This window comes from Crocuta crocuta, unplaced genomic scaffold (assembly GCF_008692635.1).
Source record: "Crocuta crocuta isolate KB4526 unplaced genomic scaffold, BGI_CrCroc_1.0 scaffold28, whole genome shotgun sequence".
In the NCBI taxonomy this organism is placed as follows: Eukaryota; Metazoa; Chordata; class Mammalia; order Carnivora; family Hyaenidae; genus Crocuta; species Crocuta crocuta.
The window spans coordinates 9969077-10088074 of NW_027533256.1; the positions used below are offsets into that span (position 1 = coordinate 9969077).

Consider the following 118998-nt stretch of genomic DNA (forward strand, 5'->3'; position numbering starts at 1 on the left):
CGCGCCGCGGCTCAGCACTCGCCTTTATAATCTCACGCATAATTGGCCTTAATCTGATTATTTCCAGCGCTGTCTACAGCGAGTAACTTGGATAGGTCTATTGGGCCTTACAAATGGCCCACGTGGTGTAAAAAAAAATCCATCATTTCTCAGCAAACATCAGAAATGTTTTTCTCCTTCTAAAAGAGGATAGAAACAACGAGCACTACCACCACCCCCAAAAAGGCATTATTTCCTGAACACTCCACCCACACCCACCCCAAACCTTTCTCCCCGAACGCTTGGATTTGGGCTCACCCTTGTCAGAGGCCTGGCGACTCCCGGGCTGCGAATTGACAAAGCGCTGCTAATTGTAGCCGCCGGATGGGTTTTTGGGGGGACTCTTTGCACACGGCTTCCCTTTCCAAGCAACCATACAAAAGGAAAGTTTGATTTTGTTCTCAGCAAGGGGTCCCTGAATTTATGTTCGCTTCTCGATGCAAATGATATGCGGTGGGACCCCTTCGCAATTACTTTTAAAATGCATCCGAGGCAGACACTCAGCGGAGAGAGACCGCCCTTCCCTCTGCCTGGGTGAAAATTAAACTCTAAAGTACCGGGCTGAAATTTTCAAGTCAGGGGCGCGGGATTGGATCAAATCACATAAACTGCAAAAAAAAGCAAGTCTAATGGCGCATAATTGGTTCTGTAATAGCATTACACCAGGATAATAGCCTGTTACGGCCCCCTGCACTATTAAGTGCTTCCCTGGCGGAAAGCCTTTATGATATTAAAGGGGGAATATAATGATATTTTGGTTATTAAATGCGTGTAATTAATTTATGCACCACTGAAAATAAAGTTGGTATTATGACCCACTCAAGATGCATCAGAAGATGCAAGTCAGACAACTGTTGATAAGTTCTGGTGTCTGTGTTCCGTCTAGACTGCTGATTTTATTTTGGGACGATGGCTTCTTGGACAGACTGCATAAATTGAATATTTTATAAACATTCTAATGCTGCGTTCGGGAGCCCTGGCGAGGCGGTGGGTCGGGTCCCTGCACTGCCTGGGATCCAGCCTTGATCTTAAAGACACAGCATGTTGGAAACAAAAGGCCTGGCGGCCCACACGTGGACACCCGCCGTGGACGAGGCGCGTCAAGCTGAAGGGCAGAGTGTGGGGCCCCTGGGACGACGGTGGACCCCCCTCGGAACACCGCTGGGAGGAAGAACGCGGCACCGCTCCAGCGGAGGCAGTTTAGGGCCCAGGGCACTTGAGCGGTCCCTCTTGGGCTCGGCCCTCCCTGGCGCGAGGAGTCGGCCGCGCCACAAGAAAGAAACCGCTGGAAACTACGGCTCTGTTCAGAGCGGAGAGAGCCCGTGGCGCCAGCTCCGCCAGGGCCACTGACTCCGAGTCAGGCGGCCGGCTTCGGGGAACAGCCCGGAGGACTGGGAGGCGGGTGCGGTAGCCAGAGGGGCTGGCCGGGCAGCAGAGAGAGCCGTTGCCACTTCATCCAGAGTGGGCTGGAGCCCCCAGGAGCGGACCCTCTGTCAACCCAGGCCAAGAAGCTTGGCGCGCTACCTCTGTCCCTTCCTGTGTCGCTCAGAAGACCCGGGCTCTCTGGAGATCTTTCAAAGAGCCTGAGGCTACTCTTGCATGCCCGGGTCTGCCGAAAGCCCCAGCGGGTTCCCATCTGCCCTAGGCGCCAGCTCCCCGTCTGCGCGCCCTGTGAGCTCTAAGAGCTTGGTGCCTATGAAGCGAATTGAGGAAGGTATCCGGGAAAGTTTGGCCGAGATGCTCCAGGCTCACCTGGGTATCTGTCCGGGAACCCGCGGCACCAGGCGCCAGGAGACGCATTGGCCCCAAAAGCCAACGAAGTCCAAGCCCGAGTCTCAGCTCTCCATCCCTCACATCCGCCGAAGCAGATTCCTATCGAGGCCCAGAGAGGTCCGTGGAAGCAGACAGGCTCATCCAGGGTCTGCGGGCAGCGCGCTCCCCACACCTCCTGGCCAGTCAGGACGCTGGACAGCGGCCCCGGACTTCCAGGGGCTGCGGGCGGGAAAAGAGGCCAGTCCCGCGCGCCCCTCTGTGCTGCGCGGCAGCGGGATGCGCTGGATACCGGATCCCAGGCTTTGGGGGACTGACCCCAATCTCCCGGTTCAAACCTGCGGAAGTTACTTGGCACGCGCGCTCAGCGCTCAGAGAAGGGACCGAACTCTCGACTCCGCACCCCATGCGCTGCTCCTGCCGCGCGGCTCCAGCCGGGAAGCCGTCCGCGGCGCATCGCTGCCTGACCCTGGCCTTCCCAGCGCCCCCGACGCGAGCCTGGCCGTCTCCCCGGAGTGACAAGTAACCAGGCTCCCGGAACACACCCACCTCGCGCAGGGCTCGTAGCCAGCTCACGACCCTCGGCCTCTCCTCGCCTCGCCTCGCCTCAGCCAACGTCCCTCTCCCTGAGCCGCGAGGCCGGCTCCTTTCTGTTGGCAAAACAGCGAATAAACAAACAGCCAAGCAACGTAGAAACGAAAGCCTACAACAAACTTTGATGACGCGAGTCCCCTTTTTCTTCCGATTGTCTCTGACACTCGGCCTTCGGAAGTGACTAATATGCATTCGCTACCGTCCCCCTCCCCCACCAAAAAGGGCGTTCGAAACGAAAAGGTTATTTTTTCCTTAATTCTTGTGCGGTAAAATGTATTTTTCAATTAACCAAATTCACCGATCTGTCCCGCTTGGACACTCTGAAAATTTACAACCTAAAAGTGTACTTTCTTTATCTAAAGACCAAGGTGACTGCTTTTAATTTTCTCTAACCTCTTTACACTTGATGTTCACCAGACTCATAATGTTAATTGGCTTCATATACGGATCATCAGTTTAATGAAGAAATAAATCCTGTGTTGCTTTATGTTTTAACAGTGATTGCTTTAATGAGGAATGTGACGTGTTCCAAAATCAAAGCTGCAGGAGACATTAGACGGGGCAGGAGACATTAGACGGGGCTTCTATTAGGACGGAAATGCTTATTTAAAGTTAAAACCACGGGTCATATTTCAACAGATTCTTACACGGCAGGCCCTCCCACCCCCACCTGGGCTGCTTCCAGCCTGTGGAAGGAGACAGTTCTGTGGCTGGTCCTCAATGCTCCTTCTTCTCCGTATTTAATTCACAGCAGCCGCAGAGTCTCCATTCCCTCTAAGAATCCTCTTCTGGTTACTAAACAGTCCGTGCTACTTTACCTCCTGTCCCGCAGAGCAGAGAGAAGCCAGAATAGGGTAGATTGTTCAAGTTTCAAGGTTGTTCACTTTCTAAAAAATAAAACAAAGTGGGAAGAAAGTATCACACACACCTTAAGATTTGTGTGCAGATGGTGGCTCCCCGCCCCTGGCAGCAAGCCCCTCTCTACCACTGAAAATTCAAGCCTCCACTCCTACAGACAGACAGACAGACAGCTCCTGTTTAGGTCGAGTAGGCTGGCCCCTGAAAATGTCTGCAGGGGATGTGCTGGGCTCCCGCCTGGGTGATGGGAGCTTTACATCTCACATCAATTAATAGCAGAGTAAATCTGCTTTCTCTAATGGGTGTTTGATTTTTCTAATTTTAAGCTTGTTCTATGAAGGGAAAACTGTCATCTCAAAAACACTGAGAGCAGCAATAAAATGCTGAAAATTAGAGCATCTATATCTGAAAGCCCTAACCTGTCTTTCAGTTGAATTATGAGTTATTTTAAATTGATTCCTAAAAAGAACCCCAAATCCTTAGAAAATGTAGGGTTTTGGGACTCCAGGTTGATGTCTCAAACATCACACATGGTATTCATTTCTTACCCTTTGCTCTGTTTTGGGGAGAAACATTTCAAGATACCAGGGTCAACATCTTTTGAGACCAAATACATGAGCATATGTTGGATTTGACATCTTAGTTGTGCTCAGAAGAGATTGTCCCAACTTTCCTTTTAAAACTTTGTTTAGCAGAAACAATTTCAGTAAATACGATTTGAAACCATGACAATATTTCAGGGGTGCCTAGGTGGCTTAGGCAGTTAGGCGTCCACTTCAACTCAGGTCATCTCATGGTTCATGAGTTCGAGCCCCCCCTCGGGCTCTGTGCTGACAGCTCAGAGCCCGGATCCTGCCTCGGGAGTCAGAGTCTCCCTCTCTTTGCCCCTCCTATGCTCATGCTCTGCCTGTCTGTCTGTCTNGGTATGCATATTTTTTAAAGAAAAAAAAAAAAACAGGGATTGTACAAATACCCGGTCTTTCAGTTTCTCATTCACTTCATAATATTGTGAATATCTTTTGATATCATTGAATGTTTCACAGTATTAGAGGTTCTATACGTAGTTCGACATATGTTGAGATGCTGTAATAGAGACCTGAAATAAGACAGTTTAAACAAGACAGTTTATTTCCCTTTTATGTAGACGACCAGTCTAGTATGGTGCTCCATGAGGTGGCAAGGCTCCCCTTGATCTGTTTGTCTCCACTATTCCTTCTTGCCCCCGTGACCCAGGAGGACCCCTCCCCAGAGCAGCACTGCAGTCACCAGGGAGGATTGAAAAGGAGGGTAGGTGACACACCCTTCCTCTGGAGGCACAGCCGTCTCAGGGTCTACATGGTGCACTTGTTACCTCTGCTCTCCTCCTCTTGGCCAGAACCGTGGCCACACCGGCCATTAGACTTAGACACAGTTCTTATCTTGACATCCCTGTGCCAGATAAATAGGACACATTCTATCATTAGATAGAATAGGGGGAATAGATACTGGGAGACGGCTGTCAGTTACTGCCGCTACCTTATTTTGGGGACTATTGTGGGATAGTCATACACCTATTGTTATTTTCTGAAGATAAATTTTCAGTAGACAAACTATTTAATCAAAGAGTAAGCATATTTAAGTTTCAAAAGAGCCATTCTCACTTTTTATTTCTGTGAAAGGTCATACTCAAACATTTTTCTTTTTAGCTTTCCTTCTGCCTTGAACACACTTCAGGTCTCCATCCTTTAAGGGGGAACCAGCCTGCGTGGGTGGTAAGCATCAATGAACATAATCCCCAACTGAAAGCCACATCCATCAGCCCCCTCCAGTCGGGTGTGCCAAAGCTGGATCCAGGCAGGGGCTCGGGGCAGTCTGGAATGTCAGGTACTGCTGTTGAGAACCCCCTTGCCAGGGGATGGAGGTCTGGATGGAGCCCCTGATCCCCAGACAGGCTCTTAGGTAAAAACGCTGATCAGGCACAGAGGTCACAATCAGGAAACCTTGGGCAAAAAGATACTGGGATGTGGGCTGGAATGCGATGGAGGCAGGTCCTGGAACAAGCAGATAGTTAGAGGTTCTTTCCCAGGACTGGAGAGGAAGATATTCACAAGGTCAAATGCCAGGGGAGTCAAGGCCCCAGGCCACTCACTGATTTCTCCCCAAGACAGGTTCATCTAGTCGTGGTCCTGAGGGCCTCCCTTAAACCCACTCTGCAACTTCGGTGGGTCTTAGAGGAAGCTGCCACCAGCACTAGGAGCTCTCTGTTTACACCCCTACTTCCCGGATCACTGGTCAGCACCATAAACTCCATGAAAATCTAAATTCAGATTAGCCACTGGTGCCTCAAAAGTAGAGTGGGGAGGTGGAAGGAAGGCGGGTGAGGAAATCCTAGGCAAGTCCATCTCAGGAAGCAGGAAGTGGAGTGGGGAGAGTCTCTGTACCCTTCGTTCTTCCAGTCCAATTCTCTCAGGTCTCTGTGCCAAGAGAGAAAGAGTCACCAAGCAGCCCAGCAACTTCTGAAATGGCTGCTGTCCTGAAGTCTCGGGAAGCCACTCAACCCAAGATCCCCCCACCGATTTCAGCCAGAGCCAACAATTACCACCGGGAGGGGGGTGCCTGGATGGCTTAGTCGGTTAAGCGTCCGACTTTCGCTTAGGTCACGATCTCGCGGTTCATGGGTTCGAGCCCCGTGTGGGGCCCTGTGCTGACAGCCAGCTCAGAGCCTGGAGCCTGTTTCAGTCTGTGACTCCCTCTCTCTCTGACCCTCCCCTGCTCACGCTGTCTCTCTCTCTCTCCTAGAAATAAATAAAACATTAAAAAAAAAATTAAAAAAAAAAATTACCACCAGGAGGCACCAAGCTGGCAAGGGGGTAGCTTGTTCCTCCTCAGCAGGAAATACCGCCGAGTCAGCTTCCTGGTCCATCAGAGAAGCCCTTCCAGAAGCCCTCCCAGCCCCAACCCGGCCAGTCTGCCCACCCTGTCCTTGCCCTTCCCACTGTCTGGGAAGCGGGCTTTGGCCCGCTTTTCATCCACCCTTAACTCAAAGTCATCTCTTCATGAGAAGATTTCCAGGGACACCACACCCCCACTTTCCCCCACTCTCTGTCCTTCTCCAGCTTTCATTTTCTTTTTAACCATCAACACCTTCTCACAACTTAAAAAACTGTTTTTAAATGTTTAATTATTTTGAGAGAGAGAGAGCGTGCTGGGGAGGGGTACCAAGAGAGGAAGAGAGAAAATCCCAAGCAGGTTCCGCACTGTCAGAGCACAGCTCCAACCCACAATCGTGAGATCATGACGTGGGCTAAAACCAAGAGCTGGTCACTTAACCGACTGAGCCACACAGGTGCCCCAATACCATCTCACGAGTTTTAATGGCGTGTGTTTAGTGTCGTCTCTCTGACGGCACGCAAGCTCAATGGTGCATCCAGAGTCTAGAACAGCACCTGACACACAGCATTTTGCTGACTGAAGAGACCCCGTCACTCCCCCTGGCTGGACCAGCTTCCAGCAGCCCCTGGTCCCCTTGGCCCCCGCCGGCCAGGACTCCCCACCACCAGTAGAGTCTGATGCCCCTGAGAAATGCACCTTCTTGCTGCAGAGAACTTCTTCATTATCCTGCTAATTATAAGCCCAATAGTCCTAGCTCTGCCCTGCCACCATGGCAAACCTCATATCCTTATGAAGTCCAGGATAAACAAATCCAATATATTTTGTTTTCATTATTGCTGTTTAATGGGCCATAATGAAACTATGGCCAGGGTGCACAAAAGGAGATCATTCAGGGAAGGCGCCGGTGCAGAGCTGCTGGTGAGTGAGGGCCTTGCTGTTCAGATTTCATTTACTGTAATCCTGGCTGGCTCCCTGTGCCCAGAAACCCATCACTTATTCATCCCTCTTTGCCTCTGGCTCTGAGCCTGCCACCCCAGCAGGATGGCCGCCCTCATGGAGAGCAGTCAGGGGCCCAGGGACCAGGGGGACAGTGGAAGGTCCCCGTGGCCCGGTGCCTAGACGTCTTCCCCCATACTCACCGAAGCAGCAGGAAACTTTTAAAAATAATTTCTCACAGTCTGACAAGCCACACATAAAAGACACCTTTTTCTATCTTTTCTTCTCATACACACTCTCTCTCTCTAAATCATTATATGGTGTTAAACAGTTTGCCATACTTATGTTGCTTAGATTGTATTACATTTCTTTGGGGGTTCTTTTTTAGGGAGGGGTCTTCTCATTCCATGCCTGTTTTTCTGTTGGAAGTTTCAAAATTTCTACTGGAGGATTAATGCTTTGTGAGAGCTCTGGATGCCGTAAGATTTTACTCTTCTGTTTGGCCTCCACGTTGCAAACGTTTGTCTTGGTTTCTCATGGGCCAGTGGTGGCGTGTCCACTCACAGGACAGCCCCAGCGGCTCTGTGCTTTGGGCTTGGTGAGGACAGAGGGGGTCCCTCCATGCTCCCCCCTCCATGTGTGGAGTCAGTGGGAGGCGGCACCCTCCCTCCCTCCTCACTCCGGGGCTGGCTCTCTGGCTGCCCAAGAAGAACGACCCCCTCCTCTCCAGCCCCCAGGAGGACCCCGGGCCTCCTCCCCCTGCACGCCCCACTGGGGCTGACTTTTGGAAGTGGAAACACTGTGTTCCACTCCCGCATTCAGGCTCCTGCCTCCTTTGAATCTTTGTTTCTGCTTTGGAGGAGACTGGAGGGAAAACAGCTCTGGGCACCAGTGAGAGAATTCGGGGTGGGGGGGGAGGTAGGAAACATCCAGGCAAAGGACCCAGAGGAGCCCTGGAAAGCACCCCACATTGACGGCTTGTCTTCGTCCCACATGACGGCTCCCAGAAAGACTTCCCAACACCCTGTGGCCAGTCAGCGAATGGAAGAGGGACCTCCCTTCAGCTCTTGCCCACCGGCAAAGCAGTGTGTGAGGGTGAGATCTGAGCGGGGGGGGAACGTCAGCTGCAGAGAAGGTGGGGGAGCCTTGGAAACAGCCAAGGCTGCAGTGACACTGGGCTATACAGAGCCATACCTGGCCCTCGAGCTGGAGTCCTGCGAAGAGGGGCAGCCCTAACCCCCCCCACAGGATTTCCAGGTGCAGCCAGATGCTTGGAAGGGCACAGAAGCAAGCTGGGGGCTTGTCAGGCCCCTAACTATGGCCAGAGGATTATTTGAAGACAGTGGGTATTGTGCGTGCTGCCGTCTCACCAATCAGTAATCTGGACCAGGCCAGAGGTGCCTAGACATACCCAGAGGTGTCCTACTGTCGGGGCGCCTGTGCAATCACACAGCACCGGCTCTGGAGGTCTGCGGAGGACTCTGCCTGTTGTCACTGCAGACAGCCAGTGCTCCCACAGACTTCTTCCTGTGCAGCTGGCCTTGCTATGCAGGATAATGAAGCTTCTGTCTAGAGTGCAGGCTCAGGGATGCTGGTGGGGGAGAGCTGGGGGACCCATGGGCCGGGGCCTCTGTCAGCAAGCCACTCTCCAAGACCCAGAGTCACAGAAGGTAGGACAGGAAGATGAAACCACAGAACTGCGAAGAGACTGAGCTGGGGCAGGGCAAGGCACTGCCAGTGGTGCCCAAGTCCAACCCGATGGACCGGTGGGCAACACCCAGCTCTGCGGCTCAGAAGCTGTGCCCCGTGTCCAGCTGGCCCAGCAGGCAGGACTGCGTTGGGGGGTGGGGATAGGGGGGTGGTGGAAGTGAGGGGAGGGATGGAGCACAGGGGGTCTGAGGAAGACTGAGCACTCCTTCCACAGCACCTGCTCCCCTCTCATCTTTGAGAGCTCCTGTTCATCCTTCTAGACCTGTGATTCTCAACCAGGGAAATTTTTATTCCCAGGGGACATTTGGAAACATCCGGAGATGTTTCTGGTCATCACAACCTGTTGCGGTGAGGGGTTGCTACTGGCATCTAGTAGGAGAGGCCAAAGATAGTGTTAAACTTCCTGCCATGCAGAGGAGTCCCACACTCACAACAAAGAATCATCTATTGGGCTCCAAATGTCAACAGCACTAAATCCAGAAACCCTGCTCTAGACTCAGCTTGCTCATCTGTCCATTCATTCATCCAACACATACTCACTGAGTACGAAGCGTGTGCCAGCCCTAATGGCCCCTCTGCTGATGTGCCTTCCTTACTCTGGGCCCCGTCTCTTTCTCCTCTCCATCCCATTATCTCCCCCATGTCTTCATTAAGTATTAGACAGGTCCCAAACACCCGCTCTGTGCCAGGCTTTGCCCTCAGAAGAGGGCCCGGTGAAATCTGCTCCTAGACATTCCTACGCTGGCCCCACACCATCTTCTCTGCCACCTTTTGTGTGAACTAGTACTTGTTTCATCTCTCTCACCAGAGTGTCTCTTTACTTTTTATTTCCTTACTGTGCATCTGCTCCTCCACTGACACTTTAAGAGAGTGCCATTTCCCTCGCTTTATGGATAAGGAAGCTGCCATTCAGAAAACTTGGGGGACTCTCTTAAAGTCACACAGCTAGCTGGCCAGGGGCAGAGCTGGGTCCAAACACAGGACTCTGACCACATTCTCAGTGTGCAAAGGGCTGTGGGCCAACAGCCTTCATTTTTAGGTCTGCAGGATACCAAGAGAAAAATCCTTGAATGGGATCTTGGGTTGATCTGGGAACCCCAAGTTGTGCAAGGTCTCAAGGTCACCAGAACCTCATTTGTACCAGGCAGGATCCCACCACAGGTTTGTAGGCAAGGCCCAGAGATGTCTCTGTTTCCCTGGCCCTCCCTGCTTCCTCCTGCAGAGGCACGTACCCCCCTGGTCAGTGTTCCATGCTGCCCAAGTCAGAGAGCAAGTAGTTGTTTTTTGTCTTGTTAAATAGCTTCATTGTAGAAAAGGTGGGAAACATAGTTAATTAAGTAAGAAGAAAACAACAGGCACACAAGATCTCAATGACCAATTTTGTAACCAATTTTTGTCACCAGTTTGTAACCAATTTTTTTCATTTAATGATGCTATGAACATCATCTTCTATTTCTTCTCCACAACTTGGATGGAAGAATGGATGAATACGTGGTAGATGGGTGAATGGATAGATGATGGTTGGATGAATGGATGCTGGGTGGATGGATGAGTGGATGACAGATGGATAGAAGGAAGGAAGGAAGGAAGGAAGGCCCTTCATTCACCTGTTAGCTCCCTATAGATGGACATTTAGTTCACACCTATTCTTAAATTTTCAAATAAATGGTTTCTCCTTGATAACATGCTAAAGAATTTTCTGGCAGGAGTTTTTTGTTTCTCGTTTGTTTCATTTTATCTAAGCAACACCATGCATCTACAATGGACCACAGAAGAAGACTTACTTCTCTTTCCACTACCCGGTTGACAGCAGTAGCTTACAGGAAAGGCAAAGTTCTTGTTCTGATTTCGTTAGACCTCTGGTGATCTCACCTGGGATCCAGCTAAGTGTACCAAGGAGAAGAGTGAGGATCAAAGACACCTTTCCCTTGACCCTTTAGCCCACTGGCTTTGCAAGCTCTCAGCTGTGCCAGTGACCTACTTCCCTAAGCTTCATAAACACCTTCTAAGACTGATTGCCCAAACCATCCACTGTCCAGCCAGGTGGGAGAGGGGAAGACCCCAAGCTAGGACTCAGGACCCAAGCGCTGGAGGAGATAGAAGAAGGCAGGGGAAGACATGAAACTTCCTCCTCCTTCCTCCAGATATGGCCTGGTAAGAATGACTACAGAAGCCTCCAGTTCATTTATTATTGATTCAGTACTATCAAGGGCTGACTCTGTGCTCAGTCTGTACGGTCCACAGGGCCCCAACAGTGAATGACCCTGCAGGAAAAGATGACACAAGCTATAACAGCCCCTCCCAGAATGGAACCAGCCACCCTTTCATCATTCCCAAGTCCTTGTCTCATCCTGTGAGGTGGGTCAAGATTCAGCCTCACTTTGCAGATGAATAAACCAAGGCTTAGGGAGAGTCTGTGACTCACCTGTCACACAAGGAGTTCAATGCATCCTTAGACAAGATCTGCTGCTTCTGGATTCCAAGTGGATTGTTTCCTCCCATGCCCGCTTTCTGCTCCCCCTACTCAAGGGAGTCACGTTTATGCCAGGGTGAGGCCCCAGAAAGAACTGCCACCCACACCCACCTCACTGGTAACCACAATTTTCCACCAACATGCCTGCATACTGCCACAGTGAGACTGTCTTCTGCTCATTGCCATGGAGAAAGCTGACAGCACTGAGCTTATTGGAGACAAAAGAGGGCCTGGACATGCCGGGGTTCACAATACAGTGGAAAAGAAAGGACATGAAGGAGGTGTGATTATTAGAAGCAAGGATCCTGTGGCCCAGTGGATAGACACACTGTCCCTTGCAGTAGTTGACCCGGTAGCTGGGGTGGGCAAGATGACCCAGCCTCCATTAGCTGATATCCTGCAGATCCACGTAGAGGAGGTGCTTCTGGCAGGCCACAGGCCCCTTTGAGCTGCCTCTCCCACTCCCCAGCCACCCGGGTGGCCAGTGGTGATGTGAGAAGGTGGCTCCTGCCGGGCAGCTGCAGAGCTCTGGAGGCTTGCATACCTAGCCTTGGCCTGAGCCTCACCTCCCTGCACTCGTCCTCAGCCCCTACCCTCTGCTCTGTTCTCCAGGGGGCAGGAGGGACAGGTAGGGCTTTACCTGTGACCAAGCGCTCTTGTTGCTGCTCAGATGCAGGTCCACTTCTTTCCTGCCGGGTGGCCATGAGCAATACCGGTCAAGTGTCAGACATGGTCCATGCCTTTTACCCATGTGCTGGGATCCAAATGGGCAGGGGTTAAATAGGATGGCCCTGCAGCCACACTGCCTGGGTTCAAACTCTGGCTCTGGCCTTTGTGTGCCTCAGTTTCTCTCCCCTGTAAAATAGTAATAATAATGGCTTAAACCTCAAAGGCCTGCTGAGAACATTAAAGTCATTTGACTTGGTGTGGATGAGCTTAATTCAATAACTCATTCAACCCTACAACATCCCAGGCTGACCCCAGTTTTTGCAAAAGGAAATGAAGGTTAGAGCGGGTGAGTAGATTAACCGAGTCATCAGGTTGTAAATGGCGGAGCCAGAATTTGATCCGAGGCAGCGAAGCTTCAGAGCCCATATTCTTAACCACTACATCATGCAGCTGGCCTCTTGGTGCCTCAGTGTCAGATGTGTAAAAATGCAGAAATGCAGACAGCACCACCTCTTGGCAGAGTGCTCCTGCTGGCACATATGATCAAAGAGGGGACATTGAAGGGCCTTATACATGCACAGGCTGCCCATGGACCATGGCCGGGCCGCATCACACGACTGCCTGCTGATGCCAGGGCTCTGTGTCACCCTCTGGCCAGGCCTTGCTCCTAGCCCACCAAGCCACCTTCATGTTTGATGCCTCCCTTGCCTGTCAGAGGGGCCTGTGACACCCAGCGCACTGTCAACAGAGCTCTCACTCACTCAGGCTGAACGTGGTTCATCCTCACCAGCCAGCAGGGCTGAGTAGTCCCCCCAGGGGGCTTCCTGCTCCTGTTGTTGGTACAGACAACCTGTGAAAGGTTCCCATTCCCTTTCCTGCCCCACTCCGGGTCAATCTTGCCATAGCTTCACTTGTGCTTGCCCACGTCCTTTGTGGTCAGGACCAGAAAGCTCCCAGACAAGGCTTTTGTCTGGATCCAGGCAGTCACTGGGAGACAGCATCTAAGTGCCAGGGGCCAAACCAGTAGGGGTTAAACAGGATCGTCCTTCAGCCACACTGCCTGGATCCAAACTCCGACTCTGGCTCTTATTAGCAGAGTAAGTTTCTTTTAATAGTTACCATTATCTGAAACCAATCCTCACAATAACCTCATGAACTAGGAACCATATTTATCCCCATTTTATGTAGAAAGAATCTGAGACTTGTAAGATATGTAGAGACAAGAAAAAAGTCCTTAATAGGTACCACTCCCCGTTAAGACAAACCGAGAGAGCAAGTCATGGTTTTCTGCTTAAACAGACCCAAGCCAGTGTATGTTTTTAATGGAAAGACAACCCCAACAAACATTTTATCTTTGAATATTAGCAATAGAAGAGACTTTAAATTTGATACAATCTCACACCCTACACCCCAGATTAGGAAAACAGAGATCAGCACCCCTGGTCACCATTATGGGCTTGAGCTACTGCAGCACCAAGGAGCCCTGCCTCACTGAGTAGACTTCTGTGCCTCAGTTTCCCCATATGTACAATTGCAATAAGAATGGTATAAGCCTCACAGGCCTACTGAGAGCATTAACTCCTATGACTCGGTATAAATGAAGTATTTTTCTTAGCTTAAGCCAACTTTCCCATGAGCTGGGCATTGTCAGCATTCAGTGCTTTATGGGAGGCAGGGGAAGGGAGAAGTACTCCAAAGTGCTCCTTGGTGTTCAAAACCAAGTCCACAGCAATATGGTCTGGGGCTTTCCTGACTTCACTGACTCATATCCCACCTGTACGATGTGATGCAACCAATCCACGGCTTACCATCGACTTCTGTCTTTTCCATAAATTTCCTCATCTAGGTAACCCCAAAATTTACTTTACATAAACACATTAAAAAGCACTATCATAAATCCATTATCTTTCTGCTCATGAGGACAGACCTCATACAGAATTCAAACAATTCTCCAAAAGCAAGGAGCACATCCGGTACACGGTTTCTAAACAGTGTTCCCCACTAAAACAAGAGCCAGACTCACAAGCGCTATATAAGTTTGAAATTATCTCAGAATAAAAAGGTAAACAAGAGAGAGAAAGAGAGAGAGGAACAGACCTCCTCAGAGAAATGGCTTATTCCAGCTCAGGCAGGCAAAGTTCACTATGAGCCTGAACCCACTTGCTGTGCCAGGAGGTAAGGAAGGGGCCAAAAATGATGGGAATATGTCAAAAGGCCACACACGAGAGCTCACTTAAAGCAGCTTCTGGCCAAGACTGGGAATATCTGAGCATCAAAATAAATGAGGATACTAATGGATTATAATACACTCAACAAAGTAAAATTCTATGAGTTCGTTCTGTTGTAAATAAATACATAAGCAGTGACAGCTCTTCCTTCCAGTAAATGCCAATAATAAATACAGAGGGAATGGTGGAGTTAGCACATTTCTGGCAACGATCACAGTAATCACGGACTCAGGCAAAGCGCTTCGATAAAGACTGAAAATATTGAGCAGAAGTTTGATGAGAAATAGCCGCAGAATCTCAAATAATTTCTTCACAAATTACGTACTGAGCTCAAAGGAGGAAAGAAAGAGTAATGCAGAGTGAAGGAGCCCACCGTCCCCAGTGGTCAAGTTGCCATGACCTGCGCAGGGCCAGAGGCCCCTTGCGCCTGTCCAGGCCGTGACCTGGGAGGACACCACATCACCTCCACTAACAAAGCTTCCCCTAACCCTTACCATGAGGAAACACCCCACAGGCCCCAAAGGAGCGATGCCCTGCCATGTTTAGGCTGGGATGCTCATGAAGGCAGAGGAAAGACAGAACTGTGAACATGGAAGGAAATTAAAAGGCTGGAGGACCCAAGGCACTGTGTGGTCCTGGACAGGTGGGCAGGGGAAGCTTCGGGGGACAGTGTGGGATTTGAAGATGAACTTTGTATCAGGTGACAGTATTGTATCAATATGAAATTTCTTGACTTTATTAAGTGTACTGTGGATAACTGAGATAGTTTCTTTTTTCTTCTGTGTCTCCCTCTCTCTCTGTCCCTCCCCCACTCACACTCTGTCTCTCTCTCTCTCTCAAAAATAAATAAACATTAAAAAATAAGAAAATATTTTTGGTATTTCTCATCCACTCTTTTCTGTTCTCATGCCCTTGTGGGTCGACACCATGGCTTCAGGAAGGAGGGGAGAGCACTATGACCTCAACCACACTTTCTAACTGGATGTCTCCGGTTCATTTTCTAAGTTGTTATATTGCTTCGAAGAATATTTCTTAACTTCTCTGAGCATGAGTAACCACCTTGGAAAGCCAAGAATGCAAACTTTCAGTCATCTTTTACGATCCCAGACTGTTTGATGACCCATGTGCCTGAGTGTGTTGTGTAGCCAGGATTCAGCTCTGTCTTTGGAATAGCAACTCTCAGTCATCACTGAATAAGGCACTGAAAATGACAGCATGGGGTGAAGTTGCTGCACTCTTGTTTGACAGTGCTGCTGAAAGAAGGCTTTAAAAAGATGGAAAGAAAACACACCCACTCTGCCCCAACACTAAGTGAGTCAGTCGCCTCCTGTAGACTCAGCTTCTTCATCCTTATATTGAGAAGAAAACCTACATACGGGCTGTAAGGACCAAAAGAACAAAGGGACATTAATGATGAGTGGAAAATCGTGAACGGAAGTGGATGACAGATGGTGAATGGAAGAGAATAGTGGTAGAGAGTAGAAGTGGCTAGTGGATGGTGAATGGAGGTGGATAGTGGATGGTGAGTAGAAGTGAATGGCGGATGGTGGATGATGGATGGAGGAGGATGGAGTAAATGGTGGATGGTAAGTGGAGGTGGATGGTAGGTGGTGAGTGGTGAGTGGAGGTCGATGGTAGATAGTGAGTGAAGGTGAATGGTGAATGAAAGTAGATGATTGATCGTGAATGGTGGTGAATGGTGGTAGTGGATGGTGGTAAATGGAGGCTCGGAAGCTATTTCCCGTCTCTGAGAGAAGGAAAGACTTTTTCATATTCCTGTAATTTCCATATCTACCTTCAAAGTATTTTTTTTTTTGTTCCAATCCATTTGAAATAATAGGGATTTGGGGATGGTACTCAGAGTCCCTGGTATGAAGAAGAGGAAAGAAAACAATATCCCACTCCTGGAACAACGAATCTCCAGAACTTTGCTCTAACCCCTAATTTAAGTTCCGGGGACATATCTGGCTATTTTCGTCCAGAATATACATAGAATAGGAGGCTCTCAAAGTGAGATCTTCAGGCCGAAGCCTCAGCACAACCTAGGATCCTGTTAGAAATGCAGATTCTGGGCTCCACCCTAAGCCTACTGAATCAGGAAGTCTGGTGGTGGGGCCCAGCACTCTGATTTAAGGAGCCCTCCAGGACATAGTGATCTCCACTCAAGTTTCAGAATCACTGATCTCTAACATGCACACAGATCACACAGATCTTGTTAAAATGCAGGTTCTGAGGCCTGAGGTCCTGCAATTCTAACAGGCTCCCAGGTGCTGCTGATGCTGCTGGCCCCAGGACTTCACTTTGACTAGAAAGTCTCTCAAAAATGTAACCTGAGCCACAGACTAAATTAGAAAATGTCTAGTAGCCACAATTTTTAAAAGTAAAAGGAGATAGGATAACTTAGTTAAGTGATGTTTTCTTGAAGGCAATATAAGGAAACATTATTATTTCAACATGTAATCCATATAAAAATGTACTGACATATTTTATATTATTTTTACATTATGTCCATATTTACGTTCTTTCTCACACTAAGTCTTTGAAATCTTTTAAGTCTGAAGCACTTCTCAGCTGACACCAGCCACATCTGCCCGGTGGTTACATATTGTAAAGTACAGATATAGACGGTCTCCCCACAATGCCATCCACACATCCCTCTTCCTCCTCCAAGGACTCATCCTAAGATAAAGACATGTGCCCACAACTCTGTAGGTGACCTCCCTGTGGGACTGCCCCCTCATTAGAGTGACTGTACATTTCATTTCACCACTTCATATTTCATCATTTCACCATTTAATATTTTAAAAGATTCCTACCTGTGTTTGGTACATTTCTATTGCTCGCCAGAGGTAATTACCCCTATGCTTTAACACCGCACAAAGAGACAGGAGAAAACTCATTGTGCCCACTCAAACCAGAATGCTGGCGCTAAAACCACGGCACAAAGCTGGGATTCACAGCATCTGGGGTGCTACAGTGAAAGGGGAACAAGTAAAATCCTGCCCAGCAGCATAAAAGGGGGCAGAGTAGCTGGTACATGCACAGGGCTCTGAAGTGAGATGAAGACAGAGGATTCTCCCAAGGGAAAGTGAAAACTGAAGCTTACTTACATCATGCACAGGCTTGCAGTCCCCATGTGCACAATCAGGGAAATGTGGGAATTCCTAAACCGAAAAATGAACATGAGAATTGGTTATGACTGGGGTGAGACCGCGGGCATGCGAGGGCAAACAAAAGCAAAACGAATCCTTAGGAATAATTTCCTAGCTCAAAGATTCCTACATTCAAATTAGACAAATGAAACCCCTGTTTTGCAGAAGGTGTCAATTTAAAAACTCCAAAATATACAGGGAAATAAGACACAATGAGTAAAAATTAGCAGGAATATCACACAAGAGGATTAGCCTCCATTCTCCCACCAATTTTGTGTGAGGACAACATGAAAAGTTTCTAAACAGAGACTATTTTATTTCTCTTTCAGCACCATTTGCTGAAGAGACTGTCTTTATTCCATTGGATATTGTTAAAAATTAGTTGGCCATATGTTTGTGGGTCCATTTCTGGCCTCTCTATTCTGTTCTATTGATCTGAGTGTCTGGTTTTGTGTCAGTACCATACTGTCTTGATGATTACAGCTTTGTAAAAAGTCAGGATTGTGATGCCTCCAGCTTTGATTTTCTTTTTCAGGATTGCTTTGGGGTCTTTTCTGGTTTCATACAAATTTTAGGATTGTTTGTTCTAGCTCTGTGAAGAATGCTGGTATTATTCTGATAGGGACTGAATTGAATGCATAGATTGGTTTGAGTAGTATTGACCTTTTAACAATATTTGTTCTTCTAATCCATGAGCATGGAATATTTTTCCATTTTTTTGTGTGTCTTCTTCAATTTATTTCATGGGCTTTCTATAGTTTTCAGTGTATAGATTTTTTCACCACTTTGGTTAGGTTTATTCCTAGGTATTTTATGGTTTTGGTGCAATTGTAAATGGGATCAATTCCTTGATTTCTCTTTCTGTTGCTTCATTATTGGTGTATAGGAATGCAACCAATTTCTGTGCATTGATTTTATATCCTGAGCCTTTGCTGAATTCACAGATCAGTTCCAGCAGTTTTTTGGTGGAATCTTTTGGGTTTTCCATATAGAGTATCATGTCATCTGCAAAGAGTGAAAGTTTGACTTCCTCCTTGCCAGTTTGGATACCTATTTTTCCTTTGTGTTTTCTGATTGCTGAGGCTAGGACTTCCAATACTATGCTGAATAACAGTGGTGAGAGTGGACATCCCTCTCATGTTCCTGACCTTAGGGGGAAAGCTCTCAGTTTTTCCCCATTGAGGATGATATTAGTGGTGGGTCTTTCATATATGGATTTTATGACCTTGAAGTATGATCCTTCTATCCTTACTTTCAAGATGGTTTTTATCAAGAGAAAGTGTTGTATTTTGTCAAATACTTTCTCTGCATATATCGAGAGAATCATGTGGTTCTTGTCCTTTCTTTTACTGATGTGATGTATCACATTGATTGTTTTGATAATTGTACTAGACTTGCATCCCAGGTATAAATCCCACTTGGTCGTGGTGAATAATTCTTTTAATGTATTGTTGGATCTCATTGGCTAGTATCTTGTTGAGGATTGTTGCATCCATATTCGTCAAGAAAATTGGCCTATAGTTTTCCTTTTTAGTAGGGCTTTGTCTGGTTTTGGAATCAAGGTAATGCTGGCTTCACAGAATGAGTTTGGAAGTTTTCCTTCCATTTCTATTTTTTGGAACAGCTTTGAGAGAATAGGTGTTAACTCTTCTTTAAATGTTTGGTAGAATTACCCTGGACTTGTGTCTTGGGGGAGCTTTTTGATTACTAAATGAATTTATTTACTCATTATGGGTCTGTTCAAATTTTCTATTTCTTCAGTTTCAGTTTTGGTAGTTTATATGTTTCTAGGAATTTGTCCATTTCCTCCAGATTGCCCAATTTATTGGAGTATAATTGCTTACAATATTCTTTTATTGTTTGTATTTCTGCAGTGTTGTAATCTCTCCTCTTTCATTCTTGATTTTATTTATTTGGATCCTTTCTTTATTCTTTTTGATCAAACTGGCTAGGTGGTTATTATTTTTTTAAATTCTTTCAGAGAACAAGCTCTATTGATCTATTCTACTGTTTTTTTGTTTGTTTGTTTGTTTCGTTGTTTTGATAGCACTGATTTCTGCTCTAATCTTTATTATTTCCCATCTTCTGCTGGTTTGGAATTTTATTTGCTATTCTTTTTCCAGCTGAAAGAGAGACTGTTTTAAATGATTAAAGAAATTAGAGGGGCACCTGGGTGGCTCAGTCGGTTAAGCGTCTGACTTCACCTCAGGTCATGATCTCATGATTCGTGGGTTCAAGCCCTGCCTCAGACTCTGTGCTGACAGCTTGGAGCCTAGAGCCTACTTTGGATTCTGTGTCTCCTTCTCTCTGTCCCTCCCCCACTAATGCTCTCTCTCTTTCTCATTCCCTCTCTCAAAAATGAATAAACATTTTTTAAAAACTTAAAAAAAGAATTTTTTTACAGAAATCCTATAAGAACAAGGAACTTTGAAAATATTAGCTAAGAAAAAGGAAATGAAATAAAATATTTAAAGATGTAAGTCACTGAAATTAAAAACGCAATAGGTTTAAGAGTGAGTTAAATGCCTGTGAGGGAAGAGTGAGTGAGAGGGGCAGTTCTGAGGAAATCACACAGCATGCGTCACAGTGAAACAGATGGAACTCTTTGAGGAGTTCAAAGCTAGAGACTAGGATGAGTAGAGCTGACACACATCAATAAGTGTTCAGGAAGGAAGGCATGTGGAGATGGGAGGAGAGCAGATCTTTGAGAGGATGGTCACTTTAAGAAATTATATATTTTTTAAAAATGTGAACCCTCAGATTGAGGAAGCAGAAATAGTCCTGGGCAGGAAAAATAAAAAATGAACCCATGGATATACATCACTAAGAACCATATAAAAAGCAAAAGCAAAAAGAAAGTCTGCAGAGCAACCAGAGAGGAAAGACCAATGACCTTGCAAGGCAATAACCCTCTGACTGACAGCAGGTGTCTAAAGAGCAATAGAAGAAGCCAGAAGACAAGAGAAGGACATCTTCAGTACTCTGAAAGCACATACCTATTAACCTAGCATTCCATACCTGGCTGAAGAATTCTGGAGTGAGGGGAAATAGAGTAATTTTTCATTCAAGTAGAGAGAGCATGCCATTACAGTCACTCATTCACTCACTCACTGTGAGAACTATTTAGAAATGTACTCTTTTAAAAAAATATTTTTCTTAATGCTTATTTAATTTTGACAGAGAGACAGAGAGCAAACTGAAGAGGGGCAGAGAGAGAGGGAGACCCGGAATCAGAAGCAGGCTCCAAGCTGTCAGCACAGAGCATAACGTAGGGCTTGAACCCAAGGATTGTGAGATCATGACCTCAGCCAAGGTCAGATGCTTAACCGACTAAGCCACCCAGATGCCCCTAGAAATGTACTTCTGAAGCAATGAAACAGGACTTAGAAGTAAAGAGTGAGATGCTCACAGTAATAATGAACAAAGAATTGAGGGAACTGTAGGCGTCTAAATGAGCATAAACTCAAAGTGTACAAAGTGTACAAAGTAACACTATGATCAATGGGCATCACTGGAAACAAGACAGACCTAAAAGCAAGATAACGTGCATGCAAGTTGGGGGGAAAGATATAATAGCAGTTCAAGGGTCCTGTGGCTCTTTTATTTTCCAGAAAAAGGATAAAAATGCTGATTTCTAAAAATGCATATTCAACTTTTAAAGAACAGGTATAAACTATATAACAAGTAAATAAAAGTTAAAGGAAAAAACAAAAATTCAGTTAGTTCATAGAAGACAAGATACAAAAATGAAGTTGAGGATTGAAACTAAGCATGATAATAATACATACAAAAAAAGAAGTAAATACAGATTTATTAGTTATCTCAGTTATAAACTGACTATATTTCCCCATTAAAATACAACAATCTCATTTTTAAACCCAGTTTACATACTATTTTGTAAAAGATGCAGTTAAATACTATGACACACACATAAACAGATGAATGTAAAAAGATGAGAAAGTATAGGAGGCAAATATTAATCAAAAGAGAGCAACTGTAGCTATACTTATATTGAAAAAATAGACATGAAAAAAGCATTATTAGAGTGAAAGAAATCATACATGATGATATGAGAACAATTCACCATAAAGACATAAAAAATCCAGATTTGTATGTTTCCAACAACACAGTCAGAAAACAGATAAATCAATAGATTTATAAAAAGAAATTTAAAAATTTTAAAATCCACATCACACTAGAAAATTCTATAACCCCCCACTCAGTAATTGATAAAGTAGAGAAAAAATATTAGTAAGGACACAGAACATTTAAATGACACAGTTTACAGGTTTGATCAGACAAACATTTACAGTATGCCCAACAATCAGCATCATCTGGATAGTTTCTAGACAACAAAACTAACCTCAACAAATACAAAAAAAAAAAAAATCAATGCCATGCAGACCATGGTCTCCAACCACAGTGAAATAACATTAGAAATCAATAACAGAGGGGCACCTGGGTGGCTCAGTTGGTTGAGCATCCACCTTCAGCTCAGATCATGATCTCATGGTTTGTGGGTTCAGGCCCCACATCAGGCTCTGTGCTGATAGTGCAGAGTCTCCTTGGGATTCTCTCTCTCCTCTCTTCCCCCTCCTCCACTCACACTTTGTCTCTCTCTCTCTCTCTCTCAAAATAAATAAATAAATCTTTTTAAAAAATCAATTACAGTCAACCTTGCAAATGTATTTGAAAACTCAACACTTTAAATAGCTTATGAGATAAAGAAGAAATAATACTGGAAATAAGTTAGAACCAAACAATGATGACTATATAGGCTTAGGGACTTTAGGATCCACCTATAGTTGTACATAGAGGGAAATTTGTAGCTTTAAATGCATGCATTAAAACACAAGGAAGATTGAAGTCTCATGAAGCAAGAATTCAACTCAAAGTATTATTAGAAGAACAGTCTAAAACTCCAAAAGCTTAGAAAGAATGAAATGATTTTTAAAAACATGTTCATTTGGGGAAATAATGAAATTGAACCTCTGCTTCACACCATGCATAAAATTAATTCCAGGTGGATTAAGTACTTAAATGGCAAAGTAAAATTTTTTGTAGAAAATATAAGTAGACATCTTTCTGAATTTACAGTAGGAAAAGATTTTTTAAGCAGGAGATAGCAGGCACTAGCATTAAAATAAAAGTCTGATAAATTTGACTGTATCAAACTAAGAATTTATGTTCATCAGTAAACACCTTAAAGAAAGAGCAAAGACAAACTACAAACTGGGAGAGAATATTTGCAACATGTACAGCCTACACTATATTAGTATTAAGAATATGAAGAACTACAAATCAATGAGAAGGATAAACAACCCAATAGAAATGAACAGGAGAAAGAAATGAAGAAGAAAGAAAATGCATACTAGGAAATGTTCCCTATCATTTGTGAGTCAATGATCAAGGGAAAATCAAATTAAGATTAGGAAATTTTATACTCACTTGATCCACAAAAACTAAAAAGTCAATAGCATCAGCTGTTGAAAATTATATGAATTAACAGGATTTCTTACAGTTTGCTTGAAAGGATGATTTTTGGAGCAATTCGTACAAATGCATTCCTGGTTATGTCCAAGAGACAGTCTTGGACTGTCTCCGTTATTACTCATGTCATACCAGGAAACATATATCAGAATGTTGATAGCTACTGTATTTATAATTTTAAAAACCTGGAAATAACTAAATCTCTTTCAATGAGTGAATAGATAAATTATTCCACCAAATGGCATGTCATACAATGGTGAAAATTGAAGAAGTACAGCTACATGCAGCAACAATGGATGAGGCACAACAGTATAATATTGACTTTAAAAAACAAGTCCCAGGGCCACTGGGTGATTCAGTCAGTTAAGCGTCAGACTTTTTGGCTCAAGTCATGATCTTGTGGTTCATGGGTTCAAGCCCCATGCTGGGCTCTCTGCTGTCAGCACAGAGCCTGCTTTGGATCCTCTGCCCCCATCTCTTTCTGCCCCTCTCCTGTTCGCACTCTCTCTCAAAAATAAAAATAAACGTTAAAAAAAAAAAAAAGTCCTAGAGGGGAGCCTGGGTGGCTCAGTCAGCTGAATGTCCAACTCTTAATATCGGCTCAGGTCATGGTCTTGTAGTGGTGGGATCAAGCCCCATGTCAGGCTCCTCACTGAGCCTGCAGCCTGCTTGGGATTCTCTCTCTCCTTGCCCCTCCCCCATTTGAGCGCTCTCGCTCTCTTTTTCTCTCTCATAATAAATGAATAAACATTAAAAAATAAATCCCAGAATAGCATGTGCTGCAAGATATTCTTTTTATTACATTAAGAGCATCTAAAAATAAACAATGTTCCTTTAGAAATATACACAAATACAGAAGCAAGAAAACGGAAAGCACATGGTCCGGAATAGTAGTACTCCACTGGAGGAGAAAGCCAAGGGAAGGGGAGAGGAATAAATGGGTGGACGTGAACTACTGGGGTTGTCCTTTCTCTTGCGTTGAGCAGTGGGCTCCAGCATGGTTATTATTATTATTTTTTAATGTTTATTTATTTCTAGGAGAGAGAGAGAGAGAGAGAGACAGCATGAGCAGGGGAGGGTCAGAGAGAGAGGGAGTCACAGACTGAAACAGGCTCCAGGTTCTGAGCTGGCAGTCAGCACAGAGCCCGACGCGGGGCCTGAACCCACGAACCGCGAGATCATGACCCAAGCGAAAGTCGGATGCTTAACTGACTAAGACACCCAAGTGCCCCCTGCATGGTTATTATTACGTACATAAACACACTAAAGCAGGCCATGGCAGGATAATGCTGAGCATCCTGGGCCAAGAATTCTCACTTATCCAATTCTGAGCACCTGAGGTCCATTAGAAAGTTAATAACATAGTAATCGAAGAAATAATAGAGAGAATGACAAAACCTAAAAGCTGGGTCTTTGAAGAGACTAATAAGAGACAAACCTCCAGCACGATAGTGAGATAAAGGAAGGAGAAACACAAAAACAATCTTACAAACACAACGGGCCATAATTACAGGTACAGTCAAATTGAAATAACCATTAGATGAGTAAGTTTATGACAATAAATTTGAAAACCTGGATAAAATGATACATTTTCTACAGAACTATAACAATAAGGTAACACAAAAGGAATGAAAATGCAGAATAGATTCATATCTATTTAAGCAGAATCAACAGTTGAAACTCTTCACACAAATACAGACATACACAGTAAAACAGGTGGGCTCTTTCAAAATTTCTAAGAACAGATAATCTTATGCAAATTACTCCAAAGAGCTGAAAGAGCAGGAAAACTTTCCTAACCTACATGTATTCTAAACAAGAATAGTACACAAAAGGAGAGGCATGCTCTGGATTCATGTATGAACACAGATGCAACTACCCTACATAAAATAGTGGCAAATGGTACCTAACAGTATATTCAAAAACAGTGGCAAAGCAGAATTTATCGCAGGAATACAATGATGGTTTCGCCTTAGACATCAGAGCAGTGTGCTTCATCGCATGAAAAAATCAAAGCAAGAAATAAAACTACAATCACCTCAATAGATGTAGAAAGAGCATTTGATAATATTCAAAAACCTTTCGTGATTACGATTCTTAGTAAAATCAGAAAAGGAAATTTCCTTGGTCTAATAAAGGCCAGCTACCAGAACCTAAAGCAAATATTATACATCATAGTGAAACCTTGAAATCATTACCTTTAAAACAAGGAGTAAGAATTTTCTGCAAAGGAAAAAGCAAGAGACTCTCCAGATAAAACTAATAGACCTAATCAGAGGAGTCGATCACCAACTGATAAATAAATCAACAAATAATATTTTTTGGAATAGCTTGAGAAGAATTGGGATTAATTCTGTTTTAAACGTCTGGTAGAATTCCCCAGGGAAGCCATCAGGTCCAGGGCTCTTATTTGTTGGGAGATTTTTGATAACTGATTCGATTTCCCATAGATTTTGGATTGTTGTGATTTCATTTTCATTTGTTCCATATATTTTTAAATTTCTTCTCTAGTTGCCTGATTGGCCCATTCATTTCCCATAGATTTTGGATTGTTGTGTTTTCATTTTCATTTGTTTCCATATATTTTTAAATTTCTTCTCTAGTTGCCTGATTGGCCCATTCATTCCTTCCTAGGGTGTTCTTTAACCTCCATGTTTTTGGAGATTTTCCAGACTTCTTCCTGTGATTGATTTCAAGTTTCAAAGCATTATGATCTGAGAGTGTGCATGGTATGATCTCAATTCTTTTATATTTACCCAGAGGATATAGGAATGCTGATGCATAGGAGCACATGTACCCCAATGTTCATAGNGAAGAAGAAGAAGAAGCATAAGCTTCCAAATTTTAAAGTAAATAAGTCATGGGGATATAATGTACAATATCAAGAACACAGTGAATAATATTGTAATAACTTTATGTGGTGACAGGATAATGAGACCTCTCATGGTGTTCATTTTGTAATGTATAAAAATATCTTATCACTATCTTTTACACCTGAAAGTAATAAAATACTGCTTGTCAATCATAATTTTAAAAATATGAAAAAAAATATCAGATGAGTATACCAAATACACCATCCTTTCAAAAAAGTTGTCTTATCTTAATCAGAATTAAAAATAAAACTAGATTCTACCCTTCAAAAAAAAATATGTAACATTCCTGAAATATATTTGATTAGTTTAAAAAAATAAAAATAAATAATAAATAAATAAATGTTGATTTTTTTAAAAAAATCAATAATAAGAAAATGCACATTTTTAAAAGGTATTAATCCCAATAAGCAACAAAATCTATAGATATGTTTAACTAAATCTAACAAAAGATGTGTAGGAGCTTTTATTGATAAAAGTATAAAACTCTAGGGGCACCAGAGTGGCTCAGTCAGTTGGGCATCTGATTTTAGCTCAGGTCATGATCTCATGGTTCGTGAATTTGAGCCCCACGTCAGGCTCTGTGTTGACAGCTTGGAGCCTGGAGCCTGCTCCAGATTCTGTGTCTCCCTCTCTTTCTCTCTGTTCCTTCCCCACTCGTGCTCTGTCCCTCTCTGTCTCTCAAAAAATAAAAACTTTTTTAAAAAAAATATAAAACTCTACAGTAGGCTATAAAAGACCTACATAAATGGAGAGTATACCATGATTGAATAGACGATTCAAATAATAAATACAGCAATTCTCACTAANTGAAACCATGAGATATATATATATATATATAATCATGTACACATATATTGTATGTGTTTGTATGTAAAACCTGTTGTCTGACAGAGGTAAAATTATAAACCTGAGAAGAAAGAAAGAAAGAAAGAAAGAAAGAAAGAAAGAAAGAAAGAAAGAAAGAAAGAAAGAAAGAAAGAAAGAAAGAAAGAAAGAAAGAAAGAAAGAAAGAAAGAAAGAGAAAGAAAGAAAGAAAGAAATTANAGAAAGAAAGAAAGAAAGAAAGAAAGAAAGAAAGAAAGAAAGAAAGAAAGAAAGAAAGAAAGAAAGAGAAAGAAAGAAAGAAAGAAATTACGTGGGGTCGATCAGCTATCCATATGGAAAAAGAATCAGGTTCCTATCTCACATCATCCACAAAAACAAATTCCACACAGATTGAACACCTGACTATGAAAAAGCTTTAAAACTTTAAATAAAAATACAGATGATCTGGGGCATCTGGCTGGCTCAGTTGGTTAATCACGCAACCTCTTTGGCTCAGTTCATGAGTCTGAGCCTCGCATCAGGCTCTGCATTGGTGGGATCCTGCTTGGGATTCTCTCTCTCTCTCCCTCTTTCTGTCTCTGCCCTTTTCCCACTTACTCTCTCTGTCTCAGAATAAGTAAACTTTAAAAAATTAAAAAAAAAAGAAAATAGAGATGATCTTTATGATATTGGGGGAGGGAATGATTTCATAAACATAGGCTCAAACCCTAAATAAAGAGACTAACAGCTGCAAACTTCTCTGATAAGAGATATGTTGTACAAAGTAAAAACACAATCCACTCAGAGGTAGCTTTTGCAATATACAGATGAAAGACTGATGTCTAGACTATGTAAGACAGCCCTAAAACCAGTAAGAAAAGAGTTACATAAATAAGCAAATTATATAAACAGTCAATTCACAGAAAAGGAACATGAACAATGTCTTGAGCAAATAAAAAGATGTTTAATCTTTCTAGTAATCAGATAAATTAAAATAAAACAATGAGATACAATTTCATTATCTATCCATTTAAAATATATTTTAGGGGCTCCTGAGTGGCTCAGTCAGTTAAGCGTCAGGCTCTTGTTTTTGGCTCAGGTCATGATCTCATGATTTGTGGGATCGAACCCCACATCAGGCTTCATGCTGACAGCACAGAGCCTGTTTAGGACTCTCTCTCTCTTCATCTCTCTCTGCCCCTCCTTGGCTCATGCTCACGCTCGCTCTGTCTCTCTCAAAAATAAATAAACATTTTTTAAAAATTCACTCAGGGGGCACCTGGGTGGCTAAGTCAGTTAAGCACCCAACTTCAGCTCAGGTCATGATCTCGTGGTTCATGAGTTCAAGCCCCATTTCTGGCTCTGTGCTGATAGCTCAGAGTCTGGAACCTGCTTCAGATTCTGGAACCCTCTCTCTCTCTGTGTCTCTCTTGCTTGCACTCTGTCTCTCTCTCTCTCTCAAAAATAAATAATCACACACACACAAAAAGTTTTAATCATTCGGTAGGGGTGCCTGGGTGGCTCAGTCGTTTAAGCATCTGACCGGCTCAAGTCATGATCTCAGTTTCATGGGTTAGAGCCCCACATTGGGCTCTGTGCTAACAGCACTAGAACCTCCTTGGGATTCTATCTCCCTCTCTCTCTCTCTCTGCCTCTCTCTTACTCGCATTCTCCCTCTCTCTTAAAATAAATAAAAAACAAATAAACAAAAAAATTCTAGTTAGTGTATGGTTAGGCACATAGTCAATAAATAAAAATATACCTGGAAGAACATATGTCAACTTTGGAAGATTAATATATGCCAATGTTGGGTATCTAGTTACCTCAGAGAGAGGAAGTGAAAAGGAATTGAGATGGTTGATTTCTTCGTCACATTTATTTCTTTAAGAAAACGATCTGAAACAAATTTTGTATAATCTTCATATTTGCAAAAGCTGGGCAAAATATTCTGCCTTCATGAAAGAGCATAACTTAAAAGGTACTTCACTGAAAACTAGTAAGAATCTACTTAGAAACAGGGGAAATGCAGAGGGGAGGGAAAACACCATACAAATGAAGGTTTATCCCCAGGAGTGAGAAGCTGGAGGGTTAGGGCTGAAATTTCTGAAGAAACAGGTGAGCAGTAAGGCAGAGTTACCTGAGTGGAGGCAGGAAGAAGCAGTTGGAAACACTATTAAAATATCACCTTACTGGGGCACATGGGTGATTCAGTCAGTTAAGCGTCCAACTTCAGCTCGGGTCATGATCTTGCGGTTCACTGTCCTTGAGTTCGAACTCCATACTGGGCTCTGTGATGACAGCTTGGAGCATAGAGCCTGCTTTCGATTCTGTGTCTCAGTCTTTCTCTGCCCCTCCCCCATTCCTGCTCTGATTCTCTCTCTCTCTCTCAAAATAATAAACATTAAAAATATATATATATTATGTTTCTGCCTTGACATCACAGAGTGTTTGAGGCTGGTTCCAAAGTGTGGTTATTAAATGGAAGAGGGAGCCTCCTTTTCAATGCAAATTAGAAGTATTCTAAAATGCAACCTATTATAAAACTTCAACAAATGAAAAGAATTTTAAACCCACTTTGTCCTCTTAAAGGCAGAACGGCTGTTTACATCTTTCCCTGTTCCGCTGCCTTTTACCATGATACAAACTCATTTCATACAGTGCACAATTTTGCATCCTGATTTCTTAACAGTCCCACAGCTCCCAGGGTCTCTGCAGCCACTCTCCCAGGGGGACATTCTGTGCATCCCAGGTGTCACCCACGGCATGGATTTTCCAACCCTGGGTGCCCTCAGGGCTGAGTTCCATCCACAACACCAGCAGCCAGTACCAACTATATATAGCACAGCTTTACAAAGTCGTTTTCCTGATTATCACGGGGTTAAAAAATGGAGCATTTGTTATTGTGATTACTGGTTATGACCCACTAAAAACCAAATAAAGAGGAGGCAGGAATGTGAAAGAACGAGGAAGTTTCCCAACCTACATCCTTGTTTTCCAAATTACAGGTAGAGCCCTAAGGTCAAGGTTACCAGAGAATGTGAGCCACACCCCTCTCAGGGCCTCCTCCCTGAAGGTCCCCATGTTGAGTGTCTTGAAGAACAAAAGTATGTTTGTAGATTTCCTTGTGCAGTGCTTACAAGGTTGAGACCGCCAAATTTATTGAGGAAAAGAAAATGATAAATGGAGGTGGCCAATATTCAGATACACAGTTTCTCAAACCAAGATTCAAGCTAAGGCGCTGTCCTTTCTTCTCCTCCAAAGAGGCAGAGGGTTCTAACAAGCAACTTAGCAATTCTTGACAGTGACAATACTAACGACATGCATTAGTCAGATGTAAAGATGCATCCGTCTTAAATTCAGACTCTATCCAAAGCAATAATCTAAATCAAAGCTGGGTTCCAGCCTCTTTTCAAATCTGAAATCGACAAAACAGGTAAAGGAAATAGGCAGAACAAAGGTTTTCAAATCTGAAATCTACAATACACAGAGAGAAAAATATGTAAGACGTAGGTTTTCGGGCATGGGTTTCCCACACGCTTGCCGGTTGGTCTAGCCAGGGGGCAGGTGGTCACAGAATTGCGAAGAGCTTCTTCTGTTAGGATGAACTGAGATTATGGTCCTGTTAGATTCTTCACCTCCCAAATTTCATTCCTATATTTAGTGAAAAGTATTTTCCATTTACTCTCAGGGTACTTGCTCAGCAAAATGAAATGTTTAGATTCCAGGAAAAACTATTTCAAAATTATTTTGTAGCCGTTAATTTGAGGATTAAAACATGTCCAACAGATTGAAAATGTTAATGACATTCTTTGCCTGTAGATCGTTACTTAGTTTGCATTCACTTCAGACATCAATAAAATGTCCCCTTGGTGTGACTGGATCATCAGGAGGTTACCTTTCCTTCCCTCACTGCATAAATGAAGCTCCCAGAGATTTAACAACAGAGGACACTGAATGGGAAAATGAAATTCAACTTCTGAAAGAACCATTCCCACTTGGGCAGTAAATTAAGATTCAGATAAAAAATATGTTCTAAAATTACTCCCATGAATTAAATGTTAATACATTTAGGTTAAAGAAGTTAAATCGGAGTCATTATATGGAGACTGAATGAAATGGTAGACTGAGCATAAATATTTGACACCCCTTCCAGACAAAATATATATACACATGTAAAAATAGTTATATATAGTTGTGAGATATATAGATATATCAGTAAGTGTTGGAAGATGAATAAAGGAGGGCCACTGTGAATCAGAAATTATGAAGCCTCCCTGAAGGGCAGACACAATGGGATGAGAAGTCAACCCCTGATGGAGCAGGTGGTGCTGCCAGGCTGGGTGCTGAGCTCACAGGCCAAGGTTCTACAGGTAGCAGAAGGTCATTGCTTTAGGATCAGGCAGAAGTGGGGGCCTCTCTCCCCGACCTTTGCCCACCCCTACTGTGGCCTTGTGGGCAGGTATTTGGACAGAGGGGCTTTGCCATGCCCTCTGCTGGAAGCAGTCAGGAGAAATGGGGTGCCCACATGAACCAGAGATTTGCTTTGGAACTTCCCCCCATCCCCAGCAGCAAAGCCTGGTTCCCTCCACAGTGCTCAAGGCAGGTTAGGATAAACAAGAGCATCTGTAGGCAGACCAACAGAGGAGCTCAGACATATCGATGCAAACATAATGAAGATTCAATCATCAAAGAGGAAAACCAACACCATAAAAATTAGTACCAAAACAACGAACTACAGCACTGAAGTTCAAGGAAAGGAGCTGACTAGAGGAAATGAAAGGAGATATCAAAAATAATTAACACACTGGAGGGATAAAAGAGCCTAATGCACCCATGGCAAAGGAATAGAATATTGGGAAAGAAGGACCAATGACAAATATCAGAAATGAACAATATTTTGTGAAATTAAAAGACATGCAGCAGGGGTGCCTGGGTGGCTCAGTCTAGCATCCCACCTCAGCTCAGGTTGTGATCTCACAGCTTGTGAGTTCAAGCCCCACATCAGGCTCTGTGCTGACAGCTCAGAGTCTGCTTTGGATTCTGTGTCTCCCTCTCCCTCTGCCCCTCCCCTGCTCACACTCAGTCTCTCTCTCAAAAATTAATAGTAAAACATTAAAAAAAAACTTTTTAAAGACACACAGCAGGGCATAGACAGACTAACAGATTTAACACTGCTAAAGATCAATTTAATGAGCAGAAGGATCAAGCAGAAACATTCACCCAAAGGAACCAAACCCAAAGAGTTTTACAAGCATTCCATCAAATGTTCATTTAATTCCCATGTTGTATGAATTCTTCTTAGAACAAGGTAAGAAGTGTCCCAATTCACTTTCCAAGAGTAAAATAACCTTCATACACACATGTGTACATGCACACACATGTATACACACGTACACAGAGAACATATCAAAAAATGAGAAAAAAAACTATAGAGCAAATTCCCTTATGAACGAAAGGGTTAAAAATCAAATAGAGTATGAGCCAACTGAAACCAGCACTACAGTAAAAGCAAACTACATCATGACCTGATAGGGAACCCCCCCAACCAACCCAGTATTGAGGACATCCCAGGATTGATTGAATGAGTTGAATCAACAGAAACTAGATCTACTATACTAATTTCTTTAGCAGATTGAAGAAAGTATTGTCATCACAGTAAATGCAGAAGATGCAACTGAAAAATTAAACATTCATTCTTAATAAAAACAATTTGCAAGCTAGGAATAGGAATACAAGTTTTTAACGCATCAATCAGAGCAGCACCCGGGTGGCTCATTCGGTCAAGTGTCCAACTCTTGATTTCGGTTCAGGTCATGATCTCACGGTTCATGGGATCAGGGCCCGTGTTGGACAGAGCATGCTTGGGATTCTCTCTCCCCCCCTTCTCTTTCCCTCCCTCACTCATGCTTTCTAAATAAAATAAATAAATAAGTAAATAAATAAATAAATAATAAATAAACATTAAATAAAAAGGAGTATCAACCAGAAACAGCACATATATGCTTGAAACATCGGAAGTGGCCGCACTTATCACCATTCCTGGCTACCACTGGGCTAGAGGAACTAAGTAAGAAAAAAATAAGAGGTAATAGTATTGAAAAGCAAGAGAAAATGCTGTCATTATTTATAGATGATATTTGGAATACCTAGACTATATAAGAGGATCGGCTGCCAAAATCTTAGAACTATAAAGATCATTCAACAGTAACAACAACAAAAGAATAACAGCTAACATACATAGCTCCTATTTTCGTGCTCAGCACGACTATAAACCCTTTATACCAACGTGACTAATCAGAAAATGTCATAGTTTCAGCAATATAACAGATAGAATCATCTAAAGGTCTTTGTAAATAAGAAATGTTTTTTAATGTAAAAGCTGAACTCTTCACAAAGTAAACTATCAGAGCCTGAAGAACATAGAGTAGTGCATACACACTGTAAAGTGCTATTTCTGGGGGCACCTCGGTGGCTCAGTCAGTTAAGCGCCCAGCTCTTGTTTTGGCTCAGGTCATGATATCATGGTTTGAGCCCTGCGTTGGTTTCTGCACTGACAGTGTGGATGGAGCCTACTTAGGATTCTCCCTCATTCTCTTTTTCTCTGCCTCTCCTCTACTCGTGCACTCTCTGTCTTAGTGAATAAATAAACTTAAAACAAAAAAAGTACTGTTCCTGAAATCTAGAAATTTGGATTTACCGCCAAAGCATGGATAAGAGACCAGGGAATCAGAGCAGGACCTCTACTTATAGCCACGATCCTCAGAAAAACAATGGACTCCTCCTGGAACAAAGAAGTTTTCTCTTTGAGCCTGAATTCTTACTGGGGGTGTTTTTCTTTCCTCATACCTTGCCCCTTCACCCACTCTTTGATAACTTATAACTCTTTGCTCACATGGGTGAGGGTTGAAATTTAGACACTATCATGTGATCCAGAAAGCTTCAAGCCAAGAAATTAACACAAAAATTGGTCCCGATAACATCATGGAACATCAACAAATGCAAAACCACACTGGAGAGGCACGGCTTACACCCACAGATACTGTGTCTCTGAAGAGGACTCACACCCAACATTACAAACCACACAAAACAATCCACTGTGGGGGAGAGCCAGCAGACACAATACAGAACAGGATGTATACCAAGAACTTCAGCCATCGTAATAATTGGATGGAGACTCTAAAACAACTGTTTAAAAGTATAGCCATAAAAGAAAAATTCAAAGAGAAATACAGTGTGAAACAAAATCAGGAAGATTTAGGGGTGGGAAGCAGCTTTAGAAATAAAAATCATAATTTTAAAACTAAAACTGCAGTTACAAAATACAAACCTAAAAGTGCAATGGATGGCTTAAATAGAAAATTAGAAAGAAAGGATTCCAGAAGGATGGGAATAGGGAAAACCGAGGAGATGCATTATCAAAGAAATAATGCCTACAGTTTTCCAGAATTATTGAAGCACGAAATCCATATATGATCAAAATAAATCCACGCAAGTTAGAGTGAAATGCAGAACACCACTGACAAAGAGATGATACCCACAAAGGAACAACCTTGAAAACTTAGACAAAATGCACAACTTACTAGAAAAATGTAACTTATACCACATTGACCGAAAGCAATATTGAACACCTGGAAATATTTTAAGTGCACAATTCAGTGGCCTTTAGCACACAGTGCTGTGCAACCACCAACTCTATTTAGTTCCAAAACATTCTACTCACCTCCCAAAGAAAACTGTGTACATATTAAGCAGTCATTCCACATCCATTCCCCTACTCCCAGCCTCTGGTAAATTCCAATCTACATCTAGCTCTATGAATTTGTCTATTCTGGACATTTCATATAAGCAGAACCATACAATATATGATGTGTCTGGCTTCTGTCACAGCATAGTATTTTTGAGGTTCATCCATGTGGTAATATGTATCAGGCCTTCATTCTTTTCCATGGCAGGGTAATATTCCATTGTGTGGTCATGCTACATTTTGTTTATCCATTCATCTGTCCTCCTTTACTCTTTTCTTTTGCATGGAATATTTTGTAATGTACTATTTTAATTTCATTAATGATTTTTCACTATTTTTTAGTTATTTTCTTAGCAGTTGCTCTAGGGTTTACCATATTTTCTAGCTTTCTTCCAATAATGTATAGAAACATTATTCCTCTATAGCTCTATTGCCTTTTCTTTTTTTGCAGCATTAAAATTATACAGACTGTTACAAACTCAACAGAGCATTGTTATAATTCTTATTTTGTCACCTGTTACCATTTCATTAGCCCATTACAGCTCTGCTCCCACTCCATCCTTTGTGTTGTTACTGTCAAAGGTTGATATTTCTGTATGTTATAGGCTCAACAATACAGCACATACATACTATTTTATACAATTGCTTTTTGAGTCTGTTTAGGAAAGAAAGGAGAAAAAATATGTTTATAGTGTCTTTTATGACACGATTACTTTACTGGGGCTCTTTATGTGGACTTGAATTTCTATCTGAAATCACTTGTTTTCAGTCGGAAGAACTTCCTTTAGTATTTCTTGTTAGGCAAGGCTGCTAGCAACAAACTTCCTCTGTTTTTATTTGGAAAAGTCTGTATTTCAGTTTTGAATGATATTTTTGCTGGATATAAGATTCTTGATTGACAGTTTTATTTCTTTGAGCATTTGTTATCCCTGCTCTTTGACCTCTATTGTTTCTTCTGAGAAGTTGGTAATCTTTTTTTTTTTTTTTTTTTNTAATGCTTTGAAACTTGAAATCAATTACAGAAAGAAGTCTGAGAAGTTGGTAATCTTACTGACGTTCCCTTGTAAATAATGCATCATCTTTCACTGGTTACTTTCAAGATGTTCTCTTTGATTTCAGCATGTTTACTATGATGTGTCTGTGGGTCCCTTTATGCTTATCCTGCTTGGAGTTCCTTGAGCTTCGTAGATGTTTTTCAATAAAGTTGGGAAGGTTGCAGCCATTATTTCTTTGAATGTTTTTTTTCCCTCTTCTCCTTCTGATACTTCCATTATGTACACATTGGTGCACCTAATAGTATATATTACATTTTTCTGAGGCTTTGTACATTTTTCTTCATTCTTTTTCTTCTCTTTTCTTTGGAAAGTGTCATGTCAATCTATCTGCAAGTTGGTTGACTCTTTCTCCTGCCATTTCAAATCTCTTGCTGAGCCCACCTAAGTTTTTAAATTTGTTATTGTACTTTTTAAAATTTTTTAACGTTTATTTTTGAGATACAGAGAGAGACAGAGCACCAGCCAAACAGGGGCAGGGAGGAGACAGAATCCAAAGCAAGCTCCAGGTTCTGAGCTGTCAGCACAGAGCCCATTGCAGGGCTTGAACTCACAAACTGCAAGATCATGACCTGAGCCGAAGCTGGATGGATACTTAACTGATTGAGCCACCCAGGCACCCCTGTTATTGTACTTTTTAACTCCATGAACTTAATCCCTGCAACTTGGAGCTGGAAGGAATGAGAAATGCTAGCCACATACCCCTCCCAGTGAGATAGTATACCCTTTGGTAACAGATGAAGGGATCCCTGTCTTCAAGGCTAAAGCCACCAGGATTACAGTCTGTCATCATAGTGAGGTGGGAAAACGCAGGGGAAGAAAGGGGCTGTGGCTCAAGAGTCACAGACTCTTGCTGTTCTTACCAAGATTTAGTTGATTTTCTTGACTAAGTGTCTCTTCATTTGCAGTATGTCCTTGGGACTATTTCCAGAAACATTAACTGATCTGGTCGGGGGTGGGAACCACCTTTGGTATTTTGTCCAGTTATAGTTGCTTTCTGGATAACATGTCCATGGACTCCCTCATACTGCCATTCTCGAAGTGGAACTCTAAAAGACGTTTTAATGCTGGAAAACATGACTGTGTACTTTAAGACACTAAGAGAGATATTTAAAGGAGGAAAACTAACAAATCAGTAGATGCAGGGAAAGTATTTAGTAAAATTCAGCACTGGACATAGGACTGGAAAGAGCATTTCCTTAACCTGATAAAGGCCATATGCTAGGAGATAACAGCAACTGCATATTTAATGGTAAAACTTTAGAAGTTTATCTTCTATGTCAGGAATAAGACAAAGATGTCAATGGTTGTCATTTAGGTTCATTATCAGATTATCATATTGGAGGTATTTAAGTATTAGAATGGAAGAAACACAATTGTCATTATTTGCAGCTGACCCTGTTGTTACATACAAGACAATATATAATTAGTAAAAGAGTTGAGCAGGGTTGCTAGGTACACACCAATATACAGAATTAACAGTACTCTTATGAACCAGAAGATGTCTTTCCAATGTTATTTACTGTAGAATCCAAAACTACAGGTTTGGTAGGATAATTAAGAATAAATGTAAGATGTATATGATCTTACTGTAAGTGAAAGACATGGTGGAATTACGTCTTTTTAATAAATGTGTATTGTAAGTGGAGTATATGCCCTATTCACAGATGACAAATTCAAGATCATTATATAATCCTCCCCAAATAATCTGTAAAGTCAATACAATTTTGCAAACAAGAAAATCTAAATGTGAAAACCTGATCCCAAAATTTACATGGAACTAGGAACTAAGGCATTTTTGGAAGATGAAAGAAATCATTCTATCATATCTGATAATCAACTGCAAAGCTACAATGATTTAAACAGTGGGTTATTGGCAAAGTTAGATAAGTGGACCAATTTAACAGAATACAGAAGCCCAGTAATATTCCCATAATTACATGAAAATTGGATATAATCATAGAGATAGCCTCACAAATCAGGAAAGGATGAGCTATTTTTTTAAAGGTGCTAGGAAAAATAACTATTCATATGGAATTTACAAGAGAACTTATGAGAATAGTAATAATGACTTCAGGTTAGTAAAGGGATCCTTAAATAAGGAAACAAAATATGGAAAGACTGAATTTGACTATATTTAAATTTAAAACTTCTGTGTGATAAATGATATCATAAGGAAAGTAGATACATGAATGTTCTGATTCTCCACATTTTTATTTAAGAAAGATCCCTGACCAAAACTAAAAATCTATAAAATACCTAGGAATAGGCCTAATAAGAAAGTGGCAAGACCATTACGAAGAGAGTTATAAAAATTTTATCTAAGAATATAAAACATTTTCAAACAATGAGACCTATCATGATCCTAATGGGAAATTTCGTATTAATTTGAAGAAGTCTATTATCCTCAAGTCAATAAACTAATACAATCCCAATCAAAAGAACAACACAGTCTTAGTGACTGATTCTAAGACTCACCTGGAACAGGAAATACACAACAACACAATGGGGGCAGAGGCGGGGAGGACTAGGAACTTGCCTATAGCAAGCAAAACATATTACAAAGCCAAATGACAGTGAAGAGTGTGGTTGGTAGAATAGACATCTAGATCCATTCTCCTTGAAGAGACCATTTAGCATATGGTAAACCTGGCATTTCAAATGCATGGAGCAAAGAACGAAGAATGAAAAGCTTCAATAATGGTTGGGGCAACTGCTTTTTCATTTTTGTTTGGGGGGAGGGACGCTAAAAGATTAATAGCCAATTGTACAACTAGACAAACATGAGCAAGCAACACGCAAGAGAATCTACAAATGGACAAAATACATGGAAATGCTTGGATTTCAGGGAAATTCAAGTTCAAACAAGGTATTTTCAACCATAAGATTTGTTAAAAACAAACCTCCCAAGATTGAGGCTACCTACTGTTGGCAAGGGTGTGGAGAATGGGCCCTTTTATTGACAGTAAAAATGGAAGGAAGCAGTTCCACTACATCCATTAAAATTAAAATCTATGTAATTTTTTAAAAAATTTTGACAGAGAGTATATGTGGGGGAGAGGGGCAGAGGTAGAGTGAGAGATAGAGACAGAGAGAGACAGAATCTTAAGCATGCTCCATGCTCAGTACAGAGCCTAACATGGGACTCAATCCCATGACCTTGGGATCACCCAACTGACTGAACCACCCCGGCACCCTGAAAAAAATCTACGTAAGTTTTAATCCAGCAGTTCCATGAAGGTAGAGCTATAATTGTAGGGATGAAAAGATGTCTTGCATATAATGTTCAATGAAAAGCTAGCTGCAAAACAATAAGGATGATATCATCTCATCTACGTATATCATGTATATAAAATGAAACTAGCTGCTGTAATAAACAGACTCTAAAAGGCAGTGGTTAAAACAAATCAGGAATTTATTTTATTTTTAAGTAGCAGGTAAAAAGAAAGCGGTTCAAGGCTGGCAGGCCAGCTTTTCCAGCCTCAACACACGACCTATGCCGATCCCGTGTCACTGCTGCAGGTCCCCCAGGCATCTCAGCAAGAGAAGTGTACGCCAATCCCCCATGGAAAGGCCCAATCTGAACGTTCTGCTCATACCCCAGTGCCCAGTCGCAGGGCTGCACTTAACTCTAAGGGAGGCCAAGAAGTCAGCCTTCAGCAGTGCAGCCACACACCAAGCTAAAACTCAGGAAATCTGGTCAGTAAAGGAAAAAGGAGAAACTGCACATGAGGGCAGCAGTCTCTGCCACGCGTACTTGTAAATGCATGGAATACAGCCTAGAAGAATACACACAAAATACAGTACGTATCTCTGGAATAGGAGCCAGAACAGAGAGGAGACAAAGTATTGCCTGAAATTTTTTTACACAGTGATAGTATATTCATGTATAAATTAAGGAAGTTTTAAAATTTCAGAAAATTGTATACCTTGATGTCGATATAACATGTTAAACACATTAACTCTATCTACATTGTACAAAGCTTTTAAAGTTCCAAAAAGTAGATTTTATCTAAACGAAAGTTACTATTATTAAAATCATGATACTTAGAGCATTGTCCTCTAAGCCTGTCCATGTGGGAGACATGATGACAGTCTTTATAGATGTCACACTGAGACACAGGCAGGGCGGTGACCTGCCCAGGGTCCCAGCATGCCAGTTGGCAGAGCTGGGACAAGACTGGAGTGGGGGCCGCCCTGCTGTGACTGCATCATCACTTTGATAGCATTTTCTACTTGATGAGAAGGCTGAAACTTCTCTCGCTCAGTAGAGTTCAGATTTCAGATAAGAAAGATAGAATGAACTGTATTCAATCAAAGAACAAGGGGAAGTAGTTTTCTTATAGGCTAATTATTACAAAAATAAAAATAAAAAAAGAACTTCCCAGAAACAAAACAGTAATGAGTTTTAACCCCCTTCTGAGCTAAATTCTCAAGTTTAGGATTTACTGAGCTGTTTAAAAATCCTGTCTATGACTTCTGGATAATGACAGCAGACCAACGAAAATGATAGCATCTTCTTCCTCTAATATATAAATCACTCTAAAAACAGAATAAAATGAATAAGCCAGAATTTCCTTTTTTTAAAGGAGCGGAAAAACCTAGCAGGAATGACTGTCTTCCATCCCTTGTCTATGGAGAGGGATGCCTGGGTCCAGGCTATCAAACAGAACCTTAGAACAGAGGTAAAATGCAGATCCTCCAACCAGGGCTGCATGATGCCTGGCAGAGGCTCTCCCTGACCCCCAGAGCCACACCCCTTCCTTTCCCTCTGCGTCGCAGGGAAAAGCATGCAGATATGGGCAGAGCGGCTCTCTTGCAGCAGAAGCAGGATGTACAGAAATGGCATGGGAGAAAGGCAAGCATGATACAGAAAAAGCAGACAGGAAAAGAGCAGGCTGGAGAAAACAAACCCAAGAAACAAACTGCGTTGTAACTGCCCTAGAAGAAATGCAATACAATACAATGAATTTAAGAAAACAAAACTTCAGAGCTGACATGATAAAACAAAGGGAAGAAACGAGAACATTAAGGCTAAGAAAACAGAGGATCAGAACAATTACCATCACAGAAGGACATCAGCAACAGCCAGGACACAACTACAGACCAAATCTCTAGAGCAGGAGAGTCACAGCGAATGCAAAGCACAAAAAGAGATGAGAACCACTGGACAGATGACACAGAAGGGGAACAACGGTGCCCAACACAAAGTAATCAGCATCCTTAGAAAGCAAACAATAAATACAAAAATGTTCCATGTTACCATTCGGCATGTGAGCCGAAGGAGCGGGCCACAAGGGTGCTCGCTACACGGTAATCACGGCATATCGGTTGTGGTCCAGAGTGACATTTGTGTGCATGTGTGTGCTGGTGGTTTTATTTGGACTTGCTTTTGGTTCTGCTTAAGATTTTGTCTATTGTTTTAAGATAACACATTCTGTTTTCCTAAAAAGACAGTCCCGTAGTGGGGGAAGAAGATGCCGTTGGCTTAAAGTCAACATAAGCCGAGTAACACTACAAACCTTCTGCAAGTATAGGTCTTACTTATTACCAAGCTATTTCATGCTTTACTAATGAAAATGCCGGCCGATTTAACAGTACCTTAAAAGGAAGACTATGATACAGATATATTCATAAAACAAATCTCATTTTTTATGGGTAGCAAATGATAAGTTCAAAAGCTATGCACCCAAAATAAGTATCTGTTATCAGATATTGATGAAGTAATTTATTGGAACAGGTCTAAATGAATGTAAGCCATGTTTTTAGCACCAGTAAAAGAATTCTTGAGATTTCTGGTCTACAACCATCTAAAAGAGCAGTAATGTGCTCCCTGACAGCATCTTTGGGTAAAGAAACAAATGCAATCCGAGGATTAGCTGTTGGGTCTCCAGTTTTGTAACATAATTCACACTGCCAAAATGAAAAGATCAACCCAAGTATTTTTAAAACTTTTTTAAGTTTTGGAGATGAATGTCTTTCTTCCTTGAAGTTTTAAATTATGAGGTAGATATCATTCAAAGTAAACATCAAATGCAGTCAACTTCTGTCGACAATCATGATTATTAATCACAGGATTAGTAACCAGAAATTTCCACTAGGAAAAGTCAATTGCAAGTTTAGAAAGTAATGTTGATTAGCAGTATTCTGGCTTGAGTTTCCAAATCCCTTCACCACTAGAAGTTCTATGAAAAGTGCACAGATTTCTCAATAGTTCTCGAAAGACACAAGACTGTGAGGCTGATAACTTGGATTCGAACTCCTGCAGTATCTCCTGAGTGCTGGCCTGGCCATCAACACGGGCCTGGAAAGCAATGAAGTTTCTCATTTCCACCAGCAGGTCATCGTGTTCCGTGGTGGCAGGTGGTGGAGCAGATGCCTCTTGGTGGGCACTGTCACTTTCCAGCCGCTCTGGCAGAATCAGGTGGTTCCTAGCTCTCATTTTAGCCAACAGTGAAGATGAAGGGAGGGCCCCAGGTGAAGACTCTCCATCTTCCACTTTCCCACTGAAGTGCTCAGACGCATTATCCTTTCCATCCTTTCTCATGACGCCATCCTGGAGAAAGAAGACCACTGCAGTGATATGCCAGCTTCTAATTCACGCTCCCACTATTTCTCCAAAACCCTGAGGAGCCATAAACAAATACTCAGGCCCAGGGAGGTGAGGCGGACAGGAAAGAATGAGATGGTGTCAAATGAAAAGGGGCAGGGGGTGAGTCATACACTGAAATCCACCCACCATTAAATACCATCTCTTAAAAAATCCAATTCCCCCAAACTACACTCTTCACTCGAGTCCCTTCTATGTGGTGAGAGGAGGGGGACAGAGTAGGGGGTGACAAGCCTCCCTTGGGTGTGAAAGCTGGCTCTAGGGGGTGCGAGTTCTGCAGGCTTTTCCGGCCCTTCCTCCCAAACCCACTCTGATCCAGGCACCATGGGATAAGGAACCATCGTGGAGCTACACTTCCTGCTCTTCACTTTTAAATCTTTTGACTCATTCCTACTTTACACCTCGTGTGAGTTTCCTTAGAGCAACAACACAAATCTAACTTTTTTCACATCCCTATTGCTAAAAGAACAGAACATGGAAAGTCAAAAAAATGTTCTCTGTTCTACATGTATTCATATTAATCTAAAATAGAAGTCTGAATTTGGGGAGTTTTCAACTTTTATCAGTAATACAACCCTTCACCAGGAAAGACCGAAGAGAGCACTGACTGATAAGAGTCTGGTCCAGTCTTCACTCAGTGAAGCGCTCAGGGCATCCAGGGGGTCAGGACAGGGAGAGAGGGCCATAGGGCTCCAGCGGCTAGTAAGTTACAAGCAACATCCAAGGCAGTTTTCTCAACCTTCATGCTAGAGGGTAGGGCTCCCCAGAGCCGGAACGGTACCGCTGAACAGAGCAGGCTGTGTGGGCAGCAACCCACACATCCCCTATCCCTGTATTAACTTTCTGAGGGCAAAACAGAGGTTCTATTGTAGATCTGGGTTAAAGACTTTGTCTTTTACAAAGTTGGCTGGTCCTTTCAGCTTCACATGAAAGTGCTTCATTAATCAGAGCACACAACACAAATCCCGGGTGCCATTTTGCCAGCGATTTTCTTCACATTTGAATCGGGTTAAATTTTCACAGCAGTTCAATCAATAAAGACTCATACATGAAAAGCAGACAATCATTACCTGGCATTTCTCCCTTGAAGATGTTGAAGAAGGATGCTGCACAGAGAAGTTGGAATTCCTTTTCTGACCAAATCTACTCCTAAATAAGGAAAAGAGCCACAGCAGATGAAATGTTTGCTCTTGTTGACTTAGAAATGAAAATCCCCTTTCAACAAGCTCATCTTTTGCTGGAAAATTTTCTTATTCATGGCTATTCCTTCATAACCATGATGCTCATCCCCTTCAATCTTTCTACTTTGCTCTCCTGGGAAGTAACAGCTGCATCTCAATTAAGAACCACTCAATATCTTGTTCAACATATGATGAAAACTACTCTCAAATTCCAAGCAGGAAGATTATTCTGAACAAATGTACCGAACAGCATAGTAGTTGATTGCTGAACTGGCTAATCATCTTATTTAAGTTTAATTATTATCCTGTATTTCTTATTTTTAACAACATCTCTTAAGCAAAACAGATTATGCCTCCTTCCCCAAAAATTCAGCTTTGGAAAGCAGGAGACAATGTGAGGAAGAATGTAAAACTATCAGTGTTTTTGCCCCAAGTCACACAAATCTGGTTGACCCAACCTGTCCCCGTGAGATTTTCTACCATGCCTACCCTGACTTTATTCCTAGCCTAGATAGTTTGGCCTCCTCACATGCATGGGAGACCAGCAATCTCTTACTTTATTCCTGCTGGTGCACCAGAAACCCCCCGCTGGCCCGTCCAGGTGGGAACACCAGACACTGCTCCCAGACACCACTGACGAGAGAGCCTTAGCGCTTTCAGGGCATCCTGGGCCACGCGGTTGGCCTCTGCCTCCACCAGCACATAATCTGGATTGGCTCCCTCCATGATGGCATCGTGTTTCATGACACTGTGCACGCCAACTAGCAAGAACAAAGGACACAGTAACATGTTATTTCAGTTTGTACACAACATTTTTTCTTCTATATTGTCTAGTATGTTGTGGGTAGAGGAAAAATAATGAACATTTTAGCTGCTATTTGCCAAGTTGACGATCATGACCCAGGAACTTTATAAATGCTGTTGCTAGTCACCTTCATCACTACCCTACAAGGTAGGTAGGGATTATGAACGATCCTCAACATATCTGCTATCTGGAAAGTTTTAAAACCTTTTATTAATTCTTTACTAAAGGAAAAAATGTGAAAATATAAACCAGAATTACAGAATTTCTAAAAACTAATGATCATGAAAGTGCTATTTATAAGCAGAATTTAATGCAGTTTATCAGTGGAAAATTCATAGCCTTATTTATGTATCAATAAAAATGAAAGAATAAAAACAAATGAATTAAATTTTTTTATTTTGAAAAATAATTTTTTTCTTTTTGAGTTAGAGAGTGCCTGTGTGCTTGCCCCCTACATGCACACACAAGTGGAGGAGAGGCAGAGGGAAAGGAGAGAGAATCTTCAGCAGGTTCTATGCCCTGCATGGAGCCCAACTCAGGGCTCAGTCTCACAACTATGAGATCATGACCTGAGCCAAAATCAAGAGTCAGGCACTTAACTGACTGAGCCAACCAGGCGCCCCAAATGAATTGCTAATTTTCTAAGTTAGTCTTCTAAAACTTAAGCCAAAAATCCTCACCAAAACTCAACAAAAACAAAAGCACAGGGAAGAAGGTAATAAAGATAAAAGCAAAAATCAATGAGGTAGAGAACAACCATAGACCTAATTAATAAATCAAAATGCTGTTTTATTAAAAAAAAAAAAAAATCACAAACCACTAGTTTAACCTGACCAAAAAAGGAGCATGGCAGAAGTCTACAAAATTAGAAACAAGGGAAAACAGACCAGTAACTGTAGAAGAAATAGAAGGTAGGAGGCCCAGAGGGTTTCCTTCTGAAATGCCATACAGAAACCTGCCCTCCCAAATCGAGACCCACAAATGGTGGCCTCTGGTCACTCGGAGCCGTCACACTGTGAACACAATGGCCGCTGAGGCCTGAACGTGACGACCTTCCCAGGGAGGACTGCACTGTGGTAACCCGAACCCGGGTCCTGAGCAACTGTGGAGTCGTCTTTCCTGACTGTTCTCCCTTAGTACTAGCGATCAGCTTTCCCACTTCCGCCTGCTCTGGCCATGCCCCTGCCTCTCCCTCATGACCGTTACTTTAATCTCCTATGGCTGGAAAATCACATGAATACAGCATGTCCAGAAACCTCCTATCAGTGTTCAGGTCGTACAAATCTACTTAAAGCACTGGCCCCCTCCTGCATGTGGTTGTAAGTCAAATACTGCTATTCCCCAAAGGTTCAATTTCTTTGAGGTCTTCAGAAAAGAGAGGTGAATACAATTTTCAAAATGTCAATATATTTCAAATCTAAATTTTAGAAGAAAAACAGCTTCCAGCTGAGAGCCCATTCTGCCCTGTGAGTAAAGGCTGCTATGGCTAAAAACAGCCTACTCCTCTTCTGTCTTCTTGTTCTTAGCACACCTGTGGCAAATTCAGCAAAAAGATTACCTGACTTTTTGAAAAGCTTTTCCAAGACATAATCGTCATTGCTCCGCTCACTGGTCTCATTCTCATTTTCACTGCCCTGCTTCCGGTACCGCCTTTTCTTCACTAGGTGTGGAATTCGAGTTCCTTCAAACTTGGCATCTCTGTGATGCTTCGAGTTCTTGGGCTTTTGCTTCAGCTGCCGATGGTGCTCCAGGGTCTCTTCTTCTGGTGCACTGTGTTTTGTTTTAGATTTGTGCTTATAACAATTATTTTCCATTTGCTTATCCTCCCAAAGAGGCTCTGTTGGAGCCTGGCAGCTTTCTCTTTTGTCAGAAAGACCTTGGTTTTCATGGATGCTTTCCTCACTACACAGCCCATCTGTTTTGCTGACTCCTGGAGAATCTGAACATTCTCCATGTCCACTGATCACTGACGACTCCTCTAGTCTGGACACTGCACTCGTCTCTTTTCCAGGCCCGTCACCACCAGGCAGATCTCTAGGCGTTTGGGGGGGAACTTTCAAAGGATCACCTTGATCCGATGTTACTGCATTTACTTCAGCTCCTGTAACTGCAGACTTCTCTCCAGATGAGGCAGCATCGTTTGCAGATGCATTAGAATCAGGGAACTTTTTGCATGTTGAAACATTAGGGTCTGTCCCAGAGGCTGGCGGAAGTTTTCTTTTTAAAAGGCGTTTGGGAGTCTGAACATCTGATCCAGTTCCTATAAAAGGGAAAAGCATACTCAAGTTACACTACATAATTCTTCCGTGGTTTTTACTCTAAGTTATTTTATGTAATACCTGCAAAAATAGCACTTGTTTCAGTGCTCTGGGATGCATCAGGGCTCGTCAGAGTGAACAGCTCATAAAGATCGTTGGACTTGAAAAATCGCCTTTGCTTCGGATCTTTCAGCACTCTATTTGTCAAAAATTGCTTGAAAATTTGCCTAAAAAGATAAAAATTAAACTCATATAAAACAATGCTCAAAATCCTAATTATAAAACTATGAATGATAATAATGATTGCAGCTGAACAAATGTCTAAATAATCCTCAAACTTCTTGCCTTGGAAAATTACAACTGAGAAAGCACATAAGATATTGGATGGTTTTATAGAATTTGAATTACAAAGAATATCTTATTATTTACACCCAGGGAGCTTTTTCAATCTCCAAGATTCATCACGTGTCAGACAGCACCTTTCCATATATAATCAAGTGATTCACAGCCTCACTGAGCTGGAAGGAGTCAGCTTCCCGGACTACCAGACTAAGGGTCCCCTGCCCTGCTGTCCTCAGGACCCTTCCACGGTGGCATTCAGGAAACTCTCTTACCAGGGCTTTGCACTAGAAGCTGTGTCACCCACCTTCCACATGCTGATTCATACTCTATGCTAAAGCTCCACACCATCATTACCCCTGCCCAGATGTCCCCACAAAGCAGTCCGACCCCTACTACCCAGGCTAAAGCATGTCTCTCTAAAAGGGAGCTCTCCCTCACAGGACTCAGCTCATCTCCAGCCCTCTCAGAAGAAGGACTTTAAGAACACACACCTATCTGGGAGTGGCCCAGTGCATGGTGGGAAGCAGGGAGCTTCATTTTAAGAGCTGGGTGCAGGTTAAGAATAAAGCCTTCAAGGGTACTTGGGTGGCTCAGTCGGTTAAACGTCCGACTTTGGCTCAGGTCATGATCTCGTGGTTTGTGGGTTCGAGCCCCGCGTCGGGCTCTGTGCTGACAGCCAGCTCAGAGCCTGGAGACTGCTTTGGATTCTGTATCTCCCTCTCTCACTGACCTTCCCCTGATCACGCTGTCTCTCTTGCTCTCTCTCTCAGAAATAAAACATTAAAAAAAAATTTTAAGAATAAAGTTTTCAGTAGAGGAGAAGGAGAAGGTGGTCACTGTTAAAGTGACCTTTGCCTAAACTACTCCTTGTAGAGAAAGATGGAAAAACGGGTGTTCTAGCCAACCTCTCTCTCTGGGGCATTTGAACCAAAGACCACCAGCTACCCCACGCTGATCACACCTACATGGTGTGTGAAAATTCCAGTATGTATTTCAATTGTCACTTCTTAAAATTTTTCTGAAAAAAGAAGATGGTACACTATAGTAGGTAGGTACATTTCTCTTAAATAACAGTTAACATGAAGTTAACACATAAGCAATCCTTGATGTTTAATAAGGTAGGAAGATGATCAGGTTCAAAGACTTGTAATTTTTTTTTTTATTAAGTAAACTCCATCCCCAATGTGGGGCTTAAACCCACAACCCCGAGATTAAGAGTCACATCCTCTACTGACAGCCAGCCAGGTGCCCCAAAGACATTTTTTAAAGATTCACAATAAGCCATCTGAGCTTACCTTTAATGAGAAAGAAAAAATACAAAAACAAAATAACCACCAAAAATCCCCCCACATATCCTTTAAGTTACAGCAACGATTGCTCTAAGATGAAAAGACTTTTAAAGCAATACATTAAAAAACTTCCCAGCTAGGGGCGCCTGGGTGGCTTAGTCGGTTAAGCGTCCGACTTTCGCTTAGGTCATGATCTCGTGGTTGTGGGTTCGAGCCCCGCGTCGGGCTCTGTGCTGACTGCCAGCTCAGAGCCTGGAGCCCCTTTCGGTCTGTGACTCCCTCTCTCTCTGACCCTCCCCTGCTCACGCTGTCTCTCTCTCTCCTAGAAATAAATAAAACATAAAAAAAAAAAAACAAAAAAAAAACTTCCCAGCTCAAAGCCCCAGCGGCGTACTTGTAGATCTACATCCTGCACACGCCGCAGCGGGGAGAGCAGGCTCCAGTCAAGGAGCAGGCAGCCATCTGTACTGACCGGTGGTAAATCTTTTCTTCAATGGTGCCTGCAGTCAGCAGCCTGTACACCGTCACCTGCTTCTTCTGGCCTATCCTCCATGCTCGCTCCCGGGCCTGCGGCAGAAAGATGCATCTCAACAAGCACACTTCCCAATGCCAAGCGCTTACCAAAAGAGAGAGAGCCAGTTGCTTCCTTCCCCTGCCAAAGCTAAAATTTTGGCTAATGATGCTAACTATACATAAGGCCTATTAAGGAAAATAGGTGACAAAGACAGACTGGGCCATCTTCACCTGCGAACCAATATGTGTAACTCTGTACTCTCTATCTGTACCCCACATGTGGTGATGAATGCCACAGATAAACTGAAGACTCTGTGTCTGTGAGGCCAGGCAGCGTCTTCCTCCACGCTGAAGACGAGGCAACAACCAAGACATAAGCTCCATGCAGAAGCTCACAGGGGCGCCAAAGGACACTCCCAAGTGCTGGCCACTCACCTGTCTGTCACTAACACACTCCCTTACCTGTGTGTCTGTGCTGGGGTTCCAGTCGGGATCATAGATGATGACTCTGTTTGCCCCCGTCAGGTTGACACCTATGCCACCCACCCGAGTGGTCAGAAGAAACACAAATATGGATGCATCCTAGAGGTAAGATGTGCAACATTTAGTATGCACGTTTAAGACTAGTTATAGCACTTCACCTCTGCCTTTACGTACTCGACACATGGAAACCCCTTCCCAATACAAAAAATGGGTTATGTCCTAGAGACCATTGGTAAGTTAAGATCCCATCTCACAACTTCTACTTTTAGTATGGATTATATTAGAAATAGCTCAGAGTTGGCTTTTCAAGAAGAAATACACATTCTTTGTTTAGACACACAAACACACACAAAATCCAGAAATGCACAGAGCTTGAAGCAGAAAGTCTCTCCCTACACACTGCCTATTCCCAATGTCAGCATGGCTCAGGTAAGTGAAGCCATTCTCCTTCTTTCCTCTGCCCAGAGTAGCACTACCTGGTTTTACTGTTATATACACTTGTTACCTCGTTGTATCTTGTAATCAGAGGTTGTCTTGAAGCTATTGCAGTGGTACCATCCATCTTGAGGTAAGAATACTTTTGGGCTCTAAGGAATACTTCAAGTATATCCAACATCTGTTTGGGAGAAGGAGTAGGGGAAAAAAGTTTAAAAATCAAAAACACACCTCCAGTGCGTACTCTCACATCTCTGTGAATAGTCACACCTTCCCAACAGGCTTAAATTAAAAGGGGCTTCTTGCTCTGAGGTAGATAAATATAACTACTTACTACAAGAGTATTTTTGGTATTTCCCTACTATTAATTCTTCTCAGTTTTGTAAAGAGGAGGGCATCTATTTGAGTTCAGATCCAAATGTGCCCACACCCTAGTATCACATGGTAAACGTTTTTAAAAAGCCAACTTCTAGGCACTGTCTAGAGAAAGATCCAAGCTCCCAAAGAGATCTGTAGGCTTGCCACCTTAGTATCAGCAGGTGAATTTGCTTTCAGAATCACTATTTTAGACTATATCCCATTTTTTAAATTACTGGTTTAAAGAATTCCTCTTTCTTGTATAAGGTCTGTACACTCACTTGTCTTGACTGAGAAAACAGCAATACTCGTTGACCCTGTTTGTGCCATATTTTCAACAAGGACTCAACTACTATCATTTTCCCAGAACGTTTCCAGTATCCAAACTGATCTTCTTCTAGTTCATCATCTGGAATACCTCTGAGATTCTTGGGACCTCCAGAAAAGAGGTCAGGGTGGTTGCAGATTTTTCTTAGGGCTACAAGTCCAGAGAAAATCTATGGCATAAAAGAATTACATGCATTTGGATTACTCCATTTAAATAACATTCACTTGTAAAGGAAGGGAAGGATGATATTCCATTTGTAACACAGATTAAAAAGGAATTCTTCACCAGATTCTTAGCTTTCTCCCTAAGCACAGTGTATCAGGAGCTAGAAGAAATCAACCTTCATTCATTTTCTATCTTGATAAGGTAAATTTTCTAGAAACAAAAGCATTCTATTAGACCAATATCTACTGGTCATAATTAATTACTGATGACTTATTTTCTCTCACTAGAAAAAAAGGTATACAGTTCACAGCATATAAAAACTGACTCATCTTTTATGTGAATAAAAAATGTCATGCCTATCTAAATTTGGAGAATCAGGCAGGTGACTTAACAAATGCATTTAAATATTATACTACGTACACCTCACTGAAAGTTCTGTAGTTGAACATGTGAGTCAGAGCTTGAAGTTCCATTTACTTTTTTTTTTTAATGTTCATTTAGTTTTGAGAGGGAGACACACAGAGCATGAGCAGGGGAGGGGCAGAGCGAGAAGTAGACACAGAATCTGAAGCAGGATCCAGGCTCTGAGCTGTCAGTACAGAGCTCGAGGCGGGGCTCGAACCGATGAACCGTGAGGTCATGACCTGAGCTGAAGTTGGACGCTAAACCGACTGAGCCACCCAGGCACCCCAAGTTCCATTTACCTTTCTATCAGAATATTAGAAAACATGTCTGCATGGAAAATATGCAAATGGGAAAGACATGAGGGTGGTTCACTGAGCAGAAGGGCGTAAGAGACGAGGAGTGCCTGCCCTCTAGGCCCCCGGCGGGAGGGCATCCTTCACAGCTGTCTGAGTATGACTCAAATCAAGCTCAGGGGTATAAAAGCTCAAGCAGAAAAAGATAAGACACAAGTGAAGCCAATAATGGTAGTTTTAACAAGTAAACAACAGTTAAACAAAATGAACAATAAGAAAATATGAACAAATCAGGAACACTGTCAAAACTCCTCCAAAGAGTCATCTGTAACTCCTCTGTCTGCCTCTAGATCTGTGCTAGATACAATACAGGGGTCACAAACCACATAGGGCTACTATGGACACAGTGTGGCTAGTCCAGGGGCGCCTACGTGGCTCAGTCAGTTGAGCGTTCAACTCTTGGTTTCTGCTCAGGTCAGGATCCTGTGGTTTCATGAGTTCGAGTCCCACGTTGGGCTCTGCTCTGGCACTGTGGAGCCTGCTTGGGATGGTCTCATTTTTTGCCCCTCCCCCACCTGCACTGTCTCTCTCCAAAGTAGAATTAAAAAAAATAATAATAAAGTATGGTTAGTCCAAATTGAGAAGGATATTTTACATTTGCAGTGCAATTTTAAAGATGTAGTTTTAAAAAGTATTAAAATATCTCAATAATTTAAAATTTTTGATTACACATTAAAATGACATTTTAGATACATCAGGTTAAATAAAATTCATTATCAAAATTGATTCCACTTCTTTTTACCTTTTTCAGTGTGACTAGGACAATTTAAGATCACATATGCAGCTGGCGTTGTGTATCTATGGGTTAGTGCTAATCTAGACCACCTTCCCAAATTGGAGGCGCATGAAGCTAAGGGCAGATTCAGGAGAGATGAATACATGTAACGATTTAAGAATCTCCCATAGATGCCAGTGATAGATGAAGTAAGAAACTGCACCATGGCTAAAAGGAATGAAATGACTTCATCTGGAAGAAACAGCATGTAGACATTACAGGACAAGGGCAGCCACGTCACCCATAACACTCATCTCTTTGTCAACCTTTGTGTATAAGCAGGAAAGTATGTTTTGGAGAGTAAGGTGCTTGCTGCTCAGCTGTACCTCCCATGAGGACAAACCAAAGACTAAGGAAGTTTTATATGTCAAATAAATAAAACACAATTCCCATTTTAGGACACTGAAGCACAAAGAAACAACAGCTTATATGGAGCTTCAAACTAAATGCTGATTATAAACTCACTATGTATGCTTACTGAACAGGCCTTTACCCACATCTACTGCTGAGTACTGCTGATAACTAAAATGTTATTACTTACACAAACATTTATAATCCCAGTTCTTCCTTCATGCACCTGTGAACCCCAGCAGTCTGGGGCCACTTCCCTGCATAGGACCAGACATCCCTGCAGGACTCACCACTACAAACGCTTTGTCTAGCACTACTCTTCTCCTAGACCATGTGACGTGGGGCTCAAGTGTAACCGTGCTGCAATACAGGCAAAAGGAAGCGTGCTCAAACGAACTGTGCATTCTCTTACTTCTGGAAGGGCTTTGAATTAAGTGACAGTTTACACCCAAATGTTTCCAAGAGGTGACCATGAATCCTTGACTAGTCCTAATTTCCTTTTGTCCCCTGCTTCCCTGCTCCACAATTCATTTCTCTACTTTCAATATTTAGCTGACCTGCATATCTCCATTGAGAATTCTGTAAACTTCTTTGGAATCAATAAAATTTTGGTAGACTTTTTGTTGCTCCTCTGTAAGACGGCAAAATAGGACCTATGGAGAAGAAGAAAAAAAAACCCAGAAAACTTTTTTTAACTATGCAAATAATTAAAACATCAACAAAATTGTCTAATAAAAAAAGCACAGCATATACAATTTTAACAATGTACCTCTATTTCAAAAAGCCAAAATTGTGCCACATCTCAAGCTGAACAAAAACACAGTCACCCCTTTTCATCAGCCCCTCCATTTCTGTCATCCATCCAACTCTAGATTCCCACCCACTCTTCCAACAGTTCCTGAAGATTCGCTTCCTACCCACAACAAAGTTCAGGGTCAGGTGCACAGATATCCTGCATTCTAGTCTCCAAGTGCTCAGACCATCTCACTGCCTGTGCCCCTCGCCTACACTTCACTTCTGCAGACCTGACCTGGGACCCTACCCTCACCTGACTCACCCCCTTTCCTGCAGGTGGAAGCACAGGTCCACAAATTTACCAGACTCTCCCATCATCCCAGCCCAACTGTACCTGTTCCTCCGTGACAGAACATGCCTTGATGTTCCGCCTCTCAATCCTCCTTTCTCCACGTCCACTGCTGCCACCTCATGGCTTGACACTATTCCTCAGTCATAAACCCAAGACATTTTCCTTCAGCTACCTCTCTGCCACCCACTACACCTGCCTTATAAACTTCCAAATGAAGACTGACTCAGCTGCCTTCTCTACTCTTTTCTGGTAAAGTACTGAGCACTGCTGAAGAACACTAGCCAGCTGGACAGTGCCCTGCCACTCCTGCCCCTGGTCTCCAGGGGAGGCCTCTGTGCACCCCCGCTCGGCCCCTTCCATAAACCCAGACCAGCTGTGACATCACTCCTCACTCTCTCCAAGCCTCCCACCTTTCTCTCAACCTCTATTTAAAAGCAATCAAATGGACAAAACATCAAAAATAGAAACTGAAGCTATCAGTCATGATTCCCTGATATTCACTCCCTAAAATTTATCTACTTTGTCCACCTCAGCTGGTTTTCCCTTATTCCCAGAGGAACAGATTCCTCTTTGGGATCTGGCGCAACCTTTTGACCTTTATACTGGATCTGAAAACCCTCTCCTCTTCCTGAGGACAGTGCTCCACCACCTCAGACTTTCCAAACACTGAGGGGGAAAACTCCCTGAAAGGATTATGTACAATCACCATCCCAACATCGTCACCTTCCAGCCTCTCCTGGACTCAGTGGAAGCCTGGAGGGCACAGCCACTGGGAAACTGCTGTGGATGAGGTCACTAACAACTTCCTGGTAGCCGGCCACACAGGGACCCCAGGCCTCATGATCCACTTCCCCTAACCTACATCCTACCTTTCTACGTAGGCCTCCTGTCCTCCCGACGAGCCCCTCCTAATACCCTCTCCACAGCACTGCAGCTTTTCTCTCCTCATTCTGTGCATGGGCCCAGGCAACATCATCACTGCTCACAACTTCTGCACCTTCCCTGCTCAGAAGTCACAACTACATCCCAGCCTAGAACTCTCCTCAGAACCCAAGACTCATTTATAATTGCCTTTTAAGCAGGTAGATATTTTGTGGGCACTTCAAATGACCCGAATTAAACTCGTTAGCTGCCTCCTCCATATTGTCCTTTGAAAAGCCACTTGCAGCAGATCCATCCCATCATCTACACAGGAAACCCCTCCTCAGTTCAGACTCATCTTCCCCCTCAGACTCTGTAAGGACTGGCTAACTCATCCCGTTGCCTCCATTTTCCCTCTCATCCAATGAGTTCTTATGCTGCCTGAGTAATTTTTCTAGAATACGAACCTGAGTATATGTAATTCCTGGTTTCTTAAATTCGCATTTCAGTCCTTTAAATAACAAAGGCAACAGAGAAAAGCATTTCCTCTGTTAATTACAAAGTTAACTGAACAAATCATTCACCAGATGCTTCATGTCCACAAATCACTGTTTTAGGTGTTACATGGCATTTTAAGATGGGTAAGACAAAGTCCTGACCTCAAGGAATTATCCAGTCAAGAGCTTCATGGGTTCTTAAAACTTCCGTGTGTGGGTTTGCCAGGGGGGTAGGATGGATGGATGCAGTGGCATGGAAAACCTCCAGGCAGAGGGAATATCAATGCAAATGGAGAGACAAGTGGCTCATGTTTGGAAAACAAGAAGTGGTTTGCCTTGGCTACTACATGGAATACAAAAAAGACACATTTTGGGACTCCATAGTGAAAATAAATTGGTGCAAATAAGCTAAATCAGGTATTCTTGATGGGAAAAGGGATATCGAAGATATGTCGGCAGAAAGATGAGCCTTGGAAAAACTAATCCAGCAACACTATGCAATACTAATGAGAGTTCCAATCAATGTCTGGGAAGCGAGACAGACACTGGCTGCACAAATTTACGAGGATGTGAAGCAAAGAAATGAAAGCATGAAAAAGGACAAAACAGCACAGCAACTGGTGGGTTTGGAATTAGACACAGAGCAGAGCATTGTGGCCTGAGACACTGGTGGAAAACAGAGACCTCTAAGGGGAATGCTAAGATCAAGGGCTGAATTTGGAAATAAGTTTGAGGGAAGGGAAGAGGCAGGAATGAAAAACGCCTTGGTGACAGATCTCCAAAATCTTTTATAGTTTCAATACTGAGAATCTACAATGTACTTATTTTCTGAAGTTGCAGAGGGTGCAGTCATCGGTGGAGAGAACAGACCAGCAGGATGGGCTTTCAAAGGACGCCCCTTTTACAACCCAAGTCAGATGACATCATTCCTCGGCTCAGTATCTCCCTGTGAACTACCTTTTCCCTCACAGTAAAATTCAAATCTTCACCGTGACCAGCAGGTCACCTGGCCGGCCAACTGACTTCTCCCTCTGACTGCTCGCATCGTCCTTCCTGCCTTCAGGCCACACTGCCCTCCCTGAAGGTATGTACCAACACCTTCCACTTCCATCTACCTAAAATGCTCTTCTTCCAAAAACCCCATGCTTCACTCCTTTACCTTTTTTTTATTAAAAAAATTTTTTTAATGTTTTATTTATTTCTGAGAGAGAGAGAGAGAGACAGCATGAGCAGGAGAGGGTCAGAGAGAGAGGGAGACACCAAATCTGAAACAGGCTCCAGGCTCTGAGCTGGCTGGCAGCATAGAGCCCAAGGTGGAGCTTGAGCCTACGAACCATTAGATCATGACCTGAGCCGAAGTCGGACGCTTAACTGACTGAGCTACCCAGGCTCCCCACTCCTTTACCTTCTTTAGGTCTCTGTTAAATGTCTGTTTATCAGAGAGGTGAGACCTCTAACCATCCCTTGTAAGAAGCCCCTCTTCCCCAAACCCTCGCCCTTACTCACCCCATCCTCCTTACTCCGCTCATTTCTTCCTCCACCCTACTGCTGTCTGCCATGTGACATATTTATCCATGACTGTCTCCCCTCCTCAAGAATGAATGTGAGCTCCATGAGAGTGAGCGTTTGCTCTGTTCACTGCTATCTCCCAGGAACGCGATTGGCACCTAGTATGATTTATGCCAAGAATGAGTTGGGGGCTTGAACATAGAGAAGTATAAAAGTGCAGCTGCAGGAATGTGTGTTAATAAGCAAAAGAGCAAAGCCTGTGGACTGAGGAAGAGCCCTGCAAGGGCAGGTGACACAGCAGGCTCACCTGTCACACACAGATGTATACAATATAAATCAGCTGCCTGGCAGCACCAGCCACCATACCCGTTAGCCTCACCAATTCTGCGCATGAAAAGTAAACAGACAGGTACACCCACGCTTCAGAAATGTTCTGGTAACTCCTGGATTTACAGACCTGTTCATTTTTATCTGGCAAAGAAAGGCTCATTTTGACATCTGACTTCATTCTCCGCAGTAGGTATGGATTTATGGTATCTCGTAAGACACATGCACACTTATAAGCAGTTTTAACCTTTAATAAGAGAAAAAGGCAGACAATTAGTTATATTTAAGAAATACATTTGTTCTTACCTCTCAATTGATTCCAATGTTTAAAAAAAAATTTTTTTTAATGACCTATGGCTATACAAAAGTAGCTGGAAATGGTTGGAAAATGGTTTGGAAAAATTAGGATAAGCTCCATATATTCCATTAGGTGGTAGATTTCATAAGATCTCATTAGTTAAAAAAAACTTATTAATCAAATTCACAACAAAAGAACTGATGCCCCATTCCTCCTCCATACTTTGCCTTAATTATTATTATCATATAGTTAGAACCTAAAGTACAGATTTCTTTGGTTCTCGACTACACTCTAGGGGAAAAACAGCTTTCAAATGAATCTGTTTAGAATCTTGCATTCTCCAAAAGCTACAAAGGAACTGCTGCCCTACAAGACTGAAGATCAAAAGCTCACTCTGGGAGAAAGCTGCAGCAATGGGAGCAACCAGATAATAAGCAGAGATTACTGCCCACTGGGGACTTAGGAGAGTAAGTTCAAGAAAAGCCCTATGATCCCAGAAATAAAAGGTCACTCTAGCCTAAGATGGAGCATATGGTTCTGTAATGGAGCACAGCCACATGAGATGGGTATTAACTGTATGTAGAAAAACAAAGACCCACAGCTCAGGAAACACTCCCTCTGCAATTCACTTAAAGGCAAACAAAGAATTCAATAAATTATTGATATCTAAAAAAATCTAAATAGGCTTAACAACCTAGTAAATTACTATTTAAAGGAACAAGAAAAATTCCAACCGAAGTTTAAATTTAACAGAGTTAGCTGCAAAATGAAGGGCAATAAAAAAAGCTTGACCATAATACATACAGAAAAACTGTTAAAAAGTAACATGTAAAAAATATTTTAAAAGACCCTAAGAACACTTCACTCAATGTATACATGTATGTGCATCTATCTATCTTGTGTGTGGGAGTACAGAAATATAAAAAAAAAAAAAAAAACAACAGAATTTACTTTGGAATAGTAGACAATAACAAACAAGTTGAATTAACAACTTTTAATTATAGGTAACCTCACAAATGTATCATTCAAATGCTGATAAAAATTACCCTGAAGGTGATGATCAGGAACATATTATGGTTTGTAATATAGAGATAAATTTCCAAATTAAAATGAAATTACAGTCCCACCAAGGAAGCAAGTACATGGTTTAAATTCTTCCTAAAAATATACATATTATGTTAAGGAAACTGTCTCCACATCCCCACCTCTACCCACATTTCTCCTCTCTGGAAGCACAAGCGAGCTGGATGATGATTTGGGAAGACCAGGGCTAGGCTGGTGGGTGGCCTGGCTGCTCATTTCCACTCTCTCTCCTGCCTGTCCACCCCTCAGCAGAGTTCTCCTTCCCCCACCCCTCCCTGCTCCTGGCCCACCATGGTGAACTCACAGGGGTCAGACCTCAGAGTTGGCTGGGGATGGGTCTGTTTTTCACACCCAACTCTCCTCAAAGGAAGATCTAAAGCTCTGGAATGGGGTGGAGATGGGAGAGCAAGGAACACCAAGAAACCCGATTTTAGCCTTGACATCAAGTCACGTTCTCAGTGCAACTTTCCTAGGCTATCCTGTGCTTCATGCAATAAAGCCGATTCTATATTTACTTCCCATCTGCCTCCATCTCTCTGTGAATAAACATACATGGTGGGAATCCAACTGTATTTCTCATAATTATCCCTCCCAACTCTCTAGTGCCATGGAAAATGGAGACCTAGCTGAGCAAGCCCGTGCTTCCTTCCTATTCCTGACAAAGCAGAGTGATTATCACTCCCCAGCTCTGCCTGTTCCAGAGCTGAGTGACCTTAGACCAGTCACCAAACCACTGAGTCCCAATAACCTTGAGCAAGAAATGAGGAGGTTCTTTTCAGTTCTAAAATCCCCACACAAGCTTAACACGCAAATCCAAGATGAGTCCATATTCTTGGCAGCTGATGTTCTTCCCTCACCTTCCTCAGCCTTGTATAGTCATCTCTCCCCCAGGGAGCCTTTCTTGACTCCCACAAGCTCTGATATTGCATTACCTCCCCTGACCACGGTCTTCATTACCCTGTACTATGATCAGCTGTTTATCATGTTCCCACTGTGCACCCACCACTGGAATAGATACTATTCAAGGTAAGGTTCTGGTTGTCAGCCACCTCTCATCATTTTAGCCCCAGCCTGACACAATAAATTATCTGCTGATAGACTACCTTCTTGGGATTCAGTAATCAATGGCAACCACGGACTTAAAAAAGCAAATGTGAAAACAACACCTCTGCTCTCAAGGACCTAATAACCTAAAAAAAAGAAAAAAGAGAAGTACACAAACTTCTGAAACAAGGACTTCAAGGAAGAAACAAACCATGTTTACAGGGTCTCAAAGTTTCTCCCCATCAAGTGACTTATGAATTCCAAAGGAAGTGGTTAACTTCGAAGAGTTTAAGAGATCTGGTAAATACCAGCTTACCCAAGTAATCAGACCACCACCACCAACTACCATCACCACTGAAGGGATAAGCCAACAGCATGTGCCTCCAGATGTGAAGAACTGAGAAACACAAGTCACAGAGAACGTGACACAAACCCAAAGTGAGGCACTTTCTACAAAATAACAGGCCTGTAGTCTTGAAAGATACCAAAGTCATGAAAAGCACAACAAAAATAGAGGAACGATTGCGGATTAAAGGAGGACTAAACAGGGAAACTACCAGAACTGGCAAAATGTGAATGACTAGAGACTAGACCTCAGAATTGTACCAGTGTTACATTTCCTCCTGATTGTGATGTTTTCACTGTGGTTATGTTCTTAGGAAATACACACTGAAGGACTTGGAAGAAAAGGGCATAATGCCTGCAACTTGCTCTAAGATGATTCACACGAACCAGTATAAATTTGCGTGCACATGTACAGAAAGGTGGGGAAGAAGGAGGGAAAGAAAGATATAGCAAATGTGGCAAAATGTTATAACAAGTGGTGGATCTAGTGAAGAGTATGATTTCTTTTTACAATTCTTGCAACTTTCTGTTAAGTTTGAAATTATTTCAAAGGAAAAATTTGTTAAAAGAATGGTATAAATGATGGAGAACAGGAACTCAGTGGAGGAAGAAGGCTCTTATAAAAGTTAGTTTTGACAATCCTCTAATTTTAAAGGGCTAAAATTCTTTCTGTAAATATTTTAAAGCAGGCAAAGGTCTCTTTTGGTGGACAGCTTTATTTCTAGGTCAGCTGTGACGTGGCAGGCACAAGTCCCACAGGAGGTCTGTGCAGACACCCTGCTCCTCAGCTCCTCACCGAGGCTAAAGCCTGCCTCCAAATGCCACAAACTGCCCTCAGGTTGGCCTCCTGATTTTCCTCTCAGTACAACTCCCCTTTACCAGTCACCCAGACCTAAAACCTCAGGGCTCTGCTGCAGCGAGCTCACCATGTCCACTCCATTTCCTTTATCTGGTCGGCCCCACATCTTGTTTGTTCTGCCTACAAAGATGCCACTTAGAGCTTTCACTCTCCACCTTCCTCCTGAGAACCACCGTCCAAGTCCAGACCCAGGTCCTTATCACCCTCACCCCTAACAATTCCTGCAGGTCCCTCAAAACCAGCTTTCCTCCCATAACCATCTGCAGCCTGAGTGACTCTCTGAGAGAAGCCCTTTTTCAGCCTCCTACCTGGATACCTTCTGTGGCTCTTTGGTGCCTGAGCACCTCTGACTGCCTCCCTTTCAAGGTCCCCATTTCTGGCATCCACACCTTCCCTGCTCTCTCCCAAGCATCGCCAGTGCAATCAGGCATGTCTCTTCACTGCCTGTGGCCATATAACATGGCTGCATTCATTTTGCTGCCCTAATCTAGAATGCCCTCGCTCTTCTTAGAGGGAGGCAAACCATAAGAATCTCTTAAATACAGAGAACAAACTGAGAGTTGCTGTGGGGGGGTGGGGCACAGGGGAGAGGGGAAAATGGGTGATGGGCACTGAGGAGGGCACTTGTTGGGATGAGCACTGGGTGTTGTATATAAGTGATGAATCACAGGAATCTACCCCCAAAACCAAGAGGACACTGTATACCCTCATGTTAGCCAAACTGACAATAAATTATATTTTAAAAAATTTTAAATTAACAAAAAAATAAATAAATACAATGCCCTCACTCTTCTTAGCCTGTTTTCCCAGAATCAGGTTAAGGGTCACCTGAGGGTTGCATCAAGTCTTCTCTGAACAACTCAATCCTCCCTGGCTTCCCCTATTCTAAGCTTTTACACTACTTTGTAATGCATTAAATTATATATATGTCCAGAATGATTCACTGTTGTTTCATAATTCTGACTGCTCCTGAATACTTTACATGAGTTTTTAAAACTCATCTGAAAAAAATATGTACTACAAAGCACAAATAATTTTGTGATTTTTGGCAGATACTGGTTTATAAGCTTGGCCATTTCGCGTATATTATGAATGACTTGGCTACAAAATATAGTATTTAGTAGGAACACTTAAATATTAAAATACCTGAGTATTACCTGCCCAATACATTACCTGTACTGGGGAGGCATTTGAATATCCCCCCATGGTGATAGGGACGGAGAACTGCTCCATGAACACAGGCAACGTGCCTAACTTCCCTGGGAAGATGAAGTCAAAGAGAGACCACAGCTCCCGGAGGTTATTTTGCATCGGTGAGCCAGAAAGGATGATGCGATGAGGGGTGCGGAACTATTTGGGGAAAGAAAACACTTTTTTATTAAATTCACTTCTCAAGGGATGATTACCATCCCTACCCCAAAATACTCCCATGCAATCCTGTTAAATTTATCACCTTTACATATAATTTTAGTCATCTCCAAAATGTGGACACTTTATGCAATTTTAATTCTTCAGTTACATATAAGTAAAACAAATAGGGAAGAATTTTTCTTATTCTTCAAGCTGAATAGTACAGATCAGAGTCAAATTTGGTTACATTTTAACAAATGACCCCAACAAGAGACATTTAGTAATGTGAAAAATAAGACTTTTTAAAAACATGACAATGGGCAAGAATAAAGAATTTTCTGCATTAAGGCAAAATGTGTATTTCAAATTCCTTATGCAAAGGCCCTAAGTGTGTTACTTTCAAACATTATTTTCCACCTAGAAATCCCCCTGGTTATAAAAGGTCATACCTGTTTGCAAGCAAGGGTGACAGCAGCATTTGGATTTCGAATTTTGTGCCCCTCATCCAAGATCACGTAGTGCCAGTCATGTCTGCTAATGTCATCTTGCATCAGCCGAATGTAGGAGTAAGAAGTGATCAAAATGCCATGACAATGAGCAATATCTCGAATTAGTTTCTCCTAAAATGATAAAATGGTAGACCCAGTTTTAAATACTCTTTAAATGGCAACCTTTCAATCACGATATATTGTAATGCACTTTTAAAATATGTACACAAACATAATATACACAACTATAATTATACATTATCAGCACCAAAGTTTACTTTATGTTTCATTAATCTGTAAGTGGTAAACATGGACTACTATGTCTATTATTAAGCAGGGAAGCCACAAAAGAAGACCAGAAAGAGTTACACTATGTAAACACTTACCAATTTTTATTTTTCTAAAATATCCTTCCATGTCAATCCTTGTTAAATTTAAATCAACAAGATAGATGGGAAGTGATTTATTATTTTAAACCCAGAAAAAGAAAATGAGAAAAGCCAAGGAGACAAGACAAATCCAGGAGCTCTTCCAGTGTAAAACATGAATTCCAGGACAAGAGAGTAGAAAAGGATATAAAAGTGATGATTTTTTTTAAGATAGCAAAGGAGCAATCTTTCCATAATTCTAGGTGGAAAGCTTTGACCCTGGAATTCTGCATTGATCCAGACTATCAGTCATGCCTGAGAGAAAAAATAAACTTCGGAATGGCAAAAACAGAAAACAAACCAGCAAGAGAAAGATTAGATAGGGTATGCTATATACCCAGCCAGTGAGAGGTGCAGTCACTAAGAGAACATGGTGACTTTCCAACATGGTGACACGCTGACATGGTGAACATAGTGACACCGACAGCAGAGCTCCCTGAACCGGAATGCTCATCACACACAGAGCACTCCCAGCAACTCTAGTGAAAATGACAGAGGACAGAGGTCCTACTACTAACCCCTGTTTTACAGATAAGGAAACTAATAATAGACCAGGTCACACAGCTGGTAAGTGGAAGAGTCACAATTTGAAAGTATAAGGGCAGCCAACTCCAAAGCCAGCATTAACTAAATATTGGGCAACGCTGCCTCATTTTTTTTCTGTAAAAGAAAAAAAATTTAAGGGAAAATTACATGTAGTATATATATAGCAGTTCTTAATATAAATTATAGGTATTCTCTGCTTCAAACGAGGCCACCTCAATTTTATGAAAGACCTATATTAGTACCTGTTTTTGCTAACCAGAAGAAATCCAAAGAGGATTTTTGCTTTTGTGAAAAAAGGTGAAGAGCAAAATTAGCTTTCAGTGTTTGTTTCCCAGCGAGCCATTCCAGAAGCAGTGCGCACCCCAGCAACTAGAGTGGTGCCACCAGGCGGCTTCTCCAGGAACTACACTCAGCATCTTAGCAGCAAGCTGCGTGCTTGGAACCGGGTCCGCACGCATTTGTGCTGTATCTCGACTTATTTTGTGTATATTAGCAAGGTGTGTCTTCAAGCATCAGAAAAGACTAAGAGAAGTTATTCTGGGGTTCTGGGAATGCTCAAAAAGTTTTCCATATAATTACTGTTAACTGCTTCTTCACTTCATGCCACTTTAGTTTATGGAAGGTTTTATGGGTACGCTCTACTTTGGGGTAGCAAGGAAACCTATATTAAAATAGTAGGTAAGTATTAAAGCAGTGTTTTAAATGCTAAGGAAACTGTTCAGAATAAATCTAAAAGGGATATATTTTTAAGTGTCACTGTAATTCCTGTTTGGTTTAACAAAACCTAGAGTGTGTACAAGAGAATATAAAAGTGTACTAAAAACGCGGCCCTTTCGAAGGATAGAAAGGGGCACTAAAGGAGCAACAGGAGACACTGTCTGATTCTTAGCTGTGAAAAAAAAACAGGTTGGATTACATTTGTAAAAAACAAGCCCATCTACTGATCCACAGTTGCTACTTCAACATAAATACAAGAAAGGAAACTGACTGTAGATATATCAAGCTACTCCAGGGAGGAAAAGTGGCAGGAAATAGAAAAATAAAATCAGGAAAATAGAACACAAAAAATACAATAGCTGGTTTCAGACTAAATGTACCAGGGTCTCCACAATGATAGCGCGTTACTAGCAGCAAGACTTTCCAAGGGCTACACATGGCCAAACCCTTACCCCCAAACTAGACTGGCACTGCAAGTTGAAAATATGGGAAATACCCAAGAAATGCAAACAGAAACAGGGCAGGACTAGAAATACAAATACCAGACAAAAGGAACTGACCAGAAAAAGAGAGGGATTTTGATATTTTAAAGGAGACCATGCACTAAGGAGGAGGAGCCAGGCACCACCAGGCACCTTTACCTTCCAAAAAGCTCTGCAACAATCCGCGAACGCAAGCACTCAGCTGCACTGATGAAGCAGTACAACCACAGCCTGCAGGGCACCAACCACAGCCTCCAGAGTTTGACAGGTCAGAAGAGAAAGTAAGATTAAAGAGAACAAAGGGTCAAAAATTAAGCTACAAATGATCTGATGCGCACCACCATCCATGAGCTCCTTTAATAGCTATCGGCAGGGCTTGCGACCACACAAAGAACACTCATTCTTTACATGCCACTGAGACTGAAATCAAACCAAGCAGTCAGTGCAGTCTGCTAAAAAAGGAAAATTAGAGAATACAATGAAAACAAAAATTAGTGGACCATTAAAAAAAAAACGTGGTAGAACTAAAAAAGCAAAAATCGAAATAGCTCACTGAAAAGACCAGACAAACCTCTGTAAACTCAGCCCAAAGAGCAGACTCAGATGCATAGCATGAGAAATATCAAAGGAACACAACCCAGACATAGACAATACACAAATGTGTATTCTCACCAATACCACTGGTGAGCTAATGTCAAAACCCTGAACACTCTGACAGAGGACGACCGTTAAAAAAATAAAGTACCAAAATGACCCAAGAAAAATGACACAAACCGATCAGACCAATTACTGAAGAACCTGAAAAAGATGGTAAGCTCTTCTCACCAAAAGTCAACCAGACCCAAAGGGTTTCATGAGTAAAGTACGAATCTATCCTGTTGTTTAAACTGTTCCAAAATGCAGTGAGGCACAGGATGCATTTCATTACTGTAAGACTAGTAAGACCTTGTTTCCAAAACTAATAGACACAACACACACGTGTCTGTACTCCCTACTAGAGATCTGTTACTTTATAAATAAAACCTAGTCGTATATTAACTTAATGAGGCTCATCACAAGAATACAAGAATAGCAAAACATTAGGAAACCTGAGGTAATAATTCATGTAATCACAATTATACAAATTTTATAAAATTCAACATCTTCAAAAATGACTTTATTATGTTAATAAACTAGGTTTGGAGTATTTTTCAATTCAATAGAGTATAAAAGGGTGCAGTAAGAGCCAAAAAATTTTTGAAAGAGAAAAAGTGGGAGAAACGACCTTCTCATGTCATAACACACTCAAAACTTCCAAGTTAATAGAACTGCTTTAGAGGTTAATTATGATATCTGGTACATGTTAAAGTTCAATGGGGAGATGATGATGATGATGATGATGATGATTACTGCTACTCCTCCTCCTCCTCCTCTGCCATCACCCATTCACAGTTTTCAATGCCTGCTCAATACTACACTGAAGACCACACCTGATTAACCATTTCCCAACTCTGTACCTCACGATGAAGGCACAGTAAAAAACCTCAGGGCTCACAGCTTTACAAACACACACATAGGTTCTCCTGGGACTCACCTCCCTCCATTTTGCCTTGACTACACTGCTATTCCAACGCCACTGGCCCCACCGCAGCTACTAGTGCCCATAAAGAAAAGCAGGCTGTCCAAAGAAGCACTGCTCTATCTCAAACACCTCATCCCATCAGTCCCGCGACTTTTAGAAGCCAGAATGGATGTTAATACTTCCTCTGCATCTAAATTTTCTCCTGAGACTGTGGACAGGCAGCTACCACAACTCTACCCCCATTTTCCCCTATAGGAAAGCACTGGCTGCTCAAAGTCATGAAGAAGGTAAGACCTGAGAAGACAGCAAACTGAAATACAGAATGTGCGTGCCTAATTTCTCCTCTAGGCCCAGAGCTCTGTGTATACACAGAGAGAAGAGGGGGATGAAAAAAACAGCACAAGTCAAACTACCACTCACATTTATAAAATGTCTACTGCATTGTAGCCAAACCCTGCAAACATGGGCCCATTGCTCATGACCCTGAAACTCCTAACTGCTAGATTCAGGATGGTCATTCCATTAACCCCCAAGGAATGCTGCTCCAAACTGGATTCTGGACATCACTTCAAGAGAGTTAAACAAATGAGACGGCAAGCTCCTCAAATACACACTACCAGAACCATGGTCAGCTACCTTTGCATGTATAAGGATCAAAGTTTATTTGGAAAATTCTGTAATGTTAATGTTATAGAAATACAGAATTTCTATCATATTCAGAATATGTATGACAATGATTAAGACTCAAAAAGACTTTTGTAAAAACAGTAAGAATTTTTTAAAAATTATCCCTATTGGAAATATAACCTCCACTTAACAGCCACTGGGTAAAAACACCATCTAAGACTATTTGTTTTCACCTGATTCAATCTCAGAATTCTATAACTGCCTAGACTGGAGTTTCAATAATGGTGAATTGTTGAATATTATGGACGTCTCTATCCAAACACTTAAGACAAATCATCTCGGGCGGTTTCAAATTAAAAGCTTGTAAAATATGTAACCTCTCCTAGTTTTTGCAATTAATAGGGTACATCTGCAATTAGCCTGACTTACTGAATGCAGTGCTGTTGTCATTAAAAGATGTCTGTGGAAGTGCTGCTGTTATTATGGAGGCTCAGGAGACCAATCCCTCCTAGAGGGCAAACAGTGGACTGGTAGAAAACAACAGCCATAAATCACACTGTCAGGCAGCGGGGAGAGCGGAGTGGAGCACAGGCACATGAAGGCCATTCACGGTAAACACAGCACGGCAGCTTCCTGGGCAGGATTTACTGCACCTGTAATTAATTAAAATTTCCTTCAAGCTAAATCTTTAATAAACAAGGATTTGTGCTGACAATGAAGAAAAAAGGGCTCCAGCAACATAATTTTACAATATACTTCACAGAACAAGCATAGCATCTATCATTTCTTGTATCAGGTGTATACACCGTCTCTAAAGTTAATAGGAATTACATCACTTTGTGTTATAATTTGTGTACTTGGAATGGGTCTAAAATATTTAGGATGCTTCAGGGACCATGTGGCCCTTTTCTAGGTTTATCTGTTATATTTCTTACTTGACTCCCTTCCAGCTCTTTAAGAAGCCAAGTCTTTTGATTCCGAGTGTTCCAGAAAACAGGCCTTTTTAGAGAACACGTGATGGCAGTTTCATCAGCCACGTTTTCCTGTGGTTTGCTCTTTACTCCTACCTTGCATTTCACAAAAAGAATTTCAACATGCTATTTCATTGTTTCCATTTGGGGCCAAACGTATCTGGATGTGAGAAAAAAGGTCTGGATGTGAATGCCCACGAACATGTTTGATAAAGCAAGTGTGAACCTTCTATCTAGAATGTATTTATACTGAATCAGTCAGAAACATCAGAGCATCTTTTCTTCTCTTGACTACCGAGAAGGAGGAGTCTACAACATTCTTTGTTTCTAACAGTAAGAATTCACTGAGTTACATGCCAAAGACAACACTAAGCTTCTTGTGCACATCTATTACCCCAACAACTCTTCACAAAATTACCAAAAAAATACTCATTTTTCAGGAGATCAAACTAGGCTCAGAGAAGCTGAGTGACTTGCCCAAGGTCACAAAGCTATCAAATGGCAAATCCAAGATTGGAACTCTGGTCTGGTAATGACAAAATCTAAGCTTTGGAACCTTTATGTTATTGTTGCACTTCCCACTCTTCTGCCTCTAAGTGCCAAAAGTTGGTCAAAATAAGACAAAATTCTTTGAATTATCAAAAATATTCCACGTAACTACTATATCCTACACAGCAGGAAAAGGTAGGAGAAACAAAGTGACAACTGCTTCAGAACATAAGCAAGAAGCTTCTCATTATGTATCTTCCAACAAATTGAAAAAAGGGTCCTTAATAATTAAACTTCATAACACACTGCTAAAGATGCCACCACCCACTGTGAGTTATGTGCTAAGTATCACAAAACTGCCTTCTTTTATTATCTTTTCATATGTTTTCTTACCTCAAAAAAATGGTTAGATTTTCAAGGTCAGTTAAAAACCATCAAACCCATTTTTTGGAGCCCTAACAGCATCAAATACATACAATAACATGTGTATAGTTATTCAACAAATGTATACTAATTAACTCACATATCAAGTTTCTCTATGTAAAAAAAAGGATCACGAAACATAATAAGAAACGGAAAATCTTAGATTCATATTAAATGAGATTTCAATTGACTATTAAAGATGATTCAGAAGACTGAAATGTCTTTATCTGATTTGATTGGTTGAAACTATTAGCCACGTATATTTTTGCATGGCTGCTGGGTTTGCACTTGATAATTCTAAATTATGCTGTCAATCAAAGAGAATATTAACAAAGATAATATAGGATCACATGGTGAGAGAGGTGGGAAGCTAAAAGGCAATGTAAAGGAGAAGAATGATAGATGCATTCCATTCAGAAATTGTTTGATCATTTGATGCCTGTTCTCTAAATGAAATTTTTTTCTAGTTCTTAAAATGTTACATAGTATCAGCTACAACAAATCATTAGGAAAATAAAGACAATCTACTTGAATGATAAGCAGAACAATTCTTAGAAAACTTTTAAGTTTTCTAAAGAGAATTTCCAATCTATATTTTCTCCATCACTGAATGTCCCTAAACCAGAGTGCCAATCACATTTAGACGGGACAGCTACTGGGCACAGAACGCCCCACTATGGAGAAAAAGAATCTCAGCTGATAAGAACAGAAAGTAAGTTAGGCATTACACACTGGGTTGGAGGTCAGACTGGCAATGATAGAATATTTGAAATATGATTAAAAAATATATACTGTATTTCAGTCTAGCACATTATCTGTAAGCCAACAGGAATGCATGGAGTGGTGACAAAGATCTTTACACATAAATGAAAAAGGAAGGGGCAAAGATATCAAATGTATCAAAGGTATCAAAACTTTGGTGTTTGAATCCAACAGCTGGAGTTCTGATCTTGGAAGTGTATTAACAAGGTCTGTGCAAAGGATTTAATGTATTTTCAATGTGTCCTCATCACAAATAATAAACTGATACTAACAATAATGAATAATAAATTGTGTTTCTAAGTCAAGAGTACAGTTTGTAAAATGCAAAGGAACATCTCTGTTATCTTTTGCATAAAAACTTACATCTTTAGAGATCTAGAATCTCTAAAAGATAAGAGTTAATTAAGGGTCAGAGGAAAAACAGAAGTCTACAGCTTTTCCTCTAAAGTTAAATAAGAAACTTCAGGTTAAGGTCCTTGGTAAGTGGTAAAGCACTGAAAAATTATCAACGATCATATGTATGATGTGTCTGTGTGCAAAACGACCTCAGAAGATGAAATCACTGTAAACAAAAGTGAAATATCTCTTCTTTAAAGCTCTGCCCTTCAAACAAGGAAGCAAGTCGCACCAACAGAGACCTTTTACTTACATTAAGACAGTTCTTTAGTTTAAAATAAAAGAGGAAATGCAGGTAAACCACAATACAGGAGAAAGTGAATATATGCCCTTCAGCATCCCAAAAGAAAATAAAAGGTTAAAGAGAAACATATGAAAAAAGGCATCAAAAATGTTTTACAGGGGTGATGAAAAGATACAACAATTTAGTGTGACTAGAAAAATAATCTAAACTGTTACTTTCACTCTGTTAAAAATCACTGGATTTTTTGTTTTGTTTTGATCAGAGCATTAACTCTACTTCATTAATTACTTTAATTCAGTTTGTTATCATCACTTAAAATTCAAGGCAAAGTCAACTGATTTTAACAGCAGCTAGTATGAGCAAGATCCCATCTCACCAACCTTGAGCTACCAAATTATAGATACTCCTTATGCACTTCTATCAAAAATTCCACTTACTTAGGATCATAAACAAAATGGAAATCTGGGAGGAAGGGGCACTGAACGGACGTGCAGAAACAGTGGAGTTTAGTGGCTCACACGTGTCCACCTCAGTGAGGCAAACATTCAGCAGCTTTTTCAGGTGTGCTGCTCTTGGGGCGGGGGCGGCAGGGAACACGAGAGCTCACTCAAGAGCTCCCAAGACTTGGGAAAGAAAGAACTCATAACAAACTGCCTCTTCCTGTCAAATAATGTAACCTGCAAACGCACAGTGAAGAAGGGTAATTATTCATTTACACTTGCTGAAGCGTTGGTCTCAGCAAATGCTTAGAAGGCAGAGTCTAGACGGTCAGACAGAGATGAGAATTTAAAAAGTATAATACAACCTCTCTATGCTACCCATCGGAGCACAGATAAACCTCCTTTCTAATGTGACTAAAACTACAAATAAGTGAAGAAATTCAACTTTCAAAATACGGTGGTTATGCTTACATGATAATCAAGAATTCAGAGACCAAAAAGCAACTTAACTAAAAAGCAATGATACAAAATTAGGAAATTCACAAAAAGGCGGATGGTTCTTTTGTTCATTAAAAATATATTTAAAAGCATGTGAAATGCATTTACCAGTGAGGAGTTCTATTACACTTTCCTGGAACTGTGTAAGGAAATGCCCCTTATGCACCAAATGCAGCTGGCTGACTGCTATGTAAGCCCCCTGTGTATGGTCCCACTCATGGTAGCAGGTCGTGATGCCTTGTCTGTGACCAGTTGTATTTCTACTGCACAACAAACATGTCTCAACACCACTATGAACTGTTAGAATGATGAAACCTACATTCATTATTGTTTTGAAAATACAGAGCTCTAAATTAAATCAGTGACAATAAGATTAATGCAGAAAAGAAACACAGGAACATACATGTGAGAAATACAGGCATCAAAGGGAAAACAAATACGTAAAACAGAGGACTTTAAAACCAAGCAAACCAAAAAGTACTGAAGTATTACACTGTTACCTTTTTGTGAGTATAGGAGCCAGTTTCATGCAGAATTGCCACTCTGAACGGAGGCCACCACGTGTGAAATTCCTTCACCCACTGATGCATCACTGTCGTTGGACAGACGATTATAGTCGGACCCAACCCCTTGAACCTGCACCCAAAATGTCCAAGAAGAAAACACAACCATGAATGATACCATGTGGATGATTAAGCACCAAAAAACAAAAAGGAAACAAATAGAAAGCTAACAGTTTAAAAAAGAAGAGCCTAGCACTGGAAAGTTATTTATTTTTTTCTTTAAAGAAAAAGCTATTGAAGTTAAAACCCAGTATGTGAAATCTAGAATAAAGTAAAAGAAAATTAAACAAAAATTACATAGTAAAAATACTTTCCTCTTCTCCAGATTAGGGAAGATATTATAGATTTCTTCAAACCAAAGAGAAACTTCTGTTTGAAGCTTCACAGCCTGTGAAGAGTTTTCATTCACACAATTTCTATCAACTGCACAGCCCTAGGAAGCAAGCAGGCCAGAAACGCTGCAGTGTTCAGAGGCTCTGGAGGCCAGCATGCCCAAGGCAGCAAGGTTCCCAGCGGACGCAGCAAGGCTGAGAGCCAGTCTTCTGACCACCACAGCCTGCCTTCATGGCTCGTGCTGCTTGCTCCTCCGGAGGGCACCAGTGACCGCCTCCGCTGGAAAGCCCATGTCACGAGAGAGCAACAGAGTACTACATGGCAAGAGGCCTAACAACAGTCATCCAGTGACCCAGCAATCCCAAAGAAACATTTGCGCACCAGGATACACACGGTAGCACATTTACACTGTGGAAAAAGTGGGTGCTACCTAAGCATCCATAAAGACAAGGACTGAACAAACCATCCCATTTCTTTAATTCAGCACAAGCTGGTGGGTCTGCACCCCAGCTCTGCACACATTAACTGTGTGATCCCTGGCACACCACTTTACCTCTTTGAACCTCAGTTTAACATCTTAAATTGGGAATAATACTACTGATCATATACGGTTATATAAAGGTTAAATCAGTTAATGCCTGTAAAGTGCTTACAACAGTGCCAGATAGCTTGTTAAAGAATATAGAATATCAAATAACCATTAAAACCATTTTTGAAAAATATTTAAAAACCTGGAATAATACTCATAAGAAGTCTTTTTAAAAAAACAAATTATAAAATCACCCCAAATCACACACGGATAGTAGGTAGACTGGTCGTGGTGGCCACTACTCAATATCCATCCCTCCTCTCTCTCCTTCCTAACAGAACCACCATTTTGTTAGGTATCCTCCCTTCCTTCCCACACATGTACTTGATGGGACTGACAACTGCCTGGCTGTGGCGAGAAGGGAGAAGCAGGCACCCTGGTTCATCCACAGCAGTCAGGACAGTACCCCCTGGTGATGCTCACTTCTTCCACTCAGGGCCTGGTTAAGACTGGTTCACTCAGGGTAAGGAAGGACTTCCATTCGAGGCTAGGGCAGAGTTTCCTCTTTTGGTCGTTCCTACCAACTGGGCAGTTGGGTTACAGTGCAAGGGGACCTGATGACTACAAGAACTGGCTGTAGGACAAAACTGAAGTCCCTGATCACATCACTGAGCTGCTGATCATGCTGTGTCTACCGCCCACTTCCTCTGGAGGTTCTTAGGTGTATTACACATATTGTGAACATCTGACTCAACGTAAGGTTTCCCTTACTTGAAGTAAAAATATCCTGATACACTGCACACTGCAGGTAACTGACTACCTGTGCACCATCCTGCCCTTTCCCCGTTACAGTGGATAAAGTGTCCCTTTTCTTGTCTGATCAATCCCTTTGCCTGTACTTACCTCTCACTCATTCTGGGGCAGAGTCACTGCCACTCCCTCCTCCTCCTAACTTTTTATGCCCCAAAAGGATGCTGAATATCTGATGCTTGATGCACACTGCATATACTTTCCCCATGCTAACTCATTAATTCCCAGAGTTGTAATTTCTCCCTTTACATTGATGCCATCAAATCTAGGTCTCCACCCCAGATCTCCTTCCTGAACTCCAAAGTACCATACTCTTAAATATCTAATTGCTGGCTGACTTATATGTCCCTACAGCACCACATCATTCTTCCCTACATCGCCCTCCTCCCATGTTTCTAAACCCAATGGAAAGAACTGTCACCCACTGTCCAGGTGTCCAAATTAGAAATACATGCTTCATCAATGATCTGTCCCTCTTGTTCTCCACCATACCCAACCTATGCTGACTTCATGCCATGTCTACCTCCTAAATTCCTCTGAAAAGCACCCTTCTCTCTTTCTACATTGTTAATGCTCCAGTTCTGGCCACTATCACCTCTTACCTAGGTTAGGTTACTACACTTTTTAGCACAGTCATTTCAAAAAGGCAAAATCTGAATGTCTCATCCCTTTGCTTGAACGCCTTCAATGTTTACCCACTGCTCTTGAATAATCTACATACTTTAAGCTGGCCTTACAGACCACAAGGATCTGACCTTTGCTCACCTCTTCAGCCTCACCTCTCTCACTGCCCCCACCCCAACATCTGCCTCTGTGATTCAGCACTCCATCTGCCAGCACTGTCTTCAGTTTCTACAAAGTACATACTCCCCTGATCTCTCGACCTTCCCCTTGTCCCTTCTTACCCTCTTATCTTAACTGCCATCTACTTGTGCTTTAACCCTGAGCTTTTCCAGGGTCTTCCTCTTCCCCTCTAGATAGGTTAAGGATCCTTCCGTGGTTATCCACACTAGGGTAGGACCCCATACTAACCCTACCATAACACACATCACTCTTACTGTGTGTATTATATCTTTCCTAAGCTCCTTGAGGGTAGGAATAGCCTCTTCTTCAAATGATCTCAATGACTAGACCACAGGAGATGATGTATATTGGCCTTTTTAAATGAAAACATTTTCTTAAAGTTGTTAGAAAATATACTGAAATGTTAAAAGAGATGATTTCTGAGTTAGGGAATCATGAGTCATTTCTATTTTCTTGCTACAGCTCTGTAAATAATTCCTGAACTTAAAAAAAAAAATCTGTGAGTTACTCAGAGTAAATCATACAGTGCTTGATGTATTAAAAATAATCTTCTGCACAATTCAAAAATACCTGTAAGTCCTAATAGAAAAACAAGCTATAACCGAAATGAGGTTTAACCTTATATTCCAATGTGACAAAATGCCTCCATCCACTTCTAAATCCTCTCACCCTTCGGCTACAGTCACTGCCTTTGCTCCTCTGCTCTATATTAAGGGCTCAAGAAGTCAGAGGCTATAACACTCTCTGACACTTCTCACTGAATTCCCAAGCCAGAATCTGCTCCTCACTAGGAGCAGGTCCCATGCAGGATCTGAAGCTCCCTGGGGAGGGCATGACTTTGCTCTGGCCTCTTCCATGGCTATATTCTTTTCTAAAAAGATTAAATGCACCAGCTTCTTTATATCCTCCAAGGGGAACAAGAGTTATCATCAATATGCACTTAGCAAGGATTAAGAAACAACCAACCAAACCTCTTTAAAATATTCACAAACTCACTTTCAGATAAGCATGAATATATATACACACTGTATTCAGTTACACAGCATTTTTTCTTTTTATCACATGCTTTCTGCAAACAGCTACATTGATGACTCACACTCTGTCATTTAAGGCCAATATTTTATTCTAGCTAAACATCTATCTGGCATTACTATACCCTTTAATCTCTGCTATTCTCCCTCTATCAGAAGACTATGGAGATTTTCACACTGAGTGGAAATCTAGGAGCAGACCTAGATTGTTCCTGAACCACAGAAGGGGCAATCAAATCCATTAACAGTCACATCAACTGAACCATCCTTTTCCAACCCTCAATACCAGGGAGATGAGCATTAGAAAAGGCTAAATGTACTAGAAGATTAGCATCAATTACCAAACTGGCTAAAATTCCTTTCATCTTTGATGATCATTGATTATCTAATGAGTTTAGGACAAGCCAATAGCTCCAACAGTCAAATACTTCAACCTACAGGATGGAAATCTGCTACACACTGGCTAGAATTTATCAGGAATTACAAAGTAAAACATTTACCTTTGAAAGTTCATTAATTTTTTCAGGCCATTTATTTGTTACCAGAAATTTATAAAATGATATCCAGGACTTTAAGTATTAACTGAAGTTTGAAAGGTAAATAATTTCTCTTCATCATGAAATTCAGGGGCCTATCATTATAATAGGAATGGCCATGGGAAGAGAAGGTAGTATGTACACATGATGACCTGAGATAGATTTTTACAACTGCATGTAATCAGCTTCTCCCTCTTTTAAAACCAAACACACATGCCAAATACATTTAAAAAAACAAAACCAAAAGAACTTCTTTACCATTAAGCTTCTTCTTGGCATCCCAGAGACTTACACCGTTTCAATGATCATGGACCATAAAACTGCAACGCAAAGACCATCTCAGATCAGGACCCCCAAGTCTACAGCTTGCAGGGGTTCAGAGAAAATGTAAATGGCCAAGGAAGCAATGTCAGCTCATGTAGAACTTCATGTGACCATTTACAGAGAAGAATTCCATCTAGTTACAGAGGTGGACATGTTATATAATTGTGAGGAAAATGTGGCACAATTTGGTCTGGCACGTGGAAGTGGAGGGACTGAGCTCCCCAGTACACCTTTTCATAAAGAGCCCGGTGGTTCGGTTGATACACAACTGCATCCTGGGAAGCCACTTCTACCAATACCATTTTAATAAAGACAATCTGGGCTACAGTCCAACATGCCACACTATTTCATTATGAAACAGAGGATATGGGCATTGATGGTTAAGTGATTACAGCTGCTGCTCTCTGTTAGCCCTGATTTCACTCCTCATTGGACTGCCACGACTCCGGAGAGCATGTTTTAATTTTTAGATCAAAACTACACTGCAGGGATGACTTGAGTTTTCCTAGGCCCAGCGTATCAGACTCCACACAAGTTTCATGATAATAGGAAGGGAAGGACAGATAAGAGATGGGAAATAAGAAAATCCCAGATATCATTTAAGGAAAGAAAGACAAGTCTTAGAAACCATCTGGGGCAGCTCGGGGCATTCCAGGTTTCCAAAAAGAAACAAACAAACAAAAATCACCCATGTAGACATGCAGAGCCAAGCCAATCAAAGACCTTATTAAGAACACAGAAAGCACTTTTTAATATGTATAAACTGACACTCATAGAGAAGAAAACACTAACTGTTCATTTTCAACTGTAACTTTTCCCTTAGGCTGGAGTGTTTTCACGTTTCCAAGCAAAATATGTAATAGAACTCTAATATTTGAAGGAAGACCTCTGCTTCAGTACAACTTCCAGGTAATAATAACAACAAAACATTTAGGATTTAAAATCTCCAAATGATTTTTTCCTTTATGTCATATAAATATTCCTAAAATATTCTAAAACTTGAAGAATCTCTCATGAGAAGACTGATCTGTTACATTAATATGGAAGAGTAAGGAATAAAAATAAAGCACTACTGAGCACTACTGAAGATTAAAAAAAAAAGTTCTTTACTCAAGAGTTTATGGTTTACATTTGGCTCCCTACTAAACACTTCTCTGGGGATAAACCAGAGTGCAGGACAGTAACTTCCTGCAGTTGCTGACTGACACTGACACTATGTTAAAGGTATCTCCAAACCCTATTTAGCAAACGTCTGAGGTTTCTACAACATAACCGTTTGTTAGATATCTCACTATTGTTGTTACTCTTTAGATAAACCTATTCAAATACTAGGAGCTCTCAGATTATTTGGGCTCAGGAATAAATACCCTACATAATTTACCTAGTATTAGTTTTACCAATACTAATGGACATAGAGTCAGTTTATAGCTTCAATGTGGAAATAAATGTTCACTGTATTTCAAGATAAAGTATTTCAGTCCCAACATACTGAACTAACAGTTGAAATGCTTATTCTTTCAGAATACCAAAGCTTTAATAGTTCATTTAAATTCCTAAAGAGACTAAAGACTGCAATCTAAACATAATTTTCTATCATTTTAGGCAGTCATTTAGGTTTTGGCTTTAGAATTGATATAAAATTCTTGAAGACAAGGAGAGGGAGAAGAAAGCATAGTGAGCAGACAAGTAATTTCATGTAAGGAAAAAAAAAGCACTATCTATAAATGCTATCGAGCATACTGATTATAAAAGAAATTCGGGAGAATGGCTTCTCCAAAGCTCCAACCTTCCCCATGAATAGACTTTGCACTTACTGTAATGCTCACCTGGTCTCCTGCCAGAACAAATATTTTAATGTAAAATTTAATAAATGGAACTAAGGTATTATGCCCAATTTAAAATTCCATATTGTGTAAACTATCGATATTAACATAATTGAGTTTGTAAACAATCCATTTGTAGAAGCTAACCTTAGACACTGTATTGACCCAAAATATCTAGTGGGGCTCATCTGCAAAATGAAGCATCAATGCCTGGAATTCATTAAAAGTGTTACATGTTTAATTTCTCCTGCCCTACAGCTCCATTGTCTCGTAAAAATTTTCCTTTGATGTCCCCCACTAAAAGAATTAAAGGAATATTGTAATTGAAATGTCATCAATAATTCACAAGACCCTCCTCCACAGCAATACATCTGATGAAATATTAATTGAGCTCCACAGACTGACAGTCTGCAGAGGAGCACTTGCCTGTAATTTGAACCACGAGTCCTGATCTTGCTGTAGCTCAGACCTGCCAAGAAGGCAATTATCTGGATGGTCTTGCCCAATCCCATTTCGTCTCCCAGAATTCCTCCTGCCTGCTGGCAGTGCAATTCCCACAGCCACCTAACACCTGTCTGCTGGTACCTACAACAACAAACACCAACAAAAAAGAGAAAATGGCAAATGGTGGATAATACAGATCATAACAGAAAGTGCTCATGAATTAATCATTTGGCTAGGTTCTAGTACCAGTCAGAGAAACATGCCGGATGTGTGTTTTACATGAGTATTATATTTATAAGGTCATACATTTTTGATTACCTAGGCATAAAATCACAAATTTTTCTTTATAGAACATGTTAACACATTTCTAATTAAACTGATAGATGAGGTAATTAGGGATGATTTCATTTCTTTTTCAACATTAGAAATAGCTTAGTAAAGAAGCATAAATTTATTGCCTTTTATTATCTTTCTGGGAAAAAAATCTTACATATCTTTAGTTATATAAAGTTTCAATAATTTTTCTATGAAAAAGAGGCATTAACATTTACTTTTTCTATCTCAACAGCATCAAAAAGCAAGACAGAGAACACCACAATTTACAGCATATACTGCTGAAAAGTCACTTGACGATTATACTATCTTTTTATAGGAAAATTTTAATTGAATTTTAAGGCCATAAATAAGTCTGAATAAAAGGGCTGCTCACAAAATTAGTACATGACAGATGATTCTGTCATATTATTAGTAGATGCAAAAAAGAACAGTTTAAAGACTCAACAATCAAAACATCTTTTTAACATTTTAAAGCAGAACGTGATTCAGGGAGTTTGTCATAAATACAAAAAGATCAGAGCTATTAAAATTTTAAATAAGGAGTACAAGACAAAGAGAAATAATATGTTCCCCTCTTAAAAATAGTTGGTATTTTCCTTTCTCCACTAGGGGCATAATTTACAATCTAAAAATGAAGCTTAAAAAAGGAATAATGCCGGGGGGAGGGGGAGATGGGCATGGAGGAGGACACTTGTGGGGATGAGCACTGAGTGTTATGTGGAAACTAATTTGACAATAAACTATTTGTAAAAAAAAAAAAAAAAAACCAAAAAAAAAACCCCCCCAAAAAAAGGAATAATGCCAAGAGGCATTTTTGAGAGTAAAGGAAAGAAAATATCATGAAATGGTATGCAACTTATATACCAAGTTTAAAAAAAATCTAAGGCAAAAAACACTTAAAGGACAATGAAATCTAATGGGTTTTTCTCCCCAAAGAAAATATCAAGGCTGATAAGCATTCCACCTACTCATGGTTTTGGGGCACCTGGGTGGCTCAGTTGGTTGAGTGTCTGACTCTTGATTTTGGTTCAGGTCATGATCTCATAGTGGCTTGTGAGATGGATCCCTGCATCAGGCTCTGCACTGTCAGCAAAGAGCTTAGGATTCTCGGTCCTTCCCTCTCTGCCCCTCCCCTGCTTATATACGCATGCATGTGCACTCTCTTTCTCTCTCTCAAAATAAATAAACTTAAGAAAAAAATGATACAGTTGGTTTTGTTGTTGGTTTACTGGGCCAACATTTTAGTCTAGTATGTGATCCATCTACCTAGAATCTCACTGTGAACTCCAGTCCTTGCTGAACTAGTTTTATATAATCTCTTATTCCCCCCAGTAGTTTGCAAATCAATTCCAAAAGTGTAACTCTAGCTGTTGCCGTTACTATGATATTAGGAAGACTTTGAATAAGAATGCTGCTGCTCATTAAGTTTGTTAATATATACACTGAATATGTCCTCTGAAGAAGAGGATTAAAAATCAAACCATAGTATGGGGCACCTGGGTGGCTCAGTCGGTTAAGTGTTCAACTTCGGCTCAGGTCATGATCTGTGTTTGTGGGTTCGAGCCCCCGTCGGGCTCTGTGCTGACAGCTAGCTCAGAGCCTGGAGCTTGTTTTGGATTCTGTATCTCCCTCTCTCTCTGACTCTCCCCTGCTCATGCTGTCTCTCTCTCTCATAAATAAATAAAACATTAAAAAAAATATTTTTTAAATCAAACCATAGTAAAGTCTAGTATGGATAAAAGGACAGAAGATCCAGGAAGAAGGACAAGTTCTATTAACACACGGTATGTAATCAGAGAATGATGGCTACTGACTCCTTAAGAAGCCAACTGCAGGGAAGGCAACAGGCCAGATGGTTTGGATACAGCCTCACAACCATCCTGCATCAAGATGATCAACCCATTTTATAGTTAGGAAACGAAAGCACACAGAGGTTAAATAACTTGCCAAAAGTCACACTGCTGGGGGAAAAAAAATGAGCAAGCCAGAACTGAAATCCAGAATCTCTCCTTCCAAAGTGATGCTACTCAGGAGATAATCTTGACCAGCAGTTCTCAATGGGGAGTTATTTTGTTACCTAGGGGACATTTGGCAATTCCTAGAGTCATTTTTGGTTGTTAAAATTGGTAAAGTACAATTGTTATCTAGTGGGTAGAGTCCAGAAATGCTGTTCAACATCCTACAATGCACAAAATAATTCTTACAAGGAATTTTTCTGCCCAAAGTGTCAGTTGTACTCAGGATGAGAAACCCTGATTTAGGCTAAAAGGTGGTTGTGAACCAGCTCCACTGGACCAATTTCAGCTGTGGATAAACATGTAGTTCAGGGACGCCAGGGTGGCTCAGTTGGTTAAGCTTCCGATTCTTCATTTCAGCTCAGGACTGAGACCCAAGTCAGGCTCCATGCTGAGCAGAGAACCTGCTTGGTCTTCTCTCCTCGTGCCTGCCTGCCTGCCTCTCTCTCTCTCTCTCAATAGAAAAAAAAGATGTAATTCAAAAAGCTCTCCCAAAAAACTGCCGTACAATCAGAATCAATAATACTAATAAACCTCCTCTTACTGAGGTGCAGAACAACTGAGACCAGCTCCTCCAAGCAGAGCAGGGACCAAAATCTCCCAGGGATCATTCTAGTGTTTCACCTCTAAACTACTCAGCCTCCCTCCAACAAGGGTACAACACCTCTCTTTGTTTGGGGCCAATCACCTTAAGGCAGGAAAAAATCTAAAGAACACTTGAGAAGTCATGAAAGGAATAAAAAGTGGTGACGGGCATGGTATCCCAAAGAGAGTTTGGCGGGGGAGGGGGGCATTAAGACAGCTGCATCCTATGTGACCCAGGAGACGCAGTAATAGCGTGCCCGGTGTTTCCTCATCTACAAATGTTATCTCCAAGGGCATTTGAATAGCATATAATTATGTTTATAAAATGACTAACACTAAATAAACGGTTTAAGGAAAAGTCTCTATTAGGCGGCCCTGTGAGTCCTACCAGGACTTTCTACAAAGGGTCTCAGACTGTACCTCAGACTGCACCCACACACTGGCTGGTAAGCATATATCTCTGGCTGAGGAGTTAGGGGTTCTGGTTTCAGCAGGGCCACTGACAGACTTAGGTTTTGCTGCTTTCACTTCCTCATAAAAACTGTAAACAATTACACACTTCAAATGAAAGCAAGTTAATAGAACTCTGTTCAGAACTTTTAAAAAGCATATAAAAATTAGTCCTTCAGAAAAAACTAAATATTTTTTACAAGCTATTATACAATAGTAAAAAATAACTATACTGTGCTTCTCCCCCCCATGAGACTGGAGTATCACAAAATAACCACAAATAATTGGTTTCTCTTGGCATGTCACACTAACCCAAGATTGCATTTGCTAGTGTGGCTAAAAGTAAGGTCAGAAGATTGAAGTTTGTCATTTGATTGCTAAATTATACAGATGAATGCATTTGCTGGGCAAACTTTCAAAACAGAATTTTAAAACCTAAACATGATCCTGCAGAAAATAGCACTTAAATAGATAATTGTACCTTCTGATTCCCTTGTGTACAACTATACCATGTTAATTTAATTCCACAGAGGGCAATAAATACAGCAAAAATATATCTACAGCTTAAAATTAAACTGGCCTGACTAAAACTTAATCATAAAAGAAAAATGGAGACGTATCAATTACATTAATTTTTTTTCATACAGAAGAAAAGGAACAGAAGTTTAATAACACTTATGAAATATTTAAAAAACTGTTTTTGAGAAATGAACACAAAATACTTTCCAGAAATGTGCAATTACGACTAATTAAAACAGGGGAGTCTTGGTGGCTCAGTTAAGCGTCCGACTCTTGGTTTTGGCTCAGGTGATGAACTCACCGTTCATGAGTTCAAGCCCCACATGGGGCTCTGTACTAATGGTATGGAATCTGTTTAGGATTCTCTCTCCCCAATTTCTCTGCCCATACCTCAACTTGCTCTCTCTCTCTCAAAAATAAATAAACTTTAAAATTTTTTTAATATTTTATTTATTTCTGAGAGAGAGAGAGAGACAGCATGAGCAGGGGAGGGTCAGAGAGAGAGGGAGATATCGAATCTGAAGCAGGCTCCAGGCTCTGAGCAAGCTGTTAGCACAGAGCCCAACGCAGGGCTCGAACCCACGATCCGAGATCATGACCTGAACTGAAGTCAGATGCTCAACCAACTGAGCCACCCAGGTGCCCCTAAACCTTAAAAAAAAATTTTTTTAAACACTAAGACAAGCAAACATGCACTTACATTAACTACTACAGAGTTAAGAGTCAATACACTGAATCCTATATACTCACAGTAATCGAAGTTTGGCTCTATTAACTGTGAAATTTCTGTAACAGAAAATCTCACACTTACACAAAAATGCACACTCAACTTGACTCTTGAGGATATCTGCCAACTCCCTTACTACACATGTAGAAGTATCCTTCTTTGTTAAATCTATTTAATTTATAATCTGGGTATTCCTTTTGCTTGTACAACACTGATACTATTTGGCCTGTTACTAAGAAGCAATCACTTTAGAGCCAATAAAAAAAAGTTGTCAATAAATGCTGTCTCTATAAACTCTTCCATTTCATTTGGGAGAAGCAATAAACAAAGAAGCCACCATTCTGGACTATAAAATGATTCATCTGCAAAAATTACTAGAGGAATTCAGGTTTGAATCTCCACACGGGTCTTCTTCAGTCCAGTTAGGACAACCCAATCAAGACACTTCACATCTCTAGGATTTCAGCTTTCCCATATATTTAGTGGGATAAAATAACTACTCCTAACTCCTTCTACCCACCTTCCCCTCATAGAGATAAAAATTAAAACTGTAAGACCTTTGAGAGAAAATATAAAAAGGATGTTATTTTAACATAGAGATCTTACACAAGTTTAAGGCATGGTTGACAGGTGAATCTATGAAGGAGATTAAGCATAATTGTCTCAAAGAAATAAGTTCACATCCTGTACCCAACTACCAAGTGATGCTACTAGACAGAAAGCTATTTAATGGTTTCACTTCTTTTATGCATTGAAGAAGCCTTCCTAAAGTATCTTGTTAAGTAAATCCCAGGGGTGATGAGACTAAAAATGTGCCTCAGTATTTACATTCATCATAGGAGACTGGCCCAGGCCAGGCAGGCTACAGGCACACATTTACCACACAGCTCCCAGTTATCTGGAACACTTGGCCACTTCACACATGAAACACAGTCTCACATAGCAACTTAATGTTAAAGGTGTTTGCCTATATCTTCTCTTTTGACGTTAGAACAACATCTACATAAAATATTTAGAGGCACATTTGGTCAGCTCACAAGTAATATACCCTTAGGTACAATATAAAACACTCATATACTACTCTCAATAGTTTTATCTCTACACAGGAAAAAAAAAAAAAAACCACCCCAATATTGATTTTAGTATACATTTCTTCTTAATTTGACTTAAGAAATTAGAGATTTGGTCCCTTAAATTTACTAAGAACAAAAAAAAATAATTTGATGGAGATGGCTTTTAAATGCATCGCTTTTAGGCTGCGGAGACAGGTCCACATAGACTCACCAGCTTACAAACATGCCCAATGCGCACATTAGTCAATTTATTATCATCTACTTTTAATGAGCAGCACGTGGTTAAAATTTCATTTAATGGTATCTGTATCTGCAATAAATTGCTGCAAGAACGTTAAGGGCCCACAGGTAACTACTGTGTAATTCCTAAAATATTAATTTGTACACGATGGCTTGATGACAGACATAAAGGAAAGAATACACAGCACATACTTAAAAAGCTTTTTGAACAGAAAACCCGGGATTTTAAAATCGTCAAATTCGGCATCGCTCTCCTCAGAATCGCCTTCAAGCTTCAGACACTTCTCTTTGTCCCGCAGCCTCAGATTATTCCATCTCCTACCGTGAAAATAAAAATCATATTTCCATTATTTTGGTTACAAGACAGATTAAAATATAGTTCTAGATAATGCTCAAGAAAAAGGGGGAAATCAGAATGGTCTTTTAGCTTTCTGCTACCATCATTACCCAAAACACTGCTATTTTTTAAAAAAAGATTCTCTTTTACTTCCTTCTCAATTCTTATTTGAATTATTATGGCTGCTTTAAAAATATTTCTGGAAGGTTTCATTTCATTATCAAAACTACTTGTTCCTCTCCTGGCATACCCTAAGGGGAAATTTCTCTGCTAGTTCCCAAGATATATGAACTAATTCTGGAAGTGACTCAGTGAAAATTTCAAAATAACTAAGTATCTCCATAATGACAGTGTAACAAAAAATAGATTTTGTTTATAATTACTATTTCTGTGCCAAAGGTATGATAGTCATAGCATAAAACATATACTGAACTTTGCAAATTTCTGGTCAAAATTGCTTATATCAGATTAACATATGAGGGGGCATCAACAATTATAACTGACAACTTAGAAAAAAGGTATTCACTAAATAAAATCTAAATTATAAATTAAGTAATATGATGCTTTTCAGATACAAAATGATTATTTATATTTCAGAAGGGTGATGCCATGTATGTATAACAGAAGAAATGTCAAAAGATCTGAAAGTCTCTTTTTAAGTGTTTATTTTGAGAAAGGAAGAGAGAACACACGTGCACACGGGGCAGGGGCAGAGAGAAAATCCAAGCAGGCTCCACGCTGTCAGCACAGAGTTCGATCTTATGAACCATGAGATCACAACCTGAGCTGAAATCAAGAGTTGAGGCTTAGGGGCATCTGGGTGGCTCAGTTGGTAGAGTAGCCGACTTCGGCTCAGGTCACGATCTCATATCTCATGGGTTCAAGCCCCGCATTGGGCTTTGTGCTGACAGCCCAGAGCCTGCAGCCTACTTCAGATTCTGTCTCCCTCTCTCTGTCCCTCCCCTACTCACACTGTGTGTGTCTCTCTCTGAAAAATAAACATTGAAAATTAAAAAAAAAAAAGAGAGAGAGAGTGTTGGATGCTTAACCAACTGAGCCACCAGGCGCCCCCTAAATAAATATCTGGAAGTCTTAACATCAAGACTGTTGGGAAAATGCAGCCATGTAACCAGACTAAGTCTGCATCCATATAACTATGATGAACAGTGGTGTCATGAATTTAAAAATATATATACAAACGTCAAAAGCCTCACATTCTACTCACTTTCAAAATAAAAGAATGACCTTGTTCAGCATGCATGCAGCTCACAATGTGAATTTCACAAAATGGTGGAAACAGGATAAAGCAATACAGAAATGCCTTCAAAGTAAAAAACTCACAGGAAGGGGATGAGAATAGCAACATACATAAGAAGACACATCCACCAATGATTATGGAAGAATACTAAGAGAATATGTGAGGAAAAGTAAATAAGAAAGTGGAAGAATAATATCACACATACTGCCCAGTTAAATCAATGTTGTTTTCCATTATCAATTAGTACATGAGGCCACATACATGAGTGGCAGGCAATCCCATCCAGGCAGCTACTGGAGGACCTTCAAGTACATTCTCTGATAAACTCTTGCCTTGTTGAGAATGTTAACTCTTCAAAGTAACAAAATGGCTACCTGAGGTTTAACTGTGATTAATAAGAACAAGCTGATGATCTGAAACTCCTTCTCAGGGCACTAAGAGTACGTATAAATAAGCACTATCGGTAATTTCCAGAGGAGAACGGCAAATTTAAGAGGCAGTTTACAGCCAAGCCTAATAATAGTCATATAACCATGAAGTTTAATACGTGATAGTCTTTTTTTTTTTTTAATATTTTTATTTATTTCTAGGAGAGAGAGAGAGAGAGAGAGACAGCATGAGCAGGGGACGGTCAGAGAGAGAGGGAGACACAGACTCTGAAATAGGCTTCAGGCTCTGAGCTGGCAGTCAGCACAGAGCCCGACGCGGGGCTCGAACCCACGAACCACGAGATCATGACCCAAGCGAAAGTCGGATGCTTAACCGACTAAGCCACCCAGGCGCCCCCGTGATAGTCTTTTCATACAAAAATTGTAATGACCTTTTTGTGCTTTAACTTCTAAAGGCAATCTTTTCCTCTCTTTTATTTTTCTTCCTTAAAAATTATCTCCATGCAACTGATGAAATGAAGTACCTCTCAGTGTCTATAATTGTCTTTGCTCTTCTTCTGAGTTTTCTGTAATCTACAAATTTAGTTAAATGCAATGGTATAAGCACGTGATCTCAACCAGGGGCAATCTGGCCATCCTCCCCCCTACTCCAGGGTAATTTGACAATGTCTAGAGACATATCTCGTTGTTACAACTGCTGTGAAGAGGGAGATAATACTACTAGCATCTAGCAGGTGGAGGCCAGGGATGCTGCTATACATTCTACAATGTACAAGACAGTCCTCCATAACAAAATGTTACCTGGTCTCAAATGTCAATAGTGCCAAGTCTAAATAAAAACCCCTGGTAGATAAGTATATCTATTATCGGAACTGAGAAACCAAAATGAGGGGTGACACCTGGGTAGCTTAGTTGGTTGAGCACCTACCTACCTCTTGGTTTCAGCTTGGGTCATGATCTCACAGTTCATGAGTTCAAGCCCTGCATCGGGCTCTGTGCTGACAGTATGGAGCCTGCTTGGAATTCTTGTGCTTTTTTTCTCTCTCTCTCTCTCTCTTTCTCTCTCTCTGCTTGTCCCCAACTTGCGCAAGTGAACGCGTGCACTCTCAAAATAAATAAACTTAAAAAAAAAAAAAAAAAGAAACCAAAATAATGTACATACATTTTCCTGGTGTATATATTTGGATTCTCGCTACCTAGTATCTGAAATTTAACAAGCAAGCAATTTCGTATGATATTCCTCAGATATTCCTCCAAATTCCTTACTATCAGAACTCAAAACCAAACATCTGCAAAACAAAAGATACTTGTATTTAGCAAATTTATGAATAATACAGAACTCGTAAGAATCACAGAAATTACCATACTTACTCAAAAGTACTCCATTTTGCAATTACACAAAGATAATTCGTAAGAATCACAAAAATTATACCCACTTAAAAATACTCTACGTTGCAATTACAGAAAGATAATTTTACAGGAAGAAAAAGAAAAACACCAGAAGATGCTGGTTTTAGAACTTTGGCATAAGGTCATTAAATATTTTACACACAAGAGTATCACATATTTAACTCCACTGATAGATGATAGCTATTTCCTTCAACTCAGCCAGTAAATCTTTGTGGCTGTTAAGCTTCCCACTGCATCACTCTGCGTCAACAGGGTTCAGCTCCCTCCTTCTCCTCCCTCCTAAAATGTACAGGCATCATGTCACCACAAAACACAGCACCTAGGAAACCACATAAGCCACTACAGAAATTATTGCATTCCAGTGCCTTCCGCTTCATAAAGATAAGAAGAGCCAAACATTTATTCAGTTTGGCTAAAGGATGACTAAAGGTGGTAGGGAAAAATCATTATTGCCTACAAGTATTTGTACCATTGTGAAGACAAATCGCCCCAGCAGAATCATACACACATATTAAAGACAGAAAATACCAGGGTTACAAAACCACATGCATATGCGGCTCAGTCTAAGAGATCCTTCTGCTATATAAAGCAGTAATTCCTCATGGGGCTTGTAGCCAGAACACACTTCTGACCATCTCACCGAAGCCTACTGAAGCAGTGCAGCACCAAGTGCTGATGGACAAGAAGGAGCACATGGCAGACTAGGGGGTTGGAGGAGTACCACATTCACCTGATGCCTTTCCCATCCTAGATGCCATCGAGGGTCTTAAAGTTACTCTGTTCTGCGTGTGTAACCTGTTTGTTGCCAGGTTTGTAACCACCTGGCAGGCTGTAACCTGTTTGTAACCACCTGGCAGGCTGGGCGACCTGTCTGGCCAGCAGGTGTAAAGGGATCTCTGTGCTATGAATAAATTGGGTTTAACACATTGAATAACCACAGGCCAAAACACAAAAGTCTGCACCCGAATGGTCTAGACTCAAATCCTGACTGCTATTTATTAGTTCTTTAACCCTCAGCAAGTAACTTCACTTCTTCAGCACCTAAGTTTCCTCAAGTACGAGACGGGGAAAACAATGGCATCTACCTCCCTAGATTTAGGGGGATGAAATGAGGTGTCACATATAAAGCAGCTGGCATGAGCCTAGAACGTAAGCGTTTAACAAATAAATTTACACATCATCATATCTGCTTACTGAAATCCTCACACAAACTCACAATGCTCGGAAGCTGTTACTATTGCTATGTTCACATATAGAGAAGGAAGTGGAGTCAATATATAATCCAATATAATCCATCTGTGATAATGCAATGCACCACAAGTGTTTATTAACAGAATTTAATATGTATATGTGAAAAAAAACCATGTTTGTTAATCTAATGGATGCTCAGAAAATTATTATGAATAATGTGCTCAACATGAGTAAACACACTTACCCATCAGAAGATACCAGCCGGAATACCTCAATTTTAAAATTCTGTAATAGATTTATAAACAGTAAACTGTTGTGAAGTACAGCTGCTTCTTACAGGGCAGTGACAAAAAAAATAGATACAGAATGACTTAAAATTGGTTGGGGTTGGGTCAAGATTAAGATCTGGGCCTCAGTGATTTAAAAATCTTAAAAATCAGCTATGGCCCCAAAATATTTTGTCTAAATTCTGTGTTTCGATAAATAAGCCAGATAATGAACTTTAAAAGCAGAAAGGGGCAGTAAGTAGTCCAATATTTACATTTTTGGAAAAGAAATAACTTTTCCATTTTTTTATCCTCACATTAAAAAAAAAAAAACTCCGCACGTGTAATAGTCACAGCTGCAGCCACATAAAAGCAAGTGGGCCTAGTGTTCCCTGGCAGCGTTTCTAACTCTTTGCAGGACTGCCATAGTCCGCCCGCTAGCGACTCCACTGGCAGCCACTTAGAAAAGAACCCAGTAATAAACATAAACTTACCATTCCAATCAGATGCAGGCAGAGAAAATGCTCCCTGGCTTTGCTACATTCATGCAAGAATGAGAACCTGGCCCAGGCTGTGGGGCCTCGGGCTGATATCACAGTAATGATCTGTCAGCAGCAATTCGGACCCAGGGCCAGGGTACTGGTAACAGTGCACAGCTAACCAGTTGAACTCTACCAGGAACAACACTTCCTCCAGTTGTTAGGGCACCTTGTCAACAGAACCCTAAGAATACACCTGAGAGCTAGCTGCCACCATTTAAGGTTATTTATTTTCAAAAAATTTCCAGAATGCCAAGGATGTTTAAAATATATATGATAAAATAAAATACATAAAAATATATAAAAATGTTTTTAAGTATAAAAACACAGTTAAATGCCATCATGCCATACCCTGCAGTTTCCTATCTGTGTCATCTGCATTCCTGTACTGTCCCCAACCTCCCCTCAAACACAAATATCCACACCCTGCATGGACCCTTCAGACCTCTGCTCAAGCAGTGCCTGCAAGGGACACCTTCTCTGATCAGCCAAAGTTAGAGGTCCTGTCCTCCGGGTGCACCTTGGATACACCTGGTGTTTCTACTAGAGCACTCACCAAGTGTTCAGCACCATTTAAAAATCATATCTAATCTTCCCCATTAGACTGTGGGCCACCTGAGGCCAGAACCTGTTTTAATCATACCACCAGACACCAGTGTAATGCCCACCTTAACACAAATACCCAGTAAATGCTGAATGAATGAATGAATGCATGGGGTTCAGAACTGGACTGGGGATAAGGAAGACATCACAGACAGAAGAGTGGCCTGAAAATGGTCATTCAAAAATGGGTTCAAGAATTGTCCTATCCTGGGTGCCTGGGTGGCTCTGTTGGTTAAGCATCTGACTTTGGCTCAAGTCATGATCTCACAATTCATGAGTTGGTGTCCTGCATCTGGTGAGCCCCACTTTTCCTCTCTCCCTCTCCCTCTCTCTCTCTCTCTCTCTGCCCCTCATGGGATCCTCTCTTCCTCCCTCTCTCTGTACCTTGCTCACTTCGCGTTCTCTTTCTCTCTCAAAAAAATAATTGTCCTTTTTAAAAAAAAATTTTTTAATGTTTATTTTGGAGAGAGAAAAAGAGAGAAGAGGGGAAGTGGTGGAGGGGCAGAGAGAGAGAGAGACACAGAATCCAAAGCTGGCAGCACAGAGCCCGAGGCAGGGCTCAAACTCACAAACTGTGAGATCATGACCTGAACTGAAGTCAGACATTTAACTGACTGAGCCACCCAAGCACCCTAAGAATTGTCCTGTTCTGGCTCATGTATAGCCTACCTCCTGCTGCATTCCCGCTCTTTTTACATGTATGATGTTAAAGAACTACTGGTAGATACATCCATTAGATAAACATGGGTAAGATCCGCTACAAAAAACGAGGCATGACAAAGTCAGAGAAATTCTTGATTTTGTAAGAAGAAAAAAGGACAGGAGAGAAAACTCATTATATTGAGTAATAAAAATGTGGCAAGTTATTTTCAAGTCCTGAGTTGTATTTTAGGTTCTCCAGTGGATTCACTTTGCAACAAAACCAGTTTCTGCACACCAGCCCTTGGGAAGAATCAGAAGCCCCAAGTTTGCGTCCAAGTTTCCCTAGGACCAGGTGGAAAAGGGTGAGCAAAAGATTCAACTTTATTATGAAAGAATTCATCTTCTAAGGGGGGAAAAAAAAACCCAAAAAATGTTTAAGTAGCCCTACAATAACAATACTAGAAAGGAAATAATGTTTTTGATGGCCCTACCATCTTTTTCTTTAATCTAAATACATAATATTCACAGCTGCAACCAAATAAAATGAAGTATGTTATTCACTCGGGAGGTTTCCTAACTCCCACAGTTCCTCAGACTTCCGTGGCAGCCCCGAAAGGAGAATCCAGTAAAAACACAGATTTAAGATGCCCATTGAGAAGCAAAAACCAGATGTGGGCAGATAGCTGCATCTCCGGTCTCTAACAGGCAAGGAGAGGTGTGAACTTTAGGAACCTCATTAACACCACTGCATTTGTATCCTTGGCCACAAAATGAGTCAAATAAGAGGTTCATATAGCACTAAGTGATAATGTATATACTAGACCCTTGGAAACTTTTTTTTTATACGACATGCATGTCAGGTGCTATCTTACAATTAATTATTGGTAGATTACACACAAAAAAGTAAAACTGAGAAATCTTAGTTAATTGCAGGGTACATGTGAATTAAAAATAATTGTGAAAACACCTACTGCAATCTTGGGGAGGCAGGAGTCAGGTGTAGCCCCTGAGTCTAGAAGGCCTTTGTGCTATTACACCAATATCATCAACCAAGATTAAGATTATCAGTCCACTTGGGGAACAACATCCTCCATACCTAAGATAGCAAGGAGTGTGGAAATCAAGCCTTACAAGGCACAAGAGAATGACCTGGAATACTGACCTTAGAACAGAGGAAACTGTGAGGAAGCAATGTGTAATCCTCACCTATCCACACTTAGAAGCAAGGAGCAGGCTGTGCCCCCTGGGCAGAGGTCTAGCGCCCCCTAGTGTGTTCAAAGGAGAAATATTTTTTTATTTCTCCCCAAACAACTACTGATAATGTGCTTATATTTGTACTTTTTTATCACTAAGTGGACCTTACCATATTAATAAAAAAAAAATGTATAAAAGGAGAAAAAAGCCTAATGTTAACGAAACTAAGTATTTAATAGCTAATGATCTGGCTATGCATACCAATACCAATTGTTAAACTGCCTTTTACTTTGGAAAGAGGATACCTTTTCATATATATCAGTATCTACACTGATACTCTTCTTCATGATTCTCACAGACCTCTTACCAACTTGACGAAATCGTTTTAGTAAATGTTTTACCTGGTGGGCACATAAATAAAAATAGCTAATATTTATTGAGTGCCTGACAGAGGCCTAATATCTTAGATATATTATCTTTTGTAATCCTCATACCATGCGTGAAGAAAGTACTGCCATAACCCTCATTTTACAGCTGAAAAGATATACAGAATCTCACAGTTACTAGGTGAGACTCTGGCACTGGACTCCATGGCCTGTGATTTCTAAAGCCCATGTCACATATGACCTCCCTGAGTAACATCGGCTAGCTCTGGACCAGCTGTGTTTTGAAACTACACATATAAAGATCCATATTAGGTATATATTTTTTAACTCGGAGTCAGAAAACAAATATTAAGTAATAACAACTAATATTTACTGATGCTCACCATGTGCTAAGCACTGTTTTAAGCAATTTACCTGTATTAATTTATTTACTCCTACAAACCCTATGAGGCAGATACTATATATATCTTTTTCACAGTTAAAGAAAAGTAGAGACAGATTAAGTGGCCTGGCCAAGATTAGCAACATGAAGATTCAAACTCAGATAATCAACCTCCAGATTCTATTCCTATTACATAATCTTGTCTTTTAAACCTATTTTCCAAACTCCCTAAAACCACCTCTTTTCTCATAGTGCAAGCCAAAGAGTCAATCGCTTCTTTAACGGCTGTATAATGAAAACAACTGTACAAGAGCAAACCAAATTCTAAAACTTCAATTCACATTTGTCTCAAAAGATGTCCTTTCCTACCTCTATATTGCACAAAGTGAGTCAAAACTTACTCTTTACTGTACACCTGCTAACTTTTTCCAACAGTAAAATCACCTTAGCAATTCTTCTGACTACAAATAATCTAGAGTGAACAAACACATATCACGTATTTAATTATATTAAATTATATTATATAATATTTAATTAACAAACAAACCAATGTACTCCTATACCAACCCACAAAAAAGCCAAAATATACCTATCAATAGGAACTGTCAAGCATTAGTAGCTTCAGACCGTATACTAAGAAAACGAACATGCCTACTCCCAAAACTCCAAGGAAGTCATATACTGAGCTGCTTGAAATTCACAAGGGACATGACTGCTCGGCCTTCACTTTTACACTGCAAGGGCCACCAAGCTTGGAGTGCTTCAGACCTGCACTGTGAGGGAAAAGCCACGCATCACATTGTTAAATCATTACAGGGTGAAATTTCAATCTCTGGCTCATTCTGCACTTTACTGCAATATCCATGAAAGAAATCTACAACAGAAGCACAATGAGTACAATTTGATTTCTAAAAATATATTCAAGGCACCAAGCTGGGTATTTAATATAGTTTGCATTTCTGTAGTGCAATAGGTTTTCTATTTCAGACAGCTAAGAATCCCTTACAGATTAGTCTAATTTGCTAAATTGAGATACTCAGTGTTTTACTTTTGTTATCTGCCTTTTTATGGTCTATCTGGGTGGACTTAATTGGCACATCTGAGCAGATGAAATACCCTCAGTTAGGAGTCCACATCTCACTGAGTAAATTAAGACTGATGCAGACAATTATGCACTGAAACTGAGAATGAGAGGTGTGTGCAGAGCATCAAGCAGAATTAGTCTTCATTTGTGTCTTAGCTTCGTCATTTCAAAGAAGCCAAGATTCTAAGAAAACTCTTTAAGGGAGTAACTTTTCCTTCTGTCTAAATATAGACTCCTAGGGAGAAAAAAAAAAAGAGAACATAGGCTTATTTCTTGAGAAATTAACTCCTAGAAACTGATGGTACTAAGAACAATCTTCAAATCACTATGTTTAGGTTTCTTGATCAAATCTACATTAAACTTAAAGATTCAGATCTTAGACATCGAATGATTTGGAGATAAAACATTTTTTACAAAAGTTACAAGCTCTACAATGTAATTTGGCCTTTCCTATATGAGACCTCCCTGAAAGTGCTAAATCATCATCCAGTGCAAACAAAGACCCAACTGAAGAATTAATGAGAGAATCCCAGAGCAAACGCAGCCAGCTCTAGGCAAAACCAGAGAAAGAGGCTCTGTGAAGACAACAAAATGAAGACAGAGCAGCTAGGAAAGAGCTCAAGAGGCACGGCTTTCAGCAGCATTTCAGGCACAGAATGGGACCCACAAAAAGTGTGGAGCTGGTCCGCATCAAGTGACGGCAGAAACCTGTTGCTAAGGCAATGCTCCTCAGTCCAACACACCAACCAAGCTGATAGATCACTCCCGCTGACCCAATCTTCCTTCGGATCCCTTTCCCTTCTCCAGCCTTCTCCATTTACTGCTGTCTTGGACAAATGGTATCAGCTTTCTGGGCTCAGGTTCCTATCTCCTAGGGTTTGTGAGGATGAAAGCAGAGAACCATCTGACACAAACCACTGCCAACTAGTAAGCATTAAGTGATGCTGGCTGTAGTTGTTCTCATAGAAGCTCCTTCCAGCCCCCGCATGCCACCCTTGCTCAGGCCGTCGAGGCCTCCAAATTTCCATATCCAAGAGACTTTTTTTAATATTTATCCTACTTGGCTTGACCCCTCTAAACACCTGAAAATGTTGACAGCCTTTCTCTTCTAGAACTATGCCAAACCCTCCAAACCAGGATCCAACTCACTCTGGCCCCAGTAGCCCCAGTGCTTAAGGGGAAGGACAACAGAGATACTGTTTACCCAGATGATTAAGCCTTGCAGTGTTAGAAGATAATCTGTAAGATTTACATAATATATGGAGTTATTTGCCTTTTCTAACTCAAAATTAGTCATGCAAAACAAAGTAAAAAAAAATGGGGGCAAAAAAGAAAAATCTTTAAGGTTTAAAGTATTTTATTAAATGTATTTATTAAAAGCCAGTTAAGGGGTGCCTGGGTGGCTCAGTCCGTTAAGTGTCTGACTTCAGCCCAAGTCATGATTCTCATGGTTCACAAGTTCGAGCCCCACATCGGGCTCTGTGCAGACAGCTCAAAGACTGGAGCCTGCTTCAGATTCTGTGTCTCCCTCTCTCTCTGTCCCTCCCCCACTTGCACTGTCTCTCTCTCAAAAATAAAATAAACATTAAAAAAAAGTTACATCAACAGGCATCATGACTACATATGCGGGTTACACAAAACCATGAGGAAATTCTATCCCCATCTGTACCATACCTGTCAAGTCTTCCAGACTACCTACAATCACCCCAAGTCCTCAGCCAATTGGTTTAAGTTTTTGTTTTGGTTGCCATTACAGTGAGGGGAAAGCAGCTAAGTGCTGGTTCTTAGTGCCACCTTGTGGTCACATTTAGATATTACATATCCACCAATTCACAAATGCAAGGAAAATGACATTTACAAAACCCTGTCCTGGCTTCAAATCCCAGTTCTACCTCTTACCAGGTCATATAGACAAGTTATCAATCTGAACAGGAAATGACCAAGTGTCTGAACAGCCCACTATAACTGTAATAACTGAAAGATATGTATGCATAGGATCAAAGCCTAGAATGAAATGTAGACAAATGACATAAAAAATAGAGGTATAGGTAGTTTTTTTTTAATCTTAAATTTATCATAATTTCATTACTTAAAAAAACAAGGAATCATCCAAAGTGCAAGGTGGAGGATGTGGAAAGCCTTCAAACCATTCACAGGTAGTAGCTCAAATCTGTTTCAGGCTGCAATCTCAGCAGTTTAGCCCCCAGAACCACCGGATAATATCTGGACACTCAGGCACCGCCTACTGAAGTCTGTTACCTTGTTTCACTCACTGAGGTGGAGACGGAACGGGGGCGTGGGAGGGGGGAGATGTATTGCAGCAGTAATACCAAGCTGACTTTGGGCTAGAGTAGAGAAAAGCTACATTTTCAAACCCCAATATCCTTAACCAACAATTCTTTCCAACTGCATCAAGGGTTTCCTAAATGGGAACATATGAGGAATGCCACCAACCTCACCTCAGAATTACGGGGAGCCCAAAGTATGAGCGCAGTACCCAACTCCTTCTACCCTGACCTGCCGCCTCAGACACTCCAAGCTGAGTCCTGAAGATGTTTTCCAGGTGATTCTGAAGCACATGCTCTGATAAGATGATGATTATATACAGCACTTAGCTGAATGAACTGACCTCAAAGTTCGTCTCCAAGCCCTTTCCTATGTAAACACAACACACTTGTGCAGGGTACAAAAAAGAGGATTTTAGTAACATATACAAACTGAATCTGCCAAAAGCTACCGCCTCCAAAAGGAAGAGTATCCACATTAAGTAGCTCCCAAAGTTGACAGGGCATCAGAACAACCTGGAAGAGCTTTTTAAAAATTACGACCTGGAGCCCCACGCTAGACTTCTTGAATCTGCACCTCCAGCGGCAGGGCACCCAGGTGATTCTGCAGAATCAGCCTGTAGGCTGGGAACCTCTGCTTTAGTTTATGCTAACTGCCAAGAAAATAAACCCTGTTACTATTATATAATGTCTGCCACACAGAAATAGAAAGAGCTTCAGGGTATGGGTTTAAGTCAGATTATACACACTAGCCTTAGTTGTCCCAGCAGGAAACAAAGCTCACTTGGAAGGACATCCTCTCACTTAGGATATAACCTGACCTACAGCCCAAGTCTGACCCAAGCAGTGCCGACTGCAGCTGGAGAAGGAAGCAAGAGTTGGTGACATTTTTCATCTGTGCTCTCTCTCATGTTGGCACATAACTGGCATGAATGATGCTGCTTCCCTCTAAGGCCCCTGTGCCCATGGTAGACATTACTAATGGACTGTGGCACTCTTTCCCAGAGAGTCCAAACAGGGCCTCAGTCTCCTCCTGAACAGACTGCCACTGCCTAAGACGGGAGCTGTCTGGTACGGTGAGGGCTCGCGCCCTGCCTGTCCTACAGTGGACTGACTGCTCAGAAACCATATGTCTCTGCAGACTGCAGCCACCACACCACTATCAAGGCAATCCAAGTGAGAAATAATATGTCTCCAAAGCAGAGCAAGTATAGTATTTTCCTTTTCAATAACCTGCACCCTACGGTCTTTTTCTACATATCTGAACTACTCAACAGACCAGGCCCTGTGCTGGGATGAATGTCCTCCACAAAATCTTCCTCAAATACCTCTCTGAATTCATTACTCCCTTCACACTGCTTAGCGCCTAGATGTGCCCATGTCCCCTAAAAGGCTATAAATTCCTCGCCAGAAACCTGAGGACCCCTCCTAGAGTGCACACACACAACCCTGCAGTGAAAGCAAGGACGACACAATGGCAGCTGCCTCATATCTCATCTGGAAACCAATCAGAAACACTGAGGTAACAAAGGCTGCTGACCTTTGATCACCGTGAGGGGAAAGGTGCACATATGAAATGTCTGGTCTTCTAGGCCACCTTTACCTGTCCTGGCTATACAGACTGGATAAGTGACACCTAAGTGTTCACCAGGGACACATATCACTCAAACACCATGTCCCTCAAACACTGTGTGTGTGTCCATCCTATTAAGTCTTTATTTGGCTTCTGGAGCTCCCAGGCCCCAACTTTCTACAACAGCGATATAGTTTAAGAAAAGCTAAACCTTACAACTCTTACAATTAAGAGCAATACCCTAACAGAAACTCTGCTGTACAAAATTAAAATTAAAAAATAATGGATTTTTTTTAGGATCTGCATACCAATAACGTGAGTAGGAACCGATGGAATATTTACTTCGAAGAACTGGCTCTTCCCTCCTGGGACATCATCAGAAGTGTGAAAATCAAGGAATATCACAGAAGAGACAGCCTCGAAATGCAACTTAGTACAGAGACAGAAGCAGGATACAAACGTGAAAAAGGCAAAAAATACATGAGCAGTTTACAAAATAGCAACACTTCCAAGACTGATCTGAGAGGTCTTGGGTGGAGTCAGAGAAAAGTAGGATCCTAACAGTTATCCTGCTCCAGAAAAGGTTAAGCTGTAGAAAAGGCTTGATAGGAAATTCCCACTTAGCAACAGCTAAGAACAAAGCTGCCTAGTTGGGACTAACTAGAACTAAAAGGCCTCAGACAGATGCTCCCTCCAGCTCAGATAATAAAGGGGGTGAGATGTCTAAGAGGGACCCACTTTCACTTCTAAGTTTAAATGAGCATTATGATTAACAGGATTATAACCAGTACAAGTTCAAAAAAGGCACCTAGCTTAGGTACATACTCCTAAACTGTAACCATTATGAAAAACTCATTTTCTGTGTTGCAAACTCTATGGGGCTTTGATTATCCCTCCTCAAACCACTGCTAAGATGCAAAAGCCTAAGGTTTTTTTGTTTTCACTCAGGGGAATACCATTACAATTTCAATCTGTCTACAAAGATCAGCAACAAGAAGTAACAAAACATAAAAAGTGCTGGCAGTTCTAAAATGTTCTTAATAACGCTTCTCAGTCCAGAGCATTTTCTTTTAACATTCCCCCAATCCAAAGAGTATCCAAGGAGATGCAAAACAAACATTTCAACGTGGTATCTGCAGTTTAACAGCCGTAATAACTATGGCCATGAAATTTTAAGAGCTATAGTATTTTGGTGGCAATTAGAGTTATTGATATTTCTGAAACTCATCTGAGATTTTATGTAACATTAGCAAAAAACTGGCTTTGATACAGCTTTGGAAATAATTGTTCTACAATCTTAACATTATTAAGAAAAATGCATTGCCATGAATTTAAACTAAACCCATATTTAAAATTCAATCAAAATATACTGCTTCTCGTCAAGATACTAATACATTTAAAAATAAATTTAATATTGAATGGGAAGAAAATATTGCTCCATTTACAATCAATATGTTGATATTAACACTTTTATTAACTCCACAGTAGGTAAGAAAGAGACTGACACTGCTCAGCATTCAAGGGTATCCAGCCATACCCTGCAAACAACTCTACAGATATTAAATGTACAAAATAAAGTTAAAGTTGCAATGAGAAGTAAACAAATGTAAGCCACTCCTCAAGGATGCTACTTAAGTTTTACCACTGCATAACTGTAACAGCTCTAGGAACTGATTGAGGTCACAGGTCCTCAAACTGTGTGGAAAAAAACTATGCCACCTCTGCTTTTAAAAGGTTATGCAGCGGTTCCTGGGTGGCCGTTTGTTAAGCATCCTTCTCTTGGTTTCGGCTCAGGTCATGTTCTCATTGTTCAGGAGTTCGAGCCCTAGTCCCAGCTCTGTGCTGATGGCATGGGGCCTGCTTAGGAACCCCTCTCTCTCTCTTCACCCTCCTCTTCCCCCATGATCCTCCCCCAAGCGCGCTCTCTCTCAAAATAAATAAAAATAAATAAATAAATAAAAGGTTAGGGAGTATACAAGATAATCTGAATGTGGGTCATCAGCTCTAAGTAAAAGAAGAAAAAATATCAGGACAACCTGCATTCGTGAAGGCCAGTGGAAAGTTACAAGAAACAATAAACTATGTCTTCCTACATGGAAAATAAAAAAAAAAAACTGTTGAGGACTGGGAAAAAGCCATCCTAGGAGCAAACACTTAAAAAGTAATCTGTTGGGGCACCTGGGTGGCTCAGCTGGTTGAGTGTCCAATTTCCGCTCAGTTCATGATCTCACAGCTCATGAGATCGAGCCCCATGTCAGGCTCTACACTGACAGCTTGGAGCCTGGATCCTGCTTTGGATTCTGTGTCTCCCTCTCTCTCTGCCCCTCCTCCACTCACAATCTGTCTCTCTCTCTCAAAAATAAACATTATAAATTTTTTTAAATTAATAAATAAGGGGATCTTTTTATTTTATCTATTTATCTGTTAAACAGATCCCCTTTCCCTTTGACCTTCTTAGTGTTTAGTAAGCTCATGTGGAAGATCTGAGGCATGGCAGGGTCATGCTCAGTGGGACACACTGGATACCTGCAGCATACAGACCATTTTCCAGAGCTCACAAAAAATACGTAGCAATTGACTTCCTGAATGAAAACATTCACCTTCCCTTTTATCTTATTTGTATCTTATACTGAGAGGGTCATGAAAAGAAAGCCAAAGTCAATCTCCAGCATAAAAATGACAGTGAAAAGGAAAGGTATGCAATGCACACAAAATACACTTTTGGCAGTATGACAGGGGTTTATAATTCTATAGATGACTACTTTCTCAAGACAAGGAAGGAGGAACTTAAGAAAACAAGCTTATTCATTCATACACCAAAGCTTAAATTTCAGCTTCTTTTTGGAGTAAAGTCCTCCACAATTACGTTACTGCTTCAAAAGAAAAAAAAAATCACCCAACATACACTATACAAGCCAGCCTTCCCCCGACCCCTGCTATAGGTGACCTCTGTGAGTGTAAGGGCATACATCTCACACTTCAGTCCTCTGCAGGCATCCTGCCCCAGCCCTTCCCCTAAGCTTTTCTTCTGAGACTCATCCCAAATCTGAATGAAGATACAGAAGTTAGAAGCATTCCACGCATCAGCTCTACTGGGGACTCGGGGGCTCTGCCGGTTCTAGAAGGCTAAGGCTGCAGGAAGTCCAACCTTTGGATAAACAGGGCTCTAAGACATTAAGCTGAATCTAGAATCCTTATTTAATAAAACTGCCGCCTAAGATAAAACAAGCAGAACAATCTGTTTAGATCTGCAGACTGACCTTAACCGCTGCTTATAATAATCTTCATCTCCATCATCTCGGCATCTCACTACTTTCCGACCTCCTCCTCCACAGGTGGCTTCTGCTTCTTCCCCAGAACTTGGAAAAAAGTCATCCTCGATCTCCGGTCCCGTGACTTTTTTCTGCCGTTTCCGGTGCTTGAGCACGGCTTTCAGCGCACAGTCAGGGCCTTCTCCAATCAGCTCAGCCCCCTCGGCCTCCTCCTGCTCCTCCTCCGTGGGGAGGTATTCAGACTCTTCGCCTTCAGAGGTGCCCTCGGCCTTTGGCCTCACGTCGGCCTCCAAAGGTTTCTTTCCTCTTGGCAAACCCACTTTCCCCTGGAAATGAAGAGCCTTTTTCTGAAGCTTCTTGATGTGCTTTTTCAAGCGCTTATCTGTTTTTGAGAGAACTTTGCTTCGCTCACTTGGTTTGTTTCCACTGAGTGTTGTGCTCAGCTCAGAAGAGCCTGAGGCCGCAGTTTTCCTAGCTGCTCTTTTATTACTAGCTTGCTTCTTCCTCTCAAAAGACAATTTTGCTTGATCTGCCAAATACTTTTCAAAGCCTGATGCTTCATCGAGCATTAGTTTTCTAGGCTTTTTCTCCTGTTTCTGAGGGATTTGGGTTCCAAAAGGTGTCATCTGGCCAGTGCGGATGAGCTCTTCCCAAGCAGTCTCCTGGACAGGCATGAGCATGCTGCCGAGACAGGACGGCCCGGGTTCTGAAAGAGGGACGACAATGAACTGGGCACTAGAGCACACCTTTCCAGGAGTACAACAGAAATACTCACTTTCCAATAAATAGTACCTACAAACAACTCACATTTTAAAAACATACCATGGATGTACTAAAGCAAATTATATATAAAAACTAGAATAAAATTTATTACAGCATTCATCATGCCACATTCGATACATTCCTATTCAAAAAGGTGATTTCTTAGTAACTTTTCTAAAATAATGCATTATACATGTACTCTCTGTGTATCTAAAGACAGACCTACTCATATGTAACATACATGTTTCTCTGTGTTTCCTTACCAATTAAAGAGGAGCCCCCAAGGAAGCGATCTCCCAAGTTTCCATGTCACTTCAAATACCAACATTAACATGGACTTAAATTCAAGAGGTAGTAAAACTGAAAACATATAAAGAATCTGTATGCACCTACATAGGTGAAACATAAACATTCGCTCTGCACTGCTCAATGTGACAGTCACCATGTGACTACTTAAGTCAAAAATTCAGTTCCTCAGATTCACCTGCCATATTTCAAGTGCTCACTGAGCCATATGTGTCTAATGGCTCCCTTGATGGACAACACAGACAGCACTTCTATAACTGCAAACAGGTCTCCTGGACAGCACGGTGTTAAATGTGCAAACTAACAGAAAAGAGAAACTAAGTTCGGAAGTCATACCATGGCAATATAAAGTCACCCAGATATCATCCCTCTTTCATTAGCGGAACTTAATCTCTGGCAAAATTACTTCACCCATAGCCGAAATACCAATGTAGTAAGGCTGAACAGGAGGAATCCCTATTCTAAAAATCTACATTTCTTGTAACCAGTTTTTCACTAAACTTGCAGTGATGAACAATACACATCAGAAAGCACACAAATACTAAGTGTTCAGCTCAGTGAATTTTCAAGGAAAAAACATACCCATACACCAACACCCAGATCAAGAAAACAGAAATCACCAGCACGCCTGGGTACACCACCCATCATGCCACCCTCAAGTCTCCACCCTACAATGATGACTGACCATATTATGAATGCCACAAACCAAACGTACTTAGCTTTGAATCTTATGTAAATGGAAATGTTTGTACTCTTGTGTCTGGCTTATTTTGCTGTAAACATCATGCTTGTGAGAGTCATCCTTATTGCTGAATATAGTTGCAGTTTGTTAATTCTCATGGCTATTAGTATTGTATTATATAAGTATACTACAATTTTTCCATTCCACCGTTAATGGACATTTGGGTGGTTTCCAGGTTTTAGCTACTATGAATTATGTTGCCGTCAATATTCTAGTACACGTCCTTCAGAAATACATTTGTACATAATTCTTTGGGTGTGTTAAGCTCTAGCAGACACTGCCAAACAGTTTTCCAAAATGGTCCTATTAATTTTAAGTTCCACCAACAGTGTTTGAGAGTTTCAATTCTTACCATTCTCGCTATTCTGGAAGTTGTGTAATGGTACCACTATGTGGCTATAATTTGTATTTCCCTACTAACTAATGAACTAGGGTACCTCTTCATAGGTTTATGAACCTTCTGAATAGCTTCTTTTGAAGACAATGTTCAAGTCTTTAACCCTTTCCTAAGAGTTCTTTAATACACTCTGGATTCGTGTCCTTCAACTAATACATGTATTGCAACTAACTTCTCCCATTCTGCAGCTTGCCTTTTCACTTTCTTAAGGCTATGTTTTGATGAACAGAAGTTTAGTTGTGATATAGGTCACTTATCAAATCTTATCCTATACAGCATTTTTGTGTCTCATTAAGTTTTTGCCCCAAAATCATGAAGATACTTTCCTATGCTATATTCTAAATGCTTTATTTTACCACTCACCTTTACATTTTTATAATCCTTTCAGAATTTATCTCTCTACATAGTGTAATGGGCCAAGATTCATTTTATCTTGTGAATTAACCCAGTACCACTTACTGAAAAGATGGCACTTCCCCACAGCACTGCACTGCCACATCTGTCATAAACCAAGTAGCCACATATGGGTGGGTCTGTTTGCTGGACCCTATATTCTGTCCCACTGATCTATTTGTCTTTCCTTGTGCCAATACCCACTGTCTTAATTACTGTAGCTTGATAATAGGTCTTGATATTCTGTTCTTCGTCAAGACTGACTTTTCTTGGGATGGCTGGGTGGCTCAGTCGGTTGAGCATCCAACTCCTGATTTCAGCTCAGGGCATGATCTCTCAGTTCGTGAGGTCGAGCCCCACACTGGACTCTGCACTGACAGTACAGAGCCTGCCTGGAATTCTTTCTTCACCCCCCCCTCTCTCCCAGGTTCACGTACTCTCTCAAAATAAATAAATAAACATTAAAAAAAAAAAAAAAAGATGGACTCTTCTTGGCACAATACATTTTTATATCAATTTTAGAATTAGCTTGTCAATGCCTCCACCCTCACCCTATACTTCCCACCCCACACCTTCTCCCTAAAACACAAACACAAACAAAACAAAACCAAAAAAAAACCCACTATAGAAATGGTCAGAGGGGCAAAAGGAAAAACAGGAGAGACTGGGATCCTGGAAAACAGAGGTATCAGCTGCTACAGACAGGCCAGGTAGAACAAGAATGAAAAGGGGCATTTGGAACTGGGGAAGTCTATTAATCCTGAGCAAAGTTTTACCAAAGAAGCAAGAGCAGATAAAATGCAGTGGCAGGTTTTAGGCAGTCAGACAGGAATAATGAGTACACGGACTCACAGTAGGAGAAAGCCTTGGTTATAGGCCCAATGAATTCAGAAACCGAACTTCTAAAAGGTTCATGTCACTATTTTTTTTAATGTTTATTTATTTACTGAGAGAGACAGAGAGAACGCATACTTGCACAAGAGGGACAGAGAAAGAGGGAGAGAGAGACTCCCAAGCAGGCTCCACACTGTCAGCTCAGAGCCCAACACAGGGCTTGACCTAATGAATCATGAGATCATGACCTGAGCTGAAACCAAGAGTCAGGAACGCTTAACCAATTGAGCCACCAAGGTGTCCCAGTCTTGTATTTTTTTTATACTGCCTCAATTCTTCATAATAACTCCCCTGTCTTATTGAATAATTTTCTGGAGCTGGTAGAAGACATTTGTTTGGAAAGCTTAAATGCTAAGGAGCTTCAATCTATATTTCAAGTATTAAATGACTGAGCAGCTTCCAACAATTTCTAAATACACACCCACACACACATACACTCACAGACCACAAAGATAATTCATTTCAGGGCTTATGCATTTTCCCAAAAGGTTTTCCAAAAGACATCCATCCAAAGCAGTAACAAAAAAAACAATTATAGCCATAGTATAACCTGAATGAAGATGCCTTTTCATAAACGAAGTGATGCTTGGAAAGCCTGCCAAACATGTCCCAAAAATATATGTAAAAGCAATTCTACGAATGCTGACTAATGATGTTGGGCCTAAAAATGTAATTTGATCAAGATGTTAGTTGTCTCTACAAAATTAACTACAAAAGAAGGCTAAGCTCCCTAATTTACTAAACATAATACCAAATGTGACCAGGAACCTCTAGTAGATGGAGTTAAACATTTACTTTCATTCTTTAAAAGCCCCACATAACTTGAAAAAGATTTGGTTCTGCAGAAGTAGAGAATAAAATTTTCCTAATTCTGTTTTAACACTAACACAAAGAAACACATTTTTCGGGAACCCTGGCCATGACTGAGGAGATACCCTCCACCAACTTACGGGCATCAGGCACCAATTCAAGAACCAGGAGCCACCGTTCCCAGTATCCTCACCTGTATCCTCCTCCTCTAGACCAGCATGATCTATTTCAACTTGGACCTCTGCTCCTCCAAGGATGGCCTGGAGACGTTTTTGTTTTGCTGTGATCTTCTTTAACTGTTGTTCCTTAAATGATAAAATATTGAATACAGAAAACAGCCATGATTTATTGTTAAATACAAAAGATAAATTTAAACACCTTAATCAAGAGCAAAATAAAACAGAAATTCCATGTTACTATTATTAAATAGAACCTTATTTGAGCAACTGCCACTTTTCTAGCAGGAAGCAGGCCTCAAAGCATTTCCATCAGGCAGGCATAACTGTCCGCACCCACTCTCCTGGCTGAGCCCCACAGCTATCTATGTGCCTGAGTACTTAAGTTCACATGTACTGACTCTCCGCTGACCTACGAGGTGTAACAGCTCTACTCAGTTTTCCCCACTACACACTGGGCAAATTATTAAACTTTTGTTTCTGACCTTACCAACCAATGGGCTATGAGGTCAACAGGCTGTGGAATAAGAAATATAAACACAAATGTTCAAACACTTGGAAAAAGTCAGTCCCCTTTGATAACCTACCATATTTATGATTGTCCTTTATAGTAGTCTACCCAATCACAAGATTTTAAAAGGAATCTAGATACTGGCGAGGATGTGGAGAAACGGGCACCCTCCTACACTGTTCGTGGGAATGTAAACTGGTACAGCCCCTCTGGAAAACAGTGTGGAGGTTCCTCAAAAAATTAAAATAGAACTCCCCTATGACCCAGCAATAGCCCTGCTAGGAATTTATCCAAGGGATACAGGAGTGCTGATGCACAGGGGCACATGTACCCCAATGTTCATAGCAGCACTCTCCACAATAGCCAAAACATGGAAAGAGCCTAAGTGTCCATCAACTGACGAATGGATCAAGATGTGTTTTATCTATACGATGGAATACTACATGGCAATGAGAAAGAATGAAATCTGGCCATGTGTAGCAACATGGATGGAACCTGAGGGTGTTATGCTGAGTTAAAGAAGTCAGACAGAGAAGGACAGATACCATATGTTTGCACGTATAGGAGGATTAGGAGGAACTTAATGGAGGACTGTGGGGGAGAAGGAGGGGAAAAATAGTGGGGGAGAGGGAGGAAGGCAAACCATGAGAGNAGCCTCTGACTCTTGATTTTGGCCTAAGTCATATCTTGTGGTTCACAGGATCAAGCCCCACATCAGTCTCTGCATGGACAGCTCAGACACTGCTTGGGATTCTCTTTCCCTTTCCCCCCTCTCTCTCTGTCCCTCCTCTGCTCACATTCTCTCTCTCTCAAAACAAATATTTAAAAAAAAGGAATATACATTTTGATATACTCTTTTACCCTACCCACCCATCACCCTTCTTTGTCTTATCTCCCTCTACATCACCAGAGCCCAGCTATGTAGTCATTCCTAGGGCCTTGCCAATTAACTAGGCCTAAGGAACCTGGTTCTTCCCAAGGTCAATAATGTTTAAACACCAAATATGAGTGTGGGATAGTAAACTGCATTTCATTTTCTTTCAGTCTTTCCCTCATTTAATCTCATTTAAACAGATTTTAAATTAAATCTCATTTCTCAGGGTACCTGGCTGGCCCAGTCAGTTGAGTGTCCAACTCCAGATTTTGGCTCAGGTCATGATCCCAGGGTCATGGGATAGAGCCTCATGTTGGGCTCCATGTGAGCGTGGAGCCTGCTTAAGATTCTCCCTCTCTATCTCTTTCTCTCTCCCTCTGTCCCTCTCCCCAACTCTAAAAAAAAAAAAAAGAAACACACACACACACACACAGACACCAATTCTCAAAACACAAAACAAAGCAAACAGTGTTTCTCTCCGAATAGTCTAACCATCAATGGACTACCTTAGATAGGAATATACAACTCAGTTAGACTAATAACTAAAATGGCCCAAAGTTTGGTCCTCGCTGCTCCTTGAAACTTCAGCTCACCAGAAGCCAAAGATCAGAGGTCTCTGCACATTAATTTACATGCTCCAACAAGAGGCCATATGTCCCCAAAGTGGAGACCACGGCTGCCTGAAGCCACTGCGAGCTCTGGCCTTTGGACTGCTATTCTGGTGGTAGGTAAGAGAAGATGGGGTAGTGAAGATAATGGACTGGTTAGCAGAAAGCAAAAGGAGGAACTAAGTCTATATGCATCTACTAGTGGAGCTTAAGTAAGAAATGTAAGGACTTTACTCACTGCAGTGAGTCAACTGTAAGCACAAGAGTATCTGCTAGTCATTTTGGACGACATTTTGGATCAAATGATCAAAACTAGTCATTCCTACCTACTCCAATATATTTTCATATAGCACACGTAATTCTAAAAACTGCTTCAAACCTCATAAAAACAATTTTATTAAAAAAAAAAAACCCAATCTCATAAGCAACAGATCTTCCCTACCGTGAAGTTATACAACCCTCAGTGCAGATCCTTCAGTGTGTCTGGGTGATGACTGTAATATCTAATGCTGGCCTCTCAGAACAGTGAGCAGAGTGTGTGAGGGGTATGGCTGTAGCAACAGGAAGCATGGTGTACACAATCAGTACAAGCAGGAGCTAAGCAGGGAAAAAGAAAATCCACCCCACACAAGGAGACTGGATGAGAGGTCAGCATGCCAAATAGGAGGCTAAGCTGGGTAAAAGAAAACAGCAAAGCAAGGAAGACTATAATCCTAAACATCAGTAAGACAGCACACAAAGCCAACAAGGGAATGTTTCCCAAATATGTGTATATGTGTATGTATTTTTAAAAATATTTTTTAATGTTTATTTATAGGAGGGGCAGAAAAAGAATCCCAAGCAAGCTCCATATTGTCAGCGCAGAGTCCGACACAGGGCTTGATCCAGCAAGCCATGAGATCATGACCTGAGCTGAAATCGAGAGTTGGACACTTAAACGGTGAAGCCACCTGAGTGCCCCTAAAACATATTCTTTAACAGGAGGTATTAAAGGAAAACAGCTGAAAAATTAAACATACAAAAGGAACTCAAAATTTTTTATTATAGATACATGCTTCACATATTTTAACTACTTTTCAGAATACTTCCTAAATATTAAACAAACAGAAATGATGACTTTTTCAAAACTGCAATACTTAATGTGTTATTTGGATTCACCTTATTATACTTCTGTCGTTTTACGGAATCTAGTTTCCTGCTGACGTCTCTGTTGGTGGCAGCTTGAGGGCTAAGTTGTTCAATAATTTTATTGATTTGCCTTAGTGATGTCCTACATGACCTGAAAAATAAGATACAATGTCTATTTTGCACTCTAGTAACATTTTTTTTAATACTGTGAGATAACAGAAATGCTAAAACAATGTCCTTTTACTTCCTGTTAACTAAAAGATAAAAGAAACTAAACCAGAATGCATACTCTGTTTGGCCACATACTGACCTTGAAGGGTTGTTACAAGTTAAGATAACTGTTAAGCGTTTTCTTTGATCTGGCTGATTTAAATCAGCATATTACCATTTGTAAGCTGTTTCATTCATTCTACAAGCATTTTAAGGGTCTACTCTATTCAAGAGAAACTGTGCTAAAACAGCGTGCAGTAGTTACCTTTTAGATGAAAAAATGCATGTACATGGTTTGGTTGTTATTTTTTAAAGATTTTATTTTTTTAGAATAGTTTTAGGTTCACAGCAAAACTGAAAGGAAGGTACAGAAACTCCCATAAACTTCCTGCTCCAAACACACATACCCTCCCCCATTATCAACAACCCATACATGGGTTTTTAAAGCCCCATTATGGAAGTCATCCAACGTTTGGAAAATAACTAAAACTGCTTATACATTTTCTTATAGAAGTCAGATATCTGTGACAATTACTTTTCTGTCACAATATTGGAAGACTTACTTGCTGTAGCATTACATTTTACAGTGTGAAGGGGGAAAAAATCAACCTATAATACACTGCCCCTAAGATACACACCAGAGAATGGTAAACTCCCAATTTTCAAAACACAGATCCAATCTTGCCACTTATGTAATTTGCTGTTTGTATCCTTTGTGGTTTTCAGGATAAAAGATATTATCAATGCAAGTTACTGGCAGTCTAACCATGTGTCACCATCGCTCTAGTGTTAACCTGTGTTGTAATTCTGCAGCACTCCGCTGTCACCTGTGCAAGCAGCAGGTCAAATGTAAAGGTATGTTCATTACAAGGAGTCAAGCTCCTTACACCCAGAGGTCAGAGTACAAGTAATCCAGAATATGTGCTACTCAACAGGCCCAAAGAACCCACCAAGAAGGTGCTGGCAGAAATTCCCACAGCATCTATCTGCACCAGTCTCCCCCACTGAGGGCAGACAACAGTGCCACTTCTCCCCTTCCCCAGCACCCCACCCGAGACCGCACCATCCCTCCACCCATTTCTCTCCTCCTTCTTACTTGCCTGACACAGCCTAGAACATTGGTCATGACAGGGTAGACTGGCAATGGGGAGGAAGTTCAATCTTTCACATGCCCCACTTTTTAGCCAAGGTCCAGGGCCTGTTTTTCCTCTAAAACACAAATGAAGTCTCCAAGGGACTTCATCTTTCCTACAGAGTTACAAGTAGGACAGAAGAAAGGAAAAGCAAGTTGTTTCTCATTATTTCTAGAAATGCAAATCTAAAAAATTACCAAGACTGACACTTGGTTTAGACACAGGAAACTGGAAAGAAACTATAGGACAAGAGAAAAATGTGAGGGGGTGGGTGTGTTCCTGGTATCTTGAGTAGGATACATCACACCTTTAGGTACACTGATCCTGCAAACCATTTTTGTGCACGTGCTTGTGAGTTCTGGGGCACTCAGAACAGTACTTCTCTCCAGGACATTACGCATACACAGGCTACTGTGAGCTGGACTGGGACCCTAACTACCATGTTCAGTGCTGCTCCAGAGGGAAAGGGCTAGGGTTCACATACAAGGTCGAAGGCTGCCCTAACTGACTTCATCTTTCAAATTAGAGGTTCTACCAATCTCCTAAATTTCTGGACTACAGCTATTATCTGAATTTCTCTGTCACATGTAAACACAAGTTCTGCAATCAGAGAAGATGGTCCACACTCACGTGAGGTCATCCAGGACTGATCGATACTCCTTCTCTGCATCAGCCAGTTGGGCCGCACGGCTGGCCTCATGAATGGCACTGTCCACCTGCCGAAGCACACCCTGTTCCAGCACGTCCTGATCATACACATCCACACCCAACCCCTGCAGTTCAAGGGCCTGCGCACTCAGCTCCACCATCTGTATCTGATGCCTGTCGATGTGCAGCGGGGCTGGCCCTCTCCTCAGAACTTCTGATGAACAGCCCTCGGCAGAAGTGGATGGTCCATTAGCAGAGGAACAAGAGGGGAGGCTTTCCTCCACCTCTGCACTGCCATCATTTTCTTGCTTGATTGTCATTTCTTGTTTATCACTGACAAACTGACTCCGTAAACAGTCTTGCTCCTGAGGTTGACTTGCGTGGGGGATTATCGCATTCTGCATCCTCTACAGACTATCTAAAATTTAAAAAAAAAAGGACGTAATAAGTTTTTTGGTTATAAAGATTGATTTCTATATAGTTTCTTAAAAATTTTATAATTAAAAGGGGCACCTGAGTGCCTCAGTTGGTTGAGTGCCCAACTTCAGCTCAGGTCGTGATCTCATGGTTTGTGGGTTCGGGCCCCGCATCAGACTTTGTGCTGACAGCTCAGAACCTGGAGCCTGCTTCAGATTCTGTGTCTCTATCTGCCCTCCCCCCCCCCCCCACCTGCCCTCTGTCTCTCTCAAAAACAAATACATTTAAAAAATTTTTTCTTAAAAAAATTTTTTCTTAATAATTTTGTAATTAAAGAAGACGGATTTCTCAAAAGATCAAATAATAATCCTCCACTTAGATACATTCAAGTTTCCAAATACTACTTTTCTTAAAAGGGCACTAGCTACACATATTCTTGACTTTTAATAATAAGAAAAATTAACCAAAAAGAAGAAGAAAAAGACAAATAAGAAGGAAAAAATGCAGTAGCAGCAACAAAAGACATTTGGGGAGCCAGCCAAGAAAGCTGGCAACCAAAATCTTGACTGATGCCCTAAGAGTCTTCCTCAAATCAACTGAAGTCATTGACTGCTTGCTGCTTTCCAAGTTAGCATTTTCACTGCATTATGGCACAAAGGATTCCCAATAACAGAAACACAACTAACTATGATATGCAAATTTAGTGAAGTAAGGAATAAGCTTCTCTATGAATCTGACACTAGAAACTTTTAAGCTAAACATTTACTCTAATAAACAGAAACTCCAAACAAGACATAATAGCACCACTCAAATCTGAATCTGAGAAAGATTAAATACTCTCAAAAATAACCCCATTTAAATGTACAATTTGCTGCAAATCAGGTTGGCAGAAACAGGTTGGGCCTGATAATAATCCAGTACAGAACAGGAAGATCCACCCCCGTATGATGGTAGGAATACAAATTACTAAAGCTCTTTTGGAAAGCAATTTAACAATATCTATCAAGACTTAAAATGCACATGAGCAGGTATTTATTCCAGAGAAATACTCACATGTATATAAGGATGTTTACTATAGCACGTCAATAGTTTAATACAAGCATTAAGTGTTTTCAGTGACAATGATATAAAAGCCTTGTAAACTGAAAAAAAAAAAAAATTTTCCCCAGTATGAACACATTTATGTTGGATAAAAAAATGTATACCTCCGTGTGTGTATGGAATGCATTCAAAGTGATCTGGATATACATATTACACCACTGGGGAGGGGGAAGCAGAAGGACCAGGGAAGAATAAAGGGAGCTTTTATATTTTACTCTACATACTCAGGAACTCCTTGAATGAAAATGTATTCACTATATTGATTGTATAACTCTAATAAATACATCAAAAACCAATCCAATAACCAACAGCCTTGCTTTTTATTTAATTGTGAATAAACAAAGGTTTCTTTCACTACAGAAACTTTACTCATATGAAATGACCAGAAGCTCTCCCACTAAGCCCCACTGATTTCTCATTAAATAAAACCATCCTGGTGGCCAAGCACTACGATACAAAGATGCCAGGAACTTAGCACCATTGCCTCCAGAGTAGCTCACTCTCTAGGAGAGGAAAAACATGTCAACAACACTACAGGGCAGGTCTGTAGAAGAGCTACCGACAAAAGGCCACCTGGATACAGAGGAAGGGACAAGCCATTGGGTCTGGAGCTAAAAAAAACAAAACAAAACACAAACAAAAAAACATATACAAGCTAAGATTTGAACACCTGGCCCAAGGTTTGATACACAGAACATCCTCCATATTCTGCTGAACGGAATTAAGGTTCAGAGAAGACTCTAAAATAAACAAGTCCAGAGGCGCATGGGTGGCTCAGTTGGCTACGCGTCCGACTTCGGCTCAGGTCATGATCTCACACTTCGTCGGTTCAAGCACTGCGTCGGGGTCTGTGCTGACAGCCAGCTCAGAGACTGGAGCCTGCTTTGAATTCTGTGTCTCCCTCTCTCTCTGACCCTCCCTTGTTCACGCTGTCTCTCTCTCAGAAACAAATAAAAAACATTAAAAAATTTTTAAATAAATAAATAAAATAACAAGTCCAATGTGAACAACTGAGTCAGTGGTGAATTGAGTCATAAAAATGAGAATCTCAGAAAGAAAGGAGATGAGAAACAGAAGGAGGGGCTGGTAGAGAGCTTATAAGCCACAGGTAACATGTCCAGCACGCAGTGAGAAGTACAAATCTGGGCTCAAGAGAAAGGTCTGGAAGAGATGTGGATGCATCAGCAGAGCAAACAGCCCAAAGAATCCCAAAGCTATGACAGGTACCAGAAATCCTTTCAGAGGGTAAGATGCTAACATTGCAAAGGTTAAAAGTGAACAGCAGAGTAAAAAGTTCCTTTTTTGTGCCTTCTGATTATTTTCAGAAGAAAGAATCAACTTGGTCCTCTACCATTAGCTAGTCTGCATTTTCAATACAGAGGGCAGGATTCTGGCTCAGAGCCTTCATACCGGCTGCAATTAATAATTCTGTTTTCATTGTTCTTATTTGTACATATACAAATATTCCTTTTTTAATTTTAAAAAAAAGACAATTCAATCACAAATCTTAATAATATTGTAGTACAAAAACAAAATTAAAATAATGATGTTTGAAGAAAACTTCTAATAATAGAATAGAAGCAATGGTCAAAAATGGGAAATAATACGGCAAGTTCATGAACGAAACCAGAAGGGATTTGGAAATTAGCAGGTCACTAATTATCTTAGTAAAAGAAGTGTTAGTGGAGCAATGGGCACAAAAACCAGACTGCAGTGAGTTAGGTGAGTAGATCGGGAAATGGAGGCCACAAGTAGGTAACCTACTCCTGTGGGAGGGAGACAGACAGCTGGAATTAACTCAAGAAAAACTACAGAATGCAACAGGGGCAAGGAGCTGTATAGGTAGATAACCTACAGAGAAGGTTGTAGAGGGGACAGTAGCAGGGAAAGACCAAGAGTAGATGTAAACAGAAGAAAAATCCTTCTCGACTCTGGCAGAAGAATGATCTTGATGTATCTAAATCTGTAGTGCAGAGGAGGAAAGCGGAGGTGGACCACAGAGAAAACAGGCCGCAAGGTAAGAAGTCTGGGCATCTCCTGAGCCAAGGGACAAAGTTGGGATGGAGGCTGGAGGATAAAAAATCTGGAATAAATGTCCTATAAAAGAGACAAGCTGAGGGAGGATAAACACTGGTGACAGGTGTGGAGGGCCCCCAAAAACCATGGATTGACAATTCCCAAGGCTGTACAATTTCCTCCTTCAATAATTAACATAACAGTCCCAGGGGAAAAGTCACTGTTGGGGGTTTTCAGAGCAGAAGTAACAGAGGGCAAAAGAGCATGGATGCAGATGCTGAGGAGGAGAGTAGTTCAAGTAACTGAACTTGGGGTCCAAGCTGTGGGGAAAAAAAAAGCCAGAAGGGACTGGAATAGGAAGAGGGAAGAAGAGAGGGAGACATCAAGAAGCCACCTGGAGAATGACTGTGGACCAAAGGGCAAGCTGGGAATGAGAGCTGAAAACCAGGAGGTTCTCATCCTAAAATAAAGGGTTTCAGAAGTGAAATAAATCATCCATTCAACAATTTCAATTATGTCAGGCAAAGTACTAGGTTAACTAGTTTCTGTCCCCACAGAGCTTAGAATCTCTTGGGGAAGACATACATTTTAAAAATTATACACACGTATACATATTTACACATACAAAATGTATATTCATATATAAATTATACACACAAATGTAATTATGGTAACTGCTATAAATTAACAGGATATTTTAGGACAATATAACAAAGGAACCTAATTGACAATGCAGAGGTAGGTGTGAGAAGGGAGGCTGATAAAGTGATATTTGAGCCAGTATCTGAAGGATGAACAGCATTAATCAGGCCAAAAGTGGAGTGAACATTCTGCAAAGAAACATGTAATTTCTAAGGCTGGTGAGCTGGTGCACTTCGGAAAATTAAGAAAGGTGGAACACAGTGAATTTTTTTACTTTATCCTACATGAATAACTGAGTTGAAGTTGCTGATAAGGACTCCATTCATTGGGCGAATCTTACCGAATATCTTCTAACACTCTGCAAGGCTTAATCACCTGGAGAAAATAGTATCTTCATTATCCTCTTCTTCGAGCACTGGGGCTTCTGTGGGAAGAGCTGAATTCTGGTTTGCATATTTTATTGTAAACATGCCTAGCTGAGGAGGGAGTGGGGCATAAATGAAGATGGAGTCGGCAGCATCACAAAGGACCTGGGAAAACGTTAACTTGGATTTTATTCCAAGTGCAATGGAATGATTTTTAAGAGTTTTAAACGGGGTGATGATGGTTATGACCTATTTCATGCTTGTAAGAGACCACCCGGACTACTGTATGGATGATGGATTAGAAGACACAGTACAAGGAGATAATGGGAGACACACGGGTGAAAAGTGACGGCAGCTTGGAAAAGGGTGACAGCAATGACGATGGGAAACCAATGTTACAGTATTTACATGCGGACCGCTCAATCCTCCTCCACGCACTCCCACTTGACTGTATCAATGCCCAAAGCGCTTGACTTGAATTTACCCCGATTCTATCTCTCAAGTAACAAACTGCAAACAGGGCCGCGCTGACCTTACGCGCCGGGGCCGACACAAAGGTCAGAAGTCGGTGTTTTGTGGCTGGCCGGCTAGCCTGCGGCCAAAGACAGCGACCGCCCGCCGCCCCAGGTGAGCGCGCGCTGCTTCGTCACTTCCGGCCGCAGGTGCGCCGGCACGGAAGGCGCACGCTAGACCCGAGGGCCAGCTCTCGGCCGCCCCCACGGATGGGATCCTTCACGGCGGTCAGATGCTTGAGGCGAGGCCGTGGGTGCCTGGAAGTCCGAGCGGGGCCCACAGACCCCCTGCCCGACGTTTAGCCCGGCCACCCGAACACTCACCCCAGGGCCGCGCGGCCACCCGTACGGAAACGCAGACGGCGCCACCGCCGACAGCCGACAGCCGCGAAAGCCAGACTGGCTGAGGGGGNTGACCTGACGGGCGTGCGTGGGTGGGACCTACTGTGCATGCGCCGGGCTGCCTTGAGCGGCAGGCGAGGTCACGTGATTTGAGGGTGCGGCGAAGCCTTCCCTTACTACTTGCGAGTCGCCTGTAATGGTAGTCTGGGCTAACGATGGGCTCTGTGGCTTGGGCCTGCGCTTCACTCCTGATCAAAAAATACTCCTCTAGGGGCTTCTGGATAGCTCGGTCGGTTAAGCGTCCGACTTCGGCTCGGGTCACGATCTCGCAGTTCGTGGGTTCGAGCCCCGCTTGGGGCTCTGTGCTGACAGCCAGCTCAGAGCCTGGAGCCTTTCAGGTTCTGTATCTCCCTCCCTCTGACCCTCCCCTGCTCACGCTGTCTCTCTCTCTCTCTCTCTCTCTCTCAGAAATAAAACATTTAAAAAAATTTTTTTAAATGCTCCTCTAGAAAAGCGATTAGAATTAAAAGACGTGTTTCCAGAGAGAGAGAGAGAGAGAGAGAGAAAGGTACACATGTGCCACGAGAATATAAATGCTTGCAATTAACCGCGAAGCCCAAAGACAGTAAGTTTGGGGAAGGGAGCTGGCTTGAGTGTCACATTTCAATTAGCCACGTGCTGGTAGACGTTGTGATCCCTGTTGGTCATCTGGCACGGCTATTAGCACTCCAATAGGGAGAGAGCTTATATATCTTATATATCGATGTTGCCCCTCCACCTCCCACACACATACTTGGGCTGGGACAGTGTATAGTGGGCCTACGTGAATGTCTTCACTGCATTACTGAGTCAATCATTTAATGTCTGTCCTGATATCAAAGAGGTAAAAAGAATTTTGAGCTAAAATGAGAATTTTTGTTTGGAGCATTTGAAGAAACAAAATGTCCGCACCTAGGTTCAGAAGGAAGGGAGGAAACTGATCTTTACCCAAGGAGTAGCCCAGGAGTAGTCAATATCTCTACTGTAACACTTACTACTTTGGATTTTAACACATTTTACATTATAAGCACTTTCACAGCCCTGACTGTGGGCCGGATTTTGTTCTGAATGCCTTACAAATATTAACTCATTTAAATATGACCAGAATTGTAATTGTGCCTTTACTTTCTATCTAGTGCTCAGTGTAGGAAACGCTCTCCCTACCCTTACAAAGCAGAAGGACTAAGTTGAGTCTCATTTTTCAAACCTTTAGGGTAGTGTCAATGCCCCAGTTTCGTTCCCCATCCCCCATAAACATGGAAAAACTAATGAAAACAACAGAAATATACTGGAAGTGCATTGAACACTGTGCAAAATTGATAAATCTAAGAGTAGCAGTAAAAGCATATTATTTAGAATTAGGTGAGCAACCCCTACAAAAAGTAATGTTAGATATATATTAAATTAACAAATCATTTGAAAGGTAAATGATATATAACAATGAACAATGGTTATATGATTCCATTGAAATGTGCCTGTATACGTGTTTACGTACATGTGTGTATACAGTAGGGGAGTACAGCATGGAGACAAGTAATAGTTTCCCTACTTTTTGGTCACACCTCCACCATGGCATTCTGTGCCATTATCTCTCTTAGTCTCACTGTTTCATATATTCTGTCCAGCTTCATCTCTGCCCTTTTTCTCAAATCCCTCCCTGTTTAATTTTGGGCACTGCTTTTTTCCTAACCTTTTAGGGCCATTTCAGTAATCTTCAGCAAACACCTTGCTCTCCAAAGCTGATCTATAAAAGAAAAGAACATGTTGTCATTTGCCACAACCTGGATGGACCTGGAAGGTGTTATGATACGTTATCATATCTGATAAAGGACTAGAATCCAGAATATATAAAGAACTCTTCTAACTCAACAACAACAAAAAAATAATCAGTTAAAAATGGGCAAAGCATCTGAATCAACATTTCTCAAAAAATATATGACTAAATGGCCAAGAAGCACATGAAAAGATGCCCAACATCATTAGTCCTTTCAGAAAGGCAAGTCAAAACCATTGTTTTTTACATGTTATGTATTTTTGAGGGGGGTGAAGGGGCAGAGGGAGAGAGAATCCAAAGTAGGCTCTGCGCTGACAGTGTAGAGCTTGATGTAGGGCTTGAAGTCGTGAACCATAAGATTATGACCCAGAGTTGGATGCTTAACCAACCGAGCCACCAAGGTGCCCACAAAACCATTTTAATTAGTAGTTGCCAAGGCTGGGGGAAAGAGAAGTTGGAGAGTGATTGCTAGAGTATAGGTTTCTTCTGGGGGTGATGAAAATGTTCTGAAATTCGTGGTAATGGTAATGTTTGCACAATTTTGTGAATATCCTTATAAAACACTGACTTTTATACTTTAAAAGGGAATTTTATGGTATATGAATGATATCTCAATAAAACAATTTTTTTAAAACTCTAATGTATTGGGGCTTGAATTCTTATTTTTTTTTAATGTTTATTTATTTATTTTGAGAAAGAGAGAGAGACCATGCAAGCAGGTAAGGGGGAGAGAGACAGAGAGAGAGAATTGCAAGCAGACTCCATGCGTGGAGCCTGATATGGGGCTCAGTTCCACAACCCTGGGATCATGACCTGAGCCAAAATCAAGAGTCAGATGCTTAACTGACTAAGCCGCCCAGGCACCCCTGAGGCTTGAATTCTTGTTTTGGAAATCTTGTGACAGCTGCCGATTAAATAAGCCAAATGGACATTAGATTAACTCAAGATGTGTCAGTGAGGTCATCCTATACCTTCAGTCCCAACTGAGAACTGGGCTTTTAGCTGACCTCAGGGACCAGCAGAGCTGACCCAGACCAGAGAAATTCTTCGCTGGCCCATAGAATCGTGAGATCTGATAAATATTGACTATGTGTGTTCTGAAGTACTAAGTGATATGGAAGGTGACCCAGAAGGCTGTCACAATGCTCAGCACCAGAGACGTGGAAAACAGCAAGATAGCTCCCTTCTTAGGATTCACCATACCAGAGAGGACCTGTCATTTACACAAAGGCACAGGCAGCTCGCAGGTCACTGCCCTGTCACCTATAGAATAAGCATACCCACAGGGATTCCAAAGGCTGCACAGATCACCGACATTCAAAGGAGATGCAGGAACGAGCAATCAAAAAGAGAACCACTCCTCACCCACGGAGAGCAGGTGGTCCTTAAGTGGGGCCCTTCCGTGCACTGTGCCTCTGTCACGCCTGATGGGCACAAACACCTGGGCCGGGAGGGGAGGCTGGGAGGGAGGGAGGCCACATGCTTTCCTCTGCCAGCAGCCCACTGCTTCTGAAGACCTGGGCAGAGAATCATAACGCTCAAATAAGCTGCAAATTTACCTAAAAGGACACAAAGGTTTTAACCTCACATTAGAATACTGGCCAGGTGTGACCTGGGTAATACTGCCTGGCAAGAAACCATCTTCTTTTTCTCTCCACTTTCAGAACAGAAAAAGAACCTGAAAAAGCAAACTTGGTAGTAATGGTTATCAGAGGGGGAAAAACCACATTTGTACATTGCTAAGTTAAAACTGGACAATTCAGCCTATTACCTTCTGCCACACCTCTTTCTCTTCCTAATATGTGGTGCTAGCCATGTGTCTGGCCCTTGGAAAGCAGAGGAATAAATGTCTGAGTCTTTGCTCATGTCCTTCTCCTCTGCGGTGATGGATATTCTATGAGTCCTCCATGATTTAGCTCAATTCAGCCCTTTTATAAAGCCTTCCCGACACCCAACTTCAATCCGCAGGAAATTCTCCCTGTTCTTTGTCCTCAAGTTCA

General features: G+C 41.4%; 1 protein-coding gene across 5 annotated transcripts; it reads right to left on the minus strand.

The window, feature by feature from the left end:
- Positions 1-38660: 38660 nt before the first annotated feature.
- Positions 38661-115233, minus strand: ERCC6 (ERCC excision repair 6, chromatin remodeling factor). Of its 5 annotated transcripts, none has more exons than XM_077746383.1 (21): positions 115168-115233; positions 109773-110208; positions 107830-107950; positions 104696-104807; positions 100187-100904; positions 83580-83705; positions 77425-77583; positions 70746-70881; positions 61623-61793; positions 60997-61173; positions 56325-56441; positions 52471-52566; positions 49818-50033; positions 49250-49360; positions 48724-48843; positions 48221-48315; positions 46199-46344; positions 45418-46119; positions 43611-43815; positions 42944-43022; positions 38661-41819 (listed from the first exon to the last, which is right to left on the minus strand). In XM_077746383.1, the coding sequence occupies exons 2-21, from the start codon at positions 110192-110194 to the stop codon at positions 41400-41402; spliced, it is 4449 nt and encodes a 1482-aa protein (XP_077602509.1). In that variant the 5' UTR covers positions 110195-110208; positions 115168-115233; the 3' UTR covers positions 38661-41399. The 5 variants fall into 5 exon arrangements, with proteins under 5 accessions (XP_077602509.1, XP_077602512.1, XP_077602510.1 ...); XM_077746386.1 differs by having other exon boundaries at positions 109773-110204; positions 115168-115225; XM_077746384.1 differs by lacking the exon at positions 115168-115233 and adding an exon at positions 111979-112790.
- Between the last annotated feature and the right edge of the window lie 3765 nt (positions 115234-118998).

What these genes read in the sequence shown, in the direction of transcription:
- ERCC6 (XM_077746383.1), bottom strand. Translation starts at nt 110,194, where the DNA reads ATGCAGAATGCGATAATCCCCCACGCAAGTCAACCTCAGGAGCAAGAC. An exon ending in TCAGTCCTGGATGACCTCAC is followed by an intron (nt 107,951 to 109,772) that starts GTGAGTGTGGAC and finishes CTTATTTTTCAG; the next exon opens with GTCATGTAGGACATCACTAA. An exon ending in TTCTCAATGGAGATATGCAG is followed by an intron (nt 50,034 to 52,470) that starts GTCAGCTAAATA and finishes TTTATGCCATAG; the next exon opens with ATTTTCTCTGGACTTGTAGC.